We start from the raw sequence: 144179 nt of genomic DNA, 5'->3' as shown, positions 1-144179 counted from the left end.
ATTATTTTATTTTTTATCTCTCTTTTTTTTACCATATGAACATAAGAATTAGGGGCAGGATTAGGCCACTCGACCCTTCGAGCCTGCTCTGCCATTCAATAAGTTCATGGCTGATTACTTCACATTCCCACCTACCCCCGATAACCTTCCACTCCCTTGCTTATCAAAAATCTATTTACCTCTGCCTCAAAAATATTCAAAGACTTTACTGGACAGAGCTGTTCATTATTCTGTCATTAACACTCTCTCTGCTCTAATGCTTTGTCTTTCACCACACCATTAGCAGACTGCCTTTGCCTTTGTCCCATGACCTCCTTGTCAGTTAATCTCACCTGCCCTCTGCCCTATCATACACTTTCCCTTTTGTTCTCTTTCCATCCCCACCCCTGCTTCACTAAAAAGCTATACATTTCTCACCTTTGCCAGTTTTGATGAAAGGTCACAGACCTGGAACGTTAACCCTGCTTCTCTCTCCACAGATGCTGCCAGATCTGCTGAGTATTTCCAGCACTTTCTGTTTTTATTTCAGATTTCCAGCATTTGCAGTATTTTGCTTTTATTTTATTTTTAACAGGTTGCATATTCATGCAGTGATGCAGATTCACTGTAAATGTTCAAAAGTTCTTGGATGAAGCTGACATCACCTCATATTAAAGGTAAATGGGATGTTGAGTAACATACCTTGTGGTTACCCTTATCTCCCATAGCAAAGCCTACTAGATTATCATTTTAGAAGGCTAACTTCACTTTTCTGACTAGCAATTCTCTGATATCAGTTAGTAAAATTCTTAAGAAAGAAACTCTCATCTTCTATGTCCATTGCTCCCCTTTGGCAGCCACAGAGGAATTACCTGCTCTGTTTTTTTTCTCTGAATTGGCTGAAGGTTTTATAATTTGTGGTTTTTGTCTCTCCCAGGAGCTTACATGGCTGTATTTGAATGGGGAATATTGGGGAGGTCATGTTGTTTAGCAGCAACATGTCCAAATGCTGATATGGAGGTGTAAGATTGCATTGTGTCACCAAATAAGTAGGTTTGAATGGTTTATTGTTCTATCATGCACAGAATCAAAATTTCCACAAATCTTTGAAAAATATCCTTTGATCCTGAAAGTTGCTTAGAACCGGTCATGCATTGAACAAGATTAGTGTAGGCCAGAAGATTGGGAAATTTTTAGAAATCAGTAAAGGATGACTAAAACAAAACTAAAGAAGGAGAAATTAGAATATGAGAGTAAACTATCAAGAAACATAAAACAGACTGTAAGAACGTCCACAAGTATATAAAAAGGAAGAGAGTAGCTAAAGTAAACGGTTGGTTCCTTAGAGGAAGAGACTGGAGAATTAATAATGGGAAACAGGAAATGGCAGAGACTTTGAACAAGTATTTTGTATCTGTCTTGGAAGAAGACACAAAAATATCCCAAGAATAGTAGAAAATCAGAGGGCAAATGGGAAGGAGGAACTTAAAACAGTTACTACTTGAGGAAAATTTAGTTGGAAAAATAATGGGACTAAAGGCTGACAAGTGCCTTGGACCCGATAGCCTGCATCCTAGGGTTTTAAAAGAAATGGCTGCAGAGATAGTGGATGCATTGGTTGTAATCATCCAAAATTCCCTTGATTCTGGAAAGGTCCCAGTGGATTGGAATTATGCAAATGTAACATCTCTATTCAAGAAAGGAGGGAGACAGGAAGCAGGAAACTATAGGCCAGTTAGCCGAACATCTGTCATTGGGAAAATGCTATAATCCATGAGTAAGGAAATAGTAGCAGGACAATTCGAAAATCATTGTACAATCAAGCAAAGTCAGCATGGTTTTAATTGTGAACGGAAAATAATGTTTGACAAATTTATTAGAGTTCTTTGAGGATGTAACAAGCAGAGTGGATAAAGGGGAACCAGTAGATGTCATGTATTTGGATTTCCAAAAGGCATTTGATAAGGTGACTTGTAAAAGGTTACTGCACAAGATAGGAGCTCATGGTGTTTAGGGTGATATATTTAGCATGGATAGAGGATTGGCTGACTAACAGGAAACATAAAGTTGGGATAAATGGATCATTTTCAGATTGGCAAACAATAACTAGTGGGGTGCCACAGGGATCAGTGCTGGGGCCTCAATTATTTACGATCTATATTAATGACATGGATGAAGGGACTGAGTGTATCATAGACAAATTAGCAGATGATACAAAGATAGGTAGGAAAGCAAATTGTAAGGAGGACATAGAGTCTGCAAAAGGATAGATAGGTTGAGTGAGTAGGCAAAAATTTGGCAGATGAAGTATAGGTCAGGATCTGGTGAAGGCGGGGCTGCCGGCACTGGGCTGAAAAGGCACTTTTGCACCCACCCCAGTGCAATCCTCCATTGTTCCGGAGGCGAAGTTTCCAATGCCAGGTTCCCCGTCCCTTTAAAGACTGAGATCCCGCCTGCAAGAGCTGCCGGCCAATCAGAAGGTCAGCAGCTCCACAGTATCAGCAGTGCCACCTGGAGTGGTGACCACTGCTGGTACTTCAGAGGCCTTGGACCCAGGCCCAGCGTTGGAACCCTGGACGTCAGGTAAGTGAGGCGTGGTTGGCAGGGTGAAAATGACGTCCAGGAGAAGTGGGGCAGTCTATGGAGGTGAGGATTTACCAGCGAGCGTACCTCCCCCTACAATCCCACAGGGAGGGCGCCTTGTTTTAGAAGACACCTTCACCGTGGCAGAGGCACCCTCAATTGCTGGTTGGATCCCAGCGGTGGCAGGAAGAGGCTCTTAAGTGGTCATTAATAAGCTACTTAAGGGCTTGAATTGACCTCTGGGAGGAAAAGCTGTCTTTTGGCCTATCCCGTCCCCAGGAAAATTGATTGGCAACAGGCCCTCTGCCCCTGCCACCTGTTGCGATTCTATGGGCCCCCTGCTTCGGACCCCGCCTGACCGGGGCCCATAAAATCCAGCCCATAATGTGGGAAAATGTGAGGTTGTCCACATTGGTGGGAATAGAAAAACAGTGCATTATTTAAATGGAGCGGGGCTGCAGAATGCTGCGTTTCTGCATTAGAACATTGTAGCAGAGGATGGTTGCCTAAAGGTGAAGGTTGGAAGCATAAAAAAAAATGACTACTAGTAGCTATTGTGAGAAATGGCAGAATGTAAATGTAAATTGTTAGGATATGAATATGAGGAAGCACTTTTTTACACAGCGGGTGGTAATGACCTAGAACTCGCTGCCCACAAGGGTAGTGGAAGAGGAGACAATCAATGACTTCAAGAGGACGATGTTTGGCCACTTGAGGGAAATAGACTTTCAGGGCTACGGGGATCGAGTGGGGAAGTGGAACAGACTGGAAAGCTCTGTGGAGAGGCGGCATGGACTTGATGGGCTGAATGGCTTCCTTCTCTGCCGTAAATTAATCTATGACTCTACAGTGGGTTTTTGTTCATATTAAACTTTCACTATTATGTATCAAAATAGAAAAGAAAAAAGAACTGATATTTATATAGTGCCTATCATGACCTCAGAACGTTCCAAAGCGCTTACAGCCAATGAAACACTTTTGAAATGCAGTCACTATTGTAAAGTAGGGATATACGGCAGCCAATTTGCACATCCAGGTTTCAGAAAAGGCAATGAAATAAAAGACCTGATAATCTGTCTTCATGATGATTGAATTGATAAACAAAAATGATACATAACAGTTCCTTAGTATGTTCTTATTCCCTTGAATGAGGAAGGCAGATTACACTATTAAAGCCTGGAATAGTCACAAACGAATTGGTTTTGATGAAACACTTGATTGACATTGGGCCTTTAACAATCCAAATTGTACCTTTTCAATCTGGCTGTCAAGGAGCTGCTCAGGAAAAGGGCTCAGTCAATTTTTTATTATTCATTCATGGGATGTGGACATCACTGGCCAGGCCATCATTTATTGCCCATCCCTAATTGCCATGGAGAAGGTGGTGGTGAGCTGCCTTCTTGAACTGCTGCAGTCCATGTAGGGTAGTTACACCCACAGTGCTTTAGGGAAGGGAGTTCCAGGATTTTGACCCAGCGACAGTGAAGGAATGGCAATATAGTTCCAACTCAGGATGGTGTGTGGCTTGGAGGGAAACTTGCAGGTGGTGGTGTTCCCATGCATTTGCTTCCCTTGTCTTTCTAGTTAGTAGAAGTCATGGGTTTGGAAGGTGCTGTCTAAGGAGCCTTGGTGCATTGCTGCAGTGCATCTTGTAGATGGTACACACTGCTGCCACTGTGCGTCGGTGGTGGAGGGAGTGAATGTTTGTAGATGGGGTGCCAATCAAGCAGGCTGCTTTGTCCTGGATGGTGTTGAGCTTCTTGAGTGTTGTTGGAGCTGTACCCATCCAGGCAAGTGGATCACACTCCTGAATTGTGCCTTGTAGATGGTGGACAGGCTTTGGGGAGTCAGGAGGTGAGTTACTCACCACAGAATTCCTAGCCTCTGACCTGCTCTTGTAGCCACGGTATTTATATGACGACTCAAGTTCAGTTTGTGGCCGATGGTAACACTCAGGATGTTGATAGTGTGGGATTCAGCAATCATAGTGCCGTTGAATGTCAAGGGGAGATGGTTAGATTCTCTCTTGTTTGGGATAGTCATTGCCTGGCACTTATGTGGCACCAATGTCACTTACCACTTATCAGCCCAAGCCTGGATATTGTCCAGGTCTTGCTGCATTTCTACACAGACTGCTTCAGTATCTGAGGGGTCACGAATGGTGCTGAACATCGTGCAATCATCAGCGAACATCCCCACTTCTGACCTTATGATTGAAGGAAGGTCATTGATGAAGCAGCTGAAGATGGTTGGGCCTAGGACATTACCCTGAGGAACTCCTGCAGTGATGTCCTGGAGCTGAGACGATTGACCTCCAACAACCACAACCATCTTCCTTTGCGCTAGGTATGATTCCAACCATCGGAGAGTTTTCCCCCTGATTCCCATTGACTCCAGTTTTGCTAGGGCTCCTTGAGGCCATACTTGGTCAAATGCTGCCTTGATGTCAAGGGCAGTCACTCTCACCTCACCTCTCGAGTTCAGCTCTTTTGTCCATGTTTGAACCAAGGCTGTAATGAGTTCAGGAGCTGAGTGGCCCTGGTGGAACACAAACTGAGCATCACTGAGCAGGTTATTGCAAAGCATGTGCTGCTTGATGGCACTGTTGATGACACCTTCCATCACTTTACTGATGATTGAGAGTAGGCTGATGAGGCGGTAATTGGCCGGGTTGGATTTGTCCTGCTTTTTGTGCACAAGACTTAACTAGGCAATTTTCCACATTTCTGGGTAGATACCAGTGTTGTAGCTGTACTGGAACAGCTTGGCTCGGGGCGCGACAAGTTCTGGAGCACTGGTCTTCATTACTGTTGCTGGAATATTGTCAGGGCCCGTAGCCTTTGCAGTATCCAGTGTCTTCAGCATTTCTTGATATCACGTGGAGTCAATTGAATTGGCTGAAGTCTGGCATCTGTGATGCTGGGGACTTCAGGAGGAGGCTCAGATGGATCATCAGCTAATTTCTGCCTTGCTACATGCAGCAAAGTTAAATCAACACTCATTCACTTTACTGCTTATTGTTCCGCCAAGCATCAAATATTGCACTCGCACGATTTTTTAGGCTGTGATTTTGGAATTATTGTCAGTGGTACATTAAAAACAAACCAGTTGAGAGATTCTAGACAATTTGAGGAATCAATGCTGTAGCAGTATTGTGATGGAATCTGGGGTTGCACAGTTTGTTTATTTTAAAGATCCTGAGAGTGAAACTAGAATTGAAACAAAAACTAGAAGTGAAACAGAAACCAAAACTGAAACAACGCTGGAAAAACAACTTCAGGTTTCCAGGGAAACTGACACGGGTTGGAACCAGACCAGGCAGCAGTGGAGCGCTGGCAAGCAGAAGAAAGTGAAGAGTTGTTTCTGTTAGTTAAAGTAGCTGACTAGCCCAGACCCGGCCATACAGTGCACAGGTTATCACTGAAGGAATAAAGGCAAAATACTGCGGATGAAAGGTCACAGACCTAAGATGTCAACTCCGTTTCTATCTCCGCAGATGATGGCAGACCAGCTGAGTATTTCCAGCACTTTCTATTTTTATTGTCACTGTAGGACTTGGAATAAGGGAAGACTGATAAATCCACATCACTAAGACTGTCATGAATAGAGCTGAAGAGCTTCTGGAGAAGTGCACCTTGTGGTGAAGACTGCACCGGTGGAGTCCGGATTGAGAGGGATCCGTTGTCGGAAGAACAGCAGCTAAATCCTTGAAGAAAGGAGCTGAAAATCTACCAGAGCAACTTTAGAGTTGTGAAGAACCATGTGACAGTAACTGTTGCCATATATGCTGGGTGGACTGTCCGGTGAAACCGTGAGACGCATCTCTGTCATATCTGATAGTTATGGTGTAATTTGTTATATATATATATATTAGACTGTGATCTGTCTTTTGCTTATGTTAACTTATGTTGGTTTTGGTTTGAGTGTTAAAGTGAAATGTATAAAAGTGAAATCTTGACCGTTTGGTTTGATTTCCTAAATTGGGGTCAGTCAGTGGATTCAATTCTTTTTGTTTGTTGGTGGTCTCCACGGGGATTATTACAGTATTATCAGGACTTTGATGTCAGCATCTCAGAGGGTCAACTTATTTTGCAGCAGCTTTCATTCGTTTCTTTACATATTGGCCTATACATTTTTCCACACAGTGCCCATTTTAAAAAAACTACATGCACAGTTCAAGCTCACAACAGTAAATAAACCTTTACATTCATTTACATTGTTGTGGTGGGTTGTGTGTGTGTGTGGGGTGGGGGGCGGTGCAGATTAAGTTACACAGATTATTGAAGTATTAACATCAAGGCCATATTTAGATAATTCTGTTCTGAAACATAGTATATACTAATTATGAGCCGGAAGTGCCCTGCCTGCCATGTTAGTAAAGACCACACAATTGATATGCAGTGCCCATGCTTGAAACAGGAGCTAGCCCCTTTACATATGCAAATGAGGGTCTTAATGTCTGTTTAAGACCATCCCTTCTGCAAGATTGCTTTGCCCTGATGAAGCCTGCTTTGGTGCCAGCTGCACTCAGGAAATCTAGATCCACGTGAAGTCTAACATGCATCCTTGCATGGACCATCTGTTAGGCCACAACCAACAAGCTAAGTGGTTAAAATATACTTAGCTCAATGTGGAGGTAGGAGGAACAGGAGTGCTCCTTCCAACTCCATAGCCAAAACACATTGGCCATTGCCCCACCCCAATTGCCACAGCTATATCATCGCTCCCCGCACCCCCCACCCCATCCCACTCACCAGCTACCTCCAGACCTGATTGCCTTTTCCCCGATTGGCCACCCTATCTTTCACTCCCCCTTCGCGGACCCCTTTAACCACTTACCTGAGGACTGCTGCTGGTATCCCAGCAGCCCAATATTCCATTGTGGTTCAATGATAATGTGGCCAGAGACCCAATATTGGGTACCCCTGGACATCACCATTCAGACATTAAAAATGGGCCCACTCGAATTTCTAGGCTGATATCTCTAGGCTCCACATATGGGTAAGTATATTTTAAACACTTAACCTTGCTGATAGTGATTTATAGTCCCTATAAGGAATGCTTGTTAGGTCACATGGACCTGGTTTTGCTGTTAGTATGGACTCTGACCAAGATATTCATCCAAAGGCAATTATCCAAGCTGTATATCACTAAAATGTCTTTTTTCCCTGTGTTCATAATTTGCTATTAATTGTACTTACTGTGTTGTGTTGACTGAATAAACATTAATACAAAATCATATTACAGGACTGCCAATATTAACTTTACTCTGCACTGAACATCGTGATTGTAAATGAGGGCAATGTAATGGGGCATACTTATTGCTATGACTGGAGTTTAATCTCCTCATATTCATATTTGGGATAAAACAGCATTTAACTATTTTGGTTTTGAATTGTCGCTGTGATTTAAGGTGCATGCTGTGACAAGTTGAACATAGATGAAATACTCAATTAGATCATGCTGGAGATGGCTCAGTGTTTATTAGATTGTACTGTAGGTGAACCTTATCTTGTAAGCTAAAGGTAAAATTTATTCTCACGCAGCCTGATGACTAGGTGCATTCTTTGTCCCTTTAGGCAACAGAAATCCAAATGTAGACATTGTATAATGTTCATTGTTGACTCATGCATTAGAAACTCATGGAATGGAAATAAGTTATCTTGTCTAGAACTGTTGAGTGCTGGGTCTGTTGTTTAACACACAACTGGAGTTGGCAAGAGCCCTAGGTACTGTGTTTATATTATTGGCAAGATATTACATAGAATTATAAAGAATCAACAGCATAGAAACAGGCCATTTGGCCTAACTGGTTTATACCTGTGTTTATACTCCACATCAGCCTCCTCCCACTCTGCATTTAGTCCCATTAGCAACTTTTTATTCCTTTCTCCCTCATCTATCTCGCTTCTCAAATACATTTATCCTATTTGTCTCAACCATTCCTTGTGGTAGTGAGTCTCACAATCTAACTTCATTTTGGGTAAAGAAATGGTAACAAAGTTTTCTCCTGAATTTCCTATTGGAGTTCTTAGTGACTACCTTATATTTAAGGCCCCTAGTTTTGGCCTCCCCTATAAACCCCAATAATCTGCAACATCCTGATAACAGTTCTAATAATGAACTCTTCATTCTATTTGATAAAGGAGGTGGGGATTATTTCTCTTAAGTGGGTGGATGACTAGAAATGCTGCTTGAACTGAATTGAACAGTTGCTTTGCAGCCATGGTACGATATGCCACAGAGACCTTCTTGCTCCGCTAAATAGAAAATTCCAATTTGGCCAGAAAATCCTGTCATGTGATCGCTCTAATTACACATGTTAATTAGCTACAGGCCAGAAAGAAATTGGGCCCCTTCTCTCTTTTGGTGAGTTATTTAAACAAAACAGTGTGGATGAAATTGGACAAATGTGTGGATACAAAACGGGCAGTAGTGCATCGGTCACCTGTTATAAGCCCCGTCCAGTATTCAGTTCCATTGACTTCATTGTGGTATAAAAGTCGGCAAAAGCGATTTTGCCTGTTTTACATCCCCAGCCAAGTCCAATTTCACACCTAATATGTCTTTCAGCTGCCATCGTCTAAGTGTATGTCCATGTTACTGATAGAACAAAATGACAAATGGAGTGATTTCCTTTGCAAAATCATTGAAATTAGAATTGGTGGAGAACGGCAAGCCAAAAATGTCAACTATCTCCTTAGGGAGTTAACTCCCTATCAGAATAGAATCACAAAAAATGTAATAGACAGCTTTGACAAAGTACCAAGAAGAGAATTTCTTGAAATCTAGGAAGATAGCAATAAAGGTACTTTAATAGTGAATTTACAGTAATCAAAAAAAAAAGCTAAAATTGGACTGGGGCATTTTAGGTTGAACAAGGTGCTAAGTGCCTTATGCAGAATTGTTACAAGGAATTACTAAAACCAGGTATGATTGAACCATATAGAAATGGAAGAAGGAGGTGTGAAACTTTCAAAAACAGCTGGAACAACCTGTTACTTTATTGACAATTAGAACAGATAGAAAAATGAAATGAGAAATTAGAACAGGGAGCAGCATCAATTCATCAATTTGGTTTCCCTTTTTATCTGACTTACAGGGCTTGAATTTCAATAGCAGCCCTCCCAATTGCTCACTGCAACTTTAGCAGAAGGTCTGCAGAAAAACTCATTGACATCTTTTTTTCCCAATTTCCATTGATCTTCCACTGAAGTTACGGGCGGCAATTGGGAAAGACCCATAGCGTCAAAAAAAGACCAGACTAATTTTAGTGAGTGTAACTGATTGTATGATACACTCAGGAGGCAGTTATGAGACAGTGGCCATAAGAATCTGCTGGCAAGGAGAAGGATGTGATGTAAGAATTAGGATCAGCACTGAGGAAAAGATTTAGAAGACTAGCTGAATTATTGCCACCATCAGGAAGATGGAGATAGGCTTACTGAATTGTAATGGCAATTCAGGATAGCAAAAGATTAACACAGCCTGATTAGTAGGAGAGAAGAGAAGCCATTGGTGAGCAATGAACTTAATAAGAAAGGTGATTTTTCACAAAGGGACAGTTAGAGTGGAAAGACTTCTTTTTTGCTGCATCCTGGATTGTTACATTTTTGAAAGTAATAGAGACAGACTAATTAGTTGAGTTAAGGTTGTTTTGTTTTTTAACCACAAGAGTAGAGTGATTTAAAGGAGCTTAGATGCACAGTGTTGGAATAAACAAAAGAAAATCCACCTCCTATGGATTGGAAATTAGATTGGCAAGAATGACATTGGAAGAAAGGGATAAAATTTGGATTCCAATGAAAAGCTGAAGATGAGCGCTGTAAGTCTGGGGATGGAAATGGGCAGAATCAAAATTTCAAGCAATTGTATGAATGTTGCAAAAAGATCGCTTAAAGGAAGAGGAAGAAGTAGTCGGCATTGTGAATGTGCTCTGGGTTACTGGTGTTATGGTCCATTTTGAATCTTTAGATTGTACTTTCCTATTTATGATTGAGAACAATAAGAAGGAATGAGGGGTTGTCATTGTTATGTGACAGGGAACTAGTAGAACTTTCATAACATGCTGTGCGACTTACTTGTGGTGCCTCCTCCTGACATAGGCATTACTGTGGCAAGTCTCCTCTAAATTCGCCCCTTTGCAAGGCCTTTGAGGAGGATCTAAAAATTAAACTTTATCTTGAGCACAAAGACTCTAATGCACCTTTTAAAAGTCATTAACTATGTAAAAAAATGTTATTTAATAAAAGCTGACTACTGTACACCAATATAATGAGTAAATTATTCCGTATAGTTCATTAAAATCAGGTTACTCAAAGGTGGTGGTCTAAACACTGATTAAAATTGATTATTTTTTGTGATAGACCCATTTTCAGCTGTATTAATAAAATTGCACCATGTTACCACTCATATATATATCAAGGAGTATTTTTTAATGCAAGAATAAAAAACAAGTACATCCTAAAATACTACCCGATTGCACTGGCTCATGGAAGATTTTACATTCGATGATATGCAAATGAGTTTGCATTTCAGTGGAAACCAGAGCAAAAAATTCAATTCAGAAAACTAGTGCAATTTTGAGCGCAATTTGTGTCCTGATCACCAATTGCACCCAAAGCAGAAACTATACCCCAAGGTATATAAACCCACCCAGATTTTCTTCTGCTAATGAGCAACTTCCTAAAACTTTGCCAATGGACTCCAACACTTGATTAGACGACTGTGCTTCCAAGCCACATTTAGTCATGATAACACCAGTGGAGAAAATTGGATGAATATCTGAGCAACTAAAAAGGAAGAGAAATGTGGAAGGAAAAGTTAAATTTAAGAATGTAAGAGAATTAAAAGCACAAATTGAACTTGACTGGAGGCAGGGCATATACTGTATAGTCAACCAAACATTAAGTATCAGCTTAGGCAGATACAGCCTTTTCCTTTTGATGTGCGGTCCTTCACTCTCAGATTGGTATTTCTATCTGCAGATATTTTCCATTGTCATGACAGAATTTTAGGAACAGGAGTAGGTCATTCAGCTCTTCGAGGTTGTACCTCAACTCATTTACTTGCTGACCCCTTTCTCTCAAATCTATCAATCTCAGTCTCTGCCAATGGTGGAGCAAAGAGAGGGGGTTGCACAAGAGGCTGTAATCTCAGGAACGGAGAGTGCTTTGGGAGTTCTGTGTAAAAACAGTCTCCATCTGCACACCTCATGATGAAACAGTCCATCATTTATGTGAGGCACCAGAGAACTGTTACTGCTTAACAAAACATATCCGAGCAATAACCACCACCTTTACAAGAGGAGAAATCGTCTAATAGAATAAATAAAAATAGTTTTGTTTCAGTATATATTGGTTCCATTCAGGAAAAGTAAAAAAAAGTAGCTTTGTTTGTACTTTACTCCTCAGTTTTGGCTCAGTTGAAATAGTGAGCCATGTGGTATGTTTAGAGTTAACCAAAACAGAAGAGTTTTTCTGTTACTTGCTTGTTTCTGACTTTCTCCACTTCCTTGAAGATATCTCCAAATCTTAAACATTTTCATACTTTCAATTTTTATATAGAAAAGCCAAGTTAAACAATTCCTGTTGAATTTCTGCCCAGGCTTGTATTGTGGTTCCGTGAATCTCTCCTCGTCTGACTTATGTTAAAACAATTCTGGTATCCATTCCTCAGTTTAGGTGCAATTCATAAATCAGTGCACAGCAATAGCTTGGAATTTATTGATGAACCTTTTTCATTTGATTTTTTCTCGATGTAAACTCTGTTAGATACAAGGTAAATGTATATTGGTCTACCTTGAATACTATTAGAATAAAGAAAAGGAAGGTGCTGGAGAAGTTAGTTAAGCTAAACATAAACTTAGGGCGGTATTTTATTAGTGGCATGCTGTTCATGACGGAGGAAGCAGAAGTGCGTGGCACTTCCTCTTTTATGTCAGGAGCCGCTTCTCGTGACTAAACTTAAAATATCATTGGCTGGCCGCAGGTATGGGAGAAACGTGTGATCACACCTCGGAGGAAGCTTTTCATTGGTGAAACCCGCCATCATTTAAGAGTGCAGAAGGTATGTCCGCATTATAAAACAGCCCCTTGGACAAAGAGGGATGCTCTGCATCACAACGGCCACAATGTTCCTGGTTAGCTCCATAATCTTCGACAAGTATCTATTTTTCTCTGAAAAGCAATTATTGTCCCTTACCCCCAAGACATAGAGATTGTAAGCGTAAACATAAGATTTATTGAGAGTTCAAAGGTGGCACGGGTGTCCTTCAACTATATTTCTCAAATGTAAATTTTTCATAATATCTATTTCAAATCACTTATGTATGAATTGTCTTCCTTTTGTTTGGACTAGCTTTGTGGGAGAGCTAAACGTAATGGAATGCTTCATTGTTGGCACACTTTGGTTACAGAGGAGGTATGGACATTGTATTTAATGTGCAAGTCATGATGTAGAATTTCAGCCATCAAATTTCAATGAATGTTCATGTTACTGTCCTATTTTGTACTTGACAATCTGTGGGACATGGCTGCACATGCAGGCCCAGCTGGCACTCCCATTTGTGCACTGTCGTGCTGTCTGCTGCTGGCGCTGCCCTCTCTGTTGTGCCACAAGAGCCGTCCATAGCAGCATTCTCTCCACCAGCTCCTGAGGTTCCACGAAAATTGGGTATATGAGACCCAGGTTATTCTAACAATATAACTGTTCATAAGACAGACAGGGAAATGAAAAAATCTTTGTCCATTGCTTTCATCCATGGAATTGATGAGCAGTGAGTTGCTAAACTCCTCCCATTGTCCACCCACACAACTCCACCCACCACTCTGGCCTCCTCCCAATTCTAACATACAAATTAGGAGCAGGAGTAGGTCATTTGGCCCCTTCGAGCCTGATCTGCCATTCAATAAGATCATGGCCGATCTGATTGTGGCCTCAACTCCACTTTCCCGCCTCCCCTGATCCCCTTGATTCCCGTGTTTGTCAAGAATTTATCTACTTGAGCCATAAAAATATTCAATGACCCAGTCTCCACTGCTCTCTGGGGAAGAGAGTTCCAAAAGACTTTCAACCCTCTGAGAAAAATATTCTCCTCATCTCCATCTTAAATGGGCAACCCCTTTTTAAACAGGATCTTATATGTTTCAATAAGATGCAGCCCCATGCGCATCTTGTAATACTGTGAGAATACCTGCGTGAGAGCTTCAGCTCGAGGCTGTGACCCTCCACCCTCCCCCTTTCACACTCACACTTTTATCCATCACCCTTGACCCTCCCAACATCACCTTGCTCCTTCCCTCTTTAACCCTTCAACCAAACCCAATTACCCTGGACCCAGTCACCATCCAATTGGATGTGACCTCTCTCCTTCCTGAGCTTTTACCCATCCCTGTCAACATGCCACCTCTGATCCTAGACCCTCCCCATATTTACTTGTTAGATCCCTGACCTGCCCTACGAGACCTTTGATTACCCCAACCTCAGACTTGACCTGCCCCCCTACCAAATTGAACTCCCCACCCCACCTCTGTGAATGTGATCATTCCCTCTACGAGTTAGCACCCTGAATTTGACCCACAAAACCCCAATATGGACACTACTCACCCCGCCATTTAGGCCCCTCATTTCCCTAACCTTAACTGACTGAACTCCCCTCCACACAACACCACACCTTACCTTCCGGGAGCAGAGAGCAGTCAGACCAGTGTGAGAACGCCTAGAACCAGGAGCGGATAAATTCAGTGTGAGGCTCGGGGCCTTCACTTACCTTCTGGGAGCGGAGAGCAATCGGACCTGTGCCTAGAGCAGTCCAGGTGCGCTGGAGGTTTGAAAAAAAAAATGTCAACTGTGACATCACAGGAAAACTGCAAGGTGATTGGTTGGTGATTAACAGCTGTTGGGGAATAACTCTAAATAGCTCGGTAAGTAACTCAAGTAAAGAGAAAGGTCTACAGTTCTTTTTTAATATAGTAGGTAGTGTTTTTTTTTAGGGAATCAAGGTTCCTAGTGTAAGCAGAGTGGAAAAAAAACAGTGACATCACAGGAAAACCGTACGTTCATTGGTTGGTAAGTAACTGCTAATTTGAACCTATTCTAAGCTGATTTCAGATTAAAGGTGAATAGGAGAAATATTTTACAGATTAAAAACGAAAGACCAGTTGGAAATTTAAAAAACAAATTAAAATCTAATTAAATAAAATAGAGATGCAGAGCCAGGCGATGTGTTGTACCTGCATGATGTGGGAGCTGGTGGACCCCATTGTGGTTCCTAGTGACCACATCTGTAGCAAGTGTTGGCTGCTCGGGGAACTCTGGCTCAGAGTTGATGAACTGGAGTCTGAGCTTTGAACACTGTGATACATCAGGGAGGGGCAGAGTTACCTGGATGCTGTGTTTTAGGAGACAGTCACACCCCTTAGATTAACTACCTTGAATTCTGCCAGTGGTCAGGGATAGGAAGGTGTGACTATTATGCAGGTAGAGGGATCCAGGAGGTAGTGTTGCAGGAGCCTCAGCCCTTGTCCTTATCCAACAGGTTCGAGATTTTTTCTCCTTGTGTGGACGAGAGCAGGGACTGTAGGGAAGATGAGCAAACTGACCCATAGCACCCTAGTACAGGGAGCCATTCAAGTTGGGGGAGAAAAGAGAAATGTAGTCGTAATCGGGGATAGTATAGTTAGGGGCATAGATGCTGTTCTCTGTGGCCAGGATCGAGAGTCCCGAAGGCTCTGTTGCCTACCTGGTGTCAGGGTTCAGGATATCTCATCTGGGCTGCAGAGGACCTTGGAGTGGGAAGGGAAAGATCCAGTTGTCGTGGTCCACGTAGGTACCAACGATATAGGTAGAACGAAGTTAGAGGTTCTTTTGAGGGAATATGAGCAGCTAGGGGCTAAATTAAAAAGCAGAACCAAAAAGGTGGTAATCTTCGGATTGCTACCTGAGCCATGAGCTAATTCGCACAGGGTCAATAAGATTAAAGAGGTAAATGCGTGGCTCAAAGATTGGTGTGGGAGCAATGAGTTCAAATTCATGGGACATTGGCACCAGTACTGCGGCAGGAGGGAGCTGTTCCAATGGGACGGGCTCCACCTGAATCATGCTGGGACCAGAGTCTTGGCGAATTGCATAACTAGGGCTGTAGATAGGGCTTTAAACTAAAGATGGGGGGTGGGGGGTGGGGGGGATTCAGTTGCATGGGAAATTAGGAAGTCAAAGTTAAAGGAGAAGGTAGGAGTGCAGGTTGGTGATGAGGCTGATTGTTACCAGAAAATAAAAGGAAGGGACAGAACGTGTGAACATCATATTGCACCAAGGAATCGTACAAGAGTAGGGAAATTTGATAATTGAACAAACTTAAAGGTTTTGTATCTGAATGCACGAAGCATTCGGAATAAAATTAATGAGTTAACAGCGCAAATAGAGACAAATGGGTATGATTAAGTGATGATTACTGGGATGTATTTGCAGGGAAACCAGGTGTGGGAATTGAATATCCAAGGGTACTCAGTGTTTCGGAAGGATAGGCAGAAAGGAAAAGGAGGTGGTGTAGCTTTGTTAGTAAAGAAAGAGATCAGTGCTGTAGTGAGAAATGATATAGGCACTGGAGATCAAGGCGTGGAATCAGTCTGGGTAGAAATAAGAAATAGCAAGGGAATGAAGTCCCTGGTGGGAATAATGTATAGGTCCCCAAACAGTAGTTCCGCAGTGGGGCACAGAATAAACCAGGAAATACTGGGGGCTTGTAAGAAAGATACGGCAATAATCATGGGTGATTTTAATATGCATATGGACTGGATTAATCAAATTGGCAAGGGTAGCGTCAAGGGAGAGTTCATTGAATGTATTAGAGATTGTTTTTTGGAGCAGTATGTTGTGGAACCAACCAGGGAGCAGACTATTCTAGATTTGGTATTATGTAATGAAGTGGGATTAATTAATGATCTCATAGTTTAGGATCCTCTAGGAAAGAGTGATCATAGCATGCTAGAATTTCAAATTCAGTTTGAGGGCGAGAAACTGGAGTCCCACACTAGCGTTCTGGAGTTAAACAAAGGTAATTACATAGGCATGAAGACAGATTAAGACTGAGTGGACTGGGCAGGAAGACTAAAAGATAGGACAGTTGATGAGCAGTGGCAGATGTTTCAGGAGATAGTCAATTCCTCCCAACTAAAATATATTGCACACAGTGGCGCAGTGGTTAGCACCGCAGCCTCACAGCTCCAGGGACCCGGGTTCGATTCCGGGTACTGCCTGTGTGGAGTTTGCAAGTTCTCCCTGTGTCTGCGTGGGTTTTCTCTGGGTGCTCCGGTTTCCTCCCACAAGCCAAAAGACTTGCAGGTTGATAGGTAAATTGGCCATTATAAATTGTCACTAGTATAAGTTGGTGGTAGGGAAATATAGGGACAGGTGGGGATGTTTGGTAGAAATATGGGATTAGTGTAGGATTAGTATAAATGGGTGGTTGATGTTCGGCACAGACTCGGTGGGCCGAAGGGCCTGTTTCAGTGCTGTATCTCTAATCTAATCAAGAAAGATTGTAAAGGGGGAAAAACATTCATGGCTAAGCAAGGAAGTTAAGGATAAAATAAAGACAAAAACTAAGGCATACCATATTGCAAAGGCCAGTGGCAGGCTGGGAGATTGGGAAACTTTTAAAGATCAACAAAGGGTTACTAAAAAAGTAGCAAAAGTAAATTATGAAAGAAAACTAGCCCAAAATATAAAAATGGATAGCAAAAGCTTCTATAAGTATATAAAAAGGAAGAGAGTAGCTAAAGTGAATGCTGGTCCCTTGGAGGATGAGACTGGGGAGTTAATAGCGGGGAACACAGAAATGGCGGAGACACTAAATCAGTATTTTGTCTCAGTTTTCATGGTGGAGAACATTAGTACCATCCCAATAGTAACAAGTAATGCAGAGGTTATAGAAAGGGAGGAACTTAGAACAATCATCATCACTAAGGAAAAAGTACTGAGCAAACGATTGGGATTGAAGGCAGACAAGTCCCCAGGGCCTGATGGCCTACATCCTAGGGTCTTAAAGGAAGTGGCAATGGAGATAGTGGATCCATTGGTTATAATATTCCAAAATTCCCTGGATGCGGGAAAAGTTCCAGTGGATTGGAAAAATGCTAATATAATGCCCTTATTCAAAAAGGGAGGGAGGCCTCCAGCCAAGCTGCCATTCTCCTATTGCCCTTCCTTGTGCCGCAAACTAAACTGCTGAACTCAGACACAACTGCACATACACGATTGTTGAATGCCAGCTTGAAACAATCGTGAAGTGGGTGGCACGAGATTCCTGTACATCCCTCAGTTAATCTGGAAGGTTGAACTTACTTGCAATTAATTATAGGCTAATGAGTATTCATTACATGCAAATGTATTTAAAGTTGGGACCCACCACGGGACGGCGTGAGGACTGACCTGCCACAAAGATGCAGCTGACTTAATCTCCGATTCTCAACCCGCCATCGGGAAAAAGAAATTTCAACTGCTTCCTTATTAACTCACCCCACCTGCCCCGTTTCCTGCTCTTACAGGCACCATAAAATTCCACCTTTAAGGTGTTAGGACCTGATGAGATGTATCCAAAGATCTTGAGGGAAATGGGGGACAAATAGCTGTCGAAGTTATATCTCCGGGTTTTACTGAGAAGTAAACGTATGCCGGAAAACTGGAGAGTGCCCAATGCAGCACTCATTTTCAAAAAGACAGAGCTAACCTGGGTAATTGCAGGCCGGGTAACAACATTTGCAACAGAGAACATTTTGAGATCTTCAACTTACGATGATATTGCAAAATATTTAGATGAAAGGAAAAAAAAGTTAGAAGCATCGGATGCAAATTTCAGAAAGGAAAGTCAAACCTAATAAGAGTTCTTTGAGGAGGTGACAAATATCATAGAAAGCTATTGACAAGGTACCACACAGGAGAGTATTGGGGAATATGAAGGGCTAATGAATTAGTGTGAAGGTAGCAAATTGGATTAAAAACTGGTTAGAAAGGAAGAAGTAGATTAGAAAGTAAGGGCAGTTGGAAATGGATAGCAGTATCGCACAGGGTTCTGTTCTGGGACTGCATCTGTTCACAGTTTACATCAATAATTTGGATAGAGACCTAAAGGGAGTTTTTTTTTATTCATTCATGGGATGTGGGTGACCATCCCAAATTGCCCTTGAGAAGGTGGTGGTGAGCTGCTGTCCAGGTGATGTCCAAGTTTGCAGAGAATACTAAAATGGAAACATCGTGAGTAATTCTGAGGACCAAAGAAATCTGCAAGGGGATATTGATAAGAGAGTGGATTAATTAGGCAGAAATGTGCCAGTGAATGGGAGGTAGCAAATCTATGTAACAAAAAAATATGAATTGTACTTGAATTGGGGGAAAGCTGAGTGATGTGGAAGAGAGGGATTTGAGGGTTCTCGTTCACAAGACCTTAAAAATAGCATAAAGGATAAAGCTATTAAAAGAAAGCTAATGGAATACAGGGATTTATGGAAAGAAGTAGAATATAAAGGCTGAGCTTTAATTGTGAATTTTTATAAAATCTTAGCAAACCCACACCATTGGAGTACTGGGTGTAGTTTTGGGCTCAACACGATAGGACGGATGTTGAAGCAATAGAGAAGGTAGAGCGCAGATTCAATAGGATTCTACCTGGTATGAAGAAATAGAAGGGCTATTTTTGTAGAACAGAGGAGATTAAAGGATGATTTAATAAGGGTGTTTAAAACAATATGAAGGGATAGGATATAGTAAATAGAAACAGACCCTTTCCAGTGACCGAGGGGCCTGGAACAAATGTAAGAGATTTAGAATAGAAGCAGGAGAAACATTTTTTCACAGGAGATTGTGAGGCTGTGGAACACATCACCAGAGCTAATGATTAGAGCAGAAACTATGTCAACATTAAAAGTAGATTAGAAGAAAAGGAGAATAAAGGGATATGGGAACAAAACAGGCACAAGGGGGTTATGTCTACTGGTCATGTGGAGGATAAACATCAAAATGAACTAATTGGGCCAAGCAACCTGTTTCTGTGCAATTCTATGAAACCACAAAGCATCATTAGCTCCTTTTGAAATATTTTGGTAAACAATACCACTCCAAAAACAGCATTAAAAAGATAACTATTGTTACCATGCACATTATTCCTACTATTTGTTAAAATATTATTCATTTATTTTTAATAATTACTGTAATTGCAAGTGACAGAGAAGTTCTTGAAGAGGTTGCTGCATCCTGGCAAGGTTCCCTGTATCTTAAACTTGTTTTCCATGTTCAGAGGCATTCGAGCTGATGGTATGCGGCACTGAAATTGTCTTCAGCATCAGCAGCATGGGAGAGGGCAGCCTCTTCTCACTCGCATGCTTTGTGCAAAATATCCAAAACATTTTCACATCTCTAACATTTTCATGGCGCACATGATTGGCTGAGACAAGAAACTTTTTAAGTCCTTTGCATGTTGAAGAAGGGATGTTATTCCATCCTGGAATTTCAGCCCAATAAACATTTGTCATTGGGGAATAAAGCTTTTTCTTGAGCTAAGTATTTTCAGTGTATTTAGAATATATGTCCGCAACAGACATAGTCACTCAATTACTTTCTACCACTTTTTTAGAAGTTACCCCGAAAACTTCTGATTTTCCTCTTTGTCTGGGAAATCACAGTAGCATTTTTATTTTCCATTCTTTCAGTATACTATCAACACCATTTAAGCCCTTAACTTAAAACCTATTAAAAGCACTTCCAAGGTGCCAATCAAATTGGTTGCAACTGGAACATGTGGCTAAAACCTATCCAGTAATGTACAAATTCCATCTGACTTGCATGCTGGGAAAGCTAGCTCAACACTTTAGATGGCCTTGACTTCGATTGAGCATACTTCCTCTCTTGATGAATATGGTTTAGATAACATGGCTGATTTTGCATTATTGAATACATACTGAAGATATCTTACATTTTGCTTGCTTGGAAGCAAGAAGATTTATTGTAGTGCTTTGTGAAGGAAGGAATAGGAAAGGCCATATTGTATAACCAGGTTGTCTGTAATAAAATGTTTTTCAAATACATCAGCAGCGAGGGTGAAATGTGAGCCAAACAAACAATGTGGACACAAGTAAGGAAAAAAACATTTCTTCTTGAGGATATGTTGTCCTTCTGAAATATTTATATTATTAACACTTATTCTAGATTCTAAAACCAAATATATCAATGTGGATTACAGTACGGTGATTCACAGCTGGCATAAATCTGGTGTGCGGTATTAACAAAATTGACCAGAGTTCATAGGGGTGAAATTTGTTTGTGTAGCACTGCTCAGACTTAGCTCAATTCCCTGTGGGCAGGCAGTGCTGTTGGCTGCTACCTGCATGGCCCCCATGGTATTCTTGAATGAGATCACGGAAGAATGCCATGCGGGCCACTAAGGTAGCGGCCTGCAGCACTGTCTGCCCGTGGGAAATTGAGGTAAGTCTGCGTAAACAAATTTCTCCCCTCAAGTTTGTAAAATCCAGATATTCTAGTTGGAAGTGTGCATTGATTCTATTGTGCTGTAGCTACTGGTATATATCGAGAGAGAATGTGTGGTCAGCAGGCTGGAGACCAACCACAAGAGGGGCCTTGCACACATGTGTTCCCCAGATGGCTGGACAGTGTGATCATTCTCATGAGATCACAAAGATGTAATATAAAGTTTTACAAGTTCCTAGGAGATCCACCATGGCTGCTTTTAAAATGGGACTTTGCAGTATACTGAAGTTATATTGCAGCCAATGTCAACTGGAACCTGTGTGAACTGGTTTCCTGGTTTCTTCCACTACTTGGCTTTACTATATCAGAACAAATTCTATGGCATTAAAACAAATTATACTGTTGATTTTGCATGGACGTGAAGTCATTTTGGATGTAGCCTCAATTCGGTGGAGTGAGGCAATATGTTTTCTCAGAAATTAATTTGAAGGTTGATTTGGAACATTGGAGGAATGAATTAACACAAATTACTGCCCAAGTTTAATTCTGCTCAAGTTCAGGCACTGTACCCAAGGCAAAAGTATAGCTCCACTGTCTTACAAACGAATCTGGGTGATAATGGGGGATAGGATTTAAAACTGGATAATAAACAAATTATTGTTTATTATCTGGCATCTGGATATCAAGAATGACCTGAGTTTGTAGAAGACCTTCAATGTAGAAAATGTTCCAAGCTACTTCACAGATAGAGATTGAGAATTAACACCCGGCCCAGAAAAGAAATATTAAGAAGTGGGCAGAAAGCTTAGCTCAGGCATTTGAAAAGATTTTTTGAAAGTGAAAAGAGAAGCGGAGAGGCAAGGAGATCTAGGGAGAGAATTCCAGACTGCTGGATGGATGCAACGCATGACTCTACCACTAACGCTGTGGCAGACAGAGCAGGTGATAAAAAGATAGGCTGAATCCAAGATGTATAGGGTTTTTTTTTATTCTTTCACAGGATGTGGGTATCACTGGCTCGGACAGCATTTATTGCCCATCTTCAATTGCTGTTGAAAAGGTGGTGGTGAGCTACCTTCTTGAACCGCTACAGCCCTTGGGGTGTAGGTGCACCAACGGTGACAGTCAAGGAATGGCGATTATAGTTCCAAGTCAGGATGGTGTGTGGATGGTAGGGGAACTTGCAGGTGGTTGTGCTTCCATGCATCTGCTGCCCTTGTCCTTCTAGGTGATAGAGGTTGCGGGTTTGGAAGGTGCTTTTGAAGGAGCCTTGGTGAGTTGCTGCAGTGTATCTCGTAGATGGTACACACTGCTGCAACTGTGCATTGGTGGTGGAGGGAGTGAATGTTGAAGGTGGCGGATGGGATGCTGATCAAGCAGGCTGCTTTGTCCTGGATGTTGTCGAGCTTCTCGAGTGTTGTTGGAGCTGCACCCATCCAGGCAACATAAGAAATAGGAGCAGGAGTAGGCCATTCAGCCCCTCAAGCCTGCCCCACCATTCAATGAGATCATGGCTGATCTGTCCCAGGCCTCAAATCCTCTTTCAGGCCTGCTCCGCCTAACCCTCGACTCCCAGAGATTTCAAAATCTATCTACCTCCTCCTTAAATACATTTAGTAACCTAGCCTCCACAACTCTCTGAGGTAGAGAATTCCAGAGATTGACCACCCTCCAAGAGAAGAAATTCCTTCGCATCTCAGTTTTAAATGTGTGATCCCTTATTCTGTAACTATGTCCCCTAGTTTGAGATTCCCCCACATGTGGAAACATATTCTCAACATCTACCCTGTCAAGCCCCCTTAGAATCTTATATGTTTCTATAAGATCACCTCTCATTCTTCTAAATGCCAATGAATAAAGGCCTAACCTGTTTAGCCGTTCTTGATAAGACAACCCCTTCACACCAGGAATCAGCCAAGTGAACCTTTTCTGAACTGCCCTCAATGCTAGTATATCCTTCCTTAAATATGGGGACCAAAACTGTACGCAGTACTCCAGGTGTGGCCTCACCAACACCCTGTACAGTTCTAATAAGACTTCCCTATTTTTAAACTCTAACCCCCTAGCAATAAAGGCCAAAATTCCATTTGCCTTCCTAATTACTTGCTGCACCTGCATGCTAACTTTTTGTGTTTCATGTACAAGAACACCCAGATCCCTTTGTGTTGCAGTATTTTGTAGTCTTTCTCCATCTAAATAAACTGCCTTTTTATTCTAAAAGCAAAATACTGCGGATGCTGGAAATCTGAAACAAAAACAAGAAATGCTGGAATCACTCAGCAGGTCTGGCAGCATCTGTGGAAAGAGAAGCAGAGTTAACGTTTCGGGTCAGCGACCCTTCTTCGGAACTGACAAATATTAGAAAAGTCACAGATTATAAACAAGTGAGGTGGGGGTTGGGCAAGAGATAACAAAGGAGAAGGTGCAGATTGGACCAGGCCACATAGCTGACCAAAAGGTCACGGAGCAAAGGCAAACAATATGTTAATGGTGTGTTGAAAGACAAAGCATTAGTACAGATTAGGTGTGAATATACTGAATATTGAACAGCAGCAAGTGCAAACCTGAAGAAAAACAACCTGAAAAAAACAGTGGGTAAGCAAACTGAACAAACTAAGATGAAATGAAATAAATGCAAAAAAAGATTGTAAAAAATGTAAAAAGGAATGTAAAAAAAAGGAAGAAAAAATAACTAAAAATGACTAAAAATGAAAGTAAAGTGGGGGGCTGTCATGCTCTGAAATTATTGAACTCAATGTTCAGTCCGGCAGGCTGTAGTGTGCCTAATCAGTAGATGAGATGCTGTTCCTCGAGCTTGCGTTAATGTTCACTGGAACACTGCAGCAATCCCAGGACAGAGATGTGAGCATGAGAGCACATTTCAACACTCCCCCCTGCTCTCATGCTCACATCTCTGTCCTGGGATTGCTGCAGTGTTCCAGTGAACATCAACGCAAGCTCGAGGAACAGCATCTCATCTACTGATTAGGCACACTACAGCCTGCCGGACTGAACATTGAGTTCAATAATTTCAGAGCATGACAGCCCCCCACTTTACTTTCATTTTTAGTCATTTTTAGTTATTTTTTCTTCCTTTTTTTTACATTCCTTTTTACATTTTTTACAATCTTTTTTTGCATTTATTTCATTTCATCTTAGTTTGTTCAGTTTGCTTACCCACTGTTTTTTCAGGTTGTTTTTCTTCAGGTTTGCACTTGCTGCTGTTCAATATTCAGTATATTCACACCTAATCTGTACTAATGCTTTGTCTTTCAACACACCATTAACATATTGTTTGCCTTTGCTCCGTGACCTTTTGGTCAGCTATGTGGCCTGGTCCAATCTGCACCTTCTCCTTTGTTATCTCTTGCCCAACCCCCACCTCACTTGTTTATAATCTGTGACTTTTCTAATATTTGTCAGTTCCGAAGAAGGGTCGCTGACCCGAAACGTTAACTCTGCTTCTCTTTCCACAGATGCTGCCAGACCTGCTGAGTGATTCCAGCATTTCTTGTTTTTGTGCCTTTTTATTCTTCCTACCAAAGTGGATTACCTCACACTTTCCCGCATTGAACTCCATCTGCCAAGTTTTTGCCCACTCACTTAACCTATCTATATCCCTTTGCAGATTCTTTTGTGTCCTGATCACAACATGCCTTCCCACCTATTTTTGTATCATCAGCAAATTTGGATAGACTACACCCTGTCCCTTCCTCCAAGTTATTAATATAGATAGTAAATAGTTGAGGCCCTAGGACCGATCCTTGTGGCACCCCACTAGTTACGGCTTTCCAACCTGAAAAAGACCCATTAATCCCGACTCTCTGCCTTCTGTGTGCTGGCCAATCCTCAATCCATGCCAACACATTACTTCCAATATGCTGAGCTCTTATTTTGTGCAATAACCTTTTATGTGGCACCTTATCGAAAGCCTTCTGAAAATCCAAATATACAACATCGCCCGGTTCCCCTTTATCCACTCTGTTTGTTATATCCTCGTCAAACATGATTTCCCTTTCATAAAACTATGTTGACTCTGTTCGATTGCGCTATGTTTTTCTAAATGTCCTGCTATTTCTTCCTTAATAATGGATTCTAGCATTTTCCCAATGACAGATATTGAGCTAACTGGTCTATAGGTTCCTGCTTTCTGTCTCCCTCCTTTCTTGAATAGGGGTGTCACATGGTTTTCCAATCCGCTGGTACCCTATTGGAATCCAGTGAGTTTTGGTATATTACGACCAATGCCTCCACTATCTCTGCAGCCACTTCTTTTAAAACCCTTGGATGCAGGCCATCAGGTTCTGGCGACTTGTCTGCCTTTAGTCCCATCAGTTTGTCAAGCACCTTTTCCCTCGTGATAGAGATTGTTACAAGTTCCTCCCTCCCATTTGCACCTTGCTCATCTATTATTGTTGGGACGTTTATAGCATCCTCCACCATGAAGACCGATGCAAAATATTGGTTTGGATTATCTGCCATTTCCCTGTTCCCTGTTATTAATTCCCCATTCTCATCCTCTAAGGGTCCCACACTTACTTTAGCTACTCTCTTCCTTTTTATATACCCATAGAAGCTCTTACTGTTTGAGAGTAAATTGGCAAGAAATATAAAAACAAACAATTTTCTCCCTCTTTATTAGTTTTTTAGTCATCCGCTGCTGGTTCCTAAAAAAAAAAATTCCCAATTCTCTGGCCCACCACTAGTTTTTGCCGCTTTCTACGCCTTTGTTTTTGATTTGATACTCTCCTTAACTTTGTTATCCACCGGTGGTTCATTGTTCTCATTGAGTCCTTCCTTCTGACTGGAATAAATATTTGCTGAGTGTTATGAAATATCTGCTTAAAAGTCTGCCACTGCTCATTTACTGACTTCCCCTGTAGTCTATTTTCCCAGCCCACTTTAGACAACTCTTCCTTCATTCCTCTGTACTTGCCCTTGTTTAAGTTGAAGACACTGGTTTGAGACCCGAGTTGCTCACCCTCAAACTGAATTTGAAATTCTACCATGTTATGATCGTTTCCCCCTAGAGGATCCTTAACTACGAGATCTCTTATTAATCCTACCTCATTACACATTACTAAATCTAAAATAGCCAGTTCCTGGGTAGGTTCTGCAATGTATTGTTCGAAGAAACAATCCCTGATGCACTCTATAAATTCGTCTTCCATGTCACCCTTGCTAATTTGATTTGTCCAGCCTATATGCAGATTAAAATCAACCATGATAATTGCAGTGCCCTTCTTACACACCTCCATTATTTCCTGATTAATACTTTGTCCTACAGAGAGGCAACTTTTCAGAGGCCTGTAGACCACTCCCACCTGTGATTTCTTTCCCTTGCTATTCCTTATTTCCACCCAAACGGATTCTACATCACGATTTATTACACCTATATCATTACTCACAATTTAACTGATCCCTTGCTCTAATAACAAAGCTACCCCACCTGCTTTTCCTTTCTGTCTGTTCATCTGGAACGTCGAATGTCCTTGAACATTGAGTTTCCAGTCCTGGTCATCCTGCAACCACGTCTCAGTGATAGCTATCAAATCATATTCATTTATTTCTATCTGTGCCGTCAGCTCATCTATCTTGTTACCAATGCTACCTGCATTCAGATAAAGAGCCTTAAGCTTTGACTTTAGCAAGTGGAGAGTATTTCATCACACTCCTATCTTGTGCCTTTAGATGGTGGACAGGCATTGGAAAGACATGAGGTGGGTTACTCACCGCAGAATTCCCAGCCTCTGCTCTTGTAGTCAGAGCATTTATGTAGCTGGACAAGGTCAATTTCTGGTCAATGGTGGCCCCCAGGATGTTGAAAGTGGGGGATTCAGCGATGGTAATGCCATTGAACATCAAGGGGAGATGATTAGATTCTCTCTTGTTTGAGATGTTCATTGCCTGGCACTTGTGTGGTGCAAATGTTACTTGCCACTTATCAGCCCAAGCTGTTTGGTACTCCGTTCATCTTTACACTTTGTGATATTTCAGGTATGAAAATAAACTATATCTTATCACTAAGGGGACTTAAATTAGGCTGTTTCCTACTGTTATGACTAAGTGCACTTTTTTTTTGGTTCCACTTCTCCACAGGTCACAACATATATTTAAATATTTACCCAGTTACGGTACGGTCAATCATACTCTACTCTTTATCCCAGAATAAAATACGTCAACAGATTTCTTGAAAAGGAACAAAATTATCAGTTTATTATTCTTTTGGGCCTCCTTATCTCAAGAGACAATGGGTAAGCGCCTGGAGGTGGTCAGTGGTTTGTGAAGCAGCGCCTGGAGTGGCTATAAAGGCCAATTCTAGAGTGACAGGCTCTTCCACAGGTGCTACAGAGAAATTTGTTTGTCGGGGCTGTTGCACAGTTGGCTCTCCCCTTGCGCCTCTGTCTTTTTTCCTGCCAACTACTAAGTCTCTTCGACTCGCCACATTTTAGCCCCGTCTTTATGGCTGCCTGCCAGCTCTGGCGAACGCTGGCAACTGACTCCCACGACTTGTGATCAATGTCACAGGATTTCATGTAGCGTTTGCAGACGTCTTTAAAACAGAGACGTGGACGGCCGGTGGGTCTGATACCAGTGGCGAGCTCGCTGTACAATGTGTCTTTGGGGATCCTGCCATCTTCCATGCGGCTCACATGGCCAAGCCATCTCAAGCGCCGCTGACTCAGTAGTGTGTACAAGCTGGGGATGTTGGCCGCCTCGAGGACTTCTGTGTTGGAGATACGGTCCTGCCACCTGATGCCAAGTATTCTCCAGAGGCAGCGAAGATGGAATGAATTGAGACATCGCTCTTGGCTGGCATACGTTGTCCAGGCCTCTCTGCCATAGAGCAAGGTACTGAGGACACAGGCCTGATACACTCGGACTTTTGTGTTCCGTGTCAGTGTGCCATTTTCCCTCACTCTCTTGGTCAGTCTGGACATAGCAGTGGAAGCCTTACCCATGCGCTTGTTGATTTCTGCATCTAGAGACAGGTTACTGGTGATAGTTGAGCCTCGGCAGGTGAACTCTTTAAAAAGAACAAAATTATCAGTTTATTATAAAACAAGACTTATCCAGTAACAAAGCAAGCATTAACACAGGTTGAAATATGAAAGTTCCCTTTTTAAATATCTCCCACACACACAGAGAAAAAAAAGACATTTTCTCTGCAGAGCTCTTTTACAAAAAACAGATAAAAAAAGAATACTTTAGCCAAATACTTGTTAATTCAGTCTCTCAGGAGAAATGCAGCACCAGGGGTTTTAGCTCCCACACACTGGATCTTTGCAGGATTTCATAGAGAGGAAAGAGATAAGCTGGGTGTTTCTCTCTTGGTAGGTTGATCTCCAACTATGTCAAACAGAACACAACCCAACCAGAAAGTCAAAACAATATCCCAAAAGTGGCCTCCTGACCATCATAAACCTTAACATGTCACTTGTCTTCTAAACATCTTCCCCAAGTCACCAAGGTTTATTGAGCTAATGCATGTGACTTCTAGTAAAGATTATTTTCAAACAAGACCTCTCAGTCACCCTTGTAAAAAAAAAATCCATGGAGTCTTTTCAGTTTTCCCAAATAAACCAATGTCCATGATTCTAAAATACAAAACCTCAAATTTATTTTTTTTAAAATCATTGAAAGTTGACGATACAGAAAGAGGTCACTTGGCTCATCGTGTCTGTGATGGTTGAACAACGATTCACCCACTCTAATCCCACTTTCCAGCATTTGGTCTATAGACCTGTGGATTATGGCACTTGAGATGCATATCCAGACATCTTTTAAATGAGTTGAGGGTTTCTGCCTCAACTACCCTTTCAGACAGTGTGTTCCAGACCCCCACCACCTTTTGGGTGAAAAATGTTTTCCTCATCTCCCCTCTAACCTTTCTACCAATCATTTTAAATCTATGACCCCTAGTCACTGACGTCTCTGCTACGGTAAATAGGCCCTTCACCTCCATTCTATCCAGGCCCCCCCAAAATGTTGTACATTTCAATCAGATCTCCCTTTATCCTTCTCTGTTCCAAGGAGAACAACCCCAGCCCATCCAACCTTTCCTCATAGCTGCATTTTTCCAGTCCCAGCAACAAAGGGCGGCACAGTGGCGCAGTGGTTAGCACCGCAGCCTCACAGCTCCAGCGACCCGAGTTCAATTCTGGGTACTGCCTGTGTGGAGTTTGCAAGTTCTCCCTGTGTCTGCGTGGGTTTCCTCCGGGTGCTCCGGTTTCCTCCCACAGCCAAAAGACTTGCAGATTGATAGGTGAATTGGACATTATAAATTGTCACTAGTATAGGTAGGTGGCAGGGCAATATAGGGACAGGTGAGGATGTGGTAGGAATATGGAATTAGTGTAGGATTAGTATAAATAAATGGGTGGTTAATGGTCGGCACAGACTCGGTGGGCCGAAGGGCCTGTTTCAGTGCTGTATCTCTAAATCTAAAATCTAAATCCACGTAAATCTCCTCTGTACCCTCTCTAGTGCAATTACATCCTTTCTGTAATGAGGTGAGCAGAACTGCACACAGTACTCAAGTTGTAGCCTAACTAATGATTTATACAGTTCCAGCATAACTTCCCTGCTCTTATATTCTATACCTCGGCTAATAAAAGAAAGGATTCCGTATGCCTTCTTAACCCCCTTATTGATCTGTCCTGCTACCTTCAGGGATCTGTGGACATTCACTCCAAGATTCCTCACTTCCTCTACACTTCTCAGCATTTTCCCATTAATCTTGTATTCTTTTGCCTTGTTTGACCTCCCCAAATGCATCACCTCACACTTCTCCAGGTTGAATTCCATTTGCCACTTTTCTGCCCAACTGACCAGACCATCAATATCTTCCTGCAGCCTACAGCTATCCTCCTTCCTATCAACCACATGGCCAATATTTGTGTCATCTGCAAACCTCTTGGTCATGCCCCCCACATTTATGTCAAAATCATTAATATATACCACAAGAAGCAGGGGAACCAATACTGAGCCCTGCGGAATGCCACTGGAATCAGCCTTCCAGTCCAAAAAACCCTTCAACAATTACCCTTTATTTCCTGCAATCTGCCAATTTTGTATCCATCCACCTTGATGCATTTCCCTGGATCCCATGGACTTTTTTTTTAACCAGTCTGCCATGTGAGACCTTGTCAAAAGCCTTGCTAAATTCCATGTAGACCACATCAACTGCACTACCCTCATCTATCTTCCTTGTTACGTCTTCAAAAAATTCGATCAAGTTGGTCAGTCAAGATCTTCCCTTAAATCCATGCTGACTCTCCTTGATTAATCTGTGCCTTTTAAGTGAGAGTTTATCATGTCTCTCAGAATTAATTCCAATAATTTGCCCCCACTACTGAGGTCAGACTGACTGGCCTGTAATTTTTTGGTCTATCCCTCGCTCCTTTTTTAAACAGAGGCACAACGTTAGCAGTCCTCCAATCTTTTGGCACCACACCTGTATCCAGTGAGGACTGGAAAATGATGGTCAGACCTTCTGCTATTTCCTCTCTTGTTTCTTTTAACAGCCTGGGGTACATTTAATCCGGCCCTGGTGATTTATCAACTTTCAAGGATGCTAATCCCATTAATACTTGCTCTCTATGTTGATCACATCCAATACTTCACAAGTCTCTTCCTTAATTACATTATCGGCATCGTCCCTGTCTTTTGTGGATCATCCCCCTCTTTTGTGAAGACAGACGCAAAGTATTCATTAAGAATAATACCAACATCTTCTGCTCCGACACATACGTTACCTTTATGGTCTTTTATGGGCCCTACTCTTTCCTTAGTTGTCTTCTTACTCTTAGTGTATTGATAAAACACCTTTGGGTTCACCTTGATTTTGCTTGCCAATATTCTTTCATGCTCTCTCTTAGCTTTCCTAATTTCCTTTTTGATTTCACCCTTCTACTTTCTATACTTCTCCCGGTTTTCTGTAGCATTGAGTTTTCGGTGTCGGACATAAGCTTTCCTTTTATGCCTTATCTTCCCATGTAAGCTCCTTGACATCCATGGGGCTCTAGATTTGGCTGTCCCACCCTTTTCTTTGTGGGAACATGTTTACTCTGAACCCCTTGAATCTCCCCTTTGAATACCTCCCACTGCTGTGACACGGATTTACCTTCAACTAGCTGTTTGCAGTCCACTTTCGCTAAATCACTCCTCAATTTAGTAAAATTGTCCTTGCCCCAGTTGAGAACTCTAATTCCTGTTCTTTCCTTGTCCTTTTCCATAATTATATTAAAACTGACCGAATTATGATCACTACCACCAAAATGCTCTCCCACTGACGCTCCTTCCACCTGCCCATCTTCATTTTCTAAAACCACGTCTAAAATTGCGCCCTCTGTTGTTGGACTTGCTACATAGTGGACAAAAATGTCCTCTTGAATGCACCTCAAGAATTCTGCTCCCTCAATTCCTTTCACACTAAAACTATCCCAGTTAATGTTGGGGTATTTAAAATCCTCTACTATTACTGCCCTATTGTTCTTCTACTGCACTTCTCAGAGATTTGCCTACGTATCTGCTCTTCTATCTCTCTCTGACTGTTTGGCGGTCTATGATAAACTCCCAGCAGTGTGATTATCGCTTTTTTGTTGCTTAGCTCAATCCATATGGCCTCATTTGAACCTTCCAACATCTCATCCCTCCTCACAGCTGTAATTGTTCCTTTGACCAAAATTGCCACTCCCCCCTCCTTTCTTATCCCCCTCCCTTTCGCGACTGAAAACACTGTAACCGGGAACATTGAGCTGCTATTCATGTCCCTTCTTAAGCCATGTTTCTGTAATAGCTATGATATCATACTGCTGTGTGTCTATCTGTGCCCTCAGCTCACCTGCTTTATTTGCTATACTCCTTGCATTAAAATAGATACCCTTGAGCACTGACAAACTCTTTTTTTTAAATTTTCTAACCTTTGTTTCCTCTGTCTTCCAGACTCATCCATTAATTTTCTGCCTTCCATTTTCATTTCTGATTTTTGTCCCAACTGACTCTACCCTCATGTCCCCATCCCCCTGCCAAATTAGTTTAAATCCTCCCCAACAGCACCAGCAAAATGTCCCACAAGGAACTCAGTCTCGGCTTTCATAACACTAGCTATTCCCAAGGACTTGACTGTCCCAATTTTACTTGCTTGCCAAGAGAGTGTGCAGTATATGGAATGTGCCACAAGGTCTTTCAGCACCATGCATGTCTTGCCCCATATATGTTGATGCCAGGGGACTTTTTTGAAACGCTTCAATCGGTATTGAGACAATTACCAGCTCCATTATTCGACAACTCAGTTTCTTCAAAATCACATTTGTTGCCCTTATTAGGGCATCTACTGATGAATTTATCTATTGATTCCTGTGGCTATTGCCTGGAGGACATCAATTCCAAGTGATGAATTCTAAAATTCACTCTTACCCGAAGCTGATCTTCTAGCACTTTCCATGTCTTTGTGGGAACTTTCTGGTCCTCTCCAGATCATCCAAAGGTATTGATTCTGTATAACCCCTCATTTCCAACTGCTATCAGTATTTTTACAGCCTGTTTCTCTGCTTCTGCAACCGCTTGGTCTGTGAAGCATAACTGCATTCTTTGTTTGAAAAGTTTGAACTCGGATAGGATATCAATGGCCTTCCAGTTCATGCTGGGAAATTTGATATCCATCCTTCTGCTATTCTTTTGCTTACTGTGCTGTATTTAACTTTGTTCAGCTCTTTGTATGCCTTCAGCATTGTACTTATTATGACTTTCCTATTTGTAGCTTAAAACTTATTTTAAAACTTATTCTGTTAATTATGTGCTGTTCCCCCTTTAAGAAATTCTTTTTTTCTAAGCTAGCTGCTTTGATGGAATGTAGGTGGTAGGGAAATATAGGGACAGGTGGGGATGCGGTAGGAATATGGGATTAGTGTAGGATTAGTATAAATGGGTGGTTGATGGTCGGCGCAGACTCGGTGGGCCGAATGGCCTGTTTCAGTGCTGTATCGCTAAATAAATAAAATAAAAATAAAAGTAACAGTTGATTGACAATGTTCTCTGCTTTTTTTCTTTGAAAGCCTTTGCTTGTATGTGTACACAACTGTTCGATAGGCAGTTCAAAGGGTTTCCCCTTGCTTTTTTTGTCTAGAGTTTATTTATCTTCTTCAAGCTTGACTGGTTTAATGATTTCTTTTCAGCTTAACTGCTTTAATGGAGACTCGGGGGTTCCTGTGCTTTTTTTCCACTATTGGGCTTTGTTTTTTTTTAGTTCGCATGTTTTTCAGGGTTTTCCCCTTTTTTTCCTCACACACATGGAGCATTTAGAAATGAATTTTGTTAAACTTTTCAAAGGGTTTTTTTTCCTGGGATGGCTCAATCGTTGGCACAATGACTTACCTGATCACTTGCTTTTTAGGCACGTTTCAGTTCTATGGAGCTTTGTTCAGCCTTCCAAGGTATCTAGTTCTCTTTCGCTCTTTTTCTGGTATTTGTTTTAAAGTTTCTTCACTTGTTCTGTCAAATTTTCTCTTCTGTTTGCTGTATTACTTTTAAATTTTGTTTGCTGCTTTACCCATGGTTTTCAAGCTTATATCCTGTCTTTTCACCACTGCTGCCACCATATCATGAGTTTCTTTGTGTTATGTTAAGCAACACAGTGAGGTACGTGGATTCCAGTTCCTTGAAGATCTCTATAAGGTTTATTAACAGCTAAACTAGTATACACAATACAGAGAAAACTATACTCAAAAACTTTGTCTAGAGTGTTACAGTTGCAGAGTGACTCTGGCTTCTAGTACATGACTACATCCTGGTATTCATTAACATACTGAGTTCTTAAAGGGATATCACTCCATCCCTAATTGCCCTTGACAACTGATTGAAGTGGTATAGCAAGCCAGAGGACAGTTCAGAGTCAACCACATTGCTGTAGGTCTACAGTCACATGTAGGCCAGACCAGGTAAGGACAGCAGATTTCCTTCCCTGAAGGATGTTAGTGAACCAGATTTTGTTTTTCCAACAATCAAAGATTATGGCATCATTACTGAGACTAGCTTTTCAATTCCAGATTTTTCTAATTAATTAATTGAATTTAAATTCCACCAGCTTCCTTGGTAGGATTTGAACCCATGTCCCCAGGGCATTAGCTTGGGCCTCTGGATTACTAGTTCAGTGACATTACCGTTACACCATCATCTCTGACTTACTTTCTTTCATGCAAGATAATTTGCACATTCTCTATAGAAGTCTACCTCAGAAACAAACTTTTTGTATTTGTGACTTTGTCAGACCCTATTGAAGTCAGGACAATGAAATCCATTAAGCTTTATGGTTTAATTGGCTTTAATCATATTAGTTACAATATATCTAATTATAAATTATATAAATACAAGTTTGTTGTTCTTCACATAGTGATTGTGTTGTTGAATGTAAACAACAACAAATAACATTTATATAGAGACTTTAACTTGGTAAAACATGCTAAGGTGCTTCACAGGAGCGTTATCAAACAAAATTTGACACTGAAACATGTAAAGAGACATTTGGACCAGTGAATAAAAGCTTGGTCAAAGAGGTAGGTTTCAAGGAACATCTTAAAGAAGCACGGAGGTGGAGAGGTTTAGGGAGGGAATTCCAGAGCTTGGGGCTGAGGCTGTTAAAGCTATGGCCATCGGCAGTGCAGCAATTAAAACTGAAAATGTGCAAGAGGATAGATTGTTTTCCTGTGAAATAATTTTTGTTTCTTTTTCTTCAGTCGCTAGTTCATTAGGAATCCAAAAATCATATAAATATAAGAGCAACATAGGCTTCACAATGTTGATTATTACCTGAGCAGTGGAGAACGCATAACCAGAGAAATAATTTTGTGAGGCAATTCCATAACACTGAGGAAATTAGAGAAAGTACTAAACTAAGCATAAGATTATGACAATGTTTTTAGCATTAACGCGTGATCTAAGAGTTCAATGTCTAAACATGAGCAGTGATGTAGATTAAGACTATTTTATGTGACTTTTTAAAATTCCTGTTTTTTAACACATTATTAAAGTCACGGTTTCTAGCTCTCATTAATTAGTAACTCTTTGCCAAACTCATGTAAATGACTTCACACTGAACTGCAGAGAAAACTCTGACTCACTCTGGACCTCTGGTATTTCTTAGTGTTGAGTCAGGCCTGGCACAGGTATCCATTGAGTCACAATAGGTTCACTGAGTAATCTATGTTTAGCATTACAATGGATGATGACATACAAACACTGGAAAAATGGTCAATAGTCAGTTATTACACCAATCACCTGATTTCAACAGCTGCAGATGTTCTGGTATTAGTGGGTGCCACATTTTAAATAGTCAATTTTTTTCGGGATATGTGATTATGAACAATTCTTCAAGCAACACAGCTGACAGTTGCCGAAACTCCACAGATGTGCAAGCAACTGGGGCCTCATTGATTTAAGTTCTGTGAAGAAATACGAGTTACTGAGAAAACTGCCAAGATTTAAAGGTGTACCATTTTTATGAAAAGATGCTTGTAAAACTTTTTTGGAGGACCTTATGGAACATGACATGATGATGCATTCTGGCACAACTTATGCTTGAATGTTATAAATTTGTGAAATATATAAAATGAAAAAACATGGATGTGAGACCTTATTGACTTTTAGTCCTTCAGTCAAAATTACAGAGGAATTGATCACCAACTGTGCTCATTATTTGTTGTCATAATCTTACTGCCCTTACCATAATCACAACTCATATGTAATGTATGCTTGCTTCTATTTATAATCAGTAGTTTTCTGATGTATTGATCAGATGAGTGATACTAGAATCATAGATACATCAGGGGGAGGAACTCTTTCATTGGATTGAACTAAAGCTCAGAATAAAGGCCTGCTTGAGTCTGCAAATGAAACCCGACCCGAGCCCGACAGCACCACATCCGACCCGAGCATGACCCGGCCCAAGTCCTTTCATCTTTTCCCATGCCCGACCCGACCTGACCTGACCACTGGAATAAAGTTGATTATATTAAAGAGATTGTGCTCTACCTTGGATGGAATCGCTCACTGCGGACTAGTGCAGAGTATTTCCCACCTTGACGTCCTGGCTGTCACAGTGTCCGACCTGGCATGACCCGACCTGTGCCCGAATGCCGGACCCAGAAAAGCGACCCAACCTGACCCGAACCCGACGCATGTTGTCGGGTCCCGTCGGGTTCGGGTCAGGTAGCCATGCTCTAGCTCAGAGGTACTTGAAGCCTGAATCCCCATGTCCCTTCCTACCCATCTGACTTGAGGCAAGTTTGGATGAGCAGAACATCTGTTGAGTAGAGAGTAACTAACCAATGTTACATTCAACTATTCTGCCCATCAGCATTTTAAGTAAGCTTCTGTTTAAATCTAGAGTTCTCAATGCTTCAAGTGCAAGTGAGTTGAATGCACCACTGGCTGGTGACTCCACACTAAAGAACATGCCATCTACTCTCCAACACTAAAAGTTTAGAACTCTGTTGAAGCAGGAGCACACGAGTGCTGGTGAGTTAAGCATGGGTGGTTATTTTTATTCATTCTCAAGGTCAACGTTTATTGCCTATCCTGAGTTGCCTTTGGGAAGATGATGGTGGGCCTTCTCCTTGATTGATTTAACTGAGTAGCTTGCTCGGCCAATTCAGAGGGCATTTGAGAGTCAGCTACATTGGTGTGGGGACTGGAGTCATATATAGGCCAGACTGGTAAGGACAACTAAATAACATTTGTGAACCAGTTGGATTTTTACAACAATCCCATGGCTTCATGGCCACATTTTTTTTTATATTAACTAAGTTTAAATTCTCAAACTGCTATGGTGGGATTCAAATTCATAGTCTCTGAAATTTTAGACCAGGCCTCTGGATTACCAGTCCAGCAGCATAACCAATACACTGTCATACCCAGATAGTAAAATAAATAGAAACTAACTGGTATTTTGTCAACAAGGTTCGCTCATTAGCAGTTACATTCCACTACTGAAATAGTTCTGTTACAACAGTGAACTTTTAAATAGATAAGCAAATGAGAACCTCGATACAGGGATTAGTTGATCATTATAGCCAAAGCTAATGTACTTAGCATTTTTGGAGGAAGCAAAGATTTTGTCCTGAAGTTTCCAGTAAAGGTTACTTGAATGAGGTCAGTATCCTAGGAATGTTACAAAATCACTCAGTGTATGATTAAAGTATCTGCTAAAAGAACATCAAAAACAATGAAGTTGTCAGAACCTTAAGTCAAAGGAAACCTCGACTACAATTTTATTTTCCTCACCGAAACAATGGTGAAAATTAGTGTGAGCTAAAATTCAGTTTTTGGCTGATGATTCTCATACCTGTCTTTCAAACTTTATTTTATAGTTGTGTTCTAAGAAAAGAATTAAACAGCTGTGGAGTCTGTAGATCCATTCTTTCCAAAGCTGATGCAAATTCGGCCTCATTGTGAAAAATCTACAACTCATTTAATCTCAAAAGCAAAATACTACAGATGCTGGAAATCTGAACTAAAAACAGAAGCTGCTGGAAATACTCAGCAGTCTTGCCGCATCTGTAGAGAGAGAGAAGCAAAGTTAATGCTTCAGGTCGATGACCTTGCATGTGAACTCATGGTGGAATTTAACTTCAATTAATTAATAAATCTAGAACTCAAAGCTAGTGTAGTCGCTACTGGGGGCAATTGGATCTATCCTTCTCCTCCTTTTCTCTTTCATGCTGGTTCTTCACTCAGTCTCAAAGGTGTTTGTAGCACTCCCAATGTAGTATCACCAGGCATCACAATCCATGGCGCTTCCCACTGGCGATGGTCGATGTGGCACACAGAGAGGGACTTCTTCTGGGATTCTTTGAAACATTTGCATGGGGCCCCTCTGTTTCTTTTACTAGTGGTCAGCTCTCCATAGAACACGATCTTGGGCAGGCGACTGTCGTCCATCCGGGCAACGTGACCTGCCCAACTCAGTTGGCTTTGCAGGAGGATGGCCTCGATGCTGGTGATATTGGCTGTTTCCAGGACTTCAATGTTTGTGATGTGGTCCTGCCAGCGGATCTTGAGGATGCTGTGGAGGCAGCGCTGATGGAAGTGCTGTGGAAGACATGCATGATGACCTGAAAATTAACTCCGCTTCTCTCTCCACAGATGTTGCTAGATCTGCTGAGCTTCTCCAACACCTTCTGCTTTACTACCACATACTTACCCTGCTGTGTCCCAGTGTCCTGTGCAGTGCAGATTCTCTTCTTCCACTCAAGTGAAACATTTGTTCTTATAGGCTTGCTGCACTTGGGTGAAAAATCTTACTGTTGCACATACCAGAACCTGCAACTGAATTGTATCATTAAAGGCAAATATACTCTCAGAAATAAAAGCATCATTTAATAATATCCACATACTATGGGCTTTTAATTTCCTGAATGTGAAAAGCCGCAGAGTAATATGCATTTGGAATCTGTATTCATTTTGTAGATAACTGTTGTGTGACAAGACATGTAGCTGGAATTGAAACTATTTCTTAAAGAAGCAGAAAAATATGTTTCTGTTCTAGTTGTTTTGCAAACCTGAAAAATTGGTAATTATGAACAATTGGCGCAGAAGCAAAGTCTATGTGAACATGTATATCTGTGTCTATCCATCATGGATGAAAAACCAGGACAACAGCACAGATTTTCTCACTGGCCGTGCATTATTTTTCAAACATATGAAAAAGAAACCTTGCAGCCAGAAGTTAGAGCAGTTACACTGTGGAATAACCTTTGCATTTAAAGGACCAGACAAAGAACTGAAGATGGCAGAGGGGCTCTCCAGGGGGCCCTACGGTTCAGCGCTTCCTCCCTGCTCAGTCTCCTCCAGGCTGTGCGGGCAAGGTGGGAGGTCCTTTTCCCCAATGATAATAAGAAAAGGCCCTCTTGCCTGACCAAGGTAGCCTGGCTGGAGGTGGCAGAGGAGGTAAGTAGCCATGGGGCCATCCGTTGTGAAAGGGTCCAATGCCGGGAGAGGATGAACGATCTGTTTTGCACTGCAAAAGTAATGGCATTTTGTATCTTGGCCCCACTGAACTTGGGTGGCCACACACAGAGTGGCACATGTGTGCCACTGCCATGCCAAAGATGGGGAGGTTGGGCAGGGATGAATGACGTGACATAAATGGATGAAAGTATGAAAGAACTCACTCTTGTCTGCAGCTCAGAACATGGCACCTACATGAATGGCTCACTCAGTGGTGCAGATCAAGCCTTCCCCACCTTTGAGCCCTGCACCCATCTTGTGACATGTCGGGTTGATGCCTTGCCATGCTTAATCTCTGCCTCCTTGCTCCTCCAGGCAAAGAGGGCCCCCAATGCTCGTGAAGCGAGTCGGACTGGTGGAGGAGTGCTAGATCTCCGGACGCTGACACAGACTGAGGCGGGGGGCCTTCGAACTGGCTATGACACATGTGGACCATGCATTCGGTGACGTTGAGCTCAGGGTCCTGAGTGAACATGCATCCATTTGATATACACAATGATCAGTGTGAAAATCGTGCTGTTGGACACAATGCTGTCATAATCGTTACATGCACACCATAAAGACTGGCAGTGTGCTTTCCTCATTGTATCTAGAAGGTCAACGTTCTGAGTCGGTAATGGCAGCCCAGGATACCTCCTGCACCTCAGAGGAAGAGCCATCCTCCGAGGAAGCAACGTCCCATGTCACTCTCGCACCTTCCACCAGCGCAGATGCAGTCACCTCGGTAGGAATCCAGTCGGCCTTAGAGTCTGGTCCACAAGCTGATGAGAGCACTGCACACGTGCCTGAGCAGCTGACCGAGGCTGAGATAGCCAAGGCCCCTGACAGTCAGAGGGCTGTGAGTAGCCAGGCCCATGCTGAGCCCCAGGCTGCTGATGACCCTCTGTTGTCGACAGAGCAAGGCATGCTGGAGCTGCAGCAGCAGTCCTGGCAACATCTGGTGGAGATTCCACAGGCCATGTGCAGCCTTGAGCAGACAATGGGGGAGTCCATCTAGGCCATGACAGCTGCCGTGTCCCAGGCATTTGAGCACATGGCGTCATACATGGAGAGGGTGGTGGCCCTCCTGGTGAGTCAGATTCCATTAATACGCGCTGACCTGTGTCAGGAAAACCCCCCACCTGCCGAGAATGAGGCACACATTATTTCGCCAGGTGAACATTAAAACTTAAAATTGCAAGCCCCTGACTGGAAAGATATTTGCATAGTAACAGACAGTGTTGGAACAAGGGACAAAGGACCATGCCCTGACCCATTCAACCAACAATGGACTTTTGATTACCACAAATTGAAGGTGGAGAAGCTAGCATTCCAGGTTGACTGCTAAGATAGCAGAATCCACAAACATAGATGTGGCCAGACCAGTGTTTAGTCACATGACTAACTGGCTGTTGCAGAGTTTTGAACTGAGTGTTTTAAATTGGAGAAAATAGTGTTTTAAGTCAGAAAGCACTTTCTCCTGAACTGAGAAGACCTCTCTCCTGTCTGCTCTCCTCTCGCTCTCACCAGCTTCAGAAACCATTGAAGCCACGTGAACCCCAGGAGAGAACAGTCTCCTACAGTGAACAAGGTTTAAGAATACTTGGCCCCAATGAAAAGTAAGAGCTGTCTACAATCAAAGACTGTACAGCGAGCTGGAAACACAGAAACAGTAACAAGAAACTCCCTTTTAGAGACTGCCTCAAACCTCTCCATTTTATTTTTCTTCTCTTTTCTGTCCCTATTTCCTTGTATGTTTTGCGTATGCATGCTAGCATGGGCGCGTCGTATATCTGTAGGCATTACCCGTATTAGAGTTTAAGTTTAAGGTTTAATAAATTTCACTTTTATTCTTTAAACCTAAAGAAAACTTAGTGTGCTCATTTCTTTGCCTTATATTTGGAAAGCTGTGAACAAGGATTCACAAAGGGGGAGCTCAGAACACAGTGTGTTTAAATTAAACCCTGTTACAGTAAGACCAGGTGAAGACAGTAAAAGACCCCGAGACACCTTTCTCACCTGGTCGTAACACCTGCAATCCCTCGCCCAAGCCATCAGATCCTCAAATCAGTAGCAAGTTGCAAGAGGGACCAGGGGCATGGAGACTGTCCCTGCCCCTGATCATTCCCGGGAGAGCAGAGAGGTTCAAATGAGCCTCGAGCTGGAGGAGGCAAGCCTGTGTACTATATCTGGGGTCCCCCCTCAAGATGCATTCATTGTGTCCACCAGCCCCTCCACCCCTCCGCCGGTGAGTCAACTCCAGCAGCCACAACGTCGGAGGAGAGTTGTCCACTGATGCAGGATTCCACCACCCAGCCAGGGCCCTCCAGGCCTCATGCACACAGAGGATGACTGCCAAAGTCATCCACAGCCAAAGGGCAATCTGATCAGCAGCCTTCTTCCAGGCAGGCTGCTAGTGTAGAAGTGGCACTGCGAAGGAGCTCCCGCAAGTGTTTCCAAAAACCACCGTGACACAAATGGGCAAATGGGTCTCCATGGGTGACACAAAACTGTTAAATAGTTCAAACGCTAAATTTTCTTCACTAACGTATGTTGCTTTTACTGTGTGAATGAAGTGTGCCAGCATGTACTGATCGTGTCTCCTCCCATTACATCATTGGCCTTTCAGAACAGCCAATGTATAGAATAACATCATTGCCAAGCCATGCCAGCGTTACTCATGTGCGCTTGCACGATGCAGTAACATGGACACTGGCTAAGTATACTGCTGCCAGTAATGGTAGACACAAAGACCTTTCAGATGTGAACTGCTGCACAACAGGTGAATGAGGGTGGTGTGGCTTGAAGAGCACATGGTGGTTTTTATGGCTTGGAGAACCATTGATCAATAAGACGTTGCTGTGCATCCCTTGCTCGCTGCTCACTTTGCATGCGGCGCCTGGATGCTGTCTGTTCTCCCATGTGCCTTTCCTGCTGCAAGTCCTCTGCGTCCTTATTGTCCAAGGAGGAGTCCTGCTCATGTATCTCCTCATCCTGCAAGGCCTCCACCACCACCCCCCCCCCACCCCTACTAATTGTGTGAAGTTGCACAGAGCATAGCAAACAGCAACGATCTGAGCCACACTTTCCAGCTTGTACTGCAGAGCACCACCTGATCTATGTAGGCAGCAGAAGCGCATTTTCAGCATGCTGATTGCCTACTCAATGGTGGCTCTTGTAGCTTCGTGGCTGGCGTTGTATCTCTCCTCTGCAGTAGTGGTGGGATCTCTCACTGGTGTCAGGAGCCATGTCTGCAAGGAGTAGCCCTTGTCTCCATGAAGGTAGTTCAGTGTACAGCAGCATAGCAGCGGCTTGGAAGCAGGCACAGTTATGCATAAAGTGCTCATGGTGATCACATACTAATTGTACATTGAGTGAGTGGAAGCCCTTTTGATTGAGGTATGCAGAAGGTTGCCCGGTGGGAGCCTTGATGGCCGCATGGGTGCATTCTATGACCCTTGCACCTGTGGGAATCCTACGATGGAGCCAAAACCAATGGTCCTCTGGGCCTAACTCCCAGGGTCCATTGTGAAGCAGACATAGTCATGGGCCCTCCGGTGCAGGATATTGGTGACCTCGCTGATGCAGCAGTGCGATGCTGGCTGTCTGACCCCAGAAAAGGTCTCTGGTGGGCCTCTGAAATGATGCAGAGGCATAAAGGTTGACAGCCACTGCCACAATGAGGACAACAAGCATAGGATGTCCAACGAAGCCCACAGGCTGCAGGTCATCATTGAGCAGGGCGCAGAGATGTGTCACTGCCTCTCTTGACATCCGCAGTTGCCTCTGACACTGGCGCTCTGACATCTGCAGGTATGTCATGCAGGACCTGTCAATGCGCGTCGTTCTATAGCGGAGAGCTCTCCTTGAGGGCAGCTGCTGCTCATGACTGGAAGCCTCTACATCTGCTGTACCTGCCTGCTGGCTTTGCCTGTGGTGCATATGGATCCACTCAAGAAGCAGATCAATTAATATAGTGCGAACCATACCCATCACCAAGTGACAATTAAACTCTGTTCCTTCACTTCTTCGAAGGTGTTTAACAGGGCAGGCATTGATGTTGACTGGCACATCAGGTGCTTTCATGCATCAACTAAGTGGCATGGCATTGCCCGTCTTAGCTTCCACTAAGAGTGGCACAGCAAGACCACATTCAGATTGTAACAGCTGCATCAATTGTCCCACCAGCCAGATAACCTTTACACGCGACCGTTCCTGGCATCCTCCCCACACACAGGGTGACTGGACTGCCATTGCTCCTTCACTCACAGAAACAAACAATGGCGCAGAGTGGCCATGTTTACAGAGGGAGGGTACGCAGTGCCCCCTTTATGCCTACAGAGTTGTTTCCCTGCTAACAGCATCCCCCTCCCACCTCCCTTCATGCCTGAAGGGTTGTGCCCCCAGTAGTACCATCCCCCTTTCACCTCCCTACAAGTATGTAGAGTTGCGCCTCCGGTAATCCAATCCCCCCTTCCAACTCCATACACATGCATACAGAGTTGAGACCCATCTCCCAGGACTTACCTGCACTGTCTCCGAAAACTCCTACTTCTGCTGTCCCGCCAGCCTTTCCTATTCGTGAATGGGACGGCATGTGAGAGACACCTGTCCGCAGAAAAATGCAGAACTGTGGACTGAAAGGCAGCAGGATGCATAATGAGGCAAGGTAAGTAAAGATTTTAATGTTGAAATTGGGGTGCTGTCGCCGAATGGCGGGGGGAGGGCTGCCCCGAGGTCTCATCACCATCGGTGAAATGGGATGGGACCTTACCTGCGTCAGGGAGTGTGACAGGCCTCTCCTGGAAGTATTTTCCGGGTCCCCCCGGCACGACGCCCGATGTCGAGGGGCTCAGTAAAATTCAGCCCAGTGTGTCCAAATTTTCTCAAAGTAAGTCTTGAGATCATAAGAGCAGATAGTACAATGCTTGACCTGTGTTAATGGTTAACTCAACCTGAATTCCAAAGGTGACGTAAAATAACTAACATGAGATCTATTTATTTCCATCATTAAAGTTAGATTGTCAGGACAAAGAATTCTAGCAGGCATTTTAACTGCTGTGAAAAAATGCAATAAAATGTGAACAGTTTAAGGGAAAGGTATTCCACTTTAGTAAGTAATAGAAGACCAATAAATGTCAATAGCCATGATTGTGGCCTTCCAAGTGACTACATATTACCGTTCTCACATTTATGATACTGAATTTCATTGGTTAAAAAAGAGTAAATAAATCCAGTAATTTGTAAATCTCATAAAATACTTAAAGGGGTGTTGCCATCTAATAAAATGCCTTTTCAGGATGTGTAACCAAAGACATGCACAATGTTTGTGACCCGATACAGATAATGCAGTTGCATCTCACTCTACACATTCACATGGTTTAAATCAACAAAATGTTATTAAATGCATCGCAACCAGGAAGCCAGGTAGATTTTTGAAACCATTTTCAGTTAGAAACTCGAGCTTGCTTGAAAACTGCCCAATGCAATATTAATACATCTTTAAAAGTCACTTCTTGTTACGACTGAGATGGGAGGAGTCCGCTGCCTTTTCTAGTTCCACAGGCCACAAAATGTATTTAAATGTTTACCCACTTACCGATGCAGTTAATCATATACTCTACTCTTTATCACAGAATAAACTACACCAACCAGGTTTCTTTAATAAACAACAAAATTATCAGTTTATTACAAATCAAGACTTATCCAGTAATGAAGCAAAGCATTAACACACACAGTGAAATATGAAAGTTTCCTTTTAAAATTCCCCACACACAAACTCTCACAATTACTGAAAAAATACAGAAATTCTCTCTGCAGAGATCTGTTACAAAAAAAAAAGACAAAAAAAACTTTGGCCAAAAACTTGCTAATTCTTGAAGGAAAAAAAGAGAAGATAGGTAGTCAGTTGTCCCTTTTGGGGCTGGATTTTTCCAGCTTGCCACTTGGCGGCGACCTTCAAAACTGGCGGTGCGCACACGCAAGATTTTCTGCGTAGAGCTGCCGCAATATTTAACACGGTGGCGCATTTACATGGCTGGGGCGGTCTGCCCACCCCCGGCAACAGCGTCTGACGCCACCGTGCAGGCATCCACGTCATTTCCAAAGGGCTTCTAGCCCTTGGGTTTAATTTAAATTTTTTAATTTATAGGGGAGATGAAATTAAAGGTAAAAATTTATTAAAAGTTTCAATCCCTTCCCCCACCCCTGAATAACTGAACAATTTATTGCCCTCTCCCCCAAAAGAAACTTACCTCGTGATCCCAACTTCCCCCCCCCACCCCCCGAACTTTATTAACTTTCACCTTCAACCCCTTCCCACCATCCCCTCCACCAATCACAATGGTTTTCCCCTCTTTCTCCACCCCCCCCCACCCTGAAAACTTACCTGCTCCTCCCTCTCAGCCAGTGTTCAGCCTCGGATCTCCGAAGGCACGGGTGTTCCGGCAACCAGCCAAATTATCGCAGCAGGACAGCCGTTGCGTCATGTATTTATTCACTTATTTGCATATATTAGCATAGTTTAATTATGTTCCCGGCACTGTGGAGGGGGGGGGGGGGGGTGCCATCACGAGGCCTTGCCGTCACCAGTAATATGGGGTGGGGCCTTTCCGGCATCAAGGCCTGTGGCAGCCCTCTCCCTGAGGTACTTTCCAGGCCCACCTGTCATGACCCCCGACGTGAGGGGCCTGGTGATATTCAGCCCTTGGTCTGGTGTTCAGATATATAGAGATGAGTCAATGGCATCTTTTCAGAAACAGTTCATTCTGGAGAAGTCAAGAAATCATCTGGTAGGCTTTCCAGGAGAAATGCAGCATCAGGCATTTCAGCCAGCACGCACTTGAATAGCAGGGCTTTTCCAAAGACAGGAGGAAAGAGGAACTGACACACTGGACTTCTCAGGTTCTCTTAGAGAGATGCAGGCAAAATGATCTGGGGGTTTCTTTTTCCTTGGCAGGCAACACACCAACCAGTTCACACCCCAACTGAACTGAAAATGATCCAAACGCCCAAACCGAAAGTCAACCACCAGACCTCCATAAACCTTGACATCTCCCCTCAGCCCAAGGTTCCTGTTGTTTATCTATCTTAAGGCAGGTGATCTCCAGTAGAGGTTGTCTTTAGCACTCCTTGATTCTTGCAGTAAGTGTTTTCAGTCAAGTGTCCTTTCAATGACCCCAGTGGAAAAAACAGTCCAGCATTTCTTCAGACTTCCAAATGAATCCATTTCCACAATTTAAATATGCATCCTTAGAAACATTTTTTTAAAAAAAAAGAAGCCTCTCATAACAGTCTCAAATTTAATGGTTGTGTCTGTATAACTTTGAAAGGGTAATCTTTGTACCTGTTTTGTTGTATGACTTGTAATTGTTCTGCAATGCAGTCAGGTGAGATGATTCTAGCATGTGGTCATATTTGCAGCCATGCTTCAAACCTAAAGTGTAGCTGAGGAACATGTTAGTATTCTGGCAACAAAATAAGCAATGAACAACAGCTAGCTGACAATAAGCTATCTTTTTTGTTTATTCATTCATGGGAACTGAGTGTTGCTAGCAAAGCCTGCCCACCCCTAATTGCACTTGAGAAGGTGGTGATGAACTGCCTTCTTGAACTGCTGCAGTCTTTTTTTTTGGTGCAGTCTTTGTGGCATAGGTAAAACCACAGTGCTGTTAGCGAGGGAGTTCCAGGATTTTGACCCAGCGAATCTGCAGTTCAGTCAAGGAATTAGGAATGTAAGGAAATCCAATCAAAATATGTAAGTGAAGAGTGGACCTATGACACCGCAAAGTGTTAATGGATTAGTTGCTCTGTAAACCCATCCAAAATGTTAATTGATGTTCAGAAAGAAAGCTAATTTGGTAAGGAACTTGTATATCATTCTTTATTTGTTCAGTCAAATTAAAGACACAGTATTTACTCCAGGTCAAACTTAGCAATAGTTTACAGAAGTGGAGGATTTTGAAATATCATCTGAGCAGTGCCAGAGTTGAATAGTACAATCTTGTCCAATGGGATGGGATAAAGTGAAATCAACCCTCTAAATTAGTCCATCTCCGTGGGGTCAAGTAAAAGGAAAGAATGCCAGGAGAAGGGGAAGGAGTGGAGCCTCTGGGACTTTTTTTCTTTTTTAACTTTTGTCCTTATTCAGTGCAGAATAGCTCTGCATTGTGTACGATTAGTTAAGCACACTTCAGATGGGATTCCAGCAAGATGTTTTTAATTCCAGATCAGAACAATAAAGTCCCCTGAGATTAAACTGCAGCATTAATCACATTTCTAGCAAAATTGTTAATGAACATGTAACACTGAGTTTTTTTTTAATTGCAGCTGTTTAAATGTTGTCCAGATTTTTAACCCTGAAAACATAGGAAATGAAGCAATCAAAAGTTGTTTGACCCTTCAGTTCTATTCCTTCAATAGACCATATATAATCTCCATGAGCATGATCTTTATCTCTTGTGAGAAAGTCTTGCAATATTACTAGACTCCCACAGATATTTCAACTAAACTGCACAATGTTAAGACCACCATTATTTAAAGATGGAAGATTTCTTTCGACAGATAAACTATGATTGGTCCCAGCAGCACAGAACACGTTGTATTCCAGATTGCAGAGAAACGGTTTCCTCTTTTGGGGAAGAGCATATCTAGAGGCCATCAATATGATAGTCACCAAGAAATCCAATAGGGAATTCAGAAGAAATGTCTTTACCCAAAGAGTGGTGAGAATGTGGAACTTGCTACCACAGGGAGTGATTGAAGCAAATAGTATAGATGAATTTAAAGGGAAGGTAGACAGGCATACAATGGTGAAAGGAATAGAGAGTTACAATGATAGATTTAGATGAAGAAAGTTGTGAGGAGGCTTGAGTGGAGCATCAACACCTGCATGGACTGGTTGGGCCAAACGGCCTGTTTCTATGCCGTAAATATCCTATGCAATCCTATGTAATCACGTGCCTATAATTATGCTTAAATCTGTTTTGGCTATTTTTCACTTCTCTTACTCGAGATACATCAGCTTCTGTATTTTTGATTGATCTTAAAGATGAGTTTTAGCTCTCTCCATTCTTCATTGGCTCTGATATCTAGGAGTGTTTCTGATAGTAAGCCAAAGATGGTGTGCAGAGAAATTTTCTTGTGGCTGCTATAGCTATTGAATCCATTCAGTGCCTCCACAAGAGTTTGCTTTCATCTTCAAAAAAGTGGTAGAATATTACAAATTAGATTTTGATTAACAAATAAATTTACTGAGCAAGGAAATATATGTTAAATAATATTTACACTAGTTATGCTTACCAGATCCTTGCTGAAACAATAAATGATCACGATCTATATGCTAAGCTATTAGTTTGTAATTAACTTTTGAATATGAAGTGTTTTTCATTTTGTAGTCTTTTTAACTGCAGGAACTAAATTAGGCATGAATTATCCAACTCTGAACGTAAATTGAATTCTGCTCGCCATGTAGAAAAGCTTCAGCACATGCAGAAACTCACAAAAATAGTTACCAAGTTTCCTAAGATTTAAGTAACCATTGGATAAATTCAAAAGTAACTGCCAGCCATGCACATAATTGATCAAATTTCACAGTATGCATTTGTTTGAATTCAGTTTTCCTCCTCCCTTGAGCCTTTCTATTAGAAAATCAGAACTGGATTGTCTTCAATATTTGCATTGTATTAAGCTTTTCATCATTCATCTATGGAATGTGGGTGTCATTGGCAAGGCCGGTATTTATTGCCCATCTCTAATTGTCCTTGAGAAAGTGGTGGTTAGTCATTGCCTTGAAGTGCTACAGTCCGTGTAGTGAAGGCATTTCCAAAGTGCTGTTAGGGTGGAGTTCCAGGATTTTTATTTTTTATTTTATTTTAGAGATACAGCACTTAAACAGGCCCTTCGGCCCACCGAGTCTGTGCCGACCATCAACCACCCATTTTATACTAATCCTACACTAATCCCATATTCCTACCACATCCCCAACTGTCCCTATATTTCCCTACCACCTACCTATACTAGGGGCAATTTATAATGGCCAATTTACCTACCAACCTGCAAGTCTTTAGGCTGTGGGAGGAAACCGGAGCACCCGGAGAAAACCCACGCAGACACAGGGAGAACTTGCAAACTCCACACAGGCAGTACCCAGAATTGAACCCGGGTCGCTGGAGCTGTGAGGCTGCGGTGCTAACCACTGCGCCACTGTGCCGCCCAGAGATGATGAAAGAATGGCGATATATTTCCAACTCAGGATGGTGTATGACTTGGAGGTGATAGTGTTCTCAGCACCTGCTGCCCTTGTCCTTCTAGGTGGCAGAGGTTGTGGCTTTGGGAAATGCTGTCAAGCCTTGGCAAGTTGCTGCAGTGCAACTGGAGGGAGTAAATGTTTAAGGCGGTGGATGGGGTGCCAATCAAGCGGGCTGCTTTGTCCTGGATGGTGTTGAGGTTCTTGAGTGTTGTTGGAGCTGCACTCATCCAGGCAAGTGGAGAGTAATCCATCACATTTCTGACCTGTGCTTTGTAGATGGCGGAAAGGATTTGGGGAGACAGGATGTGAGACTTGCCACAGATTACCTAGTTTCAGACCTGATCTTGTTGCCACAGTATTTTTGTAGTTGGTCAAATTAAGTTTCTGGTCAATGGTGACCCCCAGGATGTAGATGGTGGAGGATTCAATGATGGTAATGTCATCAAATGTCAAGGGGAGATGGTAAGACTCTCTCTTGGAGATAATCATAGTCTGGCACTTCTGTGTCACAAATGTTTCTTGTCACTTATCAGCCCTAGCCTGACTGTTGGCATGGGCTGCTTCTTTATCTGAGAAGCTGTGAATGGAACTAAACACTCTGCAATCATCAGCGAACATCCCCACTTATGACCTTATGTTAGAGGGAGCAGATGAATGGGTGGGTCTAGGACATTACCCTGAGGAAATCCTGCAGCAATGCCCTGGGACTGAGATGATTGGCCTCGAACAACCATAACCTTTGTGCTAAGTATGACTCCAGCCCGTGAAGAGTTTTCCCCCTGATTCACATTGACGTCAATTTTACTAGGGTTCCTTGATGCCACACTCGGTCAAATGCTGCCTTGATGTCAAGGGTAGTCACTCTCACCTCATATCTGGAATTCAGCAATTTTGTCCATGTTTGGACCGAGGCTCTAATTGAAGTCTGGGACCAAATGGTCCTGGTGGAAACCAAATGGAGCAGCAATTGTTTCAGGCAAGATTTAATGAGAAGGGTTTGATGAAATATGCCACTGGATGTAGATGTTTTTATACTGTTAAGATACAATCAGCGGTTTGATTCTGAATTATCATTGACACAAAAATGCCTGAGTTAATTGTTTTAATGTTGACTTTAGCATAATGCATTATCTGTATGTGCGAGAAGGCATTGGGGAAGAATGTCCACTGCCTGCTGAACACAGTGTCAATGGTGTAGATCTTGCCTTAGTGTGATGGTGTAAAATGGCTGATAGCCTATTTTACATCTCTCCTAATTTTTTATTTACAAAAAAGTCAAAGCAAGTAAATATTGGGAGAGACAATAAATGGGCTGCTGACTCGTTATCACCCATTTTGCACAATCGCACAAAGTCAAGATCTACCCCAAATACATTTGTTGCCCTCCTTTTCACTGTGTGATGTTGTTGGCCCACCTCTTTGATGAGAGGAATTTGTCTGTTCTTTTCAAAATAAATCATGGTGCAATTTGTGGCAAGCAAATGGTGTGTTTCCCAGTATTTCATAAACTATGTGACGCCCTTCCTTTCTCTATAATGTGGCATGTCATTGCACTCAAGTCGGTCATTAAAACTATTTAATTTTTGACTTAGACATGAGCTTCCCATTCAATTCTGGTAATCCTTGCAAATTGAGGTTTGTGCCAATGCACAATAGAGACTAGTGGGCTGTGCGCCAATGTAAGATGGGAAAAACCTGGCCTTTGGACATCTCAGGATGTGGAGGTACCATACAACAACAATAATAATATACAGTGCCTTCAATGTAGTAAAATATCCCAAGACGGTTCACAAGATCATTATGAAATGAAATTTGACATTGAGCCATGTAATGAGACATTAGGACAGATGACCAAAAGCACTGGTCAAAGAGGTAGAAACACCTTAAATGAGGAGAGAAAGGTGGAGAGGCTTAAAGAGGGAATTCCAGAGCTTAGGGACCAGGCGCCTGAAGGCACAACCACTAATGATGGAGCGATTAAAATCGGGATGCGCAAGATGCAATGAGAAGCCTTTTTATGTTGTCTGGTGCAACATAAATGAGATGCGTGGAGTTCAGTTGTTGAAGATCTCACAACAGATTTATTAAACAGCTAACAACTATATCCAGTACAGAGCTATCTATTTGCAGGTCTTGCCTCTTGGTTTTGCAGTACAGAGTGGGACTGGCATGCAGTCACATAACTACATCCTGGTACTTGGCTCATTAGCATACTAAGATCTTAAAGGTACATTACTATTAAAGGCAATCACACAACACAAGAGGCCAAAACTGAAAGAGTGCAGAGATTTCAGAAGCTTGCAGAATGTTAAATTTGAGAAACTGCCAGATCGGGAGCCAATACAAGTCAGCAAGAGTTTGTGGCAGGAACCGAAGGGATGAAATTGTGCTCAATAATGCTCATTTCCTGTGTGCTACGAGTTGCTTTAGGATTCAAAAATGCTGTCTGTGGCATGTGCGCATGCATCTGATGTGAAGCACGCCAGATTCCTACTTCGTTCGTACACTTAACTTCTGACAGAAGTATGCAGAGCAGGTGGATTGTGATGTCAAAACATTGCCATTTCAGAGCTCCACATTCCAGTAAATGCCTTCTCTTAACCTGAGCATATGTTAAGCAGCAGGAAGAACCCCCTTCATCCACCCAACCCCCCCACCACTGTGCAATTTAAAGGGATCATCAACTACTTACAAGTTAGTTGCTGGTTGATTTTTTTTTTCTGGTTGTTGCTATAATTCTGTACATTTTTGGTGCTTTCAATAGTCATTTAAGGTTTCAAAAGTGCACAAGGAGTGATATGACAGGTTCTGAAGTACTTTTTGCTGACTTCAAGGCTTCTGCACAAGCTAGTTGCTCCGAGATATGTGTGGACTTTTAGTAGGCCTTCCACTTGAAGCAAGTTATTGTTCAGTAAATGGTGCTTAATAGCACTGTTGAAGGCTTCTTCCATCATTTTGTTGATGATTGAGGATAGGCTGATGGAGTGGAACAGGATAGACCTGGGCAATTTTCCACCTTTTTGTGTTGATGCTGGTGTTGTAGATGTACTGGAACAGGTTGACTGGAGGCACAGCTAGTTCCGGAGCACAGGTCTTCAGCATTGCAGCCAGGATGTTGTTGGGGCCCATTGTCTTAGCCGGGATATGGATTCTGTTGGCGGTGGTTTTTATTTCTTGTGATATAATGATAAAAAAAAAGACTCTACCAAACTGAAACGAGACAAAAATATTTAATTTTTATTATGTGTTTTTTCTACATTTTCCATCAATTTCTCATTGGCACAAATATGCTCAGCTCTGTAGATCTAATGCCATAACTTAGAGCCTAGGAATTTGTCCTGAGTGGAGCCCATTTCATGAATAACTGAATCCACAAATAAAGTGTAAAACTAGTCATTACTCTTAGTTAGGGCTAGCATGCAAAACTTCAACCTGCTCTGAAACTCCTTCCCATGTTTTTGGTCTATCCTGGAGGTACAGCTCCAGCCTTCTGAAGCATCTGCAGGAAATTCTAACCTTTGTATTTGTGCCAAATGGAGTTAGGGAGTCCTCGCCTACATATGTTTACATTCAGATAATTTTACTCTGATTATAATTCCTAGCACCAATTGTTCCAGGCAAGATTTAATGTGAAAGGTTTGATGAAATATGCCGAGTGGATATAAATGCTTTCATACAGTTAAGATGCAATCGACTTAGTTTCATTCTGAGTTACCATTGACACAAAGGTGCCTGAGTTAATTGTTTGAATGCTGACTTCAGCATGATGCACTTCCTGGATGCAAAATAGAAGACTATTGAGCTGTTCACCGATGTATGATGGGAAAAACCTCGTGCACTTCAGTATGTGGAGGTACCATACAACAGCAATAACATATAGCGCCTTCAATGTAGTAAAACATCCAAAAGTGGTTTCCAGGATCATTATTGAAGTGCATGGGAAAGGCTTCCTCTGCTATGTCCAGACTGGCCAAGAGAGTGTGGGAAAATGGCGCACTGACACAGAACACAAAAGTGCAAGTGTATCAAGCCTGTGTCCTCAGTACCTTGCTCGACGGCAGCGAGGCCTGGACAACGTACATCAGCCAAGAGCGACGTCTCAATTCATTCCATCTTCGCTGCCTCCGGAGAATCCTTGGCATCAGGTAGCAGGACCGTATCTCCAACACAGAAGTCCTTGAGGCGGCCAACATCTCCAGCATATACACCCTACTGAGCCAGCGGCGCCTGAGATAGCTTGGCCATGTGAGCTGCATGGAAGATGGCAGGATCCCCAAGGACACATTGTACAGCGAGCTCGTCACTGGTATCAGACCCACCGGCCGTCCTAGTCTCCACTTTAAAGATGTCTGCAAACGCGACATGAAGTCTTGTGACATTGATCACAAGTCGTGGGAGTCAGTTGCCAGCGTTCGCCAGAGCTGGCGGGCAACCATAAAGGCGGGGCTAAAGTGTGGCGAGTCGAAGAGACTTAGCAGTTGGCAGGAAAAAAGACAGAAGCCCAAGGGAGAGCCAACTGTGTAACAGCCCTGACAAACAATTTTATCTGCAGCACCTGTGGAAGAGTCTGTCACTCTAGAATTGGCCTTGATAGCCACTCCAGGCGCTGCTTCACAAACCACTGACCTCCTCCAGGCGCTTACCCATTGTCTCTCGAGACAAGGAGGCCAAAGATAAGATTAAAGAAAATTTGACATTGAGCTACATAATAAGATATTAGGACAGATGACCAAATGCTTGGTCCAAGAATTGGGTTTTAAGGAACATCTTAAAGGAGAAGAGGGGTAGAGAGGCGGAGACGATCAGGGAGGGAATTCCAGAGCCTAGGGCCCGTGCAATTATAAGCACACAGCCATTGATGGAGCAGTTAGAATTGGGATGCGCAAGAGGCCAGAATTAGAGGAGCGCAGAGATCTCAGTTGGTTGTAGACTTTTAAAATTGAGGTGCTAATGGATTGGGAGTCAATGTAGGTCAGCAAGTACAGGGATGATGGGTGAATGGGACATGGTTCAAGTTAGGATACAGACAGCAGCGTTCTGGATGAGTTTATAGAAGGCGGAAGATGGGAGGATGACCAAGAGAGCATTGGACTTGTCCAGTCCAGAGGTAACAATGGGATGGGTCAGAGTTTTAGCAACAGATGAGCTGAGGCACGGACGGAGATTTGAGATGGTACGGAGGTCGAAGTAGAATTTTTTGGTGATGAAGCTGATATGTCATCAGAAGCACATCTCAGGGTCAAATAAAATGCAAAGGTTGCAAATGATCTGATTCAGCCTCAGATAACAATCAGGGAGAGGGGTGGAGTTGGTGGTTAGGGCACAGAGTTTGTGGCATGGACTGAAGGGGCTAAATTGGGCTAATAGCGCCTGTATTCTGGGCGCTACGAGTCCCCTTGGGTTCCAAAATGGCATTTGTGTTGTGCATGCACACTTCTGATGCAAAGCGCACTGGACGCCATCTTGGTAAAGGGGTTAGTGTGTGTGCACTTAATGCTCATTGGTAGTATGAGCGTCTGCAGGAAATTCTAACCTTTGTATTTGTGCCAAATGGAGTTAGGGAGTCCTCGCCTACATATGTTTACATTCAGATAAAAAGAAACTCGTGACATGCCTACATGCATGCTGACAACATCTCACAGAATGTAACCTCACTTTGAACAAAGACAAACGCTTGTTCAATGAAAGCAGTGAAGGAGTATCACCTGATCCACGGAAAGTTGAAGCCATTGCAAATACTGCAGAGCCTACAAGAAGTCCAGAGTATACTCGGACTCATCACATACTGCAGTTGTTTCATTCTTGACCTCACTGTACTGCCTGCCCCTCTATGCAATTTGACAAAAGAGAACACCAAGTGGGTGGTGTACCGCCTGTTTGTGTGATTTAGTCCATACCCACTTGGTGTTCTCTTTGAGATGTTGTAGGCATGCATGTAGGCGTGTCACGAGTTTCTTTTCGATGCGATCATAGATGAGAATGTCATTGCTGATGTTCAGCGTGCATTCAAGTCCTTGAAGTGCAGACTGAATCATGTGCTGAAATACCTCAGCTGCTGACCTGACTCCAAAGTTGAGCCTCTTGCATCAGAAAATCTTGTATCTTGCTACATTTGTACAGGGTTTTGGTGCGACCCCATCTGGAGTACTGTGTGCAGTTTTAGTCTCCACATTTAAGAAAGGATATGCTTGCATTGGAGGTGGTACAGCAAATGTTCACTAAATTGGCTCCTGTGATGAGGCGATTTTCCGATGATGAGAGGCTGAGTAAATTGGGCCTCCTCTCTGGAGTTTAGAAGAATGAGAGGCGATCTCATTGAAACCTACATGATTCTGAAGGTACTGGATAGGGTAGACACTGAGAGACTGTTTCTGCTGGTTGGGGAATTTAAAACATGGGGGCACAGTCTCAGGATAAGAGGTTGATCATTTAGGACTGAGATGAGGAGAAACTACTTCACTCAAAGGGTTGTGACTCTTTGGAATTCTCTACCCCAGAGGGTTGTGGATGCTCCATCGTTGAATACATTTAAGGCTGGGATAGATAGATTTTTTAACTTTTAGGGAATCAAGGGATATGGCAAGCAGGCGGGAAAGTGGAGTTGAAGCATAAGATCAGTCATGATCATATTGAATGGCAGAGCAGGCTCAATGGGCCTTATGGTCCACTTCTGCTCCTATTTTTTGTGTTATTGTGAAAAGACCGATGTGAGTAAAAGAATACACTAAGATATCTCGATTATTCTGCAAGCTCAATTTCATGGTAGCCTGCATTGAGGTCAAGTTTAGCAAAGTGTTTAGCACAATTCACTTTCTCAATGATATCATCGATTGTCAGTGTCAAGTGTCTTTCTCATTGTATAGCTTTGTTTGGTGATTGCATATTAATGCAGATTCTAATCTGGTTCTCACTCTTGGGTTTCTTGATGACTTGTATGGGTGAAAGCCAAGCTGTAGGCTCATCCCCAACTTTCTCAATAATGTCAAGGTCAAGTAGGCGTTGAAGTTCTTTGTCTGTTTCCTGACACAAAATGGTATTCATGTTGATGCACAACTGGGGCAAATTAGGTTTGACATGCAGCTTGCATGTAACACCTTTCAGTTTGCTGACACCAGTGAAGCAATCAGCATACAGTTCAAGAATCTTTTTTATGCATAGGAATCCTGTATGCGACTGCAATTGTGTGCAGATCTATTAACATAGAACATAGAACAGCACAGTACAGGCCCTTCGGCCCACGATGTTGTGCCGAACCTTTAACCTACTCTAAGATCAAACTAACTACCTACCCTTCATTCTACTATCATCCATGTACCTATCCAAGAGTTGCTTAAATGCCCCTAATGTATCTGCTTCTACTACCACCGCTGGCAGCGCATTCCACGCACCCACCACTCTCTGTGTAAAGAACCTACCTCTGACATCTCCCCGAAACCTTCCTCCAATCACCTTAAAATTATTCCCCTTTGGTGATAGCCCTTTCCACCCTGGGAAAAAGTCTCTGACTATCCACTCTATCTATGCCTCTCATCATCTTGTCCCCCTCTATTAAGTCACCTCCCATACTTCTTCGCTCCAATGAGAAAAGCCCTAGCTCCCTCAATCTTTCTTCGTAGGACATGCCCTCCAGTCCAGGCAGCATCCTGGTAAATCTCCTCTGCACCCTCTCTAAAGCTTCCACATCCTTCCTATAATGAGGCGACCAGAACTGAACACAATATTCCAAGTGTGGTCGAACCACGGCCTTATAGAGCTGCAGCATAAACTCGCGGCTCTTAAACTCAATCCTCCTGTTAATGGAAGCCAACACACCATACGCCTTCTTAACAACCCTATCAATTTGGGTGGCAACTTTGAGCGATCTATGGACATGCACCCCAAGATCCCTCTGTTCCTCCACACTACCAAGAATCCTGTCTTTAAGCCTGTATTCCGCATTCAAATTCAACCTTCCAAAATGAATCACTTCACACTTTTCCAGGTTGAACTCCATCTGCCACTTCTCAGCCCAGCTCTGCATTCTGTCAGTGTCCCATTGCAACCTACAACAGCCTTCCACACTATCCACAACTCCAGCAACCTTCGTGTCATCGGCAAACTTGCTAACCCAGCCTTCCACTTCCTCATCCAAGTCATTTATAAAAATCACAAAGAGCAGAGGTCCCAGAACAGATCCTTGTGGAACACCACTGGTCACCGAGCTTCATGCTGAATACTTTCCATCTACTACCACCCTCTGACTTCTATGGGCCAGCCAATTTTGTATCCAGACAGCCAACCTTCCCTGTATCCCATGCCTCCTTACTTTCTAAATGAGCCTACCATGGGCAACCTTATCAAACGCCTTGCTAAAATCCATATACACCACATCCACTGCTCTTCCTTCATCAATGTGTTTTGTCACATCTTCAAAGAATTCAATAAGGCTTGTGAGGCATGACCTGCCCCTCACAAAGCCATGCTGACTGTCTCTAATCAAACCATGCTTTTCCATTTTCTATTGCTGGATGGAAACTGGTAAGTGAGTCACATTCTCCCGACACAACGTAGAATAGAGCTTTTGTTCTGGTGCTTTTGAATGAGACTGGCATTTCAAAAATTCCGAGGATTTTCAGCAGTTTGTCACTGTTGTAAGGGAAGACTTTCCTATTCCCTGGTTTGCAGAGAATGGGGCAATCCTGAAATTGTTTTGTTTGTTTTCTGAATGTTTTATCTCCCATGTCACTGACAGACGCTCCTGTGTCTATGAGAGCATCTACGTCTCAGCAGCCAATGGTCACTGCCACACGTGACTGTTTGCTGTGTCTAAAAGAGAGTACAAATGTATGTTCAGGGCCATAAGTCTCTACTTTGGCTACATTCTTTCACCGTTTTGCAGTGGTACGCATATGTGACCCCCTTCTGTTGGTATTGGTCTTAGTAGTTGATTTTGCTGATGAGCGACAAACAGGAGGAAAGTGGTTGGGTTTTCCACAAGCTTTACACTGTTTACCAGCAGCAGGACACTCTGTCCAGTGTAGGCAGGCACCGCCACAGTGGAAACATTCTTTGGATAAGTCGCTGTTCTGTTTGTGAGACGGTTGTTTTGTTTTGCAGGTGGTTTCCTGGCACATGAGCAATGAATAGTGTTCACAGGAGTTGAAATTGGAATGTGGTAGTTACTGTTAGCCTCAACTTCAGTAGCTCTGGACTTTGAGAACAAAAGTGATCTTGCTAACTCCAGCAGCTCTGACAGCTTTCTGTCTTTCTCGAGTGCTTTTCGGTGTAGTTCATTGGAGAGACAGCCTTCAATTATATGTGTTTTAATTTCCCGTTCAACATCACTGAAGTCACATGGGGTTGCTAGTTGCCTCAATCGCGTGCAATATTGGTTAATTGTTTTGTTCGCTTTTTGCTTAGTGCTTCGGAAGACAATTGTTTCATATGTGGTGTTTTTCTTGAGTGTGAAATAGATTGTCAGTGCATTTTTGACTGAGTTGTAGTCATTTTGCTCAAGTGTAAGTGTCTCAAAGATGTCTTCTAATTCTTCACCTCCATAATGTAGAAGTAAGACCTTTTTCCTTGTGTCATTTGTAATTGCATATCGCAATCCTCGTGCCTATCTTTTTGAGGACTATGCAATATAGCCCCTGATGTCTTTGATTTAGTTGGAAGAAATTTCTGTTCATCCAGGACTGGATGTCGGATAAGTAGAAGACAAATCAGAGACAGCAGAGGGGTCAGGAGAAGTCGTAGTGAAGTAGAACTGGGTGTTGTCAGCGTACATGCGGAAACTGATTATTTTTGGATGATGCCACTGAGGGGTAGCATGTAGCTGAGAATTAGGAGATGGCCAAGGATTGATCCTTGGGGGGACACCAGACGTAACTGTGCAGGAGCAGGAAGAGAAACCATTGCAGGTGATACTTTGGCTCCGATTAGATAGATAAGAATGGAACCAGGCAATTGCAGTCCCGCCCACTTGAATGAGAGAGACGAAGTGTCGGTGTCGGATGGTGTGATCAAAGACTGTGGACAGGTTGAGAAGGATGAGGAGGGATAGTTTACCACAGTCACAGTTGTAATGTTATTTGTTGCTTTGGTATGTGAACTGTTGTAAGACTCACAGGACTACAAGTAATATTATGTGATGGCTGACTCTTGTTATATTTTTCTGAAGACCACCAAATATTACATGGTGGCAACGTTTTTGTTTTCGGAAGAACACGCCGAGTGCGAACAAAGAGCAGCAGGTTGCTTAGCTGGAGTGGCTGAAGATTCAGGTGGAGAGCAGTTGGCATGAGACCCCACAACAACAGTCACACAGGATGTAATTTTTAACTTGATAAGGACCATTTCAGTGCTGTGGCCGGGTTAGATATCTGTTTGGAGGGAGTTAAAGACCAGCATGGATTTGGAAGGTAACAAACCATTCAAGGGCTCCAGAGAGTCAAAGGAAAGTGCTGCTTCAATCTTCCAACTTCACAATGATAGCAATCAAGCTTGCATGAAGAGGTTTACTGGCAGTGAGGTCTTGTCAGCTATAAACTAAAATTGCTATCTTTCACGTGTACGGCCAGTCCATAATAACCATTTTGGAGGTCGACAGCCGTGCACCTGTTATTGCATACAAAATCTTTATACACTTTCAAAAGCTGTAAAAGGATATTTGGCACTGAAAGCTTTTATTTCTCCTTTTAAAAATATGGAAGGTGCTTGCTTCTATTTAAGAAATGTTTCTGTTATTGATCCTGTAAACCAGTTACTGTCCAGTTTGCACAAAGAGAAAAACAAAGATTTCCATTTCAATAGCACCTTTCATGACTTGAGGATGCCCCAAAGCACTTTACAGCCAATGAGGTACGTTTGAAGTGTTGATATCTTGTAATGTAGGAAATGCGGCAGCCAGTTTGCACACAGCAAGATCCCAGAAACTTCAATGAAGTAATGACCAACTAATCTGTTTTAGTGATGTTGATTGAGGGATGATTATTGGCCAGGATACTGGGGAGAACTTCCCTGCTCCTCTTTGAAATAGCATTATCTTTTATGTCCACCTGAGAAGGCAAATGGTGCCTTGGTTGAACATCTCACCCAAAAGACAAACAAATGTCAGCCTAGAGTTTGTGGTCAAGTCATTGGATTGGGTCTTCATCCCACAAGTCTGACTCAGATGCTACCAACTGAGCCATGGCTGACACACATGAGCCAAATATGCATCCTGTAAACTAAATGTGTACAGCGTTCCAAGGTTGACTGGCAGTTCTTGCAGACAGTTGGTCTCTATTTATGTACATGTGCAGTTCCTCTTGGCTCCACAGCTGCCATGTATTCACATTGCCTATTTGTTCACCCTGACTTGTAGCTGACAAATCAATGTCGCCTCAAGTTAGAGAAGTTTTAATAAGTGACTGAAACATGTATAATGAACTAATTTATTAATTCTCTCCAAAAGTACATGCAATTGACTGCCTGGTGCTGATTAACTTCCTCCAACCTGTTATAAACTGGGATTAACCAGACCGGGGTAATCATATCATGCAAATAAAACTCGTTGGATTTTAAAGGATAAATCTACCCCTGCTCCTGTAGAGAGAAAAGTTTATTTTCTCCCTGCAGTTACACTGATAAGGGAAGTTTTATTTTTCTCTGTAAATTTAGTCACTGTCAGCACCCATTCTAAAAAAACAAATTTGAAAAGAATGATGAATTTTAATAACGTTCCTGTATTGTGGCTGGTACAATCAGGGAGGTTGGTGTTCTGTGTTTGATGAAGTTCCTGTGAGCCTCTCAGTGCAAAGTCTTGTAGAGATTGTGACTGACTTTCAGTTCTCCAATGATCTTATCATTTTCACTTTATTTAATAATTTCCAATGTACTGTTTGGCCCTCAAACTTTTTTTAAGGCAGATATCTCACTGAAGTTACCAGTATCTGCTGTGGATACAAAAAGTATTTGTTATATATTTGGTTCTTTGTGCTGCCACTGTATAGAGTCTAGCCAGAGAGGTTCTTAGACTGTATTGTTTAAACATTAATCTTTTATTGTATCGTAACACTATACACTCCATACTAGCCTGTGTGTCATCTTCAAAAGCCACGCCGTAACTGTTCTTGAGTCTCTCCCACATGATCTCTTACATCATCATGGTGGGTGGTAATCGTTACATTCTCTTAAGATTAACCCTTTGATATGCTTATACTACATCTCCTGCCAAGTCTTTATCCCAATATATATTGACATACATTCACCTTTTCATTTACATGCTACTCCATCTCCCCCCAAGTCTCTGACTTCATAGATCCATTGTGCAGGTTCTCTCTGCATTGTGCGAGCTCTCTGGCGGAATCTGGACTCTCTGCAGTATTCAGGTCAGGGTGGGGGTCTCTCCCTCTGTCCTGGATCCTGGATTCTTCTTCTTTATCTTCTTCAACTTTCTTTATAAGATGACGGTCAATACAAGTTCTTCTACTCAAGAATAAAAACTCTGGAATGCTTAGGACATAAGTGTTTCTAATGTCTGCTTTCCCTTACGTTGAAGTGTCGCTTGTAACTTCCCCTTTACATTGGGTACAGCAGCTCCTGGGCCGTGTAACTGAGTTTCTGTTGGTTGCAGAATTGTGTGGAAAGCCACGGCTTGTTATCTGACAGGACTGTCACACTTGCTCTGATAGGTCGAGTTTGAAATTAATGATATATCCATTGACATGTATGTCTGCTGACTAAAATGCTTGTTTAGGATCATTGATTTCGCTCAGAAAATATTTTGATTGGTCTGCTACAGGAAGTTGTGTAACTTCATTTACTTCTCTGAACTACTTAACTACTTTGCCTTTAGAGGTTGAGGTAGTCAAGATTTTATTTCAGCACAATTTACTGAAATACCCTATCTTTCTGCAATAAAAGCATTCTGCTCTATTGGCGGCACATTGTTCACACCTGTGGGAAATTTTTGCACCACAGCACTGGCAGGGTTTAAAGGCATCTTTCGCTCTCCACCACCAACCCACCCCGGTCCCCCACCCTGCCCAGTATACCTTTTTTCCTGGTACCTCTTGTTCAGCCCTCTGGTGAAGGAGGTTTCCTGAACCAAGGTCTTTTCTCACCTCGAAGGATTGGTCTGTTATTGCTGCGCAAATTGAAGTAGGAATCACAAATTTTTAAGAGTTCATTGAATTTGGCTGATGTTTCATCAGTATGTTGTCTTGCTATTATCATCAGCTACAGCACCAATTAAATATAATAATTCACTTGCTCTGTTTCGGACTTGCTGTCCAATTTGATGCAATTCTGTATCTGAGGAACCTTTTCCACCATAGTACCCAGTTTTGAGTCTGATTGGATCCCTTGTGACTTTTGAGACTCTCTGGCACTCCCAAATTTTGATCCATTAAAAAATTTTTTATAGACTTTTTAGAGTGTTCCCCTTTAAGAATTTTTTTCAGTCTAGCTTGCTTTGATGGAGTGTAGAAGGTGCTTGACAGTGGTTTCTGTTTTTTAAAAAAATATAAACTTCTAGTAGGGACTTCTCCTTTCTTTCAGCAGTTCACATATGTTTACACAGCTGCCTACTGGACTTGACAGAGCTGTTCGCTAGACTCTTCCAGTTGTATTTTTTTAGCGAGAGTTTATTTATTTTGTTCAAGCTTGACTGCTTTAATCTTTAGCTTAGCTGTGTTTGGGGGTTTACTGCGCTTTTTGTTTTCACTATTGGATTTTCTTTCAGTTTGCACACTTTTCAGGTTTTCCCGCTCTCCGCCTTGTGTTCAGCCCAAGTGAGGGATTGGGTGTTCCCTTTTTTTTTCTCTCGTTCACGCGAAGCCTTGAGAAAATTAATTTTTAAGCTCTTCAACGTTTTATTTTTAACTGGGATTTCGCGATCATCAGCACAATGACTCACCTGATCACTTGCTTTTCAGGCACACTTCTGTTCTATGGAGCTTTTCTCAGCCTTCTACGGTATGTATTTTGTTTTTTCTCTTCAGCTACTTGTTTTAAAGTTTCTTTTCTTCCAGCTGAAGAATGGTTGTTACTTCAAATTTTCTCTTCTGGGGCTAGGACTTTGATCCCAGCACTGTTCATGTTATATATTTGGTTCTTTATGCTGCCACCATATAGAGTCTAGCCAGAGAGAATCTTAGACTGTATTGTTTAAACATTATTCTTTATTGTATAGTAATTATATACACTCCACACTAGCCTGTGTCTCTCCTTCAAAAACCATGCTGTAACTGTTCTTGAGTCTCTCCCACATAATCATGGTGGGCAGTAATCTTTACATTCTCTCCAGATTAACCCTTTGATACCCTTATACGACAGTATTCAGAGCTAATAATGGATGGCAGTGAAGGAAAGGACTTTTGCTGCTATAAATCTTTGCAATAAACAAACATTAACATAAAGGCTTCTTCAATGACATAAATGAATGTATGTAGTAGTTCAAAGGCTTGCAGAATGGGAAGTACCAGGTTCAGTTCCTGGCTGGTGCTGGGCCAGCTGATCTCAGTTGAATTTTACAACTAGCTGATTTAATACTTGGCTGAAAATGGAAGAAAGAAGCCAGCATCCCATTTCCTGATCCACCTGCTCCCACTGCCTTCTCGGCACTTGTCTAGGGGATCACCTGGCCCCCTCTCTTCTGCTGTCAACCTCCTGCATCAAGGACTCCAGCCCGGTGTCCAAATACCTTGGGGCATGCTCTCCGGCCTTTTGTGCCATTTCTGTTCCCTCTTCTTCTTCTTCTTCTTCTTTGGCCTCCTTGTCTCACACGAACTTGGGCTCCCTGCAATCCCCACACCTGATTTCAGAGTCTATCCAATTTACTCCCCTAGAAGTTTAAATGATTTCACCAGGGATGTCAACAATGTCCACAGCTCCTAACACTGTTGTATTCAAGGATCTTTGCTAAGCCGTTCAAATATATTGCTTTCTATTTAGCTGCCATTACGGCACCAACTGCTTACTTGGTTTTTCACTCTTCATACAGGTATAATCTAATGCCTTTAGTGGAAGGAAAATGACACTCACCCTGTGTGAGAAAGGTAATTGTGTGGGTAACTGTTAAAAGACTGAGGTGCACATTATCCCCCTCACTTATTACCACAGCCCTTTCAGGAGGTGTAGTTTATGATGTCTGCCAGGTGCAGTTCTGCTAGGTTTTCGAGGTGAAATCATTGAAACATATAATGCTGTTTGTTTGTGCAAAACAATTCTGTGACTTCAAGGGAGGATTTTCTTTTGTAAGCAGCCGATAAATGCAATATTATTTGTTGAGACAGTTTGCTGAATCACATCACTGCATTGGTCACAGTGATGCAAAACAATTTAACTGAGATTTTCTGCTTTGTGTTTTTAATGAAACATGATAGCAAAATAATGCAGACAGTTGTCTGTTACTGACCTTCGGAAGTATTTGAGATAAATGAGCACCAAGCCACAATTTACAAAGTTTCTGCATTCTGTTCTCCATTTAAAAACATTCCACATCACAATGAATACTGCATCAGACGACCAAGCTTTTAAAGGGCCAGTACTGATGTATTACTGAGTTTTTAGGCAGACTGCATAGCTCCTATGCCTGCCTGTGATTTGTACTACATTGGTCACTGTGATGCAAAACAATTTAACTGAAATTTTCTGATTTGTGTTTTTAATGAAAGATGATAACAAAATACTGCGGATGCTGGAAATCTGAAATAAAAACAGAAAATGCTTGAAATTCTCAGCAGGTCTGGCACGAGCTGTGGAGAGAGAAACAAAGTTAATGGGTGGAATTTTACAGGCCTTGTAGTGACAGACTTGGGGGTGGGGTGCTGGTAAAATGGCAAGGGAGTGCGTTGGAGCAGAACCAGCAGCTGAGCAAATTTCCCAGTGTCAGTCGGGCAGCAGGGAATTGAGGCTGTTAAGCAGTCAATTGACAGCTATTTTGAAGTGCCTTTTAAATTTTCCCTGGAGTGCATAGATTCCACTGAGCATCAGTGGCTCGCCTGCTAAAAGGAGGCGAGAGCTCAGTGGCAGGTGAGTGCTGGCTGGAGGTGGCAGCCTTTGAGTGCAACTGCATTGTGAATCAGGCAGGCTAAGGTTCAGTTAAGCAAAGGACTGAAAGGCTGGAGGGAATATACAGTGTGAGCCCATATCCGAGGGCATTTATTGGAAGGAGTTCTCCCAGGTCCACTTCAGCTAGTGCAGGCAGCACAAGGTGGTTGAGAAACCTTGACCTTGAAGACTCCAATTCTCAATGGGACACCTCTGGTAAGAAGAGTGGGAGTGAGAGAGCGCTTCAACCACATGGAGCGGGGCTGCAACACCCAGAGGTGCAGCAGCCTCATGAGGGTGCAAGGCGATACGAATGAGGAGGGCGCAAAGGCCCAAGAATGCAGGCTAATGGTTGCCAAAGGCAATACCCAGCAGAAAGGATTTACAGGTAGAGGCTCTGCTTCATGGAGGTGTCAGGGCACCAGTGTCTCCAAAGACTACGTCTGTCCAGGCAGATGGTAGATGAGGGACTGAGGCCACTGGGTTGTGGTGGCTACCTATTGCCTGTTGTGGTGAGGTGACCATGGCACTCAATAGTTATGCCTCAGGCTTGTGCCAGGGATGGTCTGGAGATATCTGTGGGATCTCCCAGTCAGTGGCCTATTGCTGCATCAAGCAGGTGACAGATACCATGTACCAGAGAGCAGGGCAATACATCAGGAATCGCACTGATCAGGCCAATCATGCTGAGAGGCGAAAGGATTCGGGACCATCGATAGATTCCCTCAGGTGCAGGGGATAATCGACTGCACGCATCTGGCCATCGAGACTCCCGCAGAGCAGCAAGGAGTATTCGTGAACAGGAAGGGGTTCCAATCGCTGAATATACAATTAGTCTGCAACCACCGTAAAGGAATCCTGTAGTTGTGTGCATGGATCCCAGGAAACTGCCATGACCCATGCATTCTGAGACAGTCCCCGGCGCTTCAGTTCTTCAGGATGCCTGAACGCCTTCCTGGCTGGATACTAGGTGAAAAGGCACTAGAAATGTGCCTGCTTCCACCTGTGTTGAACACTAACACATCGACAGAGGACACATGCTGCCATGTGACTAAAAGAGCCCCCAATGAACAGGCCGTAAGTCTTCTGAAAATGAGGTTCAGATGCCTGGGTAGATCTGGGGGAGCCCTGCGATATGCCCCATCCAGTGTTTCATGTATTGTGGTGGTATGCTGCACAACCTGGCACTCAGAGGGGAGAAGCATTGGAGAATGATGACAGCACTGAGCATGCACCCTCCTCTGAGGAGAAGGAAGAGTTGTAGAAAAGTCATTGAAATGCCCCCAGCACTGGATCCTAATTCATGTGACCATCCTGCGGCTGCTGACTTCCTCGACCACCTCCAGCTTTCTTTGTGATGCGTGCTGGCCTCCTCCTCCTGTCCACTGGAAAGAGCACCTCTCTCCATTGCCTCGCCACCTGCAGGAGCAACTCCAGAGAGGCGTGATTAAACCTTGCTGCCACTCTTCCACTGACTCCAGCCTCCCTAGTTCAGCACCCCTCCCAATTCATTTCAAGGGCTAGATTTTATGGGTGCCCCTGAGGCGGGGTCAGAGGCGGGTGGGGCCCATAGAATCGTGATGGGGGGCCCATCTCTGCCCCATTGCCAAGTGACTTTTCCGGGGTGAGATAGACCAACGACAGCCTTCCTGCCCAGAGGCCAATTGAGGCCCGTAAATGGCCTATTTACTGACAGTTAAGGGTCTTTTCCTACCTCCGTATGGTCTAACCAGCTGCGGGGGGGGGAGGGGCGTGCCTCCATCATGCCGGGGGTCCCTTGTAAAACGAAATGCACTCTGCAGGCTCTAGGAGTTTTGGGGGGGTGGGTGTCGCTCCTCTGTGGCAATCTGCCTCCATGGAGGACCCCTGCCAGCATAATCTCCACCTCCATGGACCCTCCTTCTCCTGGACTGCACACCCAACATCCCACCCCTCTCCCCTTGCCGGGTTCTTACGGACTGGCCCTGGTGACCCCACCTCTCTTACCTGAAGGCTGGGTTTCCAGCACTGGGCCTGGGTCCAAGGCCTTTGCCATACCTGCAGTGGCCACTGCTCCCGGTAGCATTGCCAACAATGCTGAGCTGCCAGCACTGTGATTGACCAGCAGCTCTTGGAGGCGGATCCCTGTCTTTAAAGGGACAAAGATCCCGGTGCCAGAAACTTTGCCTCTGAAACAACGGAGGAACATGCCTAGGGGGCGTGCTGAGGCATGGTTCTCCTACATTTTCGGCCTGGCGTTGGGAGCCCCACTGCCTCCACAAGATCCTGGCCTGTGTGTGCAGCCTGTATGAAGGCTGCTAACTGCCCTTTAAATATAGCGCTTTTCTTTGATGTGCCTGAATTTCTTGCTGCCCGCCACCCGTTATTGGCTGGCTCCTTGGCTGCAGACAGGACAATCCCCGAGAATGTCTTGACACCTGTGCGACCTGCATTCAACTCCAGCTTTGGGACTTCCTGTCAATTGGGAAAATCCGAACGTTTCAGGTTGATGACCTTTCATCAGAACTGGAAAATAATTTATTGTGCCAGGTAATAGTTATATTTTTCCACTCCTTTAGCTTCCCCTTTGGATATTGTTGGCTGTCTGAAAGATCAGGAGACATTTTCATATTGGTTCAATTCTGAAGAATAGAAGTGAAAAATAAATATTTGCTACATGCATATTTTTTTCCGAACAGAAAGTTACCACAATGTGCCCCTATTCTGAGAGAGGGAAGCAATTTAGTAATTTGTATATTTCCGTTCCGTCTTTTTGGTTGGCATCCAGATTTAGTGCTGTTAAATATTTGACTCAACAGGTTGCCTTCTAAATAGCCTACAGTGCACTGAAGAGTATTCAGAAGGATGTGGTCTTTGATGCAGGATAACAGTCTGTTTACAGATGATAACCTTACAACCTATTTAGTGCATTAATATTGCTTTGGCGTTGGTATGAAATAGTTTACATTCTTTGATTGCAAGCAACCAAAACTACCATACCTAATTGATTGGCAACTGAACTGAAAATACATAGTTGAGCAACACCTATTGTTCTTCCATAGTCATACTGTTGGCCAGAGCTGCCAGATGCATTAAAGTTCCTTCAAACCCATAATTCAATCACAACAGGAAAGATAAGATTTACCTACTTTATTTTCAGCATTTGGCAAGTAAATGTGGTGCAGTTGTGTAAGTCTCAGTGCAGCTAATGTTTCCATAAGGGATTTTTGAGGAAACTTAAATAACTTGGACAATTCATTTCAGTTCATTGCCTCAAGAAATCTTAAATTTCAAAGGATTCTTTCTGCATGTAAATCCTGTCTACCTGATTACACCAATAATTCTCTGTCTGTTCCAAAGGTTTCTGCCCTTTTGGTGGACTAAAGATTGGCAAGGTAAAGTTAGTACAAATTCTTTTAAGCAATGTGGATCTCAGTAGAAAAGTCTGACCCGGGTAACCTGTACTAATGCCGTTGTTTGCTCAGTCTGTATCACATGTTGTCATTGTATACCTGATGAACAAAGTCAACCTCCAGATTTGGAACAGCAACTTCATCTGGAAAACATCAAGCCGGGTACAAGCAATCTCTCCATTCCTCACGGGACACAGTGCAAATATCTGGAACATGCTATTCTTGTTAGTTTTAGATATATGTTTCTACCTCCATAATGAGCAAACCAGGGATCCAAATGCTTTACAAACCTTCTGAATTCAAGATAGAATTTGACCATTGATTGAAAAAGCTGTGAAACCTATTCAATGAAAATGTCGCGACCTTGGTGTCATATTTGACCTCAAGGTGAGCTTCCGACCACATATCTGCTGCGTCACTAAGACCACCTATTTCCACCTCCATAACACTGCCCAACTGCACCCCTTGCTCAGCTCATCCACTGCTGAAACTTTCATCCGTGCCTTTGTACTCCTATACCTGACTATTCCAGTGCACTGCTGGCTGGGCTCCCACATTCTGCCCTCTGTAAACTTTACATTATCAAAAGTTCTACTGCCAGTGTCCTAAATTGCACCAAGTCCTGTTCATCCATCTCTCCTGTGCTCACTGATCTACATTGGCTCTGGCTTAAGCAATGTCTCAATTTTAAAATTCTCATCCTTGTTTTCAAAACTCTCCATGGCTTTATCCCTCCTTATTCTCAGTAATCTCCCCCAACCACACAATCCTCCAAGATATCTGGGCTTCTCCAATTCTGGCCTCTTGAGCATCCCCAATGTTAATTGCTCCACCATTGGTGACTGCACATTCAGCTGTCAAGGCTCTAAGCTCTGGAATTCCCTTCCTAAACCTCTCCACTTCCCTACCTCTCTTTTCTCTAAGATTCCATTCTTAAAATCTACATCTTCAACCAAACATTTGATCATCTATCCTAATATCTCTGCATGTGGTTCGGTGTCAAATTTTGTTTGATGACCCTCCTGTGAAGTGCCTTGGAATGTTTTACTACATCAAAGGCCCTATATAGGTACATTATTGCTATTGTACTATATTGCTGTTGCTTTCAGATTATTTTGCATGTTCTCTATAGAATAGTTCTACAGAAAAAAGACTTTGTCTTTGTGACTATGTTGGTCAGATCTTATTGACTGCAGGCATATATCTCCAACACAGAAGTCCTTGAAGCGGCCAACACCCCCAGCTTATACACACTACTGAGTCAGCGGCGCTTGAGATGGCTTGGCCATGTGAGCCGCATGGAAGATGGCAGGATCCCCAAAGACACATTGTACAGCGAGCTCGCCACTGGTATCAGACCCACCGGCCGTCCATGTCTCCGTTATAAAGACGTCTGCAAACGCGACATGAAATCGTGTGACATTGATCACAAGTCGTGGGAGTCAGTTGCCAGCATTCGCCAGAGCTGGCGGGCAGCCATAAAGACAGGGCTAAATTGTGGCGAGTCGAAGAGACTTAGTAGTTGGCAGGAAAAAAGACAGAGGCGCAAGGGGAGAGCCAACTGTGCAACAGCCCCAACAAACAAATTTCTCTGCAGCACCTGTGGAAGAGCCTGTCACTCCAGAATTGGCCTTTATAGCCACTCCAGGCGCTGCTTCACAAACCACTGACCACCTCCAGGCGCGTATCCATTGTCTCTCGAGATAAGGAGGCCCAAAAGAACTATATTGCTGTTGCTTTCAGATTATTTTGCATGTTCTCGATAGAATAGTTCTACAGAAAAAAGACTTTGTCTTTGTGACTATGTTGGTCAGATCTTATTGACTGCAGGCATACTAGTACTACTAATCATACTAGTTACAATGTACCTAATTATAATGAAGTAACCTTGAACTCCAAGCCTGCTTTTTCTTTAAGTATCGGGGCCGCCTGGTTGAGTGAGATAAGGAGATTATACCCAGCTTGATGAAGTACTGCCCTAATGAAGAAATGTTCTTAGAACCAGAGTGAACTAAAAAATACCGGTTGCATATCCGGTCTTTACTTTTCATAACTTTCAAAGTATGCCTGGTTTACTTTCATGATGCGTATTTGCAGATGATGTTAAACTACTTCACAATTCATTAATGTTAATTTGTGAAGATTCAGTCAGAGCAGATATAATTTAAATAAAATACAAACTCTAAAATCAGTGTGAATGTTAGCTGTAAAAGTAATGATCCAACAGCACTTTTCTGGCAAACTTCCCTAACACAACATGAATATTATTTCCAGAAATTAAAATAATTAACTCTCTTGGATCACATTCACACCCACCCCCACACCCCCAGGTCTTGAGTAGTTCCAGGTGATGTGGTACCTATCTTTTTTGTTTCTTTATTTGTCCCATTACCATCCCCTTTTGTCTCACGCTAGGAAGGTGGTGGCGTAGTGGTAACGTCACTGGACTAGTAATCCAGAGGCCCAAGCTACTGCTCTGGGGACATGGGTTTGAATCTCACCACAGCAGATGGTGAAATTTGAATTAAATTAATAAATCTGAAATTGAAAGTTAGTCTAATGGTGACCATGAAATCATTGTTGATTGTTATAAAAACCCATCTGGTTCACTAATGTCCTTTAGGGAAGGAAATCTGCCGTCCTCACCTGGTTTGGCCTACATGTGACTCCAGACCCACAGCAATGTGGTTTACTCTTAAATGTCCCAGCAAGCTACTCAGTTGACTCAAACCACTATGAAGTCTAAGAAAAGAAATGAAACTAGACGGACCACCCGGCATCAACCTCGGCACTGGAAATGACAATGGAAAACCCAGCCCTGTCGACCCTGCAAAGTCCTCCCACGAACACCTGGGGGCTTGTGCCAAAGTTGGGAGAGCTGTCCCACAGACTAGTCAAGCAACAGCCTAACATAGTCATACTTACGGAATCATACCTCACAGACAATGTCCCAGACACCACCATCACCATCCCTGAGTATGTCCCGTCCCACCGACAGGACAGAGCCAGCAGAGGTGGCGGCACAGTAGTATACAGTTGGGAGGGAGTTGCCCTGGGAGGTCTCAACATTGACTGTGGGCCCCATGAAGTCTCATGCATCAGGTCAAACATGAACAAGGAAACCTGCTGATTTTGTTTTTATTTGTTTCGTGGGATGTGGGCGCCGCTGGCCATGCCAGCATTATTGCCCATCCCTAATTGCCCTTGAGAAAGTGGTGGTGAGTTGCCTTCTTGAACCGCTGCAGTCCATGCAGGGTAGGTACTCCCACAGTGCTATCAGGAAGGGAGTTCTAGGATTTTGACCCAGCAACAATGAAGGAACGACTCTATAGTTCCAAGTTAGGATGCTGTGTGATTTGGAGGAGAACTTGCAAGTGATGCTGTTCCCATGCATCTGCTGCCCTTATCCTTCTCGGTGGTAGAAGTCACGGGTTTGGAAGGTGCTGCCTGAGTAGCCTTGGTGCATTGCTGCAGTGCATCTTGTAGATGGTACACACTGCTGCCGCTGTGCGTCAGTGGTGGAGGGAGCGAATGTTTGTGGATAGGGTGCCAATCAAGCAGGCTGCTTTGTCCTGGATGGTATCGAGGTTCTTGAGTGTTGTTGGAACTGCAGCCATCCAGACAAGTGGAGAGTATTCCATCACACTCCTGACTTGTGCCTTGTAGATGGTGAACAGGCTTTGGGGAGTCAGGAGGTGAGTTACTTGCTGCAGGATTCCTAGCCTCTGACCTTTTCTTGAAGCCACGGTATTTATATGGCTACTCCAGTTCAGTTTCTGGTCAATGAATGTTGAATAGGGGATTCAGTGATCGTAATGCCATTGAATGTCAAGGGGAGATGGTTAGATTCTCTCATTTCAGATGGTCATTGCCTGACACTTGTGTGGCGCGAATGTCACTTGCCACTCATCAGCACAAGCCTGGATATTGTCCAGGTCTTGCTGCATCTGGACATGGACTGCTTCAGTATCTGAGGAATCGCGAATGGTGCTGAACATTGTGCAATCATCCGCGCACATCCTTACTTCTGACCTTCTGATTGAAGGAAGGTCATTGATGAAGCAGCTGAAGAAGGTTGGGCCGAGGACACTACCTTGCAGAATTCCTGCAGTGATGTCCTTGAGCTGAGATGATTGACCTCCAATAACCAGAACCATCTTCCTTTGCGCTAGGTACGATTCCAACCAGCAGAGAGTTTTCCCCCTGATTCCCATTGACTCCAGTTCTGCTAGGGCTCCTTGATACCAAGGGCAGCCCCTCTCACCCCACCACCTACCGCCCCCACCCCCCCACCCGCTTGGCTGATGAATCAGTACTCCTCCATGTTGAACACCAATTGGAAGAAGCACTGAGGGTAGCAAGGGCACAGAATGTACTCTGGGTGGGGGACATCAATGTCCATCACCAAGAGTGGCTCAGTACCAGCAGTACTGACCAAGCTGGTCAAGTCTGAAGGGACATTGCTGCTTGACTGGGCCTGCGGCAACTGGTGAGGAAACCAAAAAGAGGGAAAAACCTATTTGAACTCGTCCTCATCAATCTACCTGTCGCAGATGCATCTGTCACTGACAGTATTTGTAGGAGTGACCACTGCACAGTCGTTGTGGAGACGAAGTCCTGTCTTCACATTAAGGATACTCACCATCGTGTTTTGTGGCACTGCCACCGTACTAAATGGGATAGATTTCAAACAGATCGAGCAAATCATCGGGCATCCATAAGGCACTGTGGGCCATCAGCAGCAACAGAATTGTATTCAACCACAATCTGTAACCTCATGGCCCGGCATATCCCCCACTCTACCATTACCATCAAGCCGAGAGATCATCCCACATTCAATGAGTGCAGGAGGACATGCCAGGAGCAGCACCAGGCATATCTTAAAAATGAGGTGTCAGCCTGGTGAAGCTACACACAGGACTGCTTGCATGCCAAACAGTGGAAGCAGCATGTGATAGACAAGGCTAAGTGGTCCCACAACCAATGAATCAGATCTAAGCTCTACAGTCCTACCACATCCAATTGGGAATGGTGGTGAACAATTAACCAACTGACAGGAGGAGGAGGCTCTACAAATATCCCCATCCTCAACAATGGGGGAGCCCAGCACATCAGTGCAAAAGACAAGGCTGAATCTTTTGCATCTACCTTCAGCCAGAAGTGCCAAGTGGATGATCCATCTTGGCCTCCTGCTGAGGTTGCCAGCATCACAGATGCCAGTCTTCAGCTGATTCGGTTCACTCCACGTGACAACAAGAAATGCTGAAGGCACTGAATACTGCAATGGCTCTGGGCCTTGACAGCATTCTGTCAATAGTATTGAAGATTTGTGCTCCAGAACTAGCCATGCCCTGAGCCAAGCTGTTCCAGTAGAGCTTCACACTGGCATCTACCATGCAATGTGTAAAATTGTCCAGGTATGTCCTGTGAACAAAAAGCAGGACAAATCCAGCCCGGCCAATTACTGCCCCATCAGTCTACTCTTGATCATCAGCAAAGTGATGGAAGGGGTCATCGATAGTGCTATCAAGCAGCACTTGCTCAGCAATAACCCACTCACTGTGCTCAGTTTGGGTTCGGCCAGAGCCAGTCAGCTCCTGACTTTATTACAGCCTTGGTCCAAACATGGACAAAAGAGCTGAACTCCAGAGGTGAGGTGAGAGTGACTGTCCTTGACATCAAGCCATCATTTGACTGAGTATGGCATCAAGGAGCCCTAGCAAAACTGGAGTCAATGGGAATCAGGGGGAAAACTGTCGGCTGGTTGGAGTCATACCTAGCACAAAAGAAGATGGTTGTGGTTGTTGGAGGTCAATCATCTCAGTCCCAGGACGTCACTGCAGGAGTTCCTCAGAATAGTGTCCTAGGCCCAACCATCTTCAGCTGCTTGATCAATGATCCCCCTTCAATCAGAAAATCAGAAGTGGGGATGTTCACTGATGTTCAGCACCATTTGCGATTCCATAGATACTGAAGCAATCCATGTTCAGATGCAGCAAGACCTGGACAACTTCCAGGCTTGGGCTGATAAGTGGCAAGTAACATTTGTGTCACACAAGTGCCAGGAAATGACGATCTCAAACAAGAGAGAATCGAACCATCTCCCCTTTACATTCAATGGCTTTACCATTACTGAATTTACCATCACAGGATTCTCGGAGCAGACTCGGAGGGCGGAGTTCCAGAGCAGTAAGTATAAAAAAAAACTTACCTCGGGGATTCTCGGAGCAGACTCGGAGGGCGGAGTTCCAGAGTGGTAAGTATAAAAAAAAAACTTACCTCGGGGATTCTCGGAGCAGACTCGGAGGGCGGAGTTCCAGAGCGGTAAGCTACCTCGGGTGGGGGAAAAAAACTGAAAAAGTGACGTCACAGGAAAGCTGTGACCTGATTGACTGGTAAGGAATCTGTACCGAATTTGAAAATAAAACTGATAAAAATTGATAAAAGCACTAATTAACTAATTAATAAGTAGAGTAACTAAACCAGAGGGAGGAGATTACTGTATTTCGTTAGCATTTAGTATTTATTGTAGAAATCTAGCACTAGGGACCACACAGTGAAGTGCATCATAATTTAGTAAGGATTTAATAAGTATTTATTTATTTTATATTAATTAACTAATTAGTGCTAGAAATGACAGTTAGAGGGGTGAAGTGCTTCACCTGTGAGATGTGGGAGGTCCGTGCCGCTTCCAGCGTTCCGGGCGACTACATCTGCAGGAAGTGTACCCAGTTGCAGCTCCTCACAGACCGCATGGATCGGTTGGAGCGGCAACTGGATGCACTTAGGAGCATGCAGGTGGCAGAAAGCGTCATAGACAGGAGTTTTAGAGAAGTGGTTACACCCAAGGTGCAGGCAGATAGATGGGTGACCACTAGAAGGGGCAGGCAGTCAGTGCAGGAATCCCCTGTGGCTATCCCCCTCTCTAACAAGTATACCGTTTTGGATACTGTTGGGGGGGATGGCTTATCAGCGGAAAACAACATCAGCCAGAGCAGTGGCACCACGGCTGGCACTGTTGTTCAGTAGGGAGGGACAAAGCGCAGAAGAGCAATAGTTATAGGGGACTCTATAGTCAGGGGCACAGATAGGCGCTTCTGTGGATGCGAAAGAGACTCCAGGATGGTATGTTGCCTCCCTGGTGCCAGGGTAAAGGATGTCTCTGAACGGACAGGGGGCATTCTGAAGGGGGAGGGTGAACAGCCAGAGGTTGTGGTACACATCGGTACCAATGACATAGGCAGGAAGAGTGATGAGGTCCTGCAGGGGGAGTTTAGGGAGTTAGGTAGTAAGTTTAAAAAACAGGACGTCTAGGGTTGTAATCTCTGGATTACTCCCTGTGCCATGTGCCAGTGAGGCTAGAAATAGGAAGATAGTGCAGCTAAACACGTGGCTGAGCAGCTGGTGTAGAAGGGAGGGTTTCGGATAATAGGACCATTGGGCTCTCTTCAGGGACAGATGGGACCTGTACAAGAAGGACGGGTTGCATCTAAACTGGAAGGGCACTAATATCCTGGCTGCAAGGTTTGCTAGCGACACTCGGGAGGGTTTAAACTAGTGTGCCAGGGGGGTCGGAACCAGAGCGGGAGGACAGCTAGTGAAATAAATGAGGAGGACATAGTAAATAAGGCCAGTAGGACTAAGAGGAAGAGCAGGCAGGGAGATGTTGCTGAGCACAGCGGGACTGGTGGTCTGAAGTGCATTTGTTTCAATGCGAGAAGTATAACAGGTAAGGCAGATGAACTTAGAGCTTGGATTAGTACTTGGAAATATGATGTTGTTGCTATTACAGAGACTTGGTTGAGGGAAGGCAGGATTGGCAGCTAAATGTTCCAGGCTTTAGAAGCTTCAGGCGGGATAGAGAGGGATGTAAAAGGGGTGGGGGAGTTGCATTTCTGGTTAAGGAGAATATCACAGCTCTACTGCGGGAGGACACCTCAGAGGGGTCATGCAGCGAGGCAATATGGGTGGAGCTCAGGAATAGGAAGGGTGCAGTCACGATGTTGGGGGTTTACTACAGGCCTCCCAACAGCCAGCGGGAGGTAGAGGGGTAGATATGTAGACAGATTTTGGAAAGATGTAAAGCTAACAGGGTTGTGGTGGTGAGTGATTTTAACTTCCCCAATATTGACTGGGACTCACTTAGTGCTAGGGGCTTGGATGGGGCAGAATTTGTGAGGAGCATCCAGGAGGGCTTCTTGAAACAGTATGCAGATAGTCCAACTAGGGATGGGGCCATTCTGGACCTGGTATTGGGGAATGAGCCCAGCCAGGTGGTCGAAGTTTCAGTAGGGGAGCATTTCGGGAACAGTGACCATAATTCCATAAGTTTTAAGGTACTTGTGGATAAGGATAAGAATAGTCCTCGGGTGAAGGTGCTAAATTGGGGGAAGGCTAATTATAACAATATTAGGCAGGAACTGAAGAATTTAGATTGGTGGCGGCTGTTTGAGGGTAAATCAACATCCGACATGTGGGAGTCTTTCAAACGTCAGCTGATTAGAATCTAGACCAGCATGTTCCTGTGAGGAAGAAAGAAAAGTTTGGCAAGTTTCGGGAAGCTTGGATAACACAGGATATTGTGAGCCTAGTCAAAAAGAAAAAGGAAGCATTTGTAAGGGCTGGAAGGCGAGGAACAGATGAAGCACTTGAGGAATATAAAGACAGTAGGAAGGAACTTAAGCAAGGAGTTAGGAGGGCTAAAAGGGGTCATGAAAAGTCATTGGCAAACAGGATTAAGGAAAATCCCAAGGCTTTTTATACATATATAAAGAGCATGACGGTAACCAGGGAAAGGGTTGGCCCACTCAAGGACAGAGATGGGAATCTATGTGTGGAGCCAGAGGAAATGGGCGAGGTGCTAAATGAGTACTTTGCATCAGTATTCACCAAACAGAAGGACTTGGTGGATGATGAGCCTAGGGAAGGGAGTGCAGATAGTCTCAGTCATCTCATTATCATAAAGGAGGAGGTGTTGGGTGTCTTGCAAAGCATTAAGGTAGATAAGTCCCCAGGGCCTGATGGGATCTACCCTAGAATACTGAGGGAGGCAAGGGAAGAAATTGCTGGGGCCTTGACAGAAATCTTTGCATCCTCATTGGCTACAGGTGAGGTCCCAGAGGACTGGAGAATAGCCAATGTTGTGCCTTTGTTTAAGAAGGGTAGCAAGGATAGTCCAGGAAATTATAGGTCGGTGAGCCTTATGTCAGTGGTAGGGAAACTATCAGAGAGGATTCTTCGGGACAGGATTTACTCCCATTTGTAAACAAACAAACTTATTAGTGAGAGACAGCATGGTTTTGTGAAGGGGAAGTCGTGTCTTACTAATTTGATTGAGTTTTTTGAGGAAGTGACGAAGATGATTGATGAAGGAGGGCAGTGGATGTTATCTATATGGACTTTAGTAAAGCCTTTAACAAGGTCCCGCATGGCAGACTGGTACAAAAGGTGCAGTCACACGGGATCAGAGGTGAGCTGGCAAGATGGGTACAGAACTGGCTCGGTCATAGAAGACAGAGGGTATCAGTGGATGGGTGTTTTTCTGAATGGAGGGATGTGACTAGTGGTTTTCCGCAAGGATCAGTGCTGGGACCTTTGCTGTTTGTAGTATATATAAATGATTTGGAGGAAAATGTAGCTGGTCTGATTAGTAAGTTTGCGGACGACACAAAGGTTGGTGGAGTTGCAGATAATGATGAGGATTGTCAGAGGATACAGCAGGATATAGATCGGTTGGAGACTTGGGCGGAGAAATGGCAGATGGAGTTTAATCCGGACAAATGTGAGGTAATGCATTTTGGAAGGTCTAATGCAGGTGGGAGGTATACAGTAAATGGCAGAACCCTTAGGAGTATTGACAGGCAGAGAGATGTGGGCGTACAGGTCCACAGGTCACTGAAAGTGGCAACACACGTGGATAAGGTAGTCAAGAAGGCATTCGGCATGCTTGTCTTCATCGGTCGGGGCATAGAGTATAAAAATTGGCAAGTCATGCTGCAGCTGTACAGAACCTTAGTTGGGCCACACTTAGAATATTACGTGCAATTCTGGTCGCCACACTACCAGAAGGACGTGGAGGCTTTGGAGAGGGTACAGAGGAGGTTTACCAGGATGTTGCCTGGTCTGGAGGGCATTAGCTATGAGGAGAGGTTGGAAAAACTCGGATTGTTTTCACTGGAACGACGGAGGTGGAGGGGCGACATGAGCGAGGTTTACAAAGTTATGAGCGGCATGGACAGAGTGGATAGTCAGAAGCTTTTTCCCAGGATGGAAGAGTCAGTTACTAGGGGACATAGGTTTAAGGTGCGAGGGGCAAAGTTTAGAGGGGATGTGCGAGGCAAGTTTTTTACACAGAAGGTGGTGAGTGCCTGGAACTTGCTGCCAGGGGAGGTGGTGGAAGCAGATACGATAGCGACGTTTAAGAGACATCTTGACAAATATATGAATAGGAAGGGAATAGAGGGATATGGGCCCCGGAAGTGCAGAAGGTGTTAGTTTAGGCAGGCATCAAGATCGGCGCAGGCTTGGAGGGCCGAATGGCCTATTCCTGTGCTGTACTGTTCTTTGTTGAATCCTCTATTCTCAACATCCTGGGGGGTTACCATTGACCAGAAATTGAACTGGAGCAGCCAAGGTCAGAGGCTGGAAATTCTGTGATGAGTAACTCACCTCCTGACTCCCCAATGCCTGTCCAGCATCTACAAGGCACAAGTCAGGAGTGTGATGGACTACTTTTCACTTGCCTGGATGGGTGCAGCTCCATCAATGCTCAAGAGACTCAACACCATCCAGAAGAAAGCAGCCCACTTGATTTGCACCCGTTCCACCACCTTCAACATTCACTCCCTCCATCACCGATGCAGTGCAGCAACACACCGAGGCTGCTTCTACAGCACCTTCCAAACCCACAGTCTCTACTATCTAGAAGGACAAGGGCAGCAGATGCATGGGAACACCACAACCTGCAAGTTCCCCTCCAAGGCACAGATCATCCTGATTTGGAACTGTCAGTCGTTCCTTCACTGTTGCTGGATCAAAATCCTGGAACTCCCTTCCTAACAGCACTGTTGATTTACTTACATCCCATGGACTGCAGCGGTTCAAGAAGGCAGCTCACCACCACCTTCTCAAGGGCAATTAGAGATGGGCAATAAATGCTGTCCTCGCCAGCAATGCCCACATCCCACAAATGAATAAAAAAGCCCATCATCCTTTCTGTCATTTAAACTCTCCTATCTTCTACCTAATCATTTGGTTCTTTCCTCCCTCCCCTTTTCCCTGCTTAAAAATGCAACATCTCCAACTTGAAACATTAACTCTGTTTCTCTCTCCACAGATGTTGCCTGACCTGCTGAGTATTTCCACTATCTTCTGTTTTTACTGATTTCCAGCATCTATAGTATTTTACTTTTGAACTGGTAATCTGTCCTTGTTCCATCTGGATCTTGACCTGAGTAGTTTGAATATTTTGTAGGTTTCTTTAGCTTGGCCCAAGTTTCAGTAATTCATTGCTGCTGTGACTATCAGAAGGCATTTCTTATACCAGATCCAGCTATTGAGCTGTTACACAAACATTAGAAAAATGCAGGTTTTCTTTCAGTTAATCATTTCTTTGGGCTGATGTTTAGAAAATAATGAAATAGAAGCAGAGTCGGAGATTACATCAATTCAAAAACTGTGCCTATATTTGCACATTGTGCACTCCTGTCAACTTGTAAGCCGCTCCAAACATTTATATGTGCTGACATATAAATTCAGATTTTGAAATACCGGGTACATAATTAAAATGTTCTCTTTGTTAGTTCTACAACTTTAAGCTAGCAAAATTGTGGTTCATGCTTAAGGAGTCAATGATAATACTGATAACCAAATACTGCAGTATTCATGCAAGATAAAACATATTTCTTTGTTTTGACTGGTTGAAGCAATATCTCTCTGGAAAAATGAGGGAAGAAGGATATTGCTGCCATTCAGACTATTCAAAACACTGTATCTGTGCCAATGCTTGTAACAGACCCCTCAAGTGAGACGCACCCTTGAGAACGTACATTGAGAGCACATCTTGGGATGCATACCTCAGAGCAAGCCATTAGCCTCTTTGGCAATAACACTGTGCACTGGAACCTATTTAATATTTTCAATCCACTTTCCATTGACCTGAAAGGCAGAAAATATAAAACATTAGGCCCACTTCGTATAGGGTGAAACTACTGATTGAAAATATATTTGAAGATTGTTGGCAGGATGTTGTATTTTACAATGAGGGCATACAAGCAGTCCAATGATCTATCTTCCAGCTTGCTTAGTATCTTTGTATGAAATAGATCCTGGCCGAAATTTTACATTGGGTACGAGGCCCAGCCCACCGGTCGAAAAGTCAGTGGCGAGCCCGCCTCCACCAGGCCTGGGGAGCCACACTGGGATTTTCCGTTCCCTAGGCCCTTAATTGGTCTTGGGCGGGACTTCCACCGCCTTGAGGCAGGAAGTCCCACCTAATGGAGCTGCCGGCCAATCAGCGGGCTGGCAGGTCTTAGTCCCAGCAGCGCTACTGGGAGCGGTGGCCACTGCTGAGACTGCACCCAGCCATCGGAAGCAAAAGGAAGGGTGGCCCCGGAACTCAGGTAAGTTTTTGGGGCTTCGCTGGGGACAATTCTTCAGCTTGGTCCAAGTTTTAGTGATTCAATGCTGCTGAGTCTATTGGAAGGCATTGCTGATACCAGAATTCGATATCCAGCTTTTGCACAAACACGAGAAAACATGAACTGGCCACTGGAGGTGGTGCAATTGTGGTTGAATGCCCTTCAGGGAGCCGTGTGCTGCACTGCCAGCGCTTCCACTGTGGCCCATGCAGTTCATCATTTTGAGAAGGGTGCTTGCACAGGCATTCCCTGTGAGCGTTGGAAGCAACTCATTGTAGCCAATCATGAGGTCAAACAGCCCAACCATCTGATGTGATGCACCTTTACCAAATTTGGACACACAGGTCCATTCAACTAATTCACACATCACTTAGAAAAGATCAAGTGTTCAACTGCAAAATGGGCCCTTCACTCGCGTTACTTAAAGGGCCAGGCATCCTACTTGCAGGTAAGGTAATTTACAATAACCACTGTTCTTGCAAAGTATCTGAAAATATTCTGGAATGATTTTTGGAGGTGTTGTGGTGAGTTTCTGGATTTGCAAGAGAGTGTTACAGGGGGGACATGGCATTAGGTGACTTGTCCATACAATGACTGCAACAGGTATAGGGGCAGCAGTGGCAGTGCCTTTGCACCTGCAGCATGAAAGAGAGATGGAGCAGAGTCTGCGGAGAAGGGAAGCTCTGCGAGATGCCTTCTGCCAAGTTGGAGCTGGACTCCTCCATGCTCCTTGACAGTGACAGGAGGCTGATTGGCAGGCCAGCCAATGCACCAAGCATCTCGGTGTGCATCCTCATCTGCACTCTCCTAAATACTGCCCCATCAAAGTCCTAATCTGAGTGCCCTGTAGTAGAAGTCTTCTGCAACCTCGTCCTTCGGCGTGCTGGGACACAAACCATCCATTACACCTGAGCTGGTGCAGCCCGCTTGTGCCTGCTGAATCACCACATGCTGATCTGGTGAAGTTGGGTTTGAGGTGGCTTGTCCCTTTAAAGATACACAATCTAAATTCTCTGAGCCGAAACCAGAGATCAATTAAAAGTTTTACTGCTGTTGTGGAGAGAAGTTTGAAAATTGTCAGTGACTTGCACATTTCTGGCTTGAGATCAGTTTGCAAGTTTCCTTCAGCTAAGGCAAATAAGCTATCATTCAGCTTCGCATGGATAACCATGACCCCTTTTTAAAATACTGTTTTAATTTGATGTTGCGATTTATTGGTGTTTTCTGCAAAATGTGCTGGATACACTCAATGTTTTTATAAAAGATTGCTGTCAGCATTGAAGAGATTACAGATCATACTTACTTGACAGTTATATGCATGAAACCCAGGAAGTCATAAAGCATTATATTTTGGAAAAACTGGTCCACATAAACCAATGATTGAAAATAACATTTCAGTTAGGGAAGGGTCACGCTCACAATGTGGTCTCCTCTACATCGGGCAGACCAGACACAGATTGGGTAACTGCTTTGCAGAACACCTCCATTCAGTTTGCAAGTGTGACCCTGAGCTTCCATTTTTCTGTCATTTTAATTCTCCGCCTTGCACCCACTCTGACCTTTCTGTCCTTGGCCACCTGCAGTGTTCCAATGAAGCTCAATGTAAGCTTGAGGAACAGCACTTCATATTTCAACTGGGCACTTTACAGGCTTCTGGACTCAACACTGAGTTCAACAATTTTAGTTCGTAATCTCTGCCCTGTTTTGTTTCCTTTTTCTTTGCTGGTTTCTCTTTTTTTCCCTTTTCTTTGCTTTTGGACAGCAGCAATTCATGATCCTGCTATTCATGCCTCCTCTAGACACAGCTTATGTTTCTTTACTTGTCCAATTACCACTTCCTTTGGTCTTGCACCATATACACTTTTGTCATTTAATCTGTCCTACCCTCCACCCTAAACTGGATTTAATTTCGCCAACAGGGGTCCCAGCAGTGGGCCAGAAGGCAGGGGAGATCCTGCAACAGCCCTCCATCAGACTGTGTTGCAATTCCACGGCGGGCAGCCAAATAACTACCCGCCATTGGAGATACCATTGCCTTAAGGCAGCACTTCTGCCTCCAGAGCTGCTGGCCAATCGGAAGACTGACTGCGCTGCAGTACCGTCAGCGCCACCGGGAATGGTGGCCACTGCTGGTACGGCAGGAATCCCTGCAATGTGAAAACAGAAGTAGTTCCTGGGAGAAGTAAGTGGGATCAGGGTTACCGGGGCCATTCAGGCAGATCCCAGTAATGGTCTTGGGGGGCAGATGTTAGTGAGGGTGATGGGGTCTTCCTGTGGGGTGCAGAGGCAACCATTGCCGCCGGGGAACGCGGGGGCCTGGATTTCCACCCAAAGAAGGGACCCTGACCATGCTAGAAGGCCACTAGGTTTTACCTCCCCCCAGCTCCAGGCCCCTCCGCCTTCAGTAAAATTGAGATGGAGGCAGAAATAGGTCCTTAAGTTGCCATTAGTTGGCCACTTAAGAGCCTCAATTGGCCTGGGGTGGGAAGGCCACCCTCGCCAAAATAGCAGGTGGTCCAGGCGACATCGGGAATGACCCCCTCTGCCATTTTATTTGTCTCTGCACCTCCATGCCTGCCTCCAAGGGCAAATCATGTCCCCATCTCAGACCCTTCCCTCAGACCTTTCCTTTTGTTCTTCTTCCCAACCTTCCCCCTCTCACTTGCACAAAATCTACTACGTTTCTAACTTTTTCCAGTTCTAATGAAAGGTCACAGACCTGAAACGTTGGCCGGGACTTTACCCTAGGTGGACGGGATCCGTCCACGGACTGAAAAATTGGTGGTGAACCCACTTCTGCCTGGCCTGGGGATCTGACCTGTATTTTACGGGTCAACGGGCTTTAATTGTTCTGAGGCGGGACTTCCACCTGCTTGAGGTAGGACGTCCTGCCTAATAGAGCCATCAGCTGGCCGGCAGCACTCTGTCCCAGCAGCGCCACTGGGAGCAGTGGCAACTGCCGGGACTGCAGCTAGCACCGCGAAGATGATGTCAGGGAGCCCCGGAATGCAGGTACGTTTTTATTGCCTCGCTGGGGTGATCAGTTGGGCCCCGGCGAGGCAAGGGTGGTCGATTGGGGGGACGGGGAAAGTATTGGGGGTTGAGGGTAATTGGGACATCGAGAGCGGCCCTCCGTCGGGCACAGTGTGCCTGAGCTGCCTGACTAGCCACAGATAAAAGCCCCATGGAGGAGGGCAGAGGCCCGTAAGTGGCCACTTAAGGGCCTTGATTGGCCTGGGGGGGCGGGCTGTTTTTAGCTGACGCTGCCCTGCATAAAGTGATGGTGGAGGTGGGAGCGGGTTGGGAAGGGCCCCTGAGCCTCCTGCTCCATTTTAAGCCCCCCACCTCCACCACCTTCCTGCTCTTTGGGGGGGATGTTACATTCCGGCCGTTAACTCTGTTTCTCCCTCCACACATGCTGCCAGACCTGCTGAGTATTTCCAGCATTTTTATTGTTATTTCAGTCAGGGAAGTGACTGGTTGCCATTACATATATTAGAATTGTACACATGTTGCCCCACCAAAAAGAGTGGTTATCTTTAATTCTTGAGAAAAGCATTATCTGGTTGTAAAAGACCATAGGCCGGGCTGACAGCAGGGAGGATTTGCAGAAGGGAAACCCGGAAGTAACAGTTTCCCGCATGTCCTGCTGAATTTCGTGGCATGGGCTGTTTTAAATTTCTTCATCAGGTTTCCCACCTGGCAGTCAGCCAGGGGGCACCAAACATCTGGGTTCATTCAATTGCATGAGTCCGATCATGGAGTGTGAACAGGGAAGTGTAGTGGGCCAGGGGAAACATTCCTGTTCATCCTGGCCCACATACAGTGCTGTAAAGGCCCTTCTCTCCTCCCTTCCTTTGCCAGGTTTTCTGCGGCACAGGAATCATAGCCTTTAACTGTTAAAAAAAAAGTTTACTTAAAATGGAGGCTCACAGCCCCCTTAAAATATTTTAGTGACCAACCCGCCTCCTGAGAGAGAGTTAGTCACTCTCCTGCTGACTCGCCTGCATTAAAACTGGAAGTGGGTAGGTTGGAGGCAGGTTGGAGTCAGGTTGCCTGACCCCCCCCACCCACCCTGGGGGTTCTAACTCCCCTCAAGTTCTTTGAGAAGTGATTTTAAATCAGGGTTAGCCATGCTTTTAAAAGATATCTTGCATTGAAACAAAAAAGAAAGACTTGCATTTATATAGCACCTTTCACAACGTCAGGATGTCCCAAAATGCCAATTAGCTACTTTTGAGGTGTGTAGAAAAGGCGGCAGCCAATTTGAGCACAACAAGCTCTGACAAACAGCAATAAGATAATAACCAGATGATCTCTTTTTTAAATGGTGTTGATTGAAGAGTAAGTATTGGCCAGGTCACTTACATAGTACCCTTAACATCCTGCAAACACCCTTAAATGCTTCACAGCAAATGAATACCTTGTGCAGTGTAATCACTGTTGTCATATAGGTTAGCATGGCAAGCAAAACTGCACAGGGCAAATAAATCAACTGGGCAGCTTTAAGACATCAATGGTTTGTGAACCTTGTAGAAAACTTTAACTTTCTGCCATTTTCAGACAATTACTTTGTAGAAAAAACATTAAATAAGTGGCTGAATTCAGAGAACAAGTGCTGATGGTTGCAGCACCTATTTGTCACATGGGATGGATGTTAATCACTCTGTAAACACAATAAATGAATACAGCAAAAAGGATAAGTTTTAGCACTGATAATTATAGACTATAATCTTCTGATCTACACATGTAGATGGATGATAGCGTTGGTTCTGGGTCACTTCATCCCTATAAGAGTCAACTCTGGCCCTTTTCTTTAAGTGAGCTTTCCTGTGGTATTTCCTGAAATTAGGGTCACTCCGAAGGTGAGGAGCAAAATCTTTTTACTTGGTTAGGGTTTTGGATCCATGCATGCTTTCATTTTTATCTAAAAGGTAAATGCCACAGAAGTTCTCCTCAATTCAATCTGTCCCTTGCATCACTTTCTTTCCAACTAATTTTCAGGGGAAAACTAGGATTTTTTTTAATCTCTGAAGATTTCAGAAAGTACAATCCTGTTTTACTTCACCATATCTGAATCCACTTATTCCTTGTTGCCTGAATGCCAAACAGTAGGTTGTCACTTAACCAAGTGGGCATTAATCTGGTGGCAAATACCGTCTGTCTGTTGTAAACAATGGAATGGAAGTCAGTGTGGTTCTGTAATGGGCAGCCATCTGCTTCACCAGATTCTACCCAGATGGTGAAGACCAAGATCTACCCCAGCTGTGTATAATGGAAACATCACATAAATGGATTCAAACATATACAGTCTGATTAATTTGAAAGTGCTTATTGCTGTGCTGTGAGGAATATGCTGATTTGAAAAATAAGGTTGAAGGGGATTACAATATATTCTGGATTTTGGCTGTATTCTTTCATTTCTAGAACTTGGCCCCGAACTGAGATAAAAGAATAGGTCAAATGCCTCTCAAATAAAAACACTTTTATCTTGCAGTGCTGGATTTTGGACAGTGATACCATATCAGTCTCTCAACACTGCAGTCCTCCACTTATATCTGGCCCAGTCTGTTCAAGCAGAGGTGAAGAAGCCTCAGCGGCAGCTCTAAAACTCCACTGCCATTGGACAGAGGTTTGATAGGCAGTTTATATTTTTGACTGCAGCGAGCAGTGTGAAAACTGTACCTTTGCTATCGATTACAGTGTTTGAATGTTAAAGAAAACAGCTTTTAATGAAGTTGGGTAGTCTTAGCCTAATTTTGAGCAGAAGTCATCCAATGGAGTATAATAGTCTATAACTCAGTTCAAAACTCATAGTTTCATTCAGGAGAAGTAATAAAAAGTTCTGGAACTGCTTTATATTTGAGGCAATGTGAGTCCATGATAAAGTAACTTATTGTACTAAACTATTGCTAAGTCAGATAGTTTGGTGATCGATGAAAATATGTTCCAAATATATCAGTTCCTTGGGGAATTTATCAGAACTTAACAAACAAGTAAGGGACTCTGTGCCAAATTCTTGGCATTTACAGTTTTTGGAAATGTTGCTGGAACAACATATTCTGAAATCGGTAGAACATATTAAAAGGAATTACTTTAACAGCATTGTGAAAGCATGTGCACTTCCTACTGAGCTTGAATAAATGCAAAAGTGAAAAACACAATTTGGTAGCAAACACAATGAATTAAAAAAGGTTATTATGCTTCCAGTTAGTGAGATGTTATTGTCAACATGGCTGAACAAACAATGGCGTTTTGATTAAAGGGTTCTGACCATAAGCTAGAACAAGTTATTCTACCCTTATATGAATTGTATACTAAATCATATTTAGAATATTGTGGGTGATTTGGGCATCCTGACTTAAAGATGTGAAACATCAAAGTAATGAGGAGTTATATTTACCCTGGATTGAGATCATGAAACCAGAGGCAAAGTATAGAATCAGCAAGAAGTTATTTAACACAACATAAACTGCTTCTCTGGGTGTCAGTTCTATTTATCTACTGCAATGTTGGGAGTCAGGTTGGGGGGGAGGGGTGTGAAATATCTTGTAACTGGAGGTCAGAATTTTTATTTCCCCATAGAGTGGCAAACAGCAATAATTGACTCAGTAAAGCAATTAATGGTGTGCTAACTTCTTTGGAGAAGTGCTGGACAAATATCAGGCAAGGATGAATTGAAGGTTGCATGTAAAGAAACAGATGATCAAATACTTATTGCACAGTCGTACAGGGAGCAAAGCAGAATTTACTGGGGATAAATCTGTGAGGCTGGCAACTCATTGCTTGGCTGCAGTAAAATAAGACCGTTGATATAATTACTAAGAGACTGAGTACAAGTTAAAACAAATTATATGGTTGCTACCTAAAATGCTGGTTAGATCCCACCTTGAGGACTGTGTAGTTTTAATCACTGAATTATCAGAAAGATATTGTTAACTCTGAAAGAATACAGAAGTAAGGAACCAGGATGACTCAAGGCATCTGGAATCTGAGCTGCGAGCAAAGATTAAGAAAGTTGGGCTGATTCTCTTCAGCTAAGGCACGATTTCAATGACCTATTTGAAGTTTTCCTATGAAGGGAATTGCTTCAGGCAAATTTTTCATAATGGCAATAGGTTGAAATACTTTTCTCTGCTTTTAAAAAATTATTCTGCCATGTAACAGGATGCTGCTTAAACTAGCAAGGTATGGAAATGCCATGCAATGAAAAGCAAGCTGTAAGATTAGATAAATATTCTGGAATTCTACCTCTCGGGGACAAGTGGAATCTTGGTAGAACTTCCATTTCTTCATCTAAGTGCGTATTCTTTGTAAATGATCCTAGACATGCTCAGTGGCTATTTAGCAATGAAAGAACTTTACAACTGAACATATCCAAGTCAGTTATTGACCATGCACACTCTCCAGCATGGGTGACTGAGTGACGATCAGGAGCATGAAGTGTTTGGCTGTTGACTCTGCTTCCAAAACTGCTCCACATCCAATCAGGCAACTCAGGATAGACTAGGGATCATCACAGGAATACATTTTCATGATGGTTCTCTCATTTATCTACCACAACTGCTAATATTAATTAGCAATAATTAATAAATAAGTTGCATAGGGGGAGCAGAGATTTACCCCATGAGTGCAATGAGTGCACTGGGAGTAAGCATGGTGGGAGGAGATGTAGAGGACATTACCAGTAAAACAAATTTATTTTAATTTCAGTTTTGTTGTAAATAGCATTGTGGGGTCAAGTTTCCCTTCTTTTGTAGATCAGGCAAACACAAAGAAACGTGTACACCTCAGTGTTGTTCTTTTTTTTTAGTTTAATAGCAAATGATGCAGACTCCAAGTTGACAAGTTTATGATACAGGCAACAAATCAAACTGCCGAGGTGATGCTTTAAATTTGGGTTTATATAAAAAAAAACAGGAATTTCAAAAATAACTTGCACCCAGTTTATCTTTTTGTTGTATTCAAGATGAAACTAAAAGTAGAATGGTTTTGAAGCCATAAGATTTCACAGTCTTACAAAATATCTGTTATTAATTATGTCCTAATTTGTCCTATTTACAATCTTAGTTCGTCGTCAGCTGTCCCTCAATTTGAGGACAATGTCTACTCAAGGTCACTAGTTTCTGCCATGGGTCTTCAGGTGACTGAACAGGCCGATTCTCGACCCACAGATCTTTGGGCACATGGGGCAGGATGTCCCACGAGGTAGTGGGATCTGGAATGCAGGATTTGCTTCCTTTTCTTTCCTTCTCTGCTGCCACTGTGCCTCATCTTTATGCCTTTTGGACTCGAAGCATGATGTGGCTTGATGGACAAATTGCTGCCATGTTGAACTATAGGTAGCAAGCTCCTCCCAGTCATCAATGTCAATGCTGCCACTTCGAAGAGAGCTTCAGAGTGTATTTGAAACGTTTTTTTTTGTCCTCTCCTGGAAGGCTGGCCATTTGAGAGCTGAGAAAACAGGAACTGGCGGGGAGACGTTTTTTGGCACATAGTGTCCAGTCCATCAAAGTTGGTTTTGCAGGAGTTTTGCCTGACTGCTGTGGAGCTGGCTTCAAGAAGGACACTAGTGTTTGTTTGATGGTCCTCCCATTGAATCCGGAGGATGCAGCGGAGGCATTGCTGATGGAATTTCTTTAGCGCTGTTATGTGTCGCTGATACACAGTCCAAGTCTCACTGCAGTTCAGGAGTGTGGTGACAACAACAAGGAGTTGTTTTTGCCATCTGGAATAGAATCTTGGATGCACTACCAGAACTGCCCAGCTCCATAAATGAAAGACTCATGACACTTCACCTACGGCTCAGCTGTAATCAATATGCTATCATCATCAGTGCTTATGCCCAGACCTTTGACTCCAATGAAGATATTAAGGAAGGGTTCTATTCTAACCTTGATGAAGTCCTCACTGCCACCCCAAAAGAAGAAAAGATCATCCGTCCGGGGAACTTTAATGCCAGGGTTGGGTGTGACTCCAATGTCTGAAAAGGAACCATTGGGAAAAACTGGGTGGGAAAAGTCAATGCAAATAGTGTCCTCCTGCCGACAAAGTGTGCTCAGCATGGCCTCATTATAACAAACACCCTCTTTCGTCACAAGGCCAAATACAAAACCACATGTAGGCATCCAAGATCAAAGCATTGGCACCTCCTGGATTATGTCATTGTTCGAGTCAATCTAAGTGATGTCTGTATCACTCAATCCATGTGGGGAACTGATGCCTGCTGGACAAATCATTTGACCTGTTTGATCAGTGCTGAACATTCACCTAGCACCAAGGCATCGCAAGACCCAAAAGTCCAAGAGGAATCTAAATTACATGCTACCTCAATCCATATAATGTGTGAAAGACATCTATTGTTTCTATGATCCACTGACCATTAAAAGTAATAACATGAAACTGTTTAAATCTCAGGAGGGATTGGGCAGAAATGTGTAATGTCCTGTCCATCAGCATTTTACACTGGCACGGGCATCACAAAAATCTGACTGCACAATTCTGTTTCTCTTTTTAATTGGAAAGATGGTTAAAATATTTTATTTTCTTTGTAAAATTTATTTAAAATAACTATTTGAATGACTGTTTCTATGTTAGATCTGATTGCATGTAACAAATTGTGAGACTGTGCTTCAGGAATAAGGGTGCAGCACAGTGTTTTCAATAGATTGACTGATGGCTATGTGAAGAAACAGAATATTTGGCCAATTAGCTTAATGTTAAATTGTTTAATCCAAGACTAGACATCGCACAGCTACAGGATCATTTTACTTTCATGGAACTGATCTGTTAATTCAGTCCTAACTTTGGGAAACAGTAACTAAATTTTACTCTGTGCACATTTATAGAAGGAATTTGTTCCTTCTATACCTATCACAATCTCTGCATTATCAACTCATTCTTTCATACTAAACCCTGTCACCAGGTTTCATGGAGACACCCAAGATCACGTCGTTGGCACCAGCTGGATCTCATCGTCACAAGGCGAGCCTCTATAAACAGTGTCCAAATCACACGCAGATTCCACAGTGCGGACTGTGACATCGACCACTCCCTGGTGTGCAGCAAAGTTAGACTCAAACCAAAGAAGCTACATCACTCCAAGCAGAAGGGCCGCCCGCGCATCAACACTAATAGAATTTCTTATCCACAGCTGTTACATAAGTTTGAAAAAGCCCTTCAAAACACTCCTGTAGGGGATGCAGAGACAAAGTGCGCCCACTTCAGAGACGCCATATATGACTCAGCAATGACCACCTTTGGCAAACGTGAGAAGCAGAATGCAGACTGGTTTCAATCTCACTTTGAAGAGCTGGAACCTGTCATAGCCGCTAAGTGCACTGCACTGTTGAACTACAAGAAAGCCCCCAGCGAGTTAATATCTGTAGCACTTAAAGTAGCCAGAAGTGCTGCACAAAGAACAGCCAGGCGCTGCGCAAATGACTACTGGCAACACCTGTGCAGTTATATTCAGCTGGCCTCCGACACCGGAAACATCAGAGGAATGTATGATGGCATTAAGAGAGCTTTTGGGCCAACCATCAAGAAGATCGCCCCCCCTCAAGTCTAAATCAGGGGAAAGGAACACTGACTAATGCAAGCAAATGGACCGCTGGGTGGATCACTACCTAGAATTGTCGTTGTCCAGGCCTCGCTGCCGTACAGCAAGGTACTGAGGACACAGGCTTGAAACAGTGACAACATTTTCCTTGGAGTACAGTTGGAGATTCCACGGTAGTTGTTGCAGTCACCATGGTCACCCTTGTTCTTAAAGAGGGTGATGATATTGGCATAGCGCATGTCCTGTGGTACTGCTCCCTCATCCCAGCACAGGCAAAGCAGTTCATGGAGTGCTGAGAGTATAGCAGGCTTGGCACTCTTGATTATTTCAGGGGTAATGCTGTCCTTTCCAGGGGCTTTGCCACTGGCTAGAGAATCAATGACATTACTGAGTTCCGATTTTGTTGGTTGATCGTCCAGCTCATCCATGACCGGCAGAGACTGGGCCTGGACAATGTATGTCAGCCAAGAGTGACGTCTCAACTCATTCCATCTTCGCTGGCTCCGAAGAATCCTTGGCATCAGGTGGCAGGACCATATCTCCAACGCAGAAGTCCTCGAGGCGGCCAACATCCCCAGCATATACACCCTACTGAGCCAGCGGCGCTTGAGATGGCTTGGCCATGTGAGCTGCATGGAAGATGGCAGGATCCCCAAGGACGCATTGTACAGCGAGCTCATCACTGGCATCAGACCCACCAGTCGTCCATGTCTCTGCTTTAAAGATATCTGCAAACGCGACATGAAGTCCTGTGACATTGACCACATGTCGTGGGAGTCTGTTGCCAGTGATCGCCAGAGCTGGCAGACAGCCATAAAGGCGGGGCTAAAGAGTGGCGAGTCGAATAGACTTAGCAGTTGGCAGGAAAAAGGACAGAAGTGCAAGGCGAGAGCCAACTGTGTAACAGCCCCAACAACCAATTTTATCTGCAGCGCCTGTGGAAGAGTCTGTCACTGTAGAATTGGCCTTTATAGCCACTCCAGGTGCTGCTCCACAAACCACTGACCACCTCTAGGCGCTTACCCATTGTGTCTCGAGACAAGCAGACCAAAGGAGAAGAAGATTCTGCCATTCCACCTCCTTAATTGAAAGCTCACATATCTTTTGGCACTGGGTGCTTTCATCAGCTTGTCCTTCTGACTGGACTACATTGCAACCATACTACATTTCATCCATCTATTTGACTGCACTACAAAACCATCCTCCCAAAAAGGCATCAGTACAAAAATATCAAATCAACTTACGCCTATGCCATATCTAATCCTGTGAGCTATTTTTTTGACCAATCAGTTTGCTGTTCAATCTTCGCTACTAATATTTAGATTGATACCTTCTTAATTTCTCACTTTTTACAGTTTAGCTGTGCAAGAACATTATAAACAATGCTTCTTCCCACACTCTGTCATGTGCAGTAAGCATTCCAATTAAAGTAATTGGCCACAATGTTATGGCCTCCCAATGAGCGGGCTGGTGGTGGTGGGGCAATAAAATTGAGTGGGAGGCAGGGGGAGGGAGCCATTCCCAACACCTCCCCACCTCCGCTGCAATTTTTCGCGGGGCGGCGGCGAGGAACGGCCCTCCCGCTCCAGGTCAATCAAGGCCCTTAAGTGGCTAATTAACTGTCACTTAAGGACCTCCTCCCACCGCTGCAGGTATTTTATCTGTCGGTAAAGTCTCCAAGAGCCCCGCCTGATAAAAGCAGGCAGCCTTCTTGAGGGGTGCGGGGAAGCCCTCCTGATCGGGCACCCTGTTCCCCACTGAGAGCCACCCCCAAAGCCCCAACCACCCCTAACGCGCAACAGTCCCCCTCACCACCACCCGCCCCCCCCCCCCCACCCCCAACCAAACTGACGCCAATTGTCCGCAGCAAGGTCCCAAAATCTTACCTGAGTTCCAGGGCCATCCTTCCTCTTGCTTCTGATAGTTGGGTGCAGTCCCAGCAGTGGCCACCGCTCCCAGTGGTGCTGCTGGGACAAAGAGCTGCTGGTTAAAGGCCTGATACCTGACCCGAACCCAACGGGACCTGACGACATGTGTCGGGTTCAGGTCAGGTCGCACTTCCAGGTCCGACATTTGGGCTCGGGTCGGGTCGGGCCAGATCAGGCATGCTCTATTACCACTTCAGGTAAGTGACTTTAATTTTAGTTTACTTTTTGGACTTTAAAGGTGGTTTTGCTAGTTATTTTAAACTTGTGCAGGTAAGGAACAAAGTGAAAAACGGAAGGTAGGTTAACTGATGGTCGGGTCGGGTCGGGCGCGGGAAAAAATGGAAGTACTCAGGTCGAGCTGGGCTCGGGGTCGGATGGGGTTCTGTCAGGCTCGGGTCAGGTCTCATTTGCAGACCCGAGCAGGCCTTTACTGCTGGCCCACTGATTGGCTAACAGCTCCATTAGGTGGGACTTGCTGCCTCAAGGAGATGGAAGTCCTGCCCTATACCAATTAAGGGCCTGGAGAGTGAAAAATCCTGGCGTTGTTCCCCAGACCCAGGTCCAGAGGTGGGCTTGCCATGCCTTTTCGGTTGGTGGGCGGGGCCACCTGCCCAACAAAAAATTCCAGCTATCGTGTCATTTATGGCGTAGAAGGAGGCCATTTGGCCCATCAAGTCCATGTTGACTCTCCGCAGGACAATCCAGTCAGTCCCACTCCCCGTTCAATCCCCATAGCCCTGCAAGACTATTTCCTTCAAGTGTTCATCCAATCTCCTTTTGAAATAATTGATTGTCTGTGCTTCCACTACCCTTGTAGGCAGTGAGTTCCAGGCCATTGCCACTCCCTGTGTAAAAATGTTCTTCCTCATGTTTCCTTGCATCTCTTGCCCAAAATCTTCAATCTATGTCCCCTAGTCCTTGTACCATCAGTTAATGGGAACAATTTTTCCTTGTCTAATTTATCTGAGACTGTCATAATCTGCTACACCTCTATCAATTCTTCCCTTAATCTCCTTTGTTCCAGGCAGAAGACCCCAGCTTTTTCAACCAAATCTTGTAACTAAAATCCCCCATCCCTGGAACCTGTTGTGTGATTGCCTTTAAGAGTGATGTCCTTCTAAGATCTTAGTAAGCTAATGAGCTGAGTACCAGGATGTAGTCATATGACTACATGCCAGTCTCACTCTGTAACTGTAACAGCTAGAGGCAGGTCCTGTAAATAGATAGCTCTGCACTGTATAATAGTTTAAGCTGTTTAATAAACCTGTTTGAGATCTTCAACAACCTGGACTCCACGCATCTCATTTATGTTGCATCAGAGAACATGAAAAGCTTCTCATTACATGGTGGTAGCTGTGATGGGAAGACAGAATAAAAGATTGAAGACCACAAGAAAACAGCTTTAAAACTGCCTACAGCTGAAAGAGAGAAAGTTAAAAGAAACACTGGCTCAAACAGTGTAAAGAAGAAAAACAAAAATCACCTCCGGCTGTAGAAGGCAGAACGCTAAATGACAGGCTGCAAATCAATCATTGTGATTAGGTAAGTCAGTCTGCGGTCAGTAAAGGAAACCCAGTTCAAAAAGAAAAGAGAGCCTTGAAGATCATGGCTGATCTGTACCTCAACTCCATTTACCTGGCTTTGCTCCACATCCCTTGATACTCTTACCTAATAAAAATCTGTTGATCTTAGTCTTGAAACTTCCAATTGTCCCAGCATCCACAGCTTCTGGGGAGAGAGTTACAAAGTTTGTATTGTTACTTCCAAGGCAGGAGGAGTGCACTGTTAATTCAGTCCCACTTCTCCACAAGTCACAACATATTCTTTAAATTTTCCACTTGTTGAAACAGTCAATCGGATACACTATTTTACCCCCAGAATAGAACACACTAAACCAGGTTTCTTTACTGAATAACAAAATTAACAGATTAGTATAAAACTAGTCTTAACGAGTACGAACGTACGAATAAAGAGCAGAAGTGGGTCATTTGGCCCTCGAGCTTGCTCCACCATTCAATAAGATCATGGCTAGTAATGAAGTAAAATAACGCATAGATCAAATTTTTAAATATCCAACATTAAATTTTTCAAAAGTCCTCTTTTCTACCTTAACCAAATTTTCAAGTCCCTTTTACCTTAGTTCCTTCACACTCACACACACATATATATTCCTATACATAAATTGGTTAACCGGAAAAAGTAAAAAAGGATTCTTAGGTCAGAGCTCTGTTTACTTCAAAAAAGGGCTTGGATAAATTACTTGCTCATTTTTTGAAGTGAACAGCAGATGAAATATGTTTTTCCAAACTGGTATACAGTCCTGCTGAGCACACAAATCTTTAGGATCTTTAGAATCTTCCAGAAATTAGTTCTCTTCAGGCAGCGTTGAAAGTAATTTAGCAGGCCTTCTTGAAATACAGTAAATAAGACGAATTCATGGTGAACATCACAGGATCCTTCAGAGTTATTGGAAAATGAAGCTGGGTTGTGGTCTCCTGTTCTTTCTTGACTCCTTTTCCAGGCTTGACACATGCACTGACTAATAGCTGAATAGCTTGGCAATTTTTGCCCACCCAGATGTTCTGTGCCTGCTACTAGGCTTGTCCAATCAAAGGAGAGTTGTCAGTCTTCTTCCCCTATTGTCATGGCTTCTGCCCTATGCCTAACTCGAACCAGGTGATAAACAGTAACACTGTTGCCAATCCAGCCCCCACTATCCTCTTGATTAAAACATTTATTTAGTTCAACTAAAAATTCCTTTAAAAAAAAAAATTATTTTTCATAAAAGAGAGTCACTTTCATAATAGTGTGAAAAAAATGCTTATTGATTTCATTCCTGAATGGACTGGCTCTAATTTTAAGATTATGTCCTTTTTGTTCTTGAATGCTCCACCAGAGAAAATAGTTTCTCTGTATCTAGCCGATCAAATCCTTTAAACATTTTAAACACTTTGATCAGATCACTCCTCAATTTTCTATCCTCAAGGGAATATAGGCCAAGTTTATCAATTTATCCTTCAAATCTTACCTTCTAAACCTCTGTTATTCTGGTGAATCTGCACAGCACCCCCTCCAAGACTATTATATCCTTCCTGAGATGTGGTGGTCAAAACTGAATGCAATACTCCCAGTGGGGTCTGACCAAGGCTCTGTACAATAGAACCATAACTTCCATCCTTTGTATTCCAGCCCCCTGAGATAAAGGCCAACATCCCATTTGCTTTTTTCGTTGCTTGTTGTACTTGTGCAATAGCTTTTAATGACTTGCCTACTTGAATAACCAAATCTCTTTGCTCTTCCACAGTTTCTAGTCTGCTCCGGGGATATACAATTTTTAGGAACCCTTGTCTTATTACAGGATTGGTGCTCTCACTTTAGGTTGGATGGTTAAATAACCATATCCCTTTTGCAGATGGAAAAGTGCTTCGTCAAGCCAGAGAATTTTAGTTGCATAGTGATCCTTGATACTGACATCCCTCCTATTAGACATTGTTTTACTTTGTGGTAGATGAGGCAGGTCTCTTTGCAGTGTAATTGTAAAACCTTGGAAGAAACCTTAGAGACTGCTATCAGTTTTACATTTGAGACATAAAGCTGGTATGGGGGATGGAGATTGAGGCTGCATTGACCACTCAGGTTCCCCAGGTTAATTAGAACCAGAGTTAGTGCAATGTTTGGAATTCTTTCCACTATGAACTAAGTAAAGACTGCCAAAACTCAATCAGTCAGCTTTTCCTGAGTGTAATTCAAACTCTGGACTCTCCTGCAATCATTTTATTTTATACTGGCATTTGAATAAGCATTCTGCAGGATCCTCAAGGTAAATATGATGCCCAGAAATTGGGCTGAGAGAAGAATTTGAATCATTTGAAAATGTTTGAAGAAACCTTTAAATGGATGGGCCCTTAAGTGAGAAGAGAAAGGGCACCAGATTTATAAATCATGCTTTTATTCTGTGCTTAAACAATCATCTGGGACCTTCTGATTATTCTCATTTCCTCTGTTTGGATCATTGCCTTCAACTCCCCGAGCTTTGGAAATAGAATGCTGACGTTGCACCTAAAGGGAATGAAATTTGTCTTGTGTGGAGTGTAAAATGGGCTGCAGATGCACTATTGCTCATTTCGTGCAACTGCCTTTTACAAATTTCAGCTCCAAAGATGACTGAAGTAAACTGCAGCACGTCATGTGCTGCAGTTAACTTTATTCTGAATGATACTAATCTTAGGTCTGTGGCTAGTATCATGACAATATGCAAAAACAATGAAATTCTTATTTCAAATCTGCCAGACTCAGCAAGGGTCCATTGGCTGGGAGCATCAGAACAAGTAAATATGCCTCTATCACAGTTCTAATTAAAGGTCACCGATCTGAAACGTTAACTTTGCTTCTCTCTCCACAGATGCTGCCAGACCTGCTGAGTATTTCCAGCACTTTTTGTTTTTGTTTCAGATTTCCAGCTTCTGCAGTATTTTGCTTTTATATTAATATTGCCTCGACTTGTGGCAACTGCTGTGTAATCTGATCAGTGGACCATTCACTTGGAATCTGTGATCCATATTGCTTGCAACTGGCTCCATCATAATCTCCTTATCCATGGGCTTTTACAAATTGTTCTTTGGAAATTGATAAATCCATGCACTCCATGCTGCAAGCAGCCTTTGGGACTATTAGTTAAAGCCATTTTATTACAATCCTACAAGCTTTTCACCTGCATTAACAATTCCAAAGAGGTGACAGTTATTTTTATAAGAGCCCCTGAAATTAAATCTTTTACTATATTTATCCATAACCGTGCCAGTCTGGAATTGTACATTTCTTTCTCTTTTCAAAAGTTCCATTTTATTAAGACATCAGAGATAGAGCGATTGCACATACTTGAGATGCCAAGAGATATTTTTTTTGTTTGTTGCCTAACTGTGTGCACAAATAATAGTATTACCATAAACACCAGTACACAAATGAGATCTTATCTATTGTACACTCGAAATAAAGAGGACCATCAATACAGCTTTCAAATAAAATACAGCAGTCATAAAAATACTGGGACAATATATCCGCAGTGTGATTTGCAACTTGTTAATAACTGGAAAGGATAATAAATCAACTTCCAAAGCTGAACTTTGTGAGTTTGAATCGCAGGGCTTGTTATCTTGTCAGAAAAATGTTAAGTATCAGATTGGCTGCACAATAGGGGGCAAGAAGATCAGGTAGTATCAAGCTTGCTTATCAAGAATTGCACTTGTTATTAGACAATCCTAGATCAGTATGAATGATACATATCTGACTGGAGGACAGTATCTGCTTGCCAGTGGCTTGCAAGGGCATAAAATAAGGAGGGAAAGAATTCATAGATAAAATATGCAATATGCATTCTTAGAAGGTGATCACGTGACATAGTTTGCTGATGTGCTTAAAGGTTTTGGTCTATGATTTTTCTTGTGGTATATGTGCTCAGTGTCTAATGCAGTCTCATTGGGAAGGCACTCGAAGGCCACATACAGGGAGGCAAATAATCCGATTGGCTGGTGATGAACACTGGAGTACCCTGCCCTGCCCGACCTGTCATGTTAGATGCACACAGTCCATAAATGCAGGAGACAAGACACATATCGGGACTGATATGGCCACAGTAAATCTCCCATAATTTCTTTTCCCCCAAAAATTAAATAGTTATTTAATGTAAATCTGTACTGGTGTTATAATTAGTGCTATTGGAATGTTACGATATGTATGTAACCCCTGTCTCTCCATACTTCACCCTCTCTATATATCATGATGCATTTTTTGGCATTTTTCCTGACTTTCTGTGGTACGTCGTGAGTCAGATGTTTTTACTATTGAGGCTCACTCTTCCTCTTGCACATTTCATTTGGATGGCAAAAAGTGAAAAAGGCCCTCAAAGTACCCTAAACCTGTGTGTTGCACCAGGTTCAGCCATACGTCTGAACTGTAAAAGCTAACTGAATCAATCCTAATCATTGCAAATCTTTGGGTATTTGCACAACATATTATTTTGAGTAACCCTAAGGGCTGTTTTGCATGCTGACTTTTTCGATGCATCCTCTCATCCTGAAACTTTCCAGCATTATGTTTCCACATCACTTTCATTCCAGCAAAATGTCAAACATGGAAAATGATCTGATACAGTTTGGGTGGGATCAATTGTCATATGCCAGTCTCCAAATATATGTTGCAGGCTGCCGTTTACAAACCAAAATTTCAAGTAACTTTTTTTCTCATATCAAACCATTCTAAAAATGTTGCTTCTTTATTGCATATTGTATATGTTTATTGTATATTGTATATGTTAATGTATACTGTACCTAATTTGCTAACTATATAAATTAAACACAACATATTTAATTTTGTTGTTGTTCGGGAGTTTGTAGCAACAGGTGGGTATGCCAATGTTTCATTCCAATAAAAATAACAACTTTTGAAGGTCTTGGTTAAGGAAAGAATGGGTCAACTGAAATGTTGAATTCTTCACAAAGGTGGCACATCCAGTACTGGTGTAGTCAATTGAATCAGTGTGTCGAGGTTTTAGGCCATTTGGAGACTGTTTTGTTTTAAGAATCAATTGACTGTTGATTTTTCCAAATAAGAAAATCTTTTTTGGGGTTCTGATAGAAAGTTGTTTTTTTTAAAAAAAAGAAGTGTAGTTTAAATGGAACAATTTTGCAAGTTGAGACAACAGAATATTTGAAAGTATTGCTTTATTTGTGTTCTTTGATTTCTACTATCAACCTTACTTTGCCAATTTTCTTGGACAAAGTTTAGCCAATTTTCTTCCAGTTTGCTGTCCTCCTCCTCATCCACAGACATTCATTTCTGTTGTCCCAGGAACCCTCCAGTACGTCACCAAAATGCCATCTTTTATGCATAAGCTGAGTAGACAGTTAATGCTGGCAGGCAATTCAACTACAGGGATTTCTATTCTGCCCTAACCCTACGCTTTCCAGTAGGTGTTATTAAATATGATTAGGAGGAAGTCAGATTCTTGGCTGTATTTTTTCCTTCCTTAGCCTAAGCATGCTGAAGTCAGCTGTAATCCCCCAACTGGTGCCTGGCTGAGGTTATCTAGCCCAGAACAGATAGGAAAATGACCCTGGAATCTCATGGGCTGGATTTTTAAAATGCACTGAGTGTAGATGTAGAGGCGAGCACAATTTGAAGGTCATGTTCTTGAGGGTTGGCTCTGGGACTCGTTGCTTCTGGAATACGACGTCATTTTTAAAGGGACGCATATCGAGTGAGCACTGCTGATAACTGTTGATCATGTTCAGCTTTGTCCTTTCTGTGGACGACATCATCAAGTAGGTTAAGCGCCCCCTCAACATCTGACAGGACTGAAGAAATGGTCTTCTGGAATACATTAGGTGTTGGACTTAGTCCATAGGGCATTTTGTGGTACTGAAACACACATTCATGGGTAACAAAAGCTGAAAGCTATTGGCTTTGTTTTGCTAGAGGTATCTGAAGATAACTCCGTCGAATATCAAGCTTTGTGAAGACTGTGGAGTCGTGAAATGATGCTGACAGTTCTTGAACTGTAGGAAGTGGATACTTGTCTGGTATGATAGCTTTGACTGCCTTTAGGTCAATGCATAGTCTAAGTTCCCCATTTCTTTGTTGTGCAATGACTAGATTTGATATCCAGGGTGATGAGTCGATTTGCTCAATGATACTGTCTGCTTCTAGTCATTTCAGCTCCTGTGACACTTCAGCATGGATTGCAAATGGCAACTGTCGCAAATCTTGTGAAACTGGTTGAATTTAGATGTCAACGGGAGGAGTATGACCGTACCCTTTGATCTCCCCAAATCCAGTAAATAAGAAAGAATACTGGCGTGTATAATCTGCATCATCAATCCCATTAATGTGTGCTCTGGTGGGTCTTCAAGTTTGAATCCAAGCCAATCGAAAATGTTTACCCCGATAAGGCTTTGGCCTTTAGCTACATAGAAGGTGAACCTGTCTAGGGTGACATTTTTGTAACACAATGGAACTCTGATCATCCCCGAAACTGGAATGATAGAGTCGCCATAAGCTTGAAGAGTGTCTGTTGCAGGAGTGAGAAAGAATTGCAAAACGTTGGTCACTCAAAATAGATACTTTTGCACCAACATCAATAAGAAGTGACATTGAGATGCCTGCGATCTTGAATGAGCACTCCTTAAAGTGACCTGGTGCTTTACTTTTTGTGATGGTAAATACATGTTGGACCTCACTCTCAGGAAGAGACTCCCCCACATGTCGAACCAATGAAGTCTTTTTCTTCGACCTGCACATCTTTGCAAAATGGTTCCACTTTAAACATGAGTTATAATTTATCCCTCAAGATGGACATGGCATAGTGACCAAATGAGCATTTCCACAATTAGGCACAGTTTTGAAGGTAACTGACCATGATCGGCACATTTTGATGAGGTCTTCTTGTCCGTAACCCTTGCAGTGAAGCTGGTTGGATAAGCTATGTCTGGAACCCTGAGTCTAAGGGTGCATGTGTGTGTAACCTCTTTGAATCTAACATGGCAGATTCGATTTGGACTGCCAAGGTAATGGCTTTTTCCAAGGCTAAATCATTATCCTCCGTGAGGAGACATTCCCTAATTCATGGAATTGAAGTCTTTTCAATTAATTGGTCACAAATTAGTTTGTTGGTTAGTGTGTCAAATTTACATGTAGCGGCCAATTGCTGCAATGCTGTCACATATTGTTTAACGGACTCACCATGTTCCTGGGATCTGTGGCAGAATGTGTATCGCTGTATCATAACACTTTTCATTGGCCTGAAGTATTTTTCGAGAGCACTTACCGCCGTATCAAAAGTAGTCGCATCTTCTTTTAGCTGCTCGAATATACGCTGGCCTTCTGCTCCAAGACATTGTCCAAGTATTGCTTTCTTACAGTTCACTGCTATATCTGGGCTGTCCATTCCCGTAGCTAGCAAGTAGGCCTTGAACCCTGAAATCCATCACTCCCAGCACAAGGGAGGATTTCCCGCCTTTGAAAGAAATGGTTCTGCAGCGGATAATAAATTTTGTTGAATCGTCCTCATTGCCACAGTTTTGTTATGTTTATGCCAGGTTGCTGGATATATTATGCATATCTGATTCATCTCTGAGCAATGCAGATATCACATTTGTATTAAATCACCAACTAGTTTATTTACAGCACTTTAAAATATCACAGCGCTTAAGATCGCACACAGTACAATGTCTTCTTCGGAACAGTCTCTGTTTAGTAGAACATTCAAGCTCTGTGTATTTTAGTTTCCGTTCTCTTGATGAGAACTCTTCAGCTCCACCCATAGGCTTAAGTAATCAAGTACATTGAACACTGATCAATGGACAGACTAATACAATCAAACCCAGATCAATCAAACACTACACAGGCATTGTCAATTGTGCTCTTGTGGCCATCAAGGCACCCAGTGCGATTCATTAACAGGAAGGGCTCCTACTCCCTCAATGTCCAATTGGGCTGCAACCACAAAAAGAGCTTCCTCCATATGTGCAGTCACGTTCCTGGCAGCTGCCATGACACCTTTATCCTCTGCCAGTCGAGGCTGCCTCAGTATTTCATTCCATCCCTCAAAGTGCGTGGATGGACCCTACAGGCCAAGAGAAATCCCTTGAAGATATGGCTACTGACCCCTCTACGGAATCCCCAGATAGAGGCACAGAGGTGAAACAACCAATGCCACCTGCTCAGCAGGGTGACCATTGAGCAGGCCATCGGGTTTCTAAAGATGCTCTTCCGGTGTCTGGATCGGTCGTGTGGCTCCCTCCAATAGCCTTCTGCAAGGGTCTCGCCCATTGTGGTGGTCTGTTGCGCTCTCCTTAACATGGACCTCCAGAGAGGGGTGGACCTTGAGGACAGTGAGGCCCTGGAAGGAGATAGCTCATTGTGGGGAGGAGCAGGAGGCGAGAGAGAAGGAGGTGGAGGGGGATAACACTGAATAGAGAGGTGTCCTTGTTGCACTATGAGATGGCCTGCCACCCTCCGGCAAGAGGACCTGCCTCTCCCTCATGGCCTGCAGCATTAGATCCAGGTCGGCGTTGATGGAACAAGGGTCTGCCCTGCCTCAGGTGCCAGGCCTCCGGCTTCCCTCTGCCACCTTGTCTCCCTCTGGTGCAGTGGAAAGTCTTTGGCATAAACTTCAGATCTCTCCATCAGAACAGCCAGTAGCCTCAGTGATGGCTGCCATGGGTGTTCACATGAGCCCCACACTTGATCTGACCCACCTCCACTTTCAAACCCACTGGCTCAAAGTGGACAGGAAACCCATCTCCATACCAATTAAAGGCTCACCCATTTGAAAATTGCAATCTGAATCAGCTTCCCATAGGAGGAAGATTTCTGACCCAAAACCAGACCTGGTTCCTGTTTCCTGCCTCTGTACGAAAAGTCAGCCCCCATATCTCTATGATTTAGTGTTACCTTGGGTGTTGTATCTTGCTGAGCTTTGGGGGAACTTGTCAATTGCCTCTTTGAATTCTAGCCAAAAGGTGGATGTGAGTGAAGGCTGATGCAGTATCAGAAAAAAGAACCAGTCGACAAATCATCCATGTTTAATACTGATCGAAGTTGTCCTACCCCTCAAAAACAAGTTTAAAACACTTGTGAAGAATTAAGAAAAGGAAATTGTTAAGACATTGTTAAAGGTAATTAATGATGTGTGCATCATTCTGTGTGTAGAGGCTCATTGAAAGGTAAGTGAGACCAGAGTTAGTGAAGATTAGTTGTGAGGGACAGTGAATACTCTAAGAATTTCTAACTGAGCAGTTATTGGTGGGCATATCGTCATGGCAATGATAGCGGAGGATAGCGAAGAAGTTCAGGAGGACAGAGGATAATGGGGTGGGGGGGGCTCATCAGTAACTACAGACAATGAATTTATGTGATAGTGTTCACCACTTGGGCATGGCAGAGGAGGAGACTTTGGCTCCACAGGATGGTTGCGATTGAGATGTACCACTAATTTGTAAAGACCAAAAAGGACATTCAGTACCATGTTGTCAATTGTACCAAAGGTCACGTCTGTATTCAACTTTTAAGCCAAACAAACCTTCCATTTCCCTCTTGGGAGTGGGTGGCTTTGCCGTGCACCATAACATTAAGGAGATAACTGACGCCGTGTATCAGCACACACTAGACTATATATAGCCCACCAGAAGCCAGCAGCTACACAGACAGCTACAATATTCCCAAACTATTGACTTCCCAAGACACAGGACATAATTGGCCTAGAAGTTGCTGGAGTTGGGCATCTCTCAGCAAGTATCATGAATTTGATAAGAGAATTAGACAGGCCCTTGGAAGCAAGACAGCTGAAAGGCTGAGAATATTTTCAAAGACAGAGCCACATCTTAAAGAAAAGTGATTTATAAAGGTTTAGCACGGCGTCCCTGATTTTTGTACTCTATCCCTCTATTAATAAAGCCAAGAATTCCATACACTTTTTAAACAATCTTCTCAAATTGTTCTGTTACCTTTGAAGAATTGTGTACGTGTCCCTGTTGCTGTGCACCCCTTTTATTGACATGTAGGGGGTTATTTTAACTTGGTAATGGGGGTCTCAACCACCAGCTAAAGCAATGGTGAGAGCTCCTCTGGGGAAGGCTCGCCAGATTGCGTGCCAATTATGCACTTTAATGAACAGTGGTGGGCCTTTCCCGGATTGAGGATCCTGGCAACGGAGGTCCTGCCTGCTGAGAGCTGTCGGCCAATCAGGGACCAGCAGCTCTTTAACTGAGCAGCGCCACCGCGGAGGCAGTGGCTGTTGCCAATAGAACACTCACCTGAGGCGCTGGAAACAGACCACTGGTAAGTCAGGGTGGAAGGGGCTTCACGGGGCGGGGGTCGCAGGGGAGGGGGTTGTTGGGGGGGGGTCGGCAGCAAGGGCAGAGAGGTGACTTCAGCGGGCACCCGCCTTCCCAATGCCAGGTCCCTCGTTCAGGCATTAAATGCCTTTTAATGAGGGAATACCTCCACCCCCAGAGTCGGCAAGCAACCCACATGGGTTTTCTTGGCTTACTTGCTGTGTGGTGACAGACCTGCCCGCCGCTGAGCTAATACCATCGGCAGTGGGATGAGGCTCCTAATTGGGCCTTCCTACCTTGGACTTAATTTGGGTGGAGGTGGGATGGTTGCGAGGTCTCCACCCCCCCCCCCCCCCCCCCCAACTCCCACCATCCTACCTGATTATATGCTCTCCCCGCCTCCAAGCACGACATGGGGAGAGTATAAAACTCCCCCCGAAGTAAAACCAGCAACTTGTATAAAATCTTCACTGAGCTTCGAAAGAGAGAAACCTTTTGTTCAGACCTTTGCAACCACTTCAGGTTCTTCCAAAGGGCTTCAGAGCTAATGAATTATTTTTGAAGTATAGCCACTTGTGTGATGTAGAGAAATGCAGAAACCAATTCATCCACAAAAAGCAAATGAGATAAATGCCTGGTTCATCTGTTCTGTGGTGGTGGTTTGGGGTTAAAAGTTGGCCATGACACTGGGACAACTTCAGTGCTCATTCTGGCATAATGTCAATGGATTTCCAACATTGACCTGAACACACTTATGGGCCATCGCATTACTGCCTCGTCTAAAAGACAACACCTTAAGAAATGCAGCAGTCCCTCAATACTGAAATGTCCAGCTGCATTATGTGCTGACCTTTTGGAGTGGGATTAAACCCAATATTTCAGATTTAGAAGTGGGAGTGCTACCATCTAGCTGAGCTGATTACTTTATTTCTAAACTCCAGGAAGAGAAAATCCTTTAAAAGATTGTTTTACTTGTATGTCAAATGTATAAATAACTCTTCGGTCATCTTTCGAAATACCTTTAGCTGACTTGTTGGGTGGAATTTTACTGGCTGCTGGGTGGCAGACTAGAAGGCAGGTGGGCCAGTAAAATGCCAGGGAGCCATATCGCGACAGCTCCCAGAAACAGTCGTGCCGCTGGGGATGTTTTCCAATGGAGGGAACGGTAGCGGCTCAGTTACCTGCCGACAGGAAGCAGGCAGCCAATTTAGACCATTACGAGCCAAATTAAGGGCCATTTTGCCAGGCCACCATTATTTTTCTAGTGGCAGAGCTGCCTCCACCATGTGAGGAGGCCATCAGCTGCAAGGAGGTGGACTTCCTGTGGCTCCCTGGGGAGGCTATTGGCAGCCAGAGGCTCCATGGCCTAAGGAGGGGGGTTGACAGTGGCGAAGGCTGTCACCGGGGCCCCAATAACACCACTGGAGGAGTTTCCCTGCCAACCGCCAGTGCCTGTCTGCTTGGCCCCGACAAAAAAATAAAACTTTTTGCCAGCCCTGCGAGGGCACCTCAAAATGGAGGCACCCTCGTGATTCCCTTCTGCCTCAGCAGTGGCCACCTCTCTTGCTGACACTGCTGAGACTGTAGAGCTGCTGGTTTTCTAGGTGGGCTGGCCTACCTTCCTTAAATGGCTGCTTTCCGGCTCTCGATTGTCATCTCCTGACAATATCGCGGGGCGAGTCCTGCCTCCCGCCCGAGCGTACTGGCCACCTGACAAACTTGCCAGTATCAGGACTTCGCCCCTTCTGAGAAGATTCCACCTGTTCAGTTCCACAGCTGGTTTCTCAATAGTCACATTCAATTTAAGCTTGATAATAGGATTGAAACCAATTTCATTTTAATGCACTACCTATGCATGGGTTGATGTAATTAAAACCTAAAATTAATGTTATTAAGAGTACTCTGGGATAACTCTTTGGCCTAATATTGAAGCCATTTTTTATGCTAAGTCTGTTAATACATCAGCTGACATACAGTACAAAGTCTGGTAAATACCAAAGCAACTTTACAATTCCTGCTTAAATCAGAACAAAGACATTTGAAAGACGCTTAGACTGAGAACTTCTAAGCAGTGATAACTAGGACATTTTGGTTGACTGAATTAATTGGAAGATTAAACATCAGACTCTACGCTCTGTAATACCCATAGTAAAAACAATAAAGCCTAAAGTTTTCATGCAAATGTTAATGTGACTGTCTGGCTGCAGTGACATTTATTCTCTGCCCCTCAGTTTAACAACAGCAACACCTTGCATTTATTTACTATCATTCGTGCAGCAAAATACCTCAGCTGTTTCACAAAATGGGAAACAGGGTGGACATTGAGCAGTTAGTAGTGCGTCAAGGAGGCTGACCAAAGGGCTGGTCAAAGAGGAAAGCTTGAGAAGGTGTTTGAAGTGGGGGAAATATGCAGTGAGCTGGAGAATTCTGACATTTTAACTTGCTGCCCACAAGGAAACCTACCCACTTTCCAGGTTAAAACTCCCCCATAGTATTTTGCTGATGTTTCTGCTATTGTGAATCATTTTGTATGGCAAATAAATCTGGTCAGTACTTTAGCCTGTACAAAATGGTCTTGTGTTTAAATATTTCCCACTTCTGGATTCGCAAGGTATGTAATGGGCTTTCCATGTGATGTCCAGTAAATAATGTGCTGTGATGGGAGTCAATCAATGGTCAGGGTTATAGTAACTCTGTGTTCCAGACAGTAAAAGACGGACTGGTTCCTTCTTTGTAACTTAGCAGCCGACAAGGAAAGGAACTCCTAAAGTTAGGTTGCTACAAAGAAGTTGTGGTTGATTTTTGCGTGACTCGGTATATCACATGGGCTGTGGTCAGAGCAAGCCTGATGAACTCAGTTGGAGACCTGAAACATTTTCATGATTGAAACATTATGGACATATCGTTTTCTTGCAGGTTAGCAGTGTCATTGGGAATGGGGAGGCAGCTCTTCCTTCGAGCTGAGTCAGCAGTGTTTAATTAAAGGAATTAGGGTTGGGGGCGTTGCCACGACGGGTCCCACAGCTGGCGGGAAGATTTTTGGGGGCTATGAGAAGCACCAAAAAAACATTTGAAAACTCTTTCTATTTTCGGAGTGTTCCTTTTTAGAACCATCGGTTTGGCCACTTTATGCACTGTCAGCTTGCACAAGTGCTGCATATTACCATTAAAAAAATTGCATTAGGATCATCTGCAGAGTGATAACACTCTTGCCTGTGAAGAAGAAGGTTGTGGATTCAAGAGAGTTAGCATATAATCTTGGTTGATATTCCAGTGCAGTACTGATTGAGTATTGCTCTGTAGGAGATGGCTTCTTTCGGATGAGACTTTAACCTGAGACTCAGTCTGTCCTCTCAGATGGATGCAAAAGATCCCAACACACTAATTCGAAGAAGAGCAGGGGAGTTCTCCCTGGTGTTCGAGCTAATATTTATCCCTCAATCAACATCACTCAAAATGGATTATCTAGTCATTGCTGTTAGAGGGAGCTTGCTGTGTTTTTGCATTGTTAACTGCCATATTTCCTACACGACAGCAATGGCCACTAGTACTTAGTTGGCTGTAAAACGCGTTGCGCTATCCTGAGTTCGTGAAAAGCACTATAGCAGTACAAGTTCTTTCTTTCTAATTTGCATAGAAAAATGAGGTCCCCTTAGCATTGGTCTAATTCCTCGACTGGTCCCAAACTATGGTAACTGAATGTCAGTTAGTGGGGCAGTCACTACAGCCTGGTGTTTGCTGTCCCACTACCACTTTGTTCCTGCCAAAAGGCAGGTGGTACCGAAACCAAAATCAGCTGCATCCTATTGTTCCTTAGGTACGGTGCATGTGTTAGACTTTTCGTTTTGCACAGACATTAGACGAGTAACTTCAACAGAAAGTACACTCCCTACCTTTTATGTGAACATGGAAAGCTGATCCTGTAGTTGATTCTTTACTCTGCATTAGACTCACAAGCTTTTTCAAATTCACTGCATTACGCTATATGGAGAAATATGAGCCAAAAACTCAACATGGCTGCAGTTCTTCCTATTTCTCTAATTTCTTGGGTTTTCTCCTGCAAAATCAAACAATTTTGGTTTTGGAAGTATTCCAGACAGTTTAGGGGGAAAAATCTCTGCAAACAGATAAAAGGTGATCTAAACCAATCTTGAATTAAAACAGAAACCCAGAAAACGGAACACAGCAATTTTCATGTACTTGGCAGAATATGGAGCAAATGTTTTTCTAAGGAACTGACTGGGGCTTATCTCCAAATCTCATTTCTTAGGATGTCATGAAGTTTCCTTTATATCCAGATTAAAACACCCAAAAGGAAATGCATTTGGGACAACAGTTCCTTCTTTAGCTGTCCAATTTTTTTTGTAGTTTTGCCAGATTTAAAAAAAAAATCTGGCTGGTTTCCCATAGTGTTACAATGTGGGAGTCGAAGGCAAGTGCAGTATTCAGGCCAAGGATTACAAGGGTGTAGGATATCTGGACCCAGGCAGAGTAGAGAGTGAGGGGTGAAGGGAAAATGGGTAATAGATGGGGTGAAAGAGTGAGAAATGGGATGTGTTAATCTATTAATTGTGTATCAATTGTTTGATTATATGTAGGTGGAGGGTGTTAATTGTGCTCTTACTTGAGCAAAGTAAGCAAAATAAGCAAACACTTACTGAGACTGGTGGACGGTTTGAGTGAGGAACTACATGTTTGTAATCCTTTTATTCTGTACAACAAATTTGAAACTGAGTTAAGATAGGCTCCAGCATTATCCTTCCATAACAAGATTTCTGGAGTTTAACAATAGGGAGGTAGGAACCGGGCTGAAGATGCAGGAAAGCAAAGGCAGGGGAACTACCTCAGCAATAGGGGAGTCCTGTTAAATTCTCACAGTAAGACCTCTGTTCACTGTTTAGGGTTGCAAGGTGAGAAAGCTTCTATTCACTTTCCCAGGCCCAGGAAGGGAGAATGCTTCTTACAGTGTGGGATGGCAGGGGTGGGGGTGGGAGGGAGCAGGTTGCACTGTTCAAGGGTTAGATTTTCTATTCAATAGGAGGGGTAGGGAGATGGTGTGGGGTTATTCCAAGGCTGCTTTGGGGGAATGATTAAAATTGGTGTACCAGGTTATGTTTTCCTGATCATTTGAATGAGAAGGTTCAGCATAATGCACCTTGACCAATTTTGGCTATATTGGAGATGGGGGCACGGATGTTGTGGTGTATTAAGAGCCCTTGTGCTGCTTTGTACGAGGGTGGGGAGGGCGCAATTAAAGAGGGGTTTTGCTGTTCATGGGGTCATTATTTGTCAGTGGGGGCTGATTGTTCTCCGATTACCTGATAATGAGTTGTTATAGAGATTGGTCTTAGGAGAAGTGAAGAGGCATGATTGCACTAATAGGACTTTGCAGTGCTCAGTTGACTGACAGATGAACACTGGATTTTGTATATCCATGAGAACTTTGAAAGAAGATCGAAGGATCACTGACGGTGAATGGTTAGTTGCTGGGTGGGGGGTTAAAAGGAACCAATATTGGAAGGTCAGAGGTCTTACAGTAATAGGCTAGAGCCATTCCATAGTGCTAGGATTTAGGATTCTGCTCAGTGGGGTGGGGGGAAGAGTAAAGCAAATGCTTGTCCTGTGGCCTGTGTCTCCAGGTGCACAGGAATGAACGTACATGATTTTAGTGTCTGACAGGCAAGTTGCAACCTCCCGGATGTCAAAAATTCCTAGGAGTTCCTTCCTGTCCTTTTCAGAAGTGTGAAGTTCATGCTCTGTGTCATTGTGGAGTCTGGTTGCACCTTTTTCTTTTATCAGATAATAAAATTGTTTCAAACTATTTAGCACATACACCTCAGGTAATCTCCTCTCATGCTTCAAGCTTAGCTTACTTTGCGTACATATGTAATAGTTGCTTAATAAAAAAAAAATCTGTAATGGGAGATAAAGTGAGGAAATTCTCCCTGATTGAGCTGAGAAGTACATATTCTTGTTGGGGCAAATCTGTTTCCATACAGCAAGCGAGATACTCGGACAGTGTTTTGCTGGAGATAATGTCATTTCATCATGATCTAATTTTGCGTATTAACATCTAAATTGGCAGTTTAAAGGTTTATATGATTGGGATGTATCTACGTCTGCCATAATATATGTGTGAGTGGCTGTGTGTGTGTATCTGTGTCTATTGTGTGTATAAATATATGTAAAGAATATATATTGGGAAGTGTGAATCCAAACTAAAATGGTCTCAACTAAGCTAAAGTAATTTAATTGCCAATAGTTCTAAAATCTTCAGTTTCAGTGCATTTGCAATCTTTATATACAGTTTGCTACTTTTTCTCATGACAGCCCAGATGTTTGGTTCGCAGTTTGGTTTCCATTAGGCAAATACCTTCAGCTCATATTTTAGACAGGATTTATGGAAACATTCTTCTGATTTGACATCGCTCACTGAGCTGCTTCTTAGATTGAGAAACCGCTTAGAGTCTGATCTGTTTCAGTAAAGGTTTTCCTGTCATTCTTGTGACAAAATTCTTGAGGGAAATAAAATGTACAGCAATAAAATCACATTAAAAGCCACTAGTTTCTAGAAATGATCATAGGGAATAAATTTAGGAGATTAGTTTTATTCAGTGTCTGTTCGTCTTCAGGAAAATCAATTATCTTCACCTGTTCCATTTAAAGTAAGAAGCTGGTCATCTATAGGCTGGTCCCAGATGGTTAATGGGAACTCTCCCCACTGTCATTTTCTTAAAAAAAAATGCAGTAGCAGCTATAGGCTCTGGTAATAATAAAATAAGGAGGCCGCATATCAAATAATTCAATGAGTCAAAATATGTTTAAAGCTTACTGATAGCAGGATTTGGCTCCAAAATTCAAACTGTTAGTAATTTATCGCTTACAAAATAATTGTACTTTTATAAGGTACATTTCTAGATTTTGTGGCCACTCCGCGTTCTCAGAGATTAACTTAACTCTTTTACTGCTGTAGTTGCATGCTCCTGGTCCAGATGCTATTTGGTTCTGGGAAGCACTTGTCAGCGAAGCCGCTTCCTCATTTTATATTGTTACAAGAGGTTTTATTTTTGTAATGAAATCTTAGAATTCTGTGTGGTTTAAAAACTGAGAAAAAGATTTTTTGCTCAGTGGACATTTACCTGCAAATAGCTGAAATTTTTGGATGTTGACTCTACAAAAGAACTGGAAAGCAAGCAGTTTCAAGGAAGCAGACAGGGGTTTTGACCTCCTAAGAGCAACATTTTGAATGACAAGGGAGATGTTCTGTTTGGTCACATGGTCGGCTCAGGAAGGCTTTTGCTTTCACTTTGAGCTTTTGAAAACCAGTGAGTTCGACAAAGAGCAGGCATCTGAAATCTGGTTTTTGACCTGCCTGGAAATCAAAGTGGAAGATCCAGAAAAAGACCACTCTCTGTAAAGGAGATCTGCATTTCTTGAAATGAAATCCTGCATTTGAAAGGTGGCAGATTCCTATTGTTTCCTGTCTCTGAAGAATTCCCGCATCCAGTGTGGTTCCTGTTGCCTCCTGTGTTTTGGGAAACCCTGGAACCTGAAGAAAGCTTCTACTGCTGTGTTGCTGTTGAGAGTTCTGAGCAGACCTGTTACTACATTCCTGCTGAAAGACCTATGTGAGACCTGCTGTAGTTGAATTGCCTTTAATGCCTACCCATCAAAGACTGTTCATTAACCTCGCCATGAGAGACATTGTGTGGCATCCAACTATTCGACTCTGGGACACCTCACCCAACTGAAGATTTCCCTCCAGAACGTGATGAACTGATTTATGCTTATTATTCCTTCTGTTCCTAAGAAATGGCTGTAAACTAAAATCCTTTTTCCCCAGTTAACCCTTTTTTAATGTAGGTGTGTGTGCATGAGGGCTAAGGAACTAAGGAGCTTTTCATATGTCTAGATTTATCTTGTTAGTAGTTAAGACTTATTATTTCTTTTCTAATAAATAGTTAATGTTATTGTTTAAAGAAACCTAGTTTGGTGTTCTTTATTCTGGGGGACAAATAAAGTGTCTAATTTGGCTATTCTTTGATAAGTGGGAAAATTTATTGATATGCTGTGACCTGTGGAGTAGTAGGACTGAATTAACAGTGCATTTCTCCTGCCTTGGTCATAACAATATAATAAGTAAAAACTCACAAACGTCTCTCCTGGTCATAGAGCCATCTGGTCATCCTTCCAAATCTGAGTTTCCATTGGCTATGAAAACTGTTCCTAAAGGAAATTCAACACCTGGAAAATTGAATGCTAGATGTAAGATGGATCTGCCTCTGACAGTTGGGACTACTGTTGCAGAAAGTGCTTCCTTTGGAGCTAACATTAACTGTGCAAAACTCCTTTGATTACTTCAACAGAAACCTTGAGTGATCCAAGATCTGGGCTTAATCTTGGACATGTAAGAGCCTCTCCTCTTAAAGCCATTAACCGACGCTTATTGAATCCTGTGCATTACTTTTGCACACTGCCCAAAGTTAATACAAAAAGTTTTTGCTCTCTTCACTGTTGTAATAATTTTATACAGTACAATGTAGGTTCAAGAAGCTCTGATGCTCAGAAGCACAGTGTCATGATGATAATGCATTACATTGAGCTTGCAGAAGTTGGTGTAGCAGGTTGGACTTGCAGTTGGTTTTCCAGATGACAGCTGCCCCACAACCCTCACTCTTGCAACATTGAACTGTAGTCAGTCAGAGCTCCTGTTAACATGGTATTAAAGTAAGGAACTACTGACTGAACTGAAATATTTAAAATAGCTATATCAAAAAATTATTGACTGGTGGAAATTGTAATTAATGTATAATTTTGCATTGTAGCAGTCAAGAGGAGCCAGAACTCTGTCTGAAGTATATTGAGTATGTGGGTGGGATTAATTTGGCAACTCTTGTGAAGTTTACAGTCCTTTTTCTGTCAAATGTAGGCTTATTGAGATTATGCCTTGTGACACTTAATCGGCTTATTTGGATCTGGAAGACTGTCGGATTTCTGAACTCTCCCATCTTTTCCCCCACACAATTATTCTCAGGCATCCAACAGGTATTTTTGATTCCCAGTTATTTTGTGCGGTGTAAACGGGTTCACAGTCTGTAGTGGGTGAAGGGCTTTTGTTGCAATATGTCACTCAGTGTTAATGCAATGAATTTGTCATTTGCTTGAATTAACATACATTTTATATTTTCTTAAATAGCATTGTGAAAGGAGCTGTTTTGTCAGAGAATGAGATTAGATAGAATTACATAGAAGTTGCAGCACAGAAATATGCTCAACATGAACCTCCTTCCACCCTACTTTATCTCTCCCTATCAGTATATCTTGTCATTCCTATTTCCCTCCTGTACTTCTCTAGCTTCTCCTTAAATGGATCATTAAGAGCAGGATTTTGTGTTTTGGGTCAGGACCCTGACGTCAGCATCAAATAGGGGTCCTGACCCCGCACTATGTCGTGAACAGGCACCCGACAATGATTTTGCCTGAATTGGCCAATTAGTGGCAGAGGACATACTCGCTGTCCAATTAAAGATGGTGGGTGGGCTCTCAAAGCCAGAGGGCCAATAGGAGGCCCTTCAGCAAAGAAGGAACTGCAGCCTGACATTGCAGGTAAGGTAGAGAGAGGGTGCCTTCATTTTGAAGCGTTCTCTCTGCATTTTTAAAACATGTTAAGTAAAAAATAAGCACGGCTGCCAGACCACCATCATGGAGTGGAAACCTCTCCATAGGGCAGCCTGCGGACCCAGCTATGGCCAGGTAGGCGGTGAGGGCCTCAAAGGCATCCTGGATTTCCGGTTCCCTGGTCTGCTGCCAAGAGGCTGCCTCCAGGAAGTTGGCCTGCTCCTGACGCTGCAGGGGGCCCACAGGCCAATTGGAAAATTCCAGTCAGGCTCTGATAATCGGCCTTCTTAGCCTTTAAATTAGCTTATGTAGCTACCCACTGCTTGGCAGCGGGTAGCCATTCTGCCACCTAACTGGCCTCCAGCAAAATGGTTGGGGGCCGGTTGATGCTCGTAAACCGACATGCCAGTAGGCGGCCTGAAAATAATGCGCTTGCCTCTGTTCTCACCCTCATATAGGGGCTAAAATGTGTGGATTTGTGCACTGTATGTGGGAAAGCTGTGATCCAGTCTCTGCAAGTAACAGGTGAATTAATAACCAGTTAATATGTTCTCTGTTACCAACATCATTTACTTTGCTATCCAATTTTGACGCCAACACTGACTGGCAATTTTTTGTATTCTTTCATGGTTGTGTCACTGGCGAGGCCAGCATTTGTTGCCCATCCCTAATTGCCCTTGAGAAGGTTAGTGGTGAGCCACCTTCTTGAACCACTGCAGTCCATTTGGTGTTGGTACACCAACAGTGCTGTTCGGAAGGGAGATCCAGGATTTTGACCCAGTGAATGAAGGGTGATATAGTTCCAAGTGAGGATGGTGAGTGACCTAGAGGGGAACTTGAAGATGGTTGTGTCCCCATCCAGTGGCTGCCCTTGTCCTTCTAGGTGGTAGAGGTCATGGGTTTGGAAGGTGCTGTCAAAGGAGGTTTAATTGGCAGAGGCAGTTTTTCTGCCTTCAACAATCCCAAAACGCACCGTGTAAATGCAGCCTCCCGAGGAGGAGGCCACAGTCTGTCCTACTGGAATATACAAGAACACAAGAAATAAGAGCAGGAGTAGACCATATGGCCCATTGAGCTTGCTCTGCCATTCTAAACGATCATGGCTGATTTTAGCATTCAACTCCACTTTCCCACCTGCTCGCCATATCCCTTGGAATGGCTAAAGCCAGACCTGCTTTTTTTTTTTACTTGCTGGTCTTTCACATTTACTGGAGAATTTATAGTGACTAAGAAAAGAAAGTCACATTTTATACCTATAAAAGTATTACACATGCCCTGTGTATTCTGATGGAAGTTAAGTTCCTGAAACGCGATACGCCAGAATTAGCTATAAAAAATAATGGTTACGCTAACAGTGCTCACTGTTGTCAGGCAAACCCCCCACCTGCCAAGACTGAGGCACACATGATTTGCCACATGAACATTAAAACTTAAAATTGCAAGCCCCTGGCTGGAAGGACATTTGCATTTTTTATTCTTTCTTGGGATTTGGGTGTCACTGGCTTTGCCAGCATTTATTGCCCATCCCTAATTGCCCTTGAGAAGGTGGTGGTGAGCTGCCTTCTTGAACCGCTGCAGTCCATGTGAGGTAGGTACACCCACAGTGCTGTTAGGAACGGAGTTCCAGGATTTTGACCCAGCGACAGTGAAGGAACGGCGATACAGTTCCAAGTCAGGATGGTGTGTGACTTGGAGGGGAACTTGTAAGTGGTGATGTTCCCATGCATCTGCTGCTCTTGTCCTTCGAGGTGTTAGAGGTCACGGGTTTGGAAGGTGCTGTCTAAGGAGCCTTGGTGCGTTGCTGCAGTGCATCTTGTAGATGGTACACACTGCTGCCACTGTGCGTTGGTGGTGGAGGGAGTGAATGTTTGTGGATGGTGTGCCATTCAAGCAGGCTGCTTTGTTCTGGATGGTGTCGTACTTCTTGAGTGTTGTTGGGGCTGCACCCATCCAGGCAAGTGGAGAATATTCCATCACACTCCTGACTTGTGCCTTGTAGATGGTGGACAGGCTTTGGGGAGACAGGAGGTGAGTTACTTGCTGCAGGATTCCTAGCCTCTGACCTGCTCTTGTAGCCACGGTATTTATATGGCTACTCCAGTTCAGTTTCTGGTCAATGGTAGCCCCTAGGATGTTGATATTGGGGGATTCAGTGATGGTAATGCCATTGAATGTCAAAGGGAGATGGTTAGATTCTCTCTTGTTGGAGATGGTTATTGCCTAGCACTTGTGTGGCATAAATGTTACTCGCCACTTATCAGCCCAAGCCTGGATATTGTCCAGGTCTTGCTGCATTTCTACACAGACTGCTTCAGTGTTTGAGGAGTCGCGAATGGTGCTGAACATTGTGCAATCATCAGCGAACATCCCCACTTCTGACCTTATGATTGAAGGAGGTCATTGATGAAGAAGCTGAAGATGGTTGGGCCTAGGACACTACCCTGAGGAACTCCTGCAGTGATGTCCTGGAGCTCAGATGATTGACCTACAACAACCACAGCCATCTTCCTTTATGCTTGGTATGACTCCAACCAGCAGAGTGTTTTCCCCCATGATTCCCATTGACCTCAGTTTTGCTAGGGTTCCTTGATGCCATACTCAGTAAAATGCTGCCTTGACGTCAAGGGCAGTCACTCTCACCTCACCTCTTGAGTTCAGCTCTTTGTCCATGTTTGGACCAAGGCTGTAATGAGGTCAGAAGCTGAGTGGCCCTGCCGGAACCCAAACTGAGCATCACTGAGCAGGTTATTGCTAAGCAAGTGCTGCTTGATGGCACTGTTGATGACACCTTCCATCACTTTACTGATGATATCACGCGGAGTGAATCAAATTGGCTGAAGTCTGGCATCTGTAATGCTGGGGACTTCACGAGGGAGCCGAGTTGGATCATCAACTCGGCACTTCTGGCTGAAGATTGTTGCAAATGCTTCAGCCTTATCTTTCGCACTGATGTGCTGGGCTCCCCCATCATTGAGGATAGGGATATTTGTGGAGCCACCTCCTCCAGTTAATTGTTTAATTGTCCACCATCATTCATGACTGGATGTGGCAGGACTGCAGAGCTTAGATCTGATCTGTTGGTTATGGGATCGCTTAGCTCTGTCTATTGTATGCTGCTTATGCAGTTTGGCATGCAAGTAGTCCTGGGTTGTAGCTTCACCAGGTTGACACCTCATTTTGAGGTATGCCTGGTGCTGCTCCTGGCATGCCCTCCTGCACTCTTTATTGAACCAGACAGTGTTGAAACAAAGGAACCAGACCCCGCCCCAATACACAGAAGAGACCTGGTCAAACCAGTCAGTTACATGACCACCTGCTGGCAAACTCAGGGAGTTTTAAACTGGAAAAAACAGAATTTGAACTCAGAATGCTGTGTGCTCCTGGAACTGAAGCAAGAATTACCTCCTCTCCTATCTGCCTGCTCATCTCTCAGGGAACTGAATCTTGTGAAGATACATGAACCTCAAAGAGAGAAAAGTTTCCTATGTGAACAAGGTTTAATCAGAATACTGGGCCCCAACGAAATGCAAGAATTACCTACAAAAGGACTATACCGTGAGCGAAGCACAGTAACAAGATATTGCCTCAAACTATTCCACTTTATCTTTTCTGTCCCTATCTGCATGTGTGTATCGCGTGTGCATGCTAGCTTAGGCATGTCGTATATCCGTAGGCGTGAACCGTATTAGAGTCTAAGTAAGTTTAATAAATTTCACTTTTCTTCTTTAAACCAAAGAAAGCCTGTTTGTGCTAATTTCTTTGCCTTATAATTGGAAAGCTGTGAACAAGAATTCACAAAGCGGGAGCTCAAAACACAGTGTGTTTAAAATTAAACCCTGTTACAATAAGACCAGGTAAAGACAGCAAAAGACGCCTAGACACATTTCTTGTCTGGTCGTAACTCTGCTTTCTGCACAAATCGGCAGAGACTTCATATGCGTGCACATGCTCAGGTAAACATGAAAATCCAAAAGTGCTGTCCAAGATGCAGCGCTCCTCTGTAAACTGCACGAAAACAGTATGTCACCATCTGGGTCCCCATTTTAATATATTGAGTGGTGTGAAGTTGTTGCTGGACTGACATCACAGAGAAATTATCAGGGGAATGAGGAAGTGGCGGGGCTATTGAATAAATATTTTGTGTCTGTCTTTACAACATAACTTAAAGTAATTAATAACAGCAGAGAAAATGTATTAGAGAAACTTAAGGGACTAAAAATTGACAAATCCCCAGGACCTGATGCACTACGTCATAGGGTTCTAAAAGAGGTAGCTGCAAAGATAGTGGATGCACTGGTTATAGTTTTCCAAAATTTCCTAAAACGGTCCCAGTGGATTGGAACTCACCAAATATAAACACCCCTATTCAAGAAAGGAGGGAGAGAGAAAACGGAACTACAGGCCGGTTAGCCTGGCATCAGTTGTCGGGAAAATGCTGGAATCTATAATTAAGAAAGTCTTAACAATGCTTTAGAAAATTATAGTATGATCAGACAGAGTCAACATGGTTTTACAAAAGGGAAATCATGTCTGACAAGTTTTAGAGGTTTTTTGAGCGTAAAGTGGAGCCAGTAGATGTAATATACCTGGATTGTCAAAAGGCATTTGATTAAGTGCCACACTGGATAAGGGCTCATGGAGTTGCGTTAATATATTAGCATGGATGGGGGAATTAGTTAATGGACAGGAAGCAGAATAGGGGGTAAATGGGGCATTATCAAATTGGCAGGCTATAACTAGTGGAGTGCCGCAAGGCTTAGTCCTGGAGCCTCAGCTATTTCCTATCTATATTAATGATTTAGATGAAGAGACCAAGAATAATGTATCCAAGCTTACTGACATTACAAAGTTAGATGGGAATGTAAGCTGTGAGGAGGACACAATGAGGCTGCAAAGAGATTTAGACAGATTAAGGGAAAATTCAACAAAGTGGTAGATGGAGTGTCGGGCTGGATGTTGTGCTGGAGGTGGGGCACACGGTGCCGAGCCGAAAAGGCGGGGAGAACCCTGTCTCTGCCTTTCCCCCGCTCCCCCACCACCTCCCCCTGCCCCCGACCCCAGACCGATCCTCCGGTCTCTTTTTGTCAAAGTTATAGGAGGTGGGAACCCCGTATCTTTAAAGACTTAAAGATCATGCTTCCAAAAGCTGCTGGCTAATCACAGGATTTTGGGAGGTGGGCAGGAAAGTGTCATTGAGGCTGAAGATCAGCCATGATCATATTGAATGGCAGAGCAAGCTCAAGGGGTCGTATGGTCTAATCCTGCTCCTATTTTTTATGTTCTTATGGAAACGGACTAAATTTGCCACAGAAAGTTAGGACTTGTCCATTTCACTCTAAGTACCCTTTTAATGGCATGAATAGATTTAATTACTGTCAAACAATGTCTCTAACACTGAAAATTAACCTTTCATTCCTTCAGATTTGAATTGCTGTTGGAGATTAAACTTTTTTCTCTCTCCTAATCCAATCTTTTTCTCCCTCTCTATTTATCACTTTCTGTACCTGATTTGACATTGAATTTACTTCAGGTCCGATATCCAAAATCCAGCACCTTCTGGACCAAGACCATGCCAAATTTTGGATTTTCCCGAATTTTGGACAATATGAGTAAAACAATATTGTCAGCATTCAAGAAATACTGTGTGTCAGATTATCAGTTGTGAGTCATCTGCAAACCTCGAGAATTAATATTTCCAAATATGGTCAAAACACCAAGCTCAAAGTACAGGTTCTGTTGTCATGTTTCACTTGGTCAGACTCGAGGGCCGGAATTTTACGTTGGGCAGGAGGCCCCGCCCACCAGCCAAAAAGTCAGGGCTGAGCCCGTCTCCATCGGGCCTGGGGTGCCATGCCAGGATTTTACGCTCCCCAGGCCCTTAATTGGCCTTGGATGGGACTTCCACCTCTCTGAGGCAGGAGGTCCCGCCTCCAAGGGCTGCCAGCCAATCAGTGGGCCAGCAGCTCTTAGTCCCAGCAACATCACTGATGTTTTAAAGGAGGAGTGAGGTGGAGAGGTTTGGGGAGGGAATTCCCAAGCTAAAGAGACAAGTTATTGGGCCAGAATGCACTGTAGTGGCAAATGATCAGCACCTGTCATTCATTAGACTTGTTTTTTTGCCCATTGAATTTCTACGACATTTTGCATAGGATGTTGCTAAAAGTTATGAACAATGATGGACAGGAAAAGAGGATCTGGCCCATCCTCCCTATCCCACACAATTGTGATAAATAAGAGCATAAAAACAGAAGAACATAAGAAATTGGAGCAGGAGGTGGTCATATGGCCCCTCGAGCCTGCTCCACAATTCAATCAAATCATAGCTGATCTGATTTTGGCCTCAATTCCACTTTCCTGCCTGTTCGCCATAACCCTTGACTCCCCTACAGTTCAATAATCTGTCTATCACAGCCTTGAATATATACAATGAGTCAGTCTCCACTGCTCTCTTAAATATAAATATATAAATACCTTGTGCATCACAATATATACACGAACAATCTCACTCAAAAACCATGTGATCTCCAAAAGATTTAAACACCCTGTACCTGTGTGAACAAGGCAAGCAACTGTATAACTCCTTAAACAGTCAGATTGAAGAATTTTTAATGAGCAGCACAGAGTCTGAACCAGGAGGTGTAGTTAAAATACAGGTCCAATATCCAAAATCCGGCTGTCCGAAAACCGGAATTGTCCAAAAAACAGACATTATTGCTACAACACTTCCATCATTACAAACACCATTTCCTTTGATTCTGACTATAATTTGTGATTATACTTTTCATATTTAAAGCCACAATTCACAAAAGCAGAGTTTCAAAAGCTGACCGGAGACACTGTATAGTAGATGGAAATCTGCGCAATTTTCTTTTTCTCCTGAGAAGACTGGAACGGCTCAGTACAAGATTCAGGTCTTAAAACATTGGCCAGAATTTTATGCCCCCCCACAGGAGTAGGCTGCTGGTGGAGGGGTGGGGGGTGGGGCATAATATTGAGTGAGAGGAGGTGGGTGCCATTCCCTACGCCTTCCCACCCCCGCTGCAATTTTACAAGGGGCAGCGGCGGCTGCGAGAAATGGCCCACCTGCCCCAGGCCAATCAAGGCCCAAGAGTGGCCAATTAACTGCCACTTAAGGGCCTCCTCCCACTGCCACTGGTATGTTACCCATGACGGGCAGGCGGCTCAGGCCCCCAGAAGGCTGCCAGGTTTTACCTGGCGGCTTCCTTGCGGGCTAGGGGGAGGGGCCCTCCTGATTGGGCACCCTGTGCCCCACAGAGGGTCTCCTGCCAAAGCTCCAACCGCCCCCACTGAAATAAAGTCCCCTCCCTCAACCGAACCCCCTTGCCTCACTAGGGCCTGGCCGATTGCCCCCAGCGAAGCCCCAAAAACTTATCTTGTGTCCAGGACTTTTATCCCTCTTTGCTGCTGGTGGCTGGGTGCAGTTCCAGCAGTGGCCACCTTAAAACATCACTTAAAACCTATCTCTTTTACCAAATTTGGTCATGTCTTAAAGTCGTCTTTGGCTCAGTGTCAATTTTTTGTCTGATTACACTCCTGAGAAGTGCCTTGGGACATTTCACTACGTTAAAGATGCTATATCAATGCAAGTTGCTGTTATTTTCTCTTTCCATATGCCGACTGACTGGCTGTGCATTTGCAGCATTCACTGTTGCTATCGTGCTTGTACAATAGTGCGGCAATTTCTCCAAAGACAGCTTAAACCTTTGTTAACTTTGGTTTCCTGTTTTCAATATCCTTTGTCTATCTTTGGGACTGCTTTGCATTAGTTCAACAACACTTTGCTGCCATTAAAATTCTCTTGTTGGAAAAGCCTGAAGGGTTCTAATATTCTATTGTGTAAGTGTGCTTGACATAATCAGCTGATGCCGGGCAATTTCTCATAACATCAGCCATTGATGCCAGTGGTGCCTGTGGTGATTGGGACAAAATTAAATTTAAAGGCATTGAATTTCACTCAGGTTTACAATGCATTTTTATCTGTGAATGACTCATTGCCAATTGCTACATATTTACCACATGTGCTAAAATGAAGTCAGTCTCTGTTCCATCAGATCGAGAATTGGCTTGATAACAACTAAAGGAGAAAAAGGAGCAATGATTATTGTTTTGAAATGAATCTGAGTAATTATTTTTATGACTGCCTTCCATTCTCAGCATCTTTCAGACTCAGAGGCAATCTCCACTAGTTTTCACTTTTTTCCAGTTTTCCAATAAAATTTGGATATTTTAGCAATTGACCATTTTAACTTCACTCTTGCACTTCTCTCATCTTTGTTCAGTTTCATTAAAAGGAGTCACATCTTCCAGTTCCCAATTCTTACAATGGTTCCCACACTTCAAAGTGTGAACCTGGCTTTACCTTTTCCAGATGCAGACAAACCTAGTGCCTATTAACAGCATTTTTATTTTTGTTTCTAATTTCCAGGACTCAAAGTCCTTTTTTTGTGAATAGTTTCTGTGGCTGTGTTTGCCTACTATTCTGGAAGCTGCTTTTGCCATTGGTCCCTTATCAACGAGCTGTAATTTATATCCTTCCTTTTGCCCTTTCAGCCATTGGGCTGGCAGTTTTATAGTCCATTCAGATTGATTAGGCCTGTCCATTGGAATAAACTTTCAGTAGAATGACAACTTATTACTAGATGCTTTGTAGGTGATAAAGCTTTTGAGTGACAGGTACCATTTACAACTTTGAATATCGACCTTGAGCTTGTAGCATCAGTTATTGGAATCTGCACTGTGTGTTTTTTGTCAGTTCAATGTTTTTTAAAAAGGCATTGGGCAAAGGTTATTCCTATTAAGCCTGCTAGAGCAGTACACTTTTGCTCTCTTCCATTACTTCTGTTTATGTTGAAATTACCTTTTGCCAACTCCTTGAGTTTGGAATTGCAATAATGTCTGATTTTATTAATACAAAAATGTTGTTTTAACATCTTTTAGGTGCAGTAATAACAGAGAACTTTCGAAGTTTCATCTCATTTTCCTCTTTTGGATTCTGGTGATCACATTTCCACTGACAAAGGAAGGCGGGAGCAACCCAGATGGTGAATTTTGCCATGGCTGTTGTTAGTTGCTCTGTAATGAGTGGGAATGGGAGCCATTTGCAAACTTTTCCTTCTCTCTCTCTGCTGTTTCACGGTGTCATCATCATGAAGCATTCCATCCTGCAGCCCAGCCAACAGCTGGCAAAGCTCTCTGACTGGCCCTGAACTTCAGTCAAGGCTGTGATTCAAACACACACCCTGTGATTGAGTATTTATGCTCTAACACTTGCCTTTTGATAGCCAAGTATTACAATTTGAGCTTATCTTGAGTATACAAAAAAATGAGAGTAATAGCCTTGATGGAAATTATGATCTTAATGACAGATGTCTTGGCATTAAAAGTTTTTTTTTTCTAGAAGAAGAGTTTTGATGTAACTAGGGAGAAGTTGGTAGTCCAATTGGTTATAAAGGTTTAACTGCAAAAGGGGCCATATGCATACATTTTTCTTGACCAGCCTTATAGGAATCTAGCATCTCCTCAATGCAGTTTTTAAAAGCGAGTGTTCTCTCCCAGTAGAATGTCAGAGATCAGATCCCCAACCTTTTTTTGAAAGCATTATCTTTGTCCCTGCTGCTCTAACCACAAATGGAAGCTGCTCACTTAGCCCTTGTGATGACAGAAATGGAACTGCCGTTTGATATGGGGTTAATGGTAGGATACACATGCTGAGTGATGGTTTGTTGCTTTACACTTTATTTCTTTCGGTACCTAGGCCAATCTAAACTATTGGAATTGGGCCATCTTTTGTTTTTTTTTTTGTGAATCAAACACAAGCATACTGTATTTGAGCCACTCTTTTAGAATACATTTTAGTATATCTCTAGCTTAGACTTGCTGAAATACTCTTGACATCTAATATAATTCATTCTTCTTAACTTCCTGCAAAGCAGAATCCATGTAAAAATAATACCAGCTACCTAACACTGACTATGACATACACACTAACACCATAATCCAAGACGTTATGTATTTTATTTCAGAAGACCTCCCAAATTGATTAGGCATGTTCTTCTTTGTATTTTTATAATATTTGTATTGCGCTATGTAACTCATTACTTGGCTATAAAGGATTCTATTTCATTAGCATATCAATCATAGTAAGTTTTCAACAGGCTTGTAACATGAATGTCTATGAAATAGCCTGGAGCCAAATGGGTTATTAATTGATCTGAAACAGCAAGGTAAAAAAAAAACAGAAAATGTACTGCTTTGCTTTTTGCTTTGTTTTCAATACAATCTTTCTTGTACACCAGGGAATGCAAATGATGACTGGAAATGTCTACTTAATTTTAACAGTTATTTGTTTGGAAAGAAGTCTTTGAAATTCAAAAACCAGATTCGATTGAAAGCATTAAAGTAAAAAGTTAGTGATGGCCAATCAATGTCCTTTGCATCTTTCTGACAATGCAATTTTCTTTTGAGAACTGGGTGTTGAGGGGTTGGTTGTCCAATATCTGTTGAGCAACATTTAAGATTTGGCCAGTTTGGTTACTATGACTGTGGTTAAATACAGTACTCCAAAGCAAGCAATTATCCATAAATAATGAGATTACAACATATTCTCCAATGTTACTAAGCCCTTTATTACAAAAATAGCTTTTTGTTTATGAAGTTCGTCAGTGTGAACCTGACTTCCCACTGAGCAAGCGCAGTCTTACGAATTGCTGAATTATTGAAGTTTGATATGCCATATTTTATGTGGAATATAAAGAGTATCTTTTCTGCCTGTAGGAAGAGAGGAATCTGATATAAACTGACATATGTTGATATTTGGATTTGAAGAGCATTTTATATTTGTTAGAAGAGATCCTGTACTCTTCACAGAAGTTGACTGCATGTCAAAACTATTGACTATGATGGGTGGAAAAATGATTCCAACTTGAAACAAATGAAAGTATTTCCAACTATCTTCGGATGCGCGTTCACAAATAGCCAGGATCGTACTGTTTGCACACAAAAAAGCATTGTGTGAGATGTTGTGGCTTGGGTTTGTTGGCTGTACAAAACGAATTCCTGCCTGATCATCAGGTATTAAGAAAAGCGCAACTCTTGTCCAAAGAAATATGAAGTTGTGGTTAGCCACAAGTATGAATATGCTAAGATAGAGGGAAACTGTTTGGGATGTGCTACCACAGCTGGAGAAATGAATTGCTTCTCTCTGAAATACACTGATCTCTGCCAACCTGTTATGTTTGTTTTCTTTTTATACCTTGGCTTTCTATCAAACTGAATGAGTCAAAACTTCAAACTCATACTCCTCATGTGGAAAAATAATGGTAAGCAAAGATCATGGGTAGACATTCCTTTCTGTGCATGATAAGCATTTTTAACTGCGTGCTGCCATAGCATCACTTTTCTATAGGCTAGCTTGCTTTCATCTGCACAAGTGAAGTATAAACAATAATTCTGCCATTTTATGACTTGCACATGGTTCCCTTATTATAAAGACTGTGGATTTCTGATGGGCAGACATAGATGTAGCTCTTGATTCTGTGCGATAATGTAAAACGGGTGATAGCAAAGTCAGCAATCCATTTTCCATATCTAACAAATATCACAGGCAGAGTGGAAATAGCACAGATACTGCAACAGTTCAAGAAGACCACCAATAAATTTAGCCTTGCCAGCATCATCCACATCCTGAGGGGAAAAAGAAAATCTTTGTACCGTTGGTCAAATACAGTTTGGAGACAGTAAGAGAATGAACAGCAAAAAAAAAACCTGAATTTATACGATGCCTTTCAGTATTTCTTTGTTTTTAACTGGCTGATGAAATTGTACCAGTCTTATCCCATGAGTTTTCTGTAGTGTAACTTTTGAATAGCACCATGTCCTTGAGTATACATCCTCTTCTTTTATTTGTGATCAGCTGGTTGTTTGACCATGTAGAATTCATCACCATGCATAACAATCTCAAGTCCAAGCGATGGAGAAATCTATACTCACCGGTAGGGTTTCTGTTTATCCAATATGACTTGGGTCAGTGCCATTATCAAGTAATATATTCCACTGATTTGGTCAAGAAATAGCTGTCGTAGTGTGTTGTGTATAGTTTGGCAAGCTATTATCTATAACAACCTGTATTCATATAGTGTATTTAATGCAAGAAACCTCCCAAGGAGCATCACAAATATGTGAAACCTGAAGGGAGAAATTAGGAGGGGGTGACTGAACATTTAGTCAAAGAGATGAGTTTGAGGAGACTGTTAACTGTGGAGAAGTTTAGGGAGTTCAAGCTTATGTCTAAGGCAACTGAAAGTTTTGCCATTGTTGAGGGCAGGAGGGATGATGGGGGTGCTATGTAAAAGGTTGGAGTTAGAGAATTTAGTAATGGAGGAGTTTGCAGAGGTAGAGTGATGTAAGGCTATGGAGGGACTTACGTAAGGTCGTGGAAGGACTTATAGATGAGGATAAGTATTTTTCATGTGACTTGTTGGGAAACAAGTAACCATGGTAGTCAATGAGGACAGTAATATTGGGAGATTGGAACAGAACTTTGGACAAGGGTGATGGAGTCCTCGTGTGCAGGTTACATTCTGTGCAGCTGGCCTGTTGGGTGGACTGTTAGGTGCTATGACTTTGGATTCGAAGCATGTTTTTTAAGACAGACCCTGATTTGAAAAGAAAACTAAAAGCCTCAGTGTTCTGGGAGGTCAGAATCAGGTTTAAAAAAAGTTTTTTACCAGAGACATGTGATTGGAGCTTAGGTTTTAGTTTTACAAGAAGGCTCTGGAGGGTGGAAGCCTGCTGCAAAGCTGGTTGTTGTTTTTAAAAAGTTTCCCAGAGCTGCTGAACTGAAACAAACTGGGAGCTTTTTTTTTAAAGACAAGCTCTTTGAATTGGACCTGTTTTCTGGGAGTTGACCAGAAAATAAAGGTTGCTACTGTTGTTTTCTGTGCCTTAAAGAGTTATGTAAGGCGTGATTGGTGAAACTACACCACAAGGACTGTTGTGAGAAAAACCATGGACGTTCCGAAAGGGTGCTCAGTTTTGATAGAGACAGTATCAGTGGGGTTTGGATTGCCATTGAGTGGAAACCAGTGTTTGCAACTTGGGAGATGGGATCTGGAGATCTACTTGAAAAGTTCAAGACTTGAAGGACTTTGTGGTGGTTCGGCGTCATCCTGCTGGTAGGACTGCCAAAGGACTTGAGATATATCCTTGTTGCATCTGATAGTTAATGTGTAACCTTTAAGATATACATATGACCATGAATTAACTGTTAGTTCATGTTTAATTTATGTTGGTTTTGATTTGTGTGCTAAAATTAAAATTTATTAAAGTGAAATCTTGTCCGTTTGTTTTTTGTTTCTTAAATTGGGGTCATTTGGAGAATGTGATTATTTTGGTTTGTTGGTGGTCTCCATGGGGCTCATCTGGGATCTGATTGGTCCAGATTAGTCTGTGAAAGGGGTTCGCTGGAATTTTCCAGAGTTTAAACAAACAAGATTTCACATTTATTTTGGCTGTGTTCAGTAGGAAATCAACATGTGTAACTTTGATGTTCAGGCCTTTGTGGAGAAAGGGGATTTGTCTCTTAGTTCCTTGAACCAGTTGATAAAAGAAAATCTGACGGCTATAGCAGAGAACCTAGGGGTCAGCTTAAAACCAGGGGCTAGGAAAGCAGCGATAATCCAAGAATTGGTTCCTGACTTGAAGCTTGAGGAAGAAAAGAATATTTCTGCTAGTGTTCAAGTAAAATTAGCAAAACTGAGTTAGAGAAGATAAGATTGGAAAGAGAAGAAAGGGAAGAAAAAGAAAGACAATTTGAAATGAGAAAACTTGAATTTGAAAGAGAACAAGAAATGAGAAAAATGGGCATTAAACCATGAATTGAAAATTGGAAAGGCTCAAAGCTGGCAGACATGAATTGGAGGTGAAAGATGATGATCACCCAGAGGAAACTCCTCATAGTTTTGATTTGGCAAAGAATATTTGCTTGGTACCTACATTTAGTGAAGAGGGAGTAGAAATGTACTTTGTGTCATTTGAGAAAATTGCCATGAATCTGGATTGGCCCAAAGCATCTTGGACAATGCTCCTACAGAGTGTTTTGGTAGGGAGAGCTTTGGAGGTGTACTGATCTCTTTCAGATCACTGACAGGACTATGACAGAGTAAGGACTGCTGTTCTCAATGCCTATGAGTTGGTATCAGAGGCTTACAGATAGAAATTTAGGAATTTAAAAAAGAAACAGGGCCAGACATATATGGAATTTGCTAGAGGAGGAAGAAATGGTGTTTGATAGGTGTTCGAGATTGATGAAGATTGCACGAAACTTTGAGAAACTTAGGGAAGTGATTCTGATGGAAAAAAATCAAAAATAGTGTCCCTTCAGGAATAAGGTCTCACATGGAAGAACATAAAGTTGGTAAAACAATGGATGCCACAGTAATGTTAGATAATTACAAATTGATTCATAAAAGCAGTAGTCATAGGCCCCAGTTTGGAGACTTTCCGAGCAGTTGGAGAGAGAGGAAGTTTGATATTGAGAAAGATGGAAAAGGTAAAGAGACGGACATTCCTCAGGTTAGTAAAAGAGGAGGCCAGCAGGAAAAATTTGGTTCGAGGGGACTGGCATGCTATTACTGTCATAAGAATGGACATGTGAAAGCTGAGTGTTGGAAGTGGAAAAATAAACCCGTTGCATGTGTCCAGTCAAGGGGTGTTTTCCCCAGGAAATACTGGGCTGAATTTTATCTGGGCGCCGCACTCCATGGGGTGCCTGCATTTAGTGGCTACCACAGAGCCCCCTCGATATTATGCGTGGGGGCTCAAGAGCATCACTGTGCCAAGCCTCCCTCACCATATTACGTGGGGACAGGCAGGACATTCGTTGCAGTTAGAAACCCTTTGACAGCTGTGCAGCAGGTGCTGGGGCCCTATTTAAAGTGCCCCAGCATCTGCTTCCTGACAGCTATCAAAGAATACCTTATTGAATTTTTCGAGAAGGTGACCAAACAGGTGGATGAGGGCAAAGCAGTGGATGTGGTGTATATGGATTTCAGTAAGGCGTTTGATAAGGTTCCCCACGGTAGGCTATTGCAGAAAATACGGAAGTATGGGGTTGAAGGTGATTTAGAGCTTTGGATCAGAAATTGGCTAGCTGAAAGAAGACAGAGGGTGGTGGTTGATGGTAAATGTTCATCCTGGAGTTTAGTTACTAGTGGTGTACCGCAAGAATCTGTTTTGGGGCCACTGCTGTTTGTCATTTTTATAAATGACCTGGAAGAGGGTGTAGAAGGGTGGGTTAGTAAATTTGCGGATGACACGAAGGTCGGTGGAGTTGTGGATAGTGCCGAAGGATGTTGTAGGGTACAGAGGGACATAGATAGGCTGCAGAGCTGGGCTGAGAGATGGCAAATGGAGTTTAATGCGGAAAAGTGTGAGGTGATTCACTTTGGAAGGAGTAACAGGAATGCAGAGTACTGGGCTAATGGGAAGATTCTTGGTAGTGCAGATGAGCAGAGAGATCTTGGTGTCCAGGTACATAAATCCCTGAAAGTTGCCACCCAGGTTAATAGGGCTGTTAAGAAGGCATATGGTTTGTTAGCTTTTATTAGTAGGGGGATCGAGTTTCGGAGCCACGAGGTCATGCTGCAGCTGTACAAAACTCTGGTGAGGCCGCACCTGGAGTATTGCGTGCAGTTCTGGTCACCGCATTATAGGAAGGATGTGGAAGCTTTGGAAAGGGTGCAGAGGAGATTTACTAGGATGTTGCCTGGTATGGAGGGAAGGTCTTACGAGGAAAGGCTGAGGGACTTGAGGTTGTTTTCGTTAGAGAGAAGGAGGAGGAGAGGTGAATTAATAGAGACATATAAGATAATCAGAGGGTTAGATAGGGTGGATAGTGAGAGTCTTTTTCCTCGGATGGTGATGGCAAACACGAGGGGACATAGCTTTAAGTTGAGGGGTGATATAGGACAGATGTCAGAGGTAGTTTCTTTATTCAGAGAGTAGTAGGGGCGTGGAACGCCCTGCCTGCAACAGTAGTAGACTCGCCAACTTTAAGGGCATTTAAGTGGTCATTGGATAGACATATGGATGAAAATGGAATAGTGTAGGTCAGATGGTTTCTCAGGTCGGCGCAACATCGAGGGCCGAAGGGCCTGTACTGCGCTGTAATGTTCTAATTCTAAAAAAATACTTACCTGACTGCTAAAGCGTAGGGCTGCTGTCAATCTGGCAGCAAAGCAGAAAGTGCTGCAGAAATCCAGCAGGTCAGGCAGTATCTGTGGAAAGAGAAGCAGAGTTAACTTGTCCAAGTTCACAGACCTGAAAGTTAATCTGCTTTTCCCTCCACAGATGCTGCCTGACCTGCTGAGTGACCCCAGTACTTTCCGCTTTGCTGCCACATACTTACCCTGCTGTGTCCCAGTGTCCTGTGAAGCTGCAATCCTCTTCTTCCATTCAAGTGTAACATTCCTTCTTGTAGGCATGCCACACCTGGGTAAGTAATCTTAATTTTGCACATTCCAGGACGTGAGACTTAAATACTCCATAAAAGGTATTAGAGGTTCACAGAGAACACACTGACACAAATGGGAATGCACGGGTGTCACAACAATGTAAATACGTCTTTCACTAAATGTTCCTCACCAACATGTGTGGCCTTTTCTCTGTGTGAATGATATGTGCCAGAATGTAGCGCCAATGTGACATCCCTTTGGATCGTTGGGCCTTCAGGAGAGCCAACGTATGCAATAACATCATTGCTATGCCACCATTACTCATAAGTGTCTCCATGGATTCAGTGACATGGACATTGGCTCAGTCAGCTGCTTCCTCTGACGGTTTACACAGGGATGCTGCAGATGTGGACTGGTGCATGGCAGGTGAGCAAGGGTGATGTGTGGCTTGCAGAGCTCATGTCGGTTCCTATGGAGCTGACGGCCTTTGCCTGATAAGCCACTGCCGTACATCCCTCGCTCACTGCTAGTCCTGCGTGCGGAGCCTGGGTGCCATGACAGCTGCCTGAGAAGTGCACAGATTTGTAAGAAGCATCTGCGGTGATCACATACCAGCTTCACCTAAATTGAGAGGATCCTTTTAATGGTGTTATCTGCAGGTGGTAGCCTGGCGGGAGGACTGATGGCCACATGAGTGCAGTCTCTGAACTTTACAACCTATGCTTCTCTGGCAATGGTGCCGAAACCCATGGCTATCTGGGCCTGGCTATGAGGGTCCGTCCTGAAGTGGACATACTCACTGGTCCTCAGGTGCAGGGCGTCAGTGACCTCCCTGATGCAGTGGTGCACTGCTGACCTGTCTGACCCCACAAAGGTCTCTGGTGGGCCCCTGAAAATCTGCATAGGCATCAAGCTTGAGAACTGCTGCCACTATGAGGACCAAAGGTATAGGATGTCCACCGGCGCCCATGGGCTGCAGGTCATCTTTGAGCAGGGCATGGAGACATGTCACCACCCTCTCTACATGCGAAAAAGGAAGCATTCGTAAGGGCTAGAAGGCTGGGAACAGACAAAGCCCTTGAGGAATATAAAGAAAGTAAGAAGGAACTTAAGCAAGGAGTCAGGAGGGCTAAAAGGGGTCATGAAAAGTCAATGGCAAACAGGATTAAGGAGAATCCCAAGGCTTTTTATACGTATATAAAGAGCAAGAGGGTAGCCAGGGAAATGGTTGGCCCACTCAAGGACAGAGGAGGGAATCTATGTGTGGAGCCAGAGAAAATGGGCGAGGGACTAAATGAGTACTTTGCATCAGTATTCACCAAAGAGAAGGACTTGGTGGATGACGAGTCCAGGGAAAGGAGTGTAGATAGTCTGGGTCATGTCGTTATCAAAAAGGAGGAGGTGTTGGGCGTCTTGAAAAACATTAAGGTCGATAAGTCCCCAGGGCCTGATGGGATCTACCCCAGAACACTGAGGGTGGCAAGGGAGGAAATTGTTGGGGTCTTGACAGAAATCTTTATTTCCTCATTGGCTACAGGTGAGGTCCCAGAGGACTGGAGAATAGCCAATGTTGTTCCTTTGTTTAAGAAGGGTAGCAAGGATAATCCAGGAAATTACAGGCCAGGGAGCCTTACGTCAGTGGTAGGGAAATTATTGGAGAGGATTCTTCGGGACAGGATTTACTCCCATTTGGAAACAAATGGACTTATTAGTGAGAGGCAACATGGTTTTGTGAAGGGGAGGTTGTGTCTTACTAATTTGATTGGGTTTTTTGAGGAAATAATGAAGATCATTGATGAAGGAAAGGCAGTGGATGTTGTCTACGTGGACTTCAGTAAAGCCTTTGCCAAGATCCCTTATGGCAGACTGGTACAAAAGGTGAAGTCACACGGGATCAGAGGTGAGCTGGCAAGATGGATACAGAACTGGCTCGGTCATAGAAGACAGAGGGTATCAGTGGAAGGGTGCTTTTCTGAATGGAGGGCTGTGACGAGTGGTGCTCCGCAGGGATCAGTGCTGGGACCTTTGCTGTTTGTAGTATATATAAATGATTTGGAGTAAAATGTAGCTGGTCTGATTAGTAAGTTTGCGGACGACACAAAGTTGGTGGAGTTGCGGATAGTGATGAGGATTGTCAGAGGATATAGCAGGATATAGATCGGTTGGAGACTTGGGCAGAGAAATGGCAGATGGACTTTAATCTGGACAACTGTGAGGTAAGCAGACTCGGAGGGCGGAGTTCCAGAGCGGTAAGTATAAAAAAAAAACTTACCTCGGGGCTTCTCGGAGCAGACTCGGAGGGCGGAGTTCCAGAGCGGTAAGTATAAAAAACTTATCTTGGGGATTCTCGGAGCAGACTCGGAGGGCGGAGTTCCAGAGTGGTAAGTTACCTCGGGTGGGGGGAAAAAAACCTGAAAAAGTGACGTCACAGGAAAGCTGTGACCTGATTGGCTGGTAGGGAATCTGTACCGAATTTGAAAATAAAAGTGATAAAAATTGATTAAAACACTAATTAACTGATTAATAAGTAGAGTAACTAAACCAGAGGGAGGAGATTACTGTATTTAGTTCGCATTTAGTATTTATTGCAGAAATCTAGCACGAGGGTCCATATAGTTAAGTGCATCATAATTTAGTAAGGATTTAATAAGTATTTATTTATTTTATATTAATTAACTAATTAGTGCTAGAAATGTCAGTTAGAGGGGTGAAGTGCTTCACCTGTGAGATGTGGGAGGTCCGTGCTGCTTCCAGCGTTCCGGACGACTACAGCTGCAGGAAGTGTACCCAGTTGCAGCTCCTCACAGACCGCATGGATCGGTTGGAGCGGCAACTAGATGCACTTAGGAGCATGCAGGTGGCGGAAAGCGTCATAGACAGGAGTTTTAGAGAAGTGGTTACACCCAAGGTGCAGGCAGATAGATGGGTGACCGCTAGAAGGGGCAGGCAGTCAGTGCAGGAATCCCCTGTGGCTATCCCCCTCTCTAACAAGGATACCGTTTTGGATACTGTTGGGGGGATGGCCTATCAGGGGAAAACAACAGCAACAGCCAGAGCAGTGGCACCACGGCTGGCACTGTTGTTCAGCAGGGAGGGACAAAGCGCAGAAGAGCAATAGTTATAGGGGACTCTATAGTCAGGGGCACAGATAGGCGCTTCTGTGGATGCGAAAGAGACTCCAGGATGGTATGTTGCCTCCCTGGTGCCAGGGTAAAGGATGTCTCTGAACGGACAGGGGGCATTCTGAAGGGGGAGGGTGAACAGCCAGAGGTTGTGGTACACATCGGTACCAATGACAGAGGCAGGAAGAGTGATGAGGTCCTGCAGGGGGAGTTTAGGGAGTTAGGTAGTAAGTTAAAAAACAGGACCTCTCGGGTTGTAATCTTTGGATTTCTCCCTGTGCCACGTGCCAGTGAGGCGAGAAATAGGAAGATAGTGCAGCTAAACACGTGGCTGAGCAGCTGGTGTAGAAGGGAGGGTTTCAGATATCTGGACCATTGGGATCTCTTCAGGGACAGATGGGACCTGTACAAGAAGGACGGGTTGCATCTAAACTGGAAGGGCACTAATATCCTGGCTGCAAGGTTAGCTGGCATCACTCGGGAGGGTTTAAACTAGTGTGGCAGGGGGGTGGGAACCAGAGCAGTAGGACAGCTACTGAAATAAATGAGGAGGACATAGTAAATAAGGCCAGTAGGACTAAGAGGAAGAGCAGGCAGGGATATGTTGCTGAGCACAGCGGGACTGGTGATCTGAAGTGCATTTGTTTCAATGCGAGAAGTATAACAGGTGAGGCAGATGAACTTAGAGCTTGGATTAGTACTTGGAAATATGATGTTGATACTATTATAGAGACTTGGTTGAGGGAAGGGCAGGATTGGCAGCTAGTTTTTCCGGCTTTAGAAGCTTCAGGCGGGATAGAGGGGGATACAAAAGGGGTGGGGGAGTTGCATTACTGGTTAAGGAGACTATCACAGCTCTACTGCGGGAGGACACCTCAGAGGGGTCATGCAGCGAGACAATATGGGTGAAGCTCAGGAATAGGAAGGGTGCAGTCACGATGTTGGGGGTTTACTACAGGCCTCCCAACAGCCAGCGGGAGGTAGAGGAGCGGATATGTAGACAGATTTTGGAAAGATGTAAAGGTAACAGGGTTGTGGTGGTGAGTGATTTTAACTTCCCCAATATTGACTGGGACTCACTTAGTGCTAGGGGCTTGGATGGGGCAGAATTTGTGAGGAGCATCCAGGAGGGCTTCTTGAAACAGTATGTAGATAGTCCAACTAGGGATGGAGCCATTCTGGACCTGGTATTGGGCAATGAGCCCAGCCAGGTGGTCGAAGTTTCAGTGGGGGAGCATTTTGGGAGCAGTGACCATAATTCCATAAGTTTTAAGGTACTTGTGGATAAGGATAAGAGTAGTCCTCGGGTGAAGGTGCTAAATTGGGGGAAGGCTAATTATAACAATTTTAGGCAGGAACTGAAGAATTTAGATTGGTGGCGGCTGTTTGAGGGTAAATCAACATCCGACATGTGGGAGTCTTTCAAACGTCAGCTGATTAGAATCTAGACCAGCATGTTCCTGTGAGGAAGAAAGACAGGTTTGGCAAGTTTTGGGAAGCTTGGATAACACGGGATATTGTGAGCCTAGTCAAAAAGAAAACGGAAGCATTTGTAAGGGCTGGAAGGCTAGGAACAGATGAAGCACTTGAGGAATATAAAGACAGTAGGAAGGAACTTAAGCAAGGAATTAGGAGGGCTAAAAGGGGTCATGAAAAGTCATTGGCAATCAGGATTAAGGAAAATCCCAAGGCTTTTTATACGTATATAAAGAGCAAGAGGGTAACCAGGGAAAGGGTTGGCCTACTCAAGGACAGAGATGGGAATCTATGTGTGGAGCCAGAGGAAATTGGCGAGGTGCTAAATGAGTACTTTGCATCAGTATTCACCAAACAGAAGGACTTGGTGGATGATGAGCTGAGGGAAGGGAGTGTAGATAGTCTCAGTCATCTCATCATCAAAAAGGAGGAGCTGTTGGGTGTCTTGCAAAGCATTAAGGTAGATAAGTCCCCAGGGCCAGATGGGATCTACCCTAGAATACTGAGGGAGGCAAGGGAAGAAATTGCTGGGGCCTTGACAGAAATCTTTGCATCCTCATTGGCTACAGGTGAGGTCCCGGAGGACTGGAGAATAGCCAATGTTGTGCCTTTGTTTAAGAAGGGTGGCAAGGATAATCCAGGAAATTATAGGCTGGTGAGCCTTACGTCAGTGGTAGGGAAACTATTAGAGAGGATTATTCGGGACAGGATTTACTCCCATTTGGAAACAAACGACCTTATTAGCGAGAGACAGCATGGTTTTGTGAAGGGGAGGTCGTGTCTTACTAACTTGATTGAGTTTTTTGAGGAAGTGACGAAGATGATTGATGAAGGAAGGGCAGTGGATGTTATCTATATGGACTTTAGTGAAGCCTTTGACAAGGTCCCGCATGGCAGACTGATACAAAAGGTGAAGTCACACGGGATCAGAGGTGAGCTGGCAAGATGGATACAGAACTGGCTCGGTCATAGAAGACAGAGAGTATCAGTGGATGGGTGTTTTTCTGAATGGAGGGCTGTGACTAGTGGTGTTCCGCAGGGATCTGTGCTGGGACCTTTGCTGTTTGTAGTATATATAAATGATTTTGAGGAAAATGTAGCTGGTCTGATTAGTAAGTTTGCGGACGACACAAAGGTTGGTGGAGTTGCGGATAATGATGAGGATTGTCAGAGGATACAGCAGGATATAGATCGGTTGGAGACTTGGGCGGAGAAATGGCAGATGGAGTTTAATCTGGACAAATGTGAGGTAATGCATTTTGGAAGGTCTAATGCAGGTGGGAAGTATAGAGTAAATGGAAAAACCTTAGGAGTATTGACAGGCTGAGAGATCTGGGCGTACAGGTCCACAGATCACTGAAAGTGGCAACGCAGGTGGATAAGGTAGTCAAGAAGGCATACGGCATGCTTGCCTTCATCGGTCGGGGCAGAGAGTATAAAGATTGGCAAGTTATGCTGCAGCTGTACAGAACCTTAGTTAGGCCACACTTGGAATATTGCGTACAATTCTGGTCGCCACACTACCAGAAGGATGTGGAGGCTTTGGTGAGGGTACAGAAGAGGTTTACTAGGATGTTGCCTGGTCTGGAGGGTATTAGCTATGAGGAGAGGTTGGATAAACTCGGATTGTTTTCACTGGAACGGCGGAGGTGGAGGGGTGACCTGATAGAGGTTTACAAAGTTATGAGTGGCATGGACAGAGTGGATAGTCAGAAGCTTTTTCCCAGGATGGAAGAGTCAGTTACTAGGGGACATAGGTTTAAGGTGTGAGGGGCAAAGTTTAGAGGGGATGTGCGAGGCAAGTTTTTTTACACAGAGGGTGGTGAGTGCCTGGAACTTGCTGCCGGGGGAGGTGGTGGAGACAGGTACGATAGCGATGTTTAAGAGGCACCTTGACAAATACATGACTGGGAAGGGAATAGAGGGATACGGACCCCGGAAGTGCAGAAGGTTTTAGTTTAGACAGGCATCATGATTGGCGCAGGCTTGGAGGGCCGAATGGCCTGTTCCTGTGCTGTATTGTTCTTTGTTCTTTGTTATTGTTCTTTGCAATTGCCTCTGACACTGGTGCTCTGACATCCGATGGTATGTCATAGAAACTTAGAAACATAGAAAATAGGAGCAGGAGTAGACCATTCAGCCCTTCGAGCCTGCTCCGCCATTTATTATAATCATGGCTGATCATCCAACTCAGTAACCTGCTCCCGCTTTCCCCCCATATCGTTTGATCCCTTTCGCCCCAAGAGCTATATCTAACTCCTTCTTGAAAACATACAATGTTTTGACCTCAACTGCTTACTGTGGTAACAAATTCCACAGGTTCACCACTCTCTGGGTGAAGAAATTTCACCTCATCTCAGTCCTGAAATGTTTACCCCGTATCCTTAGACTATGACCCCTGGTTCTGGTCTCCCCAACCATCTGGTACATCCTTCCTGCATCGACCCTGTCAAGTCCTGTTAGAATTTTATAGGTTTCTTTGAGATCCCTCCTCACTCTTCTGGACTCCAGCGAATATAATCATGTGGGGACTGTAGATGCACGGCAACCATAATGGCGAGCTCCCCTTCGGGACTGCTGCTGGGATTGGTGTTGACGGTTACATCAGCTGATCTCATGGATCAACTATATGGCATGCCATGGCATTGCCCATCTTGGCCAACAAAGTGGCATAGAATGACCACATCATGATCCGACCAGCTGAATCAATTACCCCCAACATCCATATATCCTTAATGCTCCTCCCCTTTCTGGCACCCTCCCCACACACGGGATGATTAGAGTGCCATTGCTCCTTCACAAACACAAACAAATGCAGAGCATACACTGTTTGCAGAGGGAGGGTACACAGTACCTCCCTTCATGCCTGCAGAGCTTTCACTCCAGTAATCCCAGACCCCCTCTCTCCTCCCTTCCAGTATGCAGAGTAAAACCCCTGAATATCCTCCTCCCTTTAAGAATGCAGAATGAGACCCCCGAATAACAGAACTACCTTCGCTGGTGACAACTTTTGCATCTGAGGACCCACCGGCTTTTCAAATCGTGAATAGGACGGCACGTGACGGCCGCCCGTTCAGTGAAAAATCTGCAAGAGTCCATGAAGAGGCAGTGGGCTGCATAATCTGCAGAGGTAGGTACCGTTTAACATATTGGGGTGCAGCCGCCGTGCGGCAGAGGTGCTGCACTGAGGTCCCCCCGCCGAAGGTAATTTGTGGTGGGCCCTTCTCGACATCGCAGGTTGAGGCGGGCCTCTCCCCACAGAACTTTACCAGCCCCCGTGCCGCAACCCGCGGCGTTGAGGGCCCGGTAAAATTCAGCCCACTGTCTTAGTGGATAATGTTGACGACAAGCTGGTAGTTTCTCCCATGTTCACTGACAGAGTGAATCAGGTTGCAGAAAACTGTAAAAGTTCTCTGTTTGAGAGTGAGGTATCTCCACGTTTGTCTGGTGAAGCAGGCAATTGTTATCCATAAAGATACAGGGGTGGCACAGTCACTGATTTGGCAGGTGACATGAATTTCTTTCCCGATAGTTCACTGAATGCAAAACTGTTCATCCAAGGGATAGATAAACCCATTTATCTGTTCCCTTATATAGGGTTGATTTAAAATGTGACATATAATTGGTCCTGTTGCCATCGGTGTCATTCCTCGTTTGCCCATTGAGGGTGTAGATTTTCTGCTGGGAAATGACTTGGCTATGGATGAAGTAGTGGCTTCTCCAGTAGTTTCGGAAAAGCCAGTTGAGGTTGCTGAAACTGAGGTTTTGCAGGAAGAATTTCCTGGAATATTCACTGATTGTGTTCCCAGACTGTAGATCCCAGGTTCATAGGGTTAAACAAGATGAGATGGATTCAGTTGTTGTGGAGGACAATTCAGATGTTTGGTTGGCTGAAACCTTTTTCAAGGATTTGTATTGGGATGTTGTACAGGGATAAAGGATCCAAGGCTAAAAGTGTTGAATTGTTTCGCGGATTGACCTTGATTGAGGCTTCAGAAAACTGACTCAGTAGTTGCCCATCAGTTACAATAGGGTGGAAATTAATTTTGGCCTGTTTTCATGTCCATAACCAATTTCTTGCTGATGGTGTTTGCCTTTACCGGGAGGCCTGTGGTCACATGTGTAATTGATCCTTCAGACGTGTTAACATTTGTTGTGCAAGCTGTCAGCACCTGTTGCCTGTCCGCAGGCAGCTCACGCATTTTTTTAATGAAGAATATTGGGTGTCCTGACTTGGTGGCAGCAGCCCAAAGGTAGATGTCAGGATGGGAAGTTGGAGCAGTAGGCCGGAAGGGCTGATTGCAAGGACTGGGGATTAGAGGGAGCACTCTTGGCTGTGCAACAACGATTTCCAAATTTAAAACAAAAAATTTACCTTTCATTAGTGGCCACAGGGACGGATGAAGAATTTCCCTGCACTCAGCGTCAATCAGTTTCAACAAGAAGACCTGAAACTATCACCAGGTACCTCATTTAGACATATAAGCAGCCTAACTCTTATTTTAGACTGGCACCAGGGACATCTGAAAAATCAGCCCAACAAATTTAGCAATGGCCCAATTAGATGCACAGATTGGATGCAGTGCTAAACTGGTCGTTATTCAACAATGGCAAATTTAGGCCCTTATGTTCCTTAGAATGAGTTGACCATCAGATTGCAGTCATGAAAATTCAAGATTTTCCAATATACTGAACTGCAATACAGAAAGCAGCATTTGGTTTCACCTCAATTAAAAATAATTTCATTTTTCAAAAAAATGTACATTTATTTCACTCTTTATTGATGTTCCACACTAATACTTTCCATAAAAATGTGAATTTAACCATGTTAAAGAAGAAAGTAGACAGCCTCAAGAGGGAAAGGCTAGGCTGGGGCTGTGAAGGCCCAAGGACTCCTTGCTGGGTTTGGGGGAGCACTCCTATTCCTTTCGCCCCACAAGGATTTCATAGAAAAGTTATTTTTAAAACTCCTTCTGGCCAGTAGCACCTCTCTCTGTGGTTGGCTTGTCCCAAATCCAGAAGTAAAAATGCCATAATGACACTGATTATGTCATCGCGTTGCGAATTTTATGTTCAAATTAGGCCTTCACTTGCATTCAGCAGGAGGGTCACCCGACTTCAAACTTAGTGAAGATGAGATGTTGTCATGTGGCAACTGCCTTGCCTCTTAGTTTAAAGGAAGTCTCTGTTGATCAGTGACAGCATAGGGTGTCATCCATGGCTTAGAGTCAGAAGGTTGTGGATTCAAGAGACTTGAGCACATAATCTAGGCAGATACTCCAGTGCAGTACTGAGGGAGTGTCACACTGTTTGAGGTGCCATCTATTGGAGGAGACATTAAACCAAGGCCCCATCTGACTCCTCAGCTGGATGTAAAAGATCCCATAGCACTATTCCAAAAAAGAGTGAGGGTGCTCTCCCTGGTGGCCTGGCCAATATTTATCCCTCAAACAACATCAGTAACAAAACAGATTATGTGTTCTTTAGAAATTGCTGTTTGTGGGAGCTTTCTGTGCACAAATTGGCCACTACATTTCTTAGATTCGAACAGTGACTCCATTTGAAAAGTACTTCATTGACTGTGAAGCACCTTGGGATGTCTTAAGGTTGTGAAAGATGTTATAAAAATGAATATCTGGAATTTTCGCCACCCACGCTGGTATTTTACCAATGGTGGGTAAGGTGGCAGGCGACATGCCTGCCCTTAGGCCAATTGGGCTCCTTAAGTGGCCAATTAATGGCCACTTAAGGGTCTCTTCATGCTGCCGCTGTATTTTACCAGTGGCAGATGGACACCTTGCCACCTGAGGAGGCTGCCCAGTTAAACCCCCACAGAGGGCTCCCCAGCGGCATGGGCTGCATCCCCCCCCCCCCCACCGGCTGGAAGACCCTCACCCTTGCTGGGGCCTGACTGGCCCCGGTGAGCTCTGACCCCACTTACCTACTTCCGAGGCTAGTGTCCATGGTTCCACTTCTCCCTGAATGCAGATCCAGCAGTGGCCACTGCTCCCAGTGATGCTGCTAAGACTAAAGAGCTGCCAGCCCATTGATTGGCCAGCAGCTCTTGGAGTCGGGACATCCTGCCTCAGAGGGGCAGAAGCCCCGACTGCAGGCAGTTAGCTGTCTGAGGACTGTGAAATACGGTAGTGGTTTCCAGGGCTGTCGCAAGCAAGCTTGTCCCCGGCTTTCCAGCCAGTTGGCGGGGCCACCACCTCCTCATAAAATACCATCCGAAGTCTTCCTCTTTTCTTGCCTTGTCAATGTACATGTGACACACTACTGAGGTGGCTTTTAGAGTTGTACCTTGTTTGTCGTTTTTGATATTCTAAGAGCCCACATCAGGGAAAGTGCATTTTACAGCTGTTTCAAAAAAACTGTATTGTCTGAGCATTTTTATGGGAGGCAATTTCCTGTTTTCACCAATTGTAGCAAAGTTATAAACATGAATATAAGAATACTGTTCATCATTTAAGTACGACAGCCAACAGAGGAAGCCTTCCTCCACGAGTAGTTTCTCAGCAATATAAGAAAAAAAAGGAAGCCTTGCATTTCTATATCACCTTATAACTCTCAGAAACTGTTCAAAGTGATTCATGTACAGTGAATTGCTTTTGGAGTAACTATTGTTATGTAAGCAAATATGGCAACCACATTACATAGAATTAAGTAGAGTTTTACAACACAGAAACAAGCCATTTGGCCAAACTGTCCATGGCAGTGGTTATGCTCCACATGTGCTTCCTCCCACCTTATTTCATCTCAACCTACCAAGATATTTTTCTATTCCTTTCTCCCTCATGTACTTACCTAGCTTTGCCTTAAATGCACTTATTCTATTCACTTCAGTTGTGCCATTTGATTGCAAGTTCCACATTCTAAGCACTCTCTGGATAAAGAAGTTTTTCCTGAATTTCTTATTGGACATATTAGTGACTACCTTATATTTATGGCCCCTCGTTTTGGACTCTGCACGTGGAAACATTGGTCCCAATATCAAGCCGAAGGCTGCTTCCAAGCGGTGGGCTGGAATTGGGTGGGCAAAACCAGAAAGCTAACTCAGCAGTTCGGAATCTGCGATTGCAACTAAATTTAAGCAATTAATTTTGACTTCCGGATTTTTCATCTCCAAGCTGCGCAGCAGGGGTGCTGCACACACACTAGACACAACCTCAGGGATAGTAGAAAAATAGTCTTCACGTGGAAGGTGAACAATAGAGAAAGGACAGTGCCAAGATTTTAATAACACCTCAATTGAATTACTGCTGGGTGCAGTCAGGAGCAGGGGGAACCTATTTTCCCCAGCATTGGGAGGACCTGTAGCTGGCCTTTCAACAAGAATGCATTCAACTTTAAGGAAGCCAACATTTGAAAGCCCAAAAGAAGGTACTGCGGACACCAACTTTGCCTCCCAGTATTCCAGGGAACCATGAAAACCTTACATAGACACAATGGGCTGGATTTTGTGTGGCCCCTGAGGCGAGGGGTGGGCACGGAGTGACTGATGGCTGGGAGCAGCAGGTCGGAGGGCCTGTCACCTCCCAAATCACCAAGCGATCTTCCCGGGGGAGGGATAGGCTGACGATGACCTTCCCGCCCAGAGGCCAATTGATGCCCTTAAGTGGCCTATTAACAGCCAATTAAGGGCCTCCTTCTGCCACCGCTGGGATCTTACCAGTTGGTGGGTGGGGAGGATGCCTTGCAACACGAAGTGCTGTCTCTGCAGGCTTGGGGGGAGCCCTCCTTCATGGGCAATTTACCCCCCCCCCCCCCCACCTTGCGGGACTCCCCTCCCCCTGGAATGCATGATCACCCGCCTAGCTCTCCCCTCACCGGGATTGGCCTGAAAACTCC

The sequence above is a fragment of the Heterodontus francisci genome, chromosome 9, assembly GCF_036365525.1.
Source record: "Heterodontus francisci isolate sHetFra1 chromosome 9, sHetFra1.hap1, whole genome shotgun sequence".
Lineage (NCBI taxonomy): Eukaryota > Metazoa > Chordata > Chondrichthyes > Heterodontiformes > Heterodontidae > Heterodontus > Heterodontus francisci.
The sequence above is the reverse complement of the archived record's forward strand: the minus strand, read 5'-3'. Positions refer to the sequence as shown.